The following is a 144,179-nucleotide window of genomic DNA, read 5'->3' as shown; positions in this document are numbered from 1 at the left end:
CAAGTCATCCCTCAAAAGGGCATCCTAAGGCAGCTGACCCAGAACATTGCAGGCTGTGGTTTCTCACATATATCTTTCCCTGCCCTGCTGCCCAATGTAAAGCAGGCAGGTACCAGAGCATCAGAGGCAGGTCCAGATCCCTCTCTGAGCTCTGTTAGAGGCTTAGGTGTCCCCAGTAAATCAATATTGTTACCTTATGAAGTCTGAGAAATCGAGCAAAGGTTCTGGAGCAGAATCGGTAAAACACTTTATTTAATCCAACCGGTTGTTCCCTCTGTCTTCTGTACTGTAAAATTCAATAGGAAGATACATGAAAGGATAATGGTATAGAGTTTCCCATCTCAAACAAATAAAATCCAACCCAGAGTCCAAAAGAATTTCCATCTAACAACTGACATAAACAAGTCTGGGGCACCAGGTTAGCTCCTTCTCTGACAAAGGCAGCATCAGGCAGGGTGGCCCTGCTGCGGTTCTGGCCAGACTAAAGGGGAAGGGAGCTGAGATAACACTCATATCACACCCCACAGGACTCACCTGGGAGAGCACCACCCAGGCGGCCTGGTAGGCTGGGCCTGGGCAACTCCAGTGTGCAATGGCCCTGGTAAAAACATGAAATATAGTAACAAACAGGTTTTACTATAACTGAATTCCCAGAACTTGGCTGTGCTGGTAGGAGTCCAGTTCACTGGCACATTGCAGGGGGTCGGGAGCTGCACTGCTCTTTGGGGCATGATGTTACATTCTCCACAGGCCCGTTCAATCAGTTCAAAACTCTATATAAATACCAATGAACGTGTTCATCCAAACTGCTGTGGATGCTGGGTTACATGAGCTCCTAAAGCATGTGCTAATCTCCAGCAATGGGAACCATTTGTTTTCTAAAGGTTACAGAGTGATCAGGTCTCCTATTTGTAAGAGAACCCTTCAAGAAGAACCTAATTTATCTGTTTTCTCCTAGATACACAGGCTAGTAGCCATGATCTATCATTCAATTACTAGTAAAATAAAAATATGCACCACTGTACACACACTGGTGACAGCAATACCTATAATTACCGGGTAAAGCCCAGTTTGTCCTAGAACACTAGCTGGTGGTAACTACTTACATTTACCCAATTTCAGCTCATCATGCCCCTGACTATGCAGGGATCAGCAGCACTTTTATGAAAACCCCTCTGAAGATGGTGGTGCACATGGAGCATTGAGTTGCCTTTGGGGAATGTGAGCACCAAGAACTGATCCATTCCATCAGTAACTCTGGTGATACCAGATGGCTCTCAGGATCAGCCCCTCTCTTGCCACCCTGAGGCAAGGGAAGCCCAGCCAAGCACATCTGCAGAATCACATTCATGCGCCAGCACTCTCTGAGTCAGGATCAGCCCCAGGGAATCGCGCGCAGTAAGTGCAGATCCCATGGATAATGAGGGGCATCAACCAAGTGGACATGTCAAGATATTTTTCAAAGCAGAAGGCAAATAATTAAAAGCTTGTAAATGCTCTAATACTAATTTCTGATAAGAGCTGCTGATTTGAACCATGGGTACTCATTTATTCAGCAGGATGTTTGTTACAGCATGAACTTGACCTTAGCAATGTAACCTACGTCTGTGTTTCTACTCTGAATCAGGCTTCCAAGCAGCCCATACCTGGCATGTTTTTTTTCACCGAGGCTTCATGAAATATTAAGACTTAGAAAGAAAATTAGAAGACAAATATTTCCTTTACTGAACACAGATGATTCCATTCTTCTTGCCACTGGTTTACAAGCATTTAAGGCAGAGATGGGTAGACAGAGCAGGAGCTGAAGGTCTTTCCAGGCCTGCAGCTGCTCAGTGGGAACACACAGAGCACCAATACAGAGCTGTACAAAATGTCAAGACAGTGCCATTTTTGATAGCAGATTTTATGTAAAGTGCTTTAGCTCCTGAAACAGCTACTGGAAAAACACATGGAATCAAACTCAATCATCTGGGCAGAAATCCTATTGGAAATATGGAAATAAAGAGATAAAGAGGAAAAAAGCAAAATACTGAAATGGTCTGTGTGATTTCAAGGGTGGCAGGTGGTTCCCAAAGGCTGTTTTACCTTTTTACCTACTGTTCCTCAGGGCAGCTCAGGGGTACCCACTCCTCTGCCATGGCTCACCACCAAGAAATTCCGTGACACCTCTTTGCCTCTTCCTTTGGGAGCCTATAACTATTGTTCCAGCTCACAGCAAGTATTACTACTAGTCATACTGTTATCCAGCTGTTTGCTTTGAGAGTTTTATTAAAAGAAAAAAAGAGAACAATCATATTTAGCTTTATGGACACTTTTCTGTAACAAGACTTTTCCAGATGTTCTGCCCCTTGATGATGCAAGCCACAAAAGCATGTTTTATCATGACATAAATACAAAGCAAGATGAAAGTCATGGAAATGCCTGTGTGTTCTTTTCTTAACACAGCTGTATTTGAGTTGGTTTTTTGTATCTGTCAGGCATAAATCAAATGGGGGAAAACAATCCTGAGAAGTCATCCATTCCTTGACAGAGTCAGTGTTTTCTGTCACAATATTAGTCTTTGTCAAGAATTGTTCTCCACTATAAATTTCCACTTCCAGCATTCATGGAGAGGTTAAGTTAAGTGTTATTGAAGCATTTCCAAGCCTGGACTGGAAAGTTCTGAAAGTTGCTACATTTATAGATCTGCATTATGAAAGATTAAGTAATGAGTACAGTGTAAGAGGAATGCACGTCAGCTATAATTCCTAATTTCTCTTCCCAGCAGTGCCAAAACATTCATGAGTGGCTATGGCCAAATTGCTGATTTGGACAAGAGGGGTTTTTTTCATATTTTCTGGAGACATGATAATTAATCATTAGTTTAGGCGTTCAGATGAAACTTCCTAATCAGTGAATACAAATAATTCTTTAGTTTAAGCTTTTCACATTAAATTGTTGGAGCCCTGGCAAGCAGGATATCATATAAATGAAAAACAGGCTGAAGTGATAAAAAGTGTTACTGTGTAAGCACAAAATACAGCCGTACCAGGAGAAAGAGCAGCCAGTTTTTTCTGACGTTTCCCAAGCAAAGCACTACTTGCGGCGAGCCCTCGGCTGCACATTACCTATATCCTGTATGAATGAATCCCTTTTTTGTGTGGTTGTTCAAAGCCAATGTGTCCGTTTCTACAGAAGCACCCACAGGATCACCAAAAACCACATATTCAGTTCTTGTTAATGTCAGCAATGACGTACCAGAGCACGTACTTGTTTGTCCTGTAGAAATACAGGACTTCCACCGCTTGAGCATGAGCCTGCTGCCGAACGCCTGTTCAGATAGAAAAAAAAAGAAGAAAAAAGTTGTTGACATGAGAGGAAAAACCAGGTTTCCTGTTTGAACTCTGACAGGTACTGGAAGATATGAGTAACATCAAATCTTGGTCTGCTCTAAAGGCAGTCTGTGGTCAGGGGGTTCTCACATTTGTTTGTGTGGAACAGCTTTGAATTGTTTGCAGATACCGCGCAGAAGAAACTCAGAGATCCTTATCAGGGTGCAGGGCCTGTTATGAAATATGTGCGTTTGTGAGTAGGTTACAGGAGATCAAAACGGCTCCAGATGAGATGCCTCACATGCTGTAAATGTGGTAGATGCTCCCGAGATACCTCTGAAAATATCACATCGCAGTGTTGTCGAGTACAGGCAGTAGCCACCCTTCTTTCCATTTGTCACTGTGTGGCAGGCGAATGGAGTTTGGGGGATTTTTTCCAGATCATTCTTTGGGGTTTTTTTATGTGTGTGTGTCTGTCTGACTGTTCAAATTAAAAACTTTCCTTGGTTATGATTTTCACTAACAGAACTACTCAAATGGTTTCTGAAGGGGAAACCTGCAGCAAGGACAGACAGGGGAGATTCTGTGTGAGTGGTACAGACTATTCTCCAGCAGCAAGGAAAGTGAATAGACCTGGATGGGGATGCAGCAGGCAGAGCCCTTGGTGAGCCAACAGGACAGGACTGGACCACAGCACCCAGCCCAGCTCTGAGAGGGGCTGGTGAGAATTGTACCATTTGTAAGAGACTTCCCAAAGTGCCCTGTCAAAGTGATCAGTCAAAACTGAAGCCAAAGCCCCGTCTCCCTCACAGCACAGCCAAAAGGATACTGCTTCCTCCCATATCAAAGATCAACTCCTACAAATTCCTCTTTCCTCACACCTTTGTGTGAGGCAAAGTCTAACCAGCTGACCAGACACTTTCCAGGAGCTCAGCCATCCCTGAACCAGGAGCTTGCCCTCCAGCCCAGGACTCCAGGTGTGAAGATCTCAAAGGGCCCTGCTTGGTCCCATCCTTGTGACAAGCAGCTCTCCAAGTCAGCATTCATATCTGCACTCAGACACTTGCAATGCCTTCTCTTTTTGACCACCCCAACATCACAGTACAGTGCATTTGTATACAAAAAACTAAGCCTCCACTTTCCCCACACTCTAATGTAAAACACCTCTTCCAAAAACTCTATTAAAAGGCCTCCCAGAGCCCTGCTAAGCCCAGGTGTATCAGGGAACACAGCTCATTCACAGCTCCATGTCAGCTTAATGAGCATTTTAGAGCTGCTTCGGCTCATTCACTGAGGCAAAGCTCTCCTCAAAACTGTGAATCACAAATTGATGGCATCAGAGCTCTTGTAGCCCAAACTGAGCCCATGCAAGGAGCTTCCAACAAAACCAGAGGCAATTCTGCATACACCGCCGAGGAAGGGAACATGGTGCTCCAGGAGGAACACTCTCCTTGGAGAACATTAGCACCTTGATACATTACCAGGAGAACACCACATCCATTCCAAACCAAACCATTCAGGGATTCCATGATTTATTTTTATTTCAATTTTTCCAGCTCACATGTGAGCTGCTTCTACTACAGTCAGTGCCCACAGAAAGCAGGTTTTCACTTTGCAGGCAGGCTGTAATACACATGGAAGTAAATTGAAAACTAAAACCATTGAATCAAGGAACAGAACAATTCCCTAGAACAACACCAGCCAGTTGTGGCTCAATAACAGTTGGAATTTATCTGGGCTAGTCATAAATCCATTTAGCATGCAAAAGCCTTTCTTGAGCTACTTGTAGTAACTTCTAATAAGCCTGAAGCAGAAAAAAAACTACACGTTCCTTACAAACCCGATGCACGTTACAGTCACAGCACATTAGTGTCAGAGTACACAGCTGAAGGATCAGAAACTCAGTAAATAATTATCCACTTAAAATACTAAGTACTGTGTTTCTCTTCATTTCCAAGCTAGAACCCTGTCAGATAAACTGATAATTTTCTACATTAGTTTTTGTAAACTTAGTGGAGTAGGAGTTTTTCCCCAGGATCCTGGATGGATTTTGCCAGCTGGGTTTTAAGTGCTGGTTCTGGTGCAGAGGACACAAATGCAATATTAACAGTATGTTCCCAATGGTCTGATACAGAAATTGCCCTGGTTAACTTAATATCTGTGTTAAGAGCTTTCATGAACCACAGCTGTAAATCCTCCTGGCACCAAAATCATTGACCACTTACTATTTATTTGAGGATATCGGGATTAAGCCATAAATTTTTTTGTAGTAATTCATACCAGTGTCATTCTGAATGGACTTGTATTATCAAAAGTACAGTATTTAAAAAAAAAAAGTATTAAAATATGAAAATTAACTATATGAAAAATAAGAAAACCCTGTAGAATCATAACTAGAAGTAATATTGAATTAATTCAGTATGACACAGTGGCAGTGAAAAATACTAAAAAATGGGAACCCTGGATGTTTATCTACAGCACTTCAGCATTATAAACTTACAAGACTGAAGAGTTTGTCTTAAGTACTAATCAATTGCAATTTTTTTAAATAACTTTTGAAGTAAAACTCTTTGAAATAACACATTACAGATCTTTGTTCCTTTGAGTCTCCAAGAACCGATGTGAATTATTACATTCAAAGTGCTGATCCTATTGACTCAGTCTTGTTTTAGCAAATAATAAGGCCAGGTGTGCTCATAATCTTTCTATATTTTGAATGTTAATGGTCAATCAGGAAGATAATCAAATTTATCCAAGATATAATCTTAATTCAATTATTAAATATAATTTCTGTTCATTATATTCTTTTAGTACCATTTCAATAAGGAATTTTCCCTTTTTAACTCTTTATGTTTAAATGCTGCTACCAAATGTTCTCTTATTTGAATAAAATAACAAGAGTCCTTTTTGCCTTACTTAAATTTCTTCTTTTCAACTTCTGCTTTTAATTTGGATTTTGAGACAGCCAATAAGGTGCAAAAAGAACTCTGTGTACTCAAAGCTTTATTTCTTATATCCAGACTTTCCTGGTAACAAACACACAATACAGTCCTGCTCTGAAAATTCCACTGTATCACTCAAATTCCACCTATCAACTGCCACACACTATATGTGCCTCCAGCTCTGAATTAATATACATTCATCAACAATACTATCTGATTTTATGTTATCAAATACAACATGCAGAAGCCGAGAAACAAAGTAGTTTGCTGGCTTATTAAAAATAAAAGAAATATTTAAAAACATACTTTTAACAAAGCAACTAATTTTCAAAGTGTCAAAACCTTTTTGTCTTTTTCTTTTTCTTTTTTTTTTTAATTCTATACTTTCAGAATATCTAACCACAAGCATTTGAGCAAACTAGAGAAAAGAAACTGTTGGTAATGTTCTGCACGTTTCAAAAGGCAGCAGGATATACACACAGTTTATGTTTCTATCTATAGAGAGCTGCAGGCAAACGTACAGTGGAACAAAGATAGACATCAAGATATATTTGTACCTGCTGCTTGTGTGCATGCATGGAGGTAGATTCTTAATGAGATAAGTAAACAATGGAAACTTTTAAAATTCATAGTTTTAGTGTGCTCAGCTCTGTATTTCTCTCTTACCTCTTCAGTAGTAAATTTTTATGTGCTTTCCGTGAGTTACAGCCAATCCCAAAGCATCCAGCACTGCTGGGAGAGCAGATGTGGGCTCTGGGTCTGGCTTTGACCTGCACCAAAGCACAACCAAACATATAAAAGTGAAATAATTTTCTTTAATTCAAATATTTCTTTGGCATTTTGGGAGAAAAACAATTTCTGAACTCCTGAGCGAAGCAATTGCAACATGGAAGATCCTAAGCAGAATTCACCTGCACACTTCTCATCTCACTGCTTGTCCCCGTGGCTTTGTCTGCCCAGAGGACAGGTGGGTTCTGTACCAAAGCCCAGAGCCCCGGCTGAACCCGCAGTGAAGCTCCTCTGACCCAGATAATGCTTTATTTATAGCTTATAAAAAACTGAGCACATGTTTGGGGGGGAAAAGAGAGTCCATCATCAGCTAGTGGGAATCAGTAAAGCCCTGGGGGTTCAGCAGAACTATGATAACTCACACAAGATTCAGTTCAGATGACAGGAGCCAATCCAGAAGTTGATGAGATCCATGTGCTAATTTCCCAGCACTGCTGGAAGAGTCATCCAAGTGTCCACAGAAATCACCTGCTTCTAGTAAACAGAAAAGCAAATTGCTTTTTTTAAAATAAGCTTTCTTTTCCCTTTTTCTGGCAAGGATTTAAGGAAGCAAAAGGTATTAAAAAAATATTAAAGAGACCATGCATTATACTGTAATAGCTATGACGTTGTGTTTCAAAACCCCAATCCTGTGTTAAATATTCATCCCAATACTTAAGAAATTCCAAAGAGGATATACATTTCTTTGCAATGAAACTTTAAAAATTAATTAAGTGAAATTATCAAATCCAGTAAAATCCAGATGATGACTGACTCATTTTGCTTTCTTACAGAAATCCAGTGGCTTCAAGAGTCTTCTTCTCTCCTCGTGGTTAATAGAGTTCAGTTGTAAATTGATGGTTTCTTTCTTGGTCTTGGTAAAAAAAATTTAAATGTAAACCTTTGATAGTCCAATTTGTCTGTAAAACCAGAATGGGAAACAGAAGTTGAGTAATAGGCTGAAGGCTTTCCTGAATTTATCATTCCATTCTCCAGTAAAGATCCCCCCAGTGCCCAAAACCAGGAAGAATTGTGTTGCAGTAGGTTTGGGAAAGAAAAAAAAAAGGCTATTCTTGAAGTACACCAAATAAGGGTATGTGAACCAAAATACTGTAAAATCATTTAATGTAGCATAGGTTAAAACAAATTTTACCCTTCCTGGGGGTTTGAAGCAGTACACTGGAACCTCAGTATTTCTTGGACATCAAAAATAGCATCTGAGTGTAAGAGAAAATCTAACACATGGGCAGGTACACAAGTAAAATATCAGATCCTTTAATATAACACATGGTTGTGTTTCAGCTTGTGCAAAATCCAAATTTTGAGTGTTCACTAGAAATGAAAGTTGGCACTTGGATGAGGCCAGCTTGGTATCTTCCATTTTATGTCTTTCTTCAAATTTCACAGGAGCTGTAAAAGCTGCACAGATTTTGTGGCAATCACCCACTTTAGTTTATTCCAAGGTAGAGGGACAATATAAAGCAAGAAACAGAAAAATAAAGACATTATTAATTTTGAAAACATTGCTCTTAAAAGAAAAAGGTTACTCTCGGGTTACAAATGCCATTTTTCAGTTGATTGATTTCTCATTTGTAGTAAATGTTTCTGTGATTTTTTTTTTTTTTTTTTTTCACTTTCAAGGTCTGGGTTGTGTAAATGTTTAATTTTTGGCCACAACAGAGGCTGCTTATAATGCCTTGGTGAGTTCCTGGGGCTCCTTTTGATGCCATTTCAAGATTCTCTATAGTAACATATTTCTTGCTTATTTTACCAGCATCAATTTTATCCAGCCTATGTGTGGCTGGTAAACTTGAAAATACTGCACGAAATCCAACGCTGGGAAACCACCATGGGATTTACTACCAGATTTCCACACTAACTCTTCAGTAGCTGGAAATCCGAGCTAAGAGCAGTAATTCTGTCCCTGCAATACAATACAAGCCTATAAGTGCCAGGACAAAGCTTCCACTTCCCCAAACAAAACAAAAAGAAAAGGCATAAATTAACAAGAGTCATCTGCAAAGTGGGATACTACAATCCTCCCCTAAGTACTTTGTGAGTGTCAGGATGATTCCAGCTTTTTGGTTAAAATCCACACCACCTTCATGCTCTAGGGTGGTACAACTTCACTTTCTTAGCTTTCTGGTCATGGTCCCACTCCTGGACACATTTCTTTCTTGGGATATCTGGAGTTACATTGACTCTCTGCACTCAATCCCAGTTCTCACCTGGCCACAACCACTGAACCAAGCGCCCAAACCCAGATCGTGCCTTACTCATAAGTTGCTAGGTACAGCACAAGATTTCCCAGACAGTAATGTGCACATCTATATGTGCATTAGTAAAAAAACTACTCTGAATGCAAACTTTCCTAAACCCTTTGATGACAGCAATAGAAAGTGGGACTGCAAGTGCTGATGCGACGCTGCTTACTTACATTTCTCATTATTGTAACGAGCAGTCTACAGGCTCTGGAAACCAAGCAGCAGACAGGGACTTACTCTCCTGCAATTGCTACCTGCTGCTGATAAAACGTTATTGCACAGACAAATTCTGCCCTCAGACTTTATGTAAACACACGAACACTTGCAGGCTCACAAAAGGTGCCAACAGCACCACTTTTAATAGCAATTAGAAGGACAAGGCAAAAGGCAGAGTAATTATCTGTCTGGGGAAAATGCTGCGTTCAACCAGCCGCATCACACAGCACCTTTAATTGAATGGCAGCAAAATGTACAAGTAAAGAGGACAACGGGAAAGAATCTGCATAGTATTTGGTCCCAAAGACACCCAGAGCCTATGGCTGCATCATCCTCACTGCCCAAGAAGCTGTTGCTCCTGCGCTGAAAACAATGGGAAGTTTTCTCTGTGGAAACCATGGTGTGCTCTCTACGACAGGAGAAAGTAAATTTTCAAAACAGAAACCCTAAAAGGATGCAGGATAGCGCACACCACCTGGAGTTTCAGAAAGCCAAAAGTTTTGTTTAATTTTTCTAAATTTGTTGTATTTCTGGTTTGGTTTTATTCTGTTCCACCTCCTTTTTCTCTCTTTTGAGTCCTGTTTTACCATTATTATGTAACTCAAAAGGTCTTTCTCTAAATATTTCCAAGGTACCCGTGGAAGGCTGTCTTTCAAGAGCCCTAAAAGTTACTACAGAAATGTATTTTCCTCTCCTATCTTCACAGTCTTTTTGCTTCAACAGTCTAGCTTTTCTTTCTGTGCTCCTCTTAAACAGCCCCCCACATGGCCACGAGCTACCAGTTTCCATTGACTTCACCGAGCTTTGGTTCACACTTTCTGTTTGAAAGTTTTCTTCCCCTTCTTATCTTCAGATCCCTTTACTGCAGTGCTTCCTACCCAAACAGAAACTACTTGGTACAAGCTGGAAATCTCATGAGGCTGTGGCTCTCAGGTTGCTTCCATTTCCCAAAGAAGGTAATGTTTTAGCCCTCAGGGGGATTCAGTAACTCCTGATCTGAACTTTCTACAAAAAGAGTTTTTCAGCCATAAAAAAAGCCTCAGATTCTGTCATATTTAGACAAAACAGTTGGGGGTACTTGGCCACTTTTAGCGCTATAAAGTCTGAGTGATTCTTCAGCATGAGTGTCAAAGTGGCTACCCCCATTCCCCAGGACCTGGGTGTCCAGCCATAGCTAAAGAGTCAATCAACACCTCATTATCACATTGGTTCATCAAAGATCTTAAGGAAACTCAATTTCCAGATAATGTGAACATGGAAGCCTTTGCAAACACATCAGAGAAGAAGAGGAAGAGCAACATGATCTCTACAACAGAAATAAAAATGGATGAAGTCCCATATGGACAGGTATAAATGAAATGAATAAGCACAAATACACCCCTGCAGATATACCTTGTGAAAGGGTAACACCAAAGAGGAGTGGTTTGTTTATAAAAAAAAAAAATAGGAACATGCAGTATTTCCTGTAGAATACACAACAAAATGCAACAGCTGTGTTCTGAGTCGATGTGGTCAGTGCTACCATCAAGCCATTTTGGGGATTCAACTTCAAGAAAGATTTGGAACAGTTGGAGAGAGTGCAAGAATACAAAAGCCAAAGAGAAGAATTATCAGACAACCTGAATATATGGCCCATTAGAGAGGACTAAGAATTATGAGGTTGCTGAGCTCAGTGAATGGGCCACCAGCAAGGGAATGATATGACCATGGTTTCTAAAAGACATCCAAGCAAGAAAATATTTTATTGGGCATGTCTGCAGAAAATTCAGTGAGGAGGATGGACTTAGACTCTGGCAAGAAACATTCAGGTTAGACATCAAGAAAACCCTCTAGTGAGAGGAAAGCACTGGAATCAGCTGACTGGAGAAGGTGTGCGGCTCCCGCATGGGAAGTCATGTAGAGCAGATGAAAGAGTTTTTCACCCGAATGATGAAGGCAGTTTTTCCTGTAGTGGTTCAGGGGATCAGCCAAAAGTACACGAGAAGTCCTTTCCCTGCTTATTAAACAGCTAACTATGGTTAGATTCTCCAGGCAGATCAAAGTGAACGCTAAACCAAGCACAACGCAACTTCAGATTCATGGATGTTGTAATGATACAATTTTCTACATTTTTTAAACCCTCAACAACAGTTAGTGACCAACCTTACCCAGAAAGTTCACAGAGATGATGCAATTTCACTCTGCTGAGAGAGATCTATGGTGGGAACAGGGAAGAATTCACCTTGATTGCTTTTCACTTGCAGTTCAAGATTTCTCCAGGAACAGGCTTGGCTTGTGTGAGGAGGATGGAGCACTTTTCCACAGGATGATCTCCATGGCAGACTTGGGCTCATATTTTCTTTCACAGTCTTTGTCTAACAACAATAACAACAAAAGCACTGGCGCAGCTCTCAGATCTCAGATCTTTTTCCTTGAGCAAAACAACTGCTGTCCCAGGAGCTCCTGCCTTATACCCATATCCTTCCCTTATTCTTCTCAGCATTGGCCAAGGCAAAAAACATCCAACAGAACATCCTGCACTTCAAGCAGAAGCAGGACGTTGTAATCGCAAACCCTGGGCCAAATCCACACATTACACTGATGATTTATCCCAAAGGAAGGTGTGGCCACTCATTTCAGCCATGGTCTGAATTATTGTTCACACACACTGCACAAGGCTCACAGAGGTTTTCCTCCCTTAACTGGCTTGATATTTACTTACACAATTATTTCATGCAGACTTATTGTTCAAGCTTTTTCCTTTGTTCTTGTAAAGATTAACTTCTTAAAAAGATGTTCAGCTGACAAAACACTCCAATATAGTTCTCTGGGGGTCTATTTCAAGACATTAAATACTTGGTGGTCATTATATTTCACTACTAGTACTTAGTGTTTTAGAAGTTGGGGTTTGTTCTACATATACACATAATTTATCATAAAAAGACTCCTAAACATATTCTCCAAACTTACTTGTCCGTTACAGAATGAAATCTGTATGCTGTATCAAAGAGGTTAGGTTAACTCAAGTCTCAAAATGTTGTTACCCAAAACTAACTCCACTTGCAGACTTCAACTACTTATTTTCGAGATAAATATAAAAGTCCTTAGAACAGCAACACAGGCACATATACCACACCCAGTCAGAAATCACAGAATTGCAGAATGGTTTGGGTTGGAAGGGACCTTAAAGCACATCTCATGCCAACCCCTGCCATGGGCAGAGGCACCTTCCACTATCCCAGGTTCCTCCAAGCCCCATCCAACCTGGCCTTGAACACTTCCAGGGATGGGGCAGCCACAGCTTCTCTGGATAACCTGTGCCAGGGCCTCACCACCCTCACAAGGAAGAATTTCTTCCTAAGATCCAGTCAACCTACTGTATTTCAGTTTGAAGCCATTCCCCCTTGTCCTGTCACTACATGTCACTGTAAAAAGTCCCTCTCCAGCATTGCATTCCATCATTGTCACAAGAAATACCATGGTAGCAGGAATTCCAGCACACAGGAGACCGACACTGCAAGCACAAATTCTGGTCTTCTGCACTCAGCAGATAATATTAATGGAGACTAAATCGTGATTTAAAAAGCAAGTTACATGACATAACTGTGTCTCAATGACTGTTCCCGGCTGTAAAAAAAAGCCAGGCAAGATCTCAGACACTAGAGATGTCCTCAGAAAACAATTTTTGAGTCGTCAGAAAAAACAGTCATGCTTGCCATGGATGCTTTATTCTGGGTAGATATTTAATGCAAGAAGCATTTGACGTGCCACACTCCTGCTTGCAGAGCATATGGCTACATGGTGGGACAAGGTATTCTCCGGTTGTGAAAGTTCCCTTAGCTAAGAGAGTGGGATCAGCCAGGTCTGTACCCAAAACACAACCTCCATGCATTGTGTGGATTTGGGAAGGGGAGAGAACGATGGCAGAAGGAGCCATTCAGAACCCATCATAAAATAATATTGATAAATGGGAAGCTGTTCAGAGCAGGGCTAAGAAAATAATGAAGAGCCTGAGGGAATAGGTGGTAGAGGGAAGATTAGAAGAATTACGTCTGGATATCTTTGACCAAAGGAAACAGTCCAGGAAGGTCTGACAGGTACCTGCTTCACACAGGGGGGTGGGGCAGAGCAGGTGGGGTGGGGTAGGATGGATATCTGGGAGCAATTACAGGAAGCTGAATAAAGAGAAATTTAGACTCAACATGAGGAAAGAAAATCAAAGAAGAAAATTAGAATATGCAATACTTTGGGGGTAAAAGGGTAATTTGTAGAAACTTCTTCACTGGAGAATTCAAAAGCCAGCACAATAAAACACTAACAAATATTCAGCAAGGAGAATCATCCCTTGTCAAGGAGGGAAACGGTCTTGGTGATCCACTAATGCTTTGCCAGATGTAAGATCCAGTGCTCTATTTATACCTGACCACATCATGGGATGCAATGAGGTAAAGTTCAACATCCTCACTTCTAGGAGAGTCTTTTCTTGATATATCTGCTTCCACATGAGCTGTGTTTGATGCAGGTCCATAGACGTGAGCTTCTGTTGTGCTCCAAGACATGACCACCAGTGCCAGCAGGAGCCAAGTATAAATGGTGTCAGTCTGAATGGCAATCAGAGAGCAGGAAGAGCTGCCAGATGCTGCCCTCACTCTGGAAGGGTAAAACTCCGGCACAAGGAGAGCAACCTCACAGCGCGCACTGCTCCAGAGTTTACATCTACGACACAAACAGTGGTCTCACTCCAACATTTGTTTCAATAAACACTGGGAGAGCTTCCAAAAGCCTGCTGTAGGCAGTTATGAAAACTAACCATTGAGCCATTATATAAATGATCTTCCAGGCATTCATTATTATGGTTAGTGCTGGAAAATAACACGACTTTGAGGGGCTTCCACAATAGTAGAATCTTGTTTGTGATCCCAGAGGCTCTATTCAAGCACATCAGAACTAGTCTAAGTTCTAACTGAATTGAAAGACACTGTGGGGTTAAAATCATTATTGCATCAAGATTAAATACATCTGTTATGAAAAACTCCTCTGCTTTGCATGCATGATTCAATAAAGACTCTTAGAAGGATAATTGTTTTGCCCAGGTTATTAACTAGAATTTTCTTACCTTTTTTTTTTTATTACTCCTCTGAATAATTCTTAAGGTAAGCAACTCATAATTGTGCAAGAATTGCATTAAGTGGAATGCTCTATCCTGAGTGTCCATTCCTGGATATTGTATTCTATTACCAAAAGCCATCCCTGCATTAGGAAGTTAATTTTATATTTCAATAAACTAAAGCTGACAGTTCATCTATGAAAAGCATTAAAAAAAAAAAAAAAAGCACTGGAAATTATGTTCTGACTATCAGAGATTATGTCAAGGTGTGAATTAGGTTTGTACAAGATCAGAACTCGTTGAAAGCAGCGTCAGAACCAGGGATTTGAGCTTTGCCCCTTGAGCAGGGATGGCTCCCTAGTTCAGAGGTTAAACCACTTTGCAACTATTGACTCTTCAGAGAGATGTTCTTTCTACAAAGCTCCGAGACGAATAAACAGGAATAAGAGTCTTATGCTAGACTAGTGGCCACTCTGAGCACCCGCTGGAGCCCCGAGCCCTGCCCAGCAAGCCGACGCTCCTCTAAGTACAACCTGCGCGGGACAGGCCGTGACGAGCGGCAGCCCCGCTCCGCAGGGAAGGCGCGGCCCCGGAGCTCCCCGTGCCCGCAGCGCCCGCCCGCGGCCGCCAGAGGGCGGTGCCGGGAGGGGCCGGGCCGCCCGCGGAGCGACCGCGCGAGTCCGGCCCCGGGAGGCCAGGGCAGCCGGATCGCCGGGATCACAGGGATCACCGCCTTGTGCAGAGAAACTGCGGCTGCCCCGTGCCAGGAGGGGCTCAAGGACAGCCTGGACGGGGCTTAGACCAGCCTGGTCTAGTGGAAGGTGTCCCTGCCCATGGCAGGGGGCTGGGATGAGATTGGCTTTAAGGTCCCAGCTTTAAGGTCTCATCCAACCCAAACCGTTCCATGATTCTAACCTAGCTGGAACCAGAGCCCTTGAAAGCCACATGACACTGATTATTATTTTTCCTTAAAGGTTTGATCCAGGAGATTCACTGGAATATACTTACCAGAACAGGTATTGGCAGTATTCTCCTCTTTTTCCAAAGAAGAGTTCAGAGTTAGGACACGGTTCGGGATTTCAGGAGCATAGGGCCATACCTCTCTCCCCCGGCTCAGAACTGCAGGAGCATAGAGCCTTACCTCTCCCCAGGTTCAGGATTTCAGGAGCATAGGGCCATACCTACCCCATCCATAAGCAGCATCCTGGCTCCCAAGCAGCAGGTTGTGGGCAACAAAAGGCTGTGCATAAACCCTGCTCCTGATGCTTTTCCCTTGTCTGGAATGTTTCCAGACAGATTGGACTGAAGAAAAGGAAAAAGTCTATGACAAGACTCTTTCTTATTCCTGTTTATTCATCTTGGAGCTTTAGAGAAAAAAAACATCTCTCTCATGGGACAATAGTTGCAAAGTGATTTAATCTGAACTACTCTGACAGGCTCCAGCACCCTTCCCTGTGTTCAGGGAAAACTGCCATTTTGCAAAAAGCCTGATCCATCACAAGTGTTGCTGGAGAAGTCCTACAAGTTTCAGCCCTTCCACAGAGGCAGAACTTTGCCTACTCGGCAAATCCAGCCAGGGCAGAGGTGTTAAATAACCACCTTAAACCCCAGTGTCGCAATACTCCCATCCTTGCTCAATTGTCACCCAACCTTAGAGACTTCTGGAGCCTGCTGATGCCTTTCTTGTCAAATTTAGCCCATTCCAGAACTTGAACGGCATGAGGAAGTGTCCTGCAGGGCTCTCAAGAGTCCCATTTCTAACTTTTAAGGGTCACTGGTTGAGTAGCAGTAAGGGATGAGACAGATAACTGAAGATGCCACAGTGGAAGCTCAGAGTGTCCACTAGTCAGCATTGCAGCCTCTGACAGAAAACACATTGTTTCTGCTATGTGGACAAACGGGTTGGACTAATTAGCACATATAATCATTATTATTTATGCTCTACAGACATCAGAGTTTTGTCTTTAAATGAATTTATAGAGGGGGGAAAATCATGAAGCTGAATAATCCCTATAATTATATGCTTAAAAATCCTGAATGGAAGAAATTAAGGGACACAAAGGAGCACATAAACTAATTATTCCTTGTTTTGCAGCAGACGTATTTCTATGGTAGCCACTACTGTCTTCAAAGAAATTAAATGATTTTAAATCAGTTCATTGGAAAAGTCACCCAGTAGAACCCCAAAACAAAAATCTCTCAAGTAAGTCTAAAGATGAAGGAAGAAAGCATGTATTTTCCCAACTGTGGATTATTAGAGCTATGAAACTGTAGTTTTATTAAAACCACTAAATAGGTTCTCTCTTACATGCTGTGTGGGAGCTTGGTGGGTATGAGCACAGGCACACATGAATGTGTGGGTGTAGAAGAGAGAACTTTCACCTCTTCTATACACCATGGCCAGGTGAACAGAGCACAAGAATGTATAGGTTTTAATAGTTGCATTTAGTGCTTCTTTTTTTTTTCATATTGAAAGCTTCACCCTAATCCTTACAGAACCTCAGTTTGCTCTACACCATTTTGCTGAGTATTTATTTAAATGTGGAATGTCCGAACTCTGCCTCTTCCATATATGAAAAAGTACATTAGGTAGGCAAAAAAGGCATACAATTTTTGTAGACCACAACACAGGAAAGGCAGTGTAGTATTTTAAAAAGACCAAGTTTACACATTTTTTTTCTCTTGATATATAGCAAATTAACCAAAAACATGCACTTAAAACCAAACCAGCCTGTCACCAGCTTTATATTATTTAAGTTTAGCTCAGGGGGTGCATTGCCAGAGGAATAATTCAATCAGAATGTCCCACGAAGCAGGCAGGCTCTGGCTCTGTGGGAGGTTCATTCTTCAGGCTGTGCAGAGCTTGTAGCCAAAAAAGACAGTTCATGCACACATGCCTCACCCTTCTTTTGACCACACCACCAAAACCAGTGGCTTCCCCTATCGCATCTGTGGCCATGCTGGCAGCTACAGATAAAGGAGTTAACTGAACAGGCTCATATGAAGGGATCCTCAGGGTTCAGTTAGGAGGAAAGTCCCTGCAGTTGTAGCTGAGGAGCAGGGTTCAGGCTTTTTTTCACAGAAGTCAGAGTTCTTTTCCTCTCTTTCAGCTCTTCTTGGTGCTTTTAGTGTCACCTTCTCAGATGTCTGCCTGCCTACAATGCTGTGACCAAAACAGGAACTTTACTGGAGAAAACTAAATTGAGTGCTGTACATGATCTGCCCCTCTCTGCTTGGATGAACTGTCACAAATAGAAGAAATACCAGGAAACTTCAGTGTCTCAGGCACTAAAAGACTGCACAGTTTCCTTTTGTATCACTTGTTACAGAACAGCCATCATCAGCTTTTCCATTTCTCTGGGACAGTTTCTTGCCACAGCTTTGCAAGGATATAAAGACATGGCACGCATCCAGGCACGGTCCAGCAAGATTCATCCCTGCCTTTGGTTAACAAAAGATTATTATTATTCTTAATAATAGCAATAACAGTTCCTATTAAAACATCCTGCTGGCTTGGGAGAACAGGTTTCTATTTTCCTCAGGTTCTAATTTTAGAAGATTCTGGGGACTATGTAAACATGTGAGCTGGAAACAAACAAAAGAACCATATAGATTACTTGCTGAAAGCTTGGGGTGGGTGGTCAGATCCAAATATCCTGCTGTACTGAAGTCACTGCCCTGGACTTCCACAGAAGAGTGCAGCACAAGGGTATCGTGGGTCTGGCTGGGCTACTGCTGAAAAGAGGAGCTTTCCCTTCTGCTTCATTGGGAAATGGCAAATCTGGGACAGATAAAGATGCACTGAAAGCCACCAACACTGGGCAAATGCTATCATACTGAGGAAAGGCAAAGAGGATGTGCACAGCCCTGTCTAGAACCTCATCACAGTAAGAGAAACCCTCTCTCATTTGATGCAAAACTCCTCAGCTCTCTGTGCCAAGCTCCATTCTGCATCTGCTCTGCCAAATCTTTGTGCCCACTGCTATATTTAGAAAAAAATATAGTGGTAAAATGCTCATTTTGCATTCGTAGTAACAGCTTTCTTCAAAAGATACAACAGATTTTCACACATGAAATGGATCTCTAAAGTCAAGCTTGTTCACATCTCATTCTTCTTTTTCATTAATCCAGAGGAAAAAAAACCCTACATGACAATTTGCATCACACTTCTAACAGACAGCAGATCTGAAATATCTTCACGAGTTAGGTTTTTTTGGATCTTGATTCTACAAAGCACTTAAGCAGGAGCTTAGTTTACTGTGGGTAAGTTGTTATGTGGCTCCAGTGGGACTATGCATCTGATTAAAGAATAAATGTAATTGTCTCTCCAGATCAATGACATAATTTACTCCTCACTGAGTATCAGATAGATCTTTATAGTCTCTTCAATAAACTCATGCAGTGCAAAACACTAAGTGATCCAGCTTACGAAACCAAGCACACACTACTGGAAATCTATACCTGGATATATATTAACATTGCTGTTTAAGTATTTAACTTCTATTAAATTTCCTAGTCAAATAAAATCCTTGCTTTTTCCGCAGAACTCTGTATAAAGAGCTCATAAAAGCAAGCCTCAGCTTGTCCGACAATGTCTTGACAAATTTCAGACACAAGAAAACCCAACCAAAAAAAAAAAAAAACCAAACAAAACCAAAACCAACCAACCAAAAAAACACAACCAAAACCCACTCACTTATCAGGTCAGACCCTACAACAGGGACAAATTTTCAAGACCATGGAGAATAACTTAAGGTATTTAAAAGAATACAAGAATTTTGTAAGCCAGCATAGCGCATAAAATCAAATATTGGGGTTGCTTTTGTTGATAGTTGGTGCTTTGGACACGTGTTCCTTCATCTGCACTTCAGGGACCCTTATTCACTTGGCTCTGAAAGTTAATGCATCCATCAGAGGAATGATTTAATGGCCTTCACAGCCAACAGTGAGCCTACAGGAAGAATAAATGAGTATGTGTTGTTAGCTGAAGGCGAAGGCATGTTTTGCACACATGATGTCACTCTTGCAACTCAGGAAGAACTAATTGCTCGGCTTGTTGTAAAGTCTCCTACTCGTTGGGTTCCCTTGCAAATTATAGTCGTCTGGAGAGCTGCAGCATGTCATCAGCACACAACAATGTTGTCTGAAGCGTAATTAATATCTGTCTTTCTTTTCAAGTTCCTTATTTACCCTCTTTCCCCCATGACAAATATGTTAATAACCTCTCCAAAACCCACAAGTTGTCATTTTCAAAGAGCCCCCGTCTTTCTGCCTTGAGCTGAACACTTTAGATTAAATCACGGTGAGCCTGTTCTTGCCCCCATTAAAGCTATTGAGGGTTTTGTCAGTGACTTCAGTGTAAGCAAACTCTCACAGTCTGTAATGGGAGCGGGACCACAGACCTATTTTGCTTTGCACCTTCAGCTAGAGGAAAAAAAAACAACCAACACACCAAACAAACAATAGGCAGGGATTGTTACAATTTTGCAGGATTTGGAGTTGAATCAAGAGTCCAGAGCAACATAAGGATCACCAGACCATCCAGTCTCATGGGCTGAGATGTTTGTGCTGGGTTACAGGGTCGTAAAAGGCCACTTTTTTTGCCTTTGGCTTTGATTTTGGGAATGGGTTTTATATTTTTGAGATTATTTTCAGCCATATTAACTGCTTACCTAATTCTCTGTAAGTACTTATCTGCAAATGATGAAATACTGCCCAGAGTTTAATGCAGTTGCATGTGAAAATAAACATACAGAAGATTTATTCAGTAACAGCAGTAAATGTACTCGTAGCCCAGACTATTACTGGGGAACATTTTGACACCAGTTTATAAAGTACTGCCCACACTCATAAAGGGCTTGGATAATTCTGAATGTGTGTCCATTTTTTGGTGTATGACTTTACAAATTAATCAGGTTTACAAATAATAAATGCATTTACACTAAAACCAGAAACAGGATCATCTATATTCAATTACCCACATCTGTATTCTACTTTTCTTTTTCATTAAAAAAAAAAAATCCCCTAATTAAATCGTCTGCCATACGGCAGAAAACTCCATACAACACAAAAAAAGTGCTATTTCCACTACTACTTAGCTGTGAGTTTCAAATGTGAATAAAGCATTTCCCTTTCCAAGAGTTAAACACATGGCAAATCCTCATGCTGCATTTATCAAGTTTTCACATGTTTCTATCCTTCCCCAGTTAGCAAGGTAGAACTTCTGGAATTCTTAATGTATTACTAATATGAATGTACTTGCAGGGAGGAACTACAATATACGTTATAAATTTCTTCTTTTGCACACAGAGCTGAAAAATAGAGGCTCAGACCCCCTTTTTCTATTCCAAAACAGGTGCTATAACCAGGTTTCAGCTGAAGTACCCCTCTTCTATTGATCTAGAACTTTTCAGACCCTCTGAGGACCATGACTGGAAGTAGATATTCATCTCTAATTCTATCTCTTTCTCAGTAGTGATGCATTTGAGGATGAACTTGGTCCCCAAGGGACACTGCAAGGTCTGTGCACTGCTGTGGTCTCTGCTAAGGAGAGGAAAATTTTACCTTGACTGGAGCACCTTTTTCCCATCACCTTTCCCCAGTCAGGAGCATTATTCCATCCTATGAGGTTGCCAATGAGAGCACTGAGGCCAGTATTCCAACAGGGATCCAAAACCCCAGATTATCTTGTGAGCATAAAGTACACAGAGCCCACACCTCCCCTGATGCTGCAGGCTGTGATACAGAGTCTCAGTCCTGCTGACCAGGGAAGGAAGCCCAAGGTCTGTGAGCACTAAAGTACAATATTCTAAAAGCCACCTGACACTTACATTTGAAAAAAATCTTTTATATTACATAGGTAGAGCAGCATAAAGCAAGCACAGTATATAAACATTGCTGAATGACAGGCAGAATCTGTTTCAGCAGAATTCTTATTTCTAATGACCTATATTGATTCTCACCATCATGGTTTAATGTGTTTCTTCAGCAATATGTAAAAACCCTCCTACATTCATCACTTAATAACGATAACCCCACTGCATTTAAAAGCACTCATAAGTTTATAAAGTCTGCCAGACAAGCCCAGTGGATTTTAATGATCTTTTCTCCTAGCAATAAATGGAGAGCTCATAGAATAGGGGCTGTGATTCAGGATTCTTGGGTTCTGGTCTTCATTTTGCAATACCATCACTGCCAAACTATGCTTGACACCTCTGTGCCTCAGCTTGCCTAGTTCATAAATGGGCCCAGCAACACCTGTCACACGCTGTTAAAAGGTTGAGTTAATTGCTGCTCATAAATCATATTGAGAGCCTTGAAAAGAGAACTATATATATATATATGCAAAGCAGGTGCGATGTTGTAATAGAATTGCATTGCTTTCAGATACACCATTTAAAATTAAATTCTTGGAGATTCATACCTCTGGTATCGCTTTAGTACCCACTAGCATTAAGGACTGCTTCCAGAACATTCAAAACCTGCCTACAATGTTTGTGCAATTCAAGACAACGTTACTATGACACTCACAGGGGAAGACACTGGAATAGGAACAATTTTCCCTATCCATCTCCTATTGGAGTGGAGCGAGTTTTGCATTCATTTCAAGGGCCATGAGACCCAAATCTATTCACCATTTCTAATCAGCCTGGAAAAGCAACACTACCAGTTTATAAGACACAAATCCTACATTTAATAGCTCTGTCTCAAGCAAATGTTTCCCCTCCTTCCTCTTAACAAGCACATTGGGTGGCTGAAGGATTTAAAATTAGGCACCTTCACTTCGGGAAGTGTTTTGAAATCTGCCAAGTACAAAGTAGACTGTCAAGATTACCACATCGATTCCATGCCCCCCTCCCCCCCCCCCCCCCCCCCCATGAATTACTTGCTATCAACACCAGCTGCTTTGTGGACAAGAAGCAGATCAGGAGGTTAGGAATGAACACTGCGCCTTTCCAGGTGTCATACACAGAAATGGAGCTTGCAGTGGCAGAACTAGGATAAAGCTATGAAATTTGGATTTGATGAGAAATTTGCTATTTAGACTTCAATGATTTTCAAAGCATCAATTTTACTTCTTCCCACTAGAAAGAAAAGAGAACATTACAAACTTTCAATCTATGCCCAGAATACTGCAGAATCCAGTAAAGCTGTCTTTTCTTGGGCTTTTGGCTCAATTTCAGCTCTAAGATAGAGCCAAAGTAGATAATTCCTGTGCCTTTTCTATGTTGCAGTGAAGTGGCACAAAAAGCAATAAAGATTCAGGGACGGAGGTGCCTACAGCAATATGACTCCATTGCTACACATCTCTCCCACTGCTCCCATGGGTTGGACACTCCCTGTGCTCCAGGCCGTGTACATGACCACAAGTGGACCTTTGGAGGAGAGATGACTTGAATCCCTGCTGAGCTGTTCCATCCTGGTACGATTTCCAACCACACAACTACAACAAAATCCCAGACAATGAGACTCATCCTTCACTCCTGCCCGGGGTACCAGGGATCACCAGCTCCATTCCCGGAGCAGCTCACTCACTGTCCCACAGCTCATGTTCAGCAGGCAGGTGACAGATTAGTCTTTTCTTTAACCATTTCAAATTGAACTATTTCTGGTTCTTTCACTGGGTATGCTTGATCAGGGAGACCTGGGGTTTGCTGTGGTGTCCCTGCCCATGGCTGGGGGTTGGAACAAAATTATCTTTAATGATGCCTTCCAACCCAAACCACTCAGTGTGATTCAATGGGGTTTTTTCCCTAAAACATTACATGTCAGAAAATTATGTGAAGGACTCTCAACATTTAACATCTTACCATTTTAGTAGCCACTTATCACCAAATGAACAAAACAAGCTACAAGAATTCATTATAACTTATTTCATGCTTGAAATCAAAAGGAGAAGCAGTTACCTGGATTACCCAAATCTGAAGCAACCAGATTTTACAAGAAGGGGCCTGGACACTGAATAGAGCCATCAGTGGGCTGAAGAATGTAAACAGGGAGACAGGTAGTATAAATAATCCATGACTGGAAGATTCGGCCCCCATTTGGGGCAGAACACTGAAACTGTAATTGCTCTTGCAACTGATGAATGAAAACAATTACTCATTTTATTTAAGCAGTTGTTAGTTCCGCCAACACAAGTTTACAAAAGTCATTAGTCAGACTGCTCATAAAATTAAATAATAGAGAGGCTGATTTTTAAAAAATCATGCGATTATAAAAGAGCCCCAAAATGGATAAAGACGCTCAGGCATTCTCTTCCTATCTGGTTCAGACAACAGGGACCTTTTTTCCAAGCTTTTCTTTGGAGTAATGAAAACCAGAATTTTTACTATGATTTTTTTAATGATATAGAGAGCAAGCCAAGCCTTGGGACTGCAGGAGCAAGGACTTTATGGCTTCTCACATGGATGGGGATAAAATTTAGGATGCTGGAGCAGTGCAGGCCTGGGCAGAGGCTGCTGGGAGTGAGGCTCAGCTCCTGCCGGGGCATGGCCACACAGAGATCCAATGGCTGGCTGTGGAAGGAGGCCAACTTGAGCACAACAGGGGCAGGAGGAGGGGGAAAGGCTCGCTCGGCTCAGCCTGCAGCAGGATGGAGAGGCACGGCTGCCCCTGAGCCTTCTTCTCTGCCAGCACTGCAGGGACAGCTGGCTCCTCGGCCAGGGCCAGGTGAGCACCCACAGTCCTGCCAACCCCACAGCATCAAAACCAGTGAGAAACAGTTTGATTCTGTGCATTTAACCTTCTCAAGACCTGGCAGGAGTCTCCTCAGTCACTAAGACAAAGAGCAAAGAGATATTTTATGCCCCAAACAGTGCCTGAGGGGAAGAGGGGCAAGAATGGATCAATAGGGCAAGACGTGCAGGGGAATGGGATAGGACTTGGCATTCCCACTGCCTCCCCACAGTGAGAGTCTTGTGGCATCAAGAGTGATAATTGGGGGAAACTCTGTGCTTTCCAGTACCTTAAAACAAAAAGGATTTGTAAGACTTTTCCCCTTTGCTGGGGAGCTACAAGGGGTGGTTCCAGGTTTGCCTCACAACTATTTGTGGCATCAAAAGCACATTCATGAGATCAGACAGAGTGACAGCAGGAAGAGCAGTTGAAGAAAGCACATGCCTCTTACTATTACGTCTAGAGAAAGCCATAAATGTACCAATATTTTGGAATGCTAAAGTGCCACTGACAGAAAAATGAGAAACAAAGCACATAACCAGATTCTGATGGAAGCTGGAAAGGGCCCCATAACCAAACCTTTTCTGGATTCAGATATGCATTGTTTAACCACAAGAAAAGAGAACTTTTATTGCAGATATTTCTATTGTAATAAACAAGTTGATCTTGATGTAGTCTCTAGATGATCCAGGTAGTCTCTGTATGTGATCTATCATCAGTCTTATCTGGATGCTACAGTCTCTGTTCTTTTCACCTCTGTATTTAATATTTGAAAGTCATCATGTTCATTTTCTTAAAGAATATGGTATATTGCTACAAAATGCACCAAGACAGAACTGTACTGACATCCACAGCAAGACCTGCACAGAACACAGAAATCGTTTTGCTCCTTTTGATCAGGGGTGCAGCACCCCAAGAGGTGAGGCACACAGTGCTTACAGCTGCTGCTGTAGCTTCTTTTTGGCTAAATGGGCCGTACACGCCTCAAGGGAAAACAGCCAAAGCTTTTACAAACCTCTTCTCTGTCTTGGCTTACAACACTTCTTTCTATGGAAACTGCCACAGTGTATGGTCACACTCTAGACAAGAAAGCACCGAACTCCTGCTGGTTTACAGCCCCTGAGGAGAGGCACCACCTCAGACAGTGCAGAGGAACAGTTAAACAGGGGCACAGCAAAACAACACAGCATTCACACCTGTGAGCATACGAGCTCACTATAGCAGATACATGTTCCAGTGGGACAGATGCCAGGCATAAAGTGGACTGATTTGTTTTGAAGATCACAGATTGCACTGATAAACATATACCTGTCAATAATCTGGGGAAAAATGGCCTTTGGAAGAGGAGAATTTAGCTCAAGTTAAATTCTTGCTTCAGTTCACAGGTTAGAATTTTATTGTACTTCAAATGCTACTTCACATGAACAAAAATACCTTGTACAGAACCCAGGAAGGTTCACACTGAGGTCAGGAAATCCTTTGCCATTAGAAATGGATAAACTCAACTTTCCCTTGCTTTACAGTTGTGTGATCCAATATCAGTATTGAAAGAGAGGCTAAGAAACATTTCTTTTCTCTCTGACTTTGTACAGGCAACATCTAAACTTCTTTTTTCCAATATGTGAAATGAAAACACTTACATATCTTCACTGCAAAGTACCTAAAGAACAGTGGGTGTGAAGAGCTTCATGGATGTGCAATCAAGGGAAAAAACCCAAGACTTAGACTGAAGCCTTATGCACCACCTTGGCATGTGGAGAGGACCACGTAGTTCATTGATAAGAGGGGCAAAAACTGGGATCCAGTTGTTCATTCAGCAATTAAAATTGCTGCTGAGGAAGAGGCATTTCTCCAAAGCCATTAAAAATTATAGCATGCATAGAGTTTTCATTCAGCATAATATGAGGTGCTCCTGATCTCCTTGACTCCCATGCACATATTCTTTTTGTGATTCTGTTCAATGTGCCTCAACCCCTCATAATCTAGATATTTTTAATTCTTTTTAAGCAAAAGTTACAGTTAAACAGAGATTAATAGCATGAAAATTTTCATGTGTTTAATGGTCATAAGGAGAAGTCTTTTACAGAGTCTAAACAAGACTAATTAATAAGTAAATGCAACTCAATATTCTTTGCTTCAGCTAGACCATCTCAAGTATCACAACAAATACCTTTAAGAAAGATGCTTCATACTATTCCACCACTTCTAAATGGTGGGTACTGCTCAAGAAAGTCTCTCCATAAGTTATTTCCCTAGCTGGATTTCCATATGTCATATGCTTAGAAGAAGAAAAGAGAATTTTTGCCATCCTTCTGTTTGAGTAAATCCCTGTGAATCTCTTTTGTCTGCTTGGATTGCCAAGAAGAAGCATTGAATCTCCTCAGCAGTGTTTTAGTTGGCTCTGTGAGAACATGCTCTCATCACTCCCCTTCATTCTCTAATGTATCTTTCCAAAATCATAATGCCTATTTCTCTAATTACTTTATTTGGCAGCCTGAAAATAAGGGTAATTACAGTGTTCTCTATTAGCTTGTAAGGAGGACAGAGGACTAGATCATTTGGAGGAAGGAAAACTCAGACCAGTAGGTCCTGGTTATACTCAACTAGGAATTTCCAGAGGAAATGTGTGGCTGTTTATGAAGGACTTTGAGAGCAATTTTCTTTTAAACCAATACTGAACCAATACAAGACAACAGAGGCACAGTGACAATGCCACATTCCCAAATGAGATGTTGAACAAATGTCTTTACCACATGTGGTCATTAAAGATTCGATGTCAAGATGAAAGGTGTTAACCTTGGAAACCTGGCCGGACTCCAACACAGGTAATTACATTCTGCCTTCCTGAGCAGTTCTCTGTAGAGTTCCAGCTGGACATTTCAGCCCTTGAACCGTTACACAGCCTTGCTGTGTGTGGCTCAAGAAAAGGACTGTACAACTCAACAGCATTCTGTGCCAACAACTCATATTATGGAGATGTAAACCTTAGAGTGGTAGCTAATCATGCCACAGAAAAGTTATTTGGGTTACTGTGCATCACTGCAGCCCTTTTATACCCAAGCAGCTCTAGGAATGCCATGAAACCTACAGTGCACATAACTTTTGTGGGACAGACCTTCTGAAAAGGAAAAAATATTGTACCTTCACTCACAGATGAAGGTACACAGGTCTTGCTTTGGAAGAAGCTCATAGAGACAGGCGAGGGTTGCTGTTCTACTGGAATTGTTGAAGTTTGCACTGTGTCACTGTTTCTCATGGAAGCAGTCCTGCTTGGATCTGTGAGTTGTGGGAAAACTTTGCAGTCTCGTAACACCACTACCAACTGTGAACACAGCATTTGCAGCCTGGCTGCTGGATGCTAACAGCACATTAAGTGCTGCGGCACTGAGACCTGCTCTGCAAGCAGAGCATTTACAGTTCCAGACACCCTTGTATGGGAGGATTCCCTAGAGGCAGATCTACATGGCTGGGCAGATGCTCCCTTCTACCTGTGTCCCTGGGTACATACCCTGGCCCCACACTGTCTCCTTTCCAGGAGGAGTGTGCATGCACAGCCACCCCCCACACGCACTAATTTCCTTTGCAAGGGTGTCAGGGCATGCCTGGGGGTGGGAGCTGGGCTGCACCCCGAGCGGTGCCAGTGGGTTTGGTGTGGGACCAGGGCAGTACTGAACTGCAGCTGCTGATACCATTGCCTGCTTTCAGAGGGCAAGCAGAAAGCAGCACTGAGGGTATTTTGCATGAGTTTCCCAAGTGTTGATGAGATTATTATTACCATATGCATCTTTTCCTTACAAAAGGGAATCATATTTTAGCTCAAGCAGACAGGATTCCTGAGAGTCCCATACTGAAAAATATAGGCTACATGCAAAAAACCCCAATGCAGAGACTTACTGAAGTCTGTCACACACTGATTTAAATGCAAGTGACTTCAAGGGCTGCACTCTCAGACGTATCACAGGAAATTGTTGTAAAAGGAAAATTATTGACCATCTTATGGATACAAGAGTAGATAGAAATAAATCCTTATTTATGCAAAAACCCCTAAGCCTACCTGATTTCATATTGATGACCATTCTATCTTAGATTCATTTTTTAAGACCTTTAATAAAATTGTGCAATAACCAGAGCTAAGGATGATAGCCTATGTTAAGTTTCTGACACTGCAAAGAACAACGTGGATCATATTCAGAAATTTTCCCAGTGCTCAACATGCCACTTATCAAATTCCCTTCAAGCATTCATCACACCCAGGGAAATAATTTATTCTTCCCCACAGAAGCTTTGTGTTTGATCACAATGACAACTTACTGCTTCTGCTCTGCATCAAATACATTATGGAGCTTCACACCCCAGAGCAAGAGCTAAATCACATTGAGGAAACCTATTGAGGTGACCATCCATTCCTGCAGTCCTTGCACACAATTACATCTCATGAACTCACAAAGATTTAGTTATGTCAACATGGTCTGCAGAACCAAGACCACGCTTTTGAAAAATGAGTTGTTAATCCCGAAAAGGACTAACAAATTAGGAGATAACCAAATGCCTAGCTCAAGATTGTTACAAGCAAGGCATTTTGATTATAAACTACATTTTTATCATTTAGGAGTCACCTGTCCTGCAAATACACATGCACTAATAATTTGTCTATGAAATCCCTGGGAAACCACAAACGAGTTTTAGAATCTGCTGATCAGGGTAAGTAGTCTGTCAGAATAGCTTTAGCAAATAAAAGAAATGCAAAATACCAAAACATACCTAGAGGACAGAGTCTCCTGGCTGAGTAGGGTTGTAGGCTGAGACCCAAAGAGCTGGTAATTTGGGATGGAATAGCTTTTACAAATCAATCAGTGCAGAAAGCCAACATCACACCAGTTACACATTTACCAAGCAGTGTTTGACAGCAAGAAACAAGCTACAGCACAGAAAATTTCTGTGTATTTTAAGCCTCCATCCCAAACTGACTCCTCATACAATTCATCTGCAGGCTGTAATTTACTAAATCCATCTGTTGTTCCTACAGCTCGCTTTCTGGAAATTCTGCATTTCAAGGGTCTGCTTGTTAGAGAAGGTCAAAGAGTAAAGCAGGCCCTTTCATTTTAAGTGACTTGAAAGAAAGGAAAGGAAATTTATATTTAGAAATAGCAATGATTAACTAGGGGAAATATATTAGAGTATTAAAATAAACGACATAGAATAGCTCTTACTTCCAATTAGGCTGACTTTACTTCAAGAAAAATATTTATATACAAATATAAAAGCTGGGGAATGTTAACCTATACTAAGATGAAAGCATCTCATAACATAATTCATGTTTAGCCATTAAAATGGGGGATCACATTTTTACATACTTTTTCTTCTTGTCCTTCTAAAGTCTCTGCTTCTGTACTTTCTTCTCTAATCACCAACTTTTCACAGCTTCTCTTTGTTAGCAAACCGCCTATGGCAACTGCACACCTTCCACATCTCCATAGCCTTCACAAAGGCACCATCTGATGCTACTGCATCATTCTGGATCAGAACAGATTCACCACAGAATTAAGGAAATAAACTCACATACAGCCTAAAACTGAAGGTCTCAAGAGCTAAAGTCTGGACCAGGGTCCACCAAGATGTCCTCTGTATTCCTGACTGTATTCAGGGCTTCTGTTTTCAGCCCACTTATTGAACGATATAAAGAACACAAAAGCCACTTAAAACAAACAGAGGAGAGCTGTGGGTATCTCCTGAGCACACAAGTGAAGTGCTGGTGATGCAGTGCAGAGCCACACAGGACAGCTCCAGTCACCCCAAGAGCCCCAGGGAGTGTGTCCAGCCCCTGGGGATAACACTCAAGCTCGTTTAAACCACTGAGCTCACTCACCACTGATGCTGTAGCCATCATCAGAGAGAAAGAAGGAAGCTCTGAGAGCCCTCCCTAAATCCTGTGCAGCTGATGCTGTAGGTGCCAGGTGTTCACTTCCACCTGATGAGTTAAAGGTGTGGCACAGCTCCAGAGGTACTTCAGGGCCACGGTAGGGACCATGGTCACAGGCTTAAAGGAGGCAATGACTAACACCATACAAAGCAGATACTGGGGGGAAAACACAATTCACACAGCTGGACTCCAACCAGAAGACTAAAATCACCCTCTCTATGAGTGCAAAAGTCTCCCAGGACCCTTACTGGCATGAGTGGTAGGCTGTCAGTCTAAAACACATCCTAAGCTCGGGTACGCTAACATCATGCGAGAACACAGGTTCAGTCCTGACTCAGAAGAACCAGTGTCACCTACTGAGTCACGAAAACCACCCCTTGCAGCATAGGTTTCCTTGGAGTCCCCTTTGTAAGCCCTGCTTAGGCCTGACCCTGTTTTGCCTGTAAGATTTAACACGATGGGAGTCAAAAGTCATATGATGAAATGAGCTGCAGTTTGTTTGTTTTCTCAGGGGCTCTCCCTCCCTCCAACAGCAGCCCTACCAAAAGGCCTTTGTCTAAGGAGTAGAATAAGGAGCACAACACAGTGTTTGCATTTACTTATGGAAGAGCTACACCAGCAGCTCCTCTCAAGCCTCTGAAGTCAGCTCCAGTACAGTTACTTGGCCTAAGTTCATCTAAACTAAATGGGCTGATTTGGTTCAAATGTGTTCCAACACCAAATGATAAAATTTGGGGTGGGGGGGGAAAGACTAGTGATGACACATGTATTTAACACTGCATGTCTCCTCTTTCCAGATTAGGAGGAGCTGGCAAGCTTCAGTCTGCACACATGCCAGCAGCGGATGTCGGCACATATACAACACTTTTCAGAACAACATACTGTTGAAACATGTAGTTCAACTCCAAGGCACCCCTTCTGTTCAGTTAGCCCAAAACAGCTATTAGAATTGTCTTGCTTAATATGGTAGGATTTGTAGCACAGCTTTTAATGCTGCTTTAATCTGGTTTCTTTATAGCCACTTCAGAAACACTGAGAAGTCAGTAGGAGCAGCCCTGCTGTGCTTTGCACAAGGTCCCCCACACCTATTTGAGCTGGGGGAAGTAACAAACCTGTTGGCAAGAGGGAAATATCAAGGATAGGGGGGGTGTCATAAATGATACAGGAATATAATCCTCTCTTCCGCTTTTACGTGTCTTCACTTTCATTTTTCAGTCTGAAGCACAAAAAAGCACGATGCTGACAAGCTCACCTTGGTTCATTGTCAGAGTGTCTTGAGAAAGTCATCAGTAAAGATCTGAAAGAAGCAATGTCTGCAAAATAAATAAAAATATATTCCAAGTTGGAAATGAAGTGTTCTGCATTCATCAACAGAAAGCTCTGCCCTGATGACTTCCAATTTTAAAATAAGTTCAGTTCTTTCCTCCTTTTTCTTTCAGTAATTTTGGTGTGAACATTTATAAATTCAGCATCCCCCTTAATCCCATATTCTTTTTCCTGCTTCGTTTTCCACTTCATCTCTTCAATTACTTTATTCTTTGTCACAATCAATCTCTAACAATCATTTAAAAAAAACCAAAGTGCAGAAAAAAACCCATCTTTTGGTGTGGGACTGGAGTGATGCTGGATGTATCAGAAGTGGCCAATATACCCCACGTAACATGGGTCAATTTTAGACATTGGAATAATTTTCCTTTAGTTTCTGATCTGGCCACTCTATCCCACCACCATTATCCTGACAATTTCCCTTTAGTCTCACTTTCTAGCAGCTGCTTCCATTTCACTCCCCTTTTCTTTCTGCATGGCTCTGGCACTGGGGAGGAGTTGGTCAGACTGCAAAGACTCAGGGAGGGCTTCCTGCCATGGGACTCAGACGGGCGTTCGTGTAAGGCAGGAGCCGCCAAAGCCTCCAGCTCTGTTCTGCAGAAGTTTGATGTGCTAATGTGAGGATTACAGAGAGAGCTGCGGCCAACCCTTTCTCCTTTTCCTTAGCAGCACCTGTCCCTGCAGGTACCTCTTGGTGAAGCAGCCTCTGGTTTGGGTCTTGTTCCTTTTACTCTCCTCTCAAGCATCCAGAGACAGCAGTTTTCCACTCAGATGTCCCAGGTCACCACAACTAAAACCAGTTTCACTGTCTGCCACTCACTTCAGCAGTTCATTGCTGCCATCCAGCCCCCTTGTCATCAATGATCCTCATTCTCATCTACCTAACCCAGGTTTTTCCCAATTATTCTTAAAATTTCAAAATTAATCATAGAATCACAGAATTATCAAGGTTGGAAAATACTTCCATGATTATTGAGAACAACTTTCAACTGAATGCTGCCATGCACACTAAATCATATTCCACAGTACCACGTTAACTTGGTTTTTTGAACACTGCCAGGAATGGTGACTCCACCACTTCCCTCCACTAACTCTTTTAACACCAGAGCTGTCCTTTAGAAATGAGCTCATTCAGGCAAAAGCAAGCTGGGGAGCGCCTATGTGGGAAATTACACTGCCCTGTCTGATGGAACACTGTTGGTGGGAGATACACAACAAGGGAAGAAGCAGTTGGAAGATGGGGCTGGATCACCACCTCTTAGCCAGGCTCACCTGCAGCCTGGACAGCACGTCTGAGCAGAGCCTGAGCTAAAAGAACAATATTTGGATTTCTCCTGTACTTTGGTCCATCCAATGTTCAAACAGGAATCCCAGGACAAAGTGTACTCTATGTGAATTGCAGCAAATGCACAGCAAGAGGCTATTTCCACTGGGTTGTAAGGATTTGCTTAAAATGTAAAGGATGCTTTCAGAGAAAAAAGGAGCTCTGTACCTTAGTTTGGTAAAAATATCAAGTTTTATAGACCCAAAAATCAACATACTTTTCCCTATAGTTTACAGGAAAATGGTTGTGGAAGAAATGAGTGTGATTCTGCAAATCTGTCTTCATGGATCCTTTTAATTTAGAGGCATGAGTAATTGGAGCAGGGACTCCTTGGATGATTGTGTGACCACAGGATGCAGCCCTGGAAAAGTGTTTTTGTAAACAAATAAACATGTTCCTTCCTGTTTGAAACTCAGATCTTTCAGCATTGGGCAAGCGCCTGAGAACCTGACAGTGAGAGTAATAAGAAATATTACATGCAATGCCAGTTGTTTGGTCCAGTTCCAACAGCAAGAGGTAGACAAAAATAGATTAGTCTTTTAAAGTCCTTCAATAATGTGAAGTGCTATTGGTATCAGGAGCAAAGAAAAGACTTGTTAAGTGACAATTGCCTGAAGAGATGATCTTACAACCTGACAAAATCAGAACAGAGGGTAAAAAACCAAAAATTGGGAGATTTTATGGTGTCTTGTGCCATACACACAGGGAGTGATCCAAAGATCACAGGCTCCAAAATGGATTTCACACTAGGGCTTTTGACATCTGATGAAGTCTTTTGAGAGAGATTATCCTCTTTTCCTGGAGAAAGCAGGATGCTGGCCCCAGTCAGCAGTCCGCACTGCCTTTGCTACTTGACTCCCAAAGGGGAAAAATGGAGTCTTCAGTCTTAACAGCTGGAAACATTTCCAGAAAAGCATGTAGATGTTCGAGAGCAACCTAAATATTGCAGTGTCAGGGAGTCAATTTTCTGTTGGTAGTTTAAAAGCAAACTTCTGGAAGCTCTCAGGGAATCCTTTAAGTACATTTACATCAATGCATGGAGTCAAATAAACACTTAAAATTCCTCAAGATTAAGATGGGCAGAGTGAATCCAGTCAGGAAATGGCTGAGCCACTGCTTGACCCTCTTTTCTGTTGCAGACCAACCAACCTGGATGCTCCAACCCAACCCCAAATCCTGCTGTACCTGGGCATACACCAGTGAAGGAAAGGCGCTATGGAAAAGAGAACACGAGGCTTGTCCCTGGCCTCAGCTGGGTCGGGATGTTTCAGTTGCAAACGATAGATCTCTTTTACGTATTAGAGCTTGTCTAGACTAAGGAAATGTTCCTGCTATGACTATGCTGAGGTAATTACACCAGTGTAAACCCCTTTGGGCAAAACAGAGCTTTCAGTGGCCTGATTTACGCTGGTCACTTGCCAGGATTAGTTCAGCTGGTACCAGCCTGTCCTCCAGGATCTCCTGCTCCCAGCTGGAATCCCGCACAGAAGTTTTCATCCATCTCATCTGAAACGTTGGCACTGCCAATCTATCAATCAAGCCATCCTTATGGGATGGTTGTGCAAATGCTTTTCTCCAAAAGAATGGTAAATATTCAGAAGGCTCCTCTGTTAGTGGAGAATTGATTAATTGGCTAAAAGAAAAAAAAAGGCTTAAATAAATCTGGGTTTAAATTAAATCATATTTGAATTTGTATATGCATATCAGGGAAACGTGTTTGCTGCAAATACAATGAAATAGGAAACCTGATGTAGGATGTTTAACCTGCCAGGAGTAGATGTGTCCCTTACCCACATTAAATGAATAGTCTCCGAGGACAAAATATGTCCAAACAGAGTAAAATGGGAGCTACTCCAAACTGATCAATTAGAATTAAAAAAACAAAAAAAAAAGCCCCTGAATTAAATAAATCCAAGGAAGGCATTTTTAAAGCACAGAAGGTAGAACCCTAGTCTAGGAGAAGTCAGTGGCAACATTTACATTAACTTTAAAGGAGAGGCTTCACTCACTCTAATGTGTAAAACCACACAGTGCTTCTGTGCAAAGCATGGTACAAAATACATGTGCTGAGTTTCACACACAGCATTCAGGGAACATGTTGATAAATGCAGGATGAGGAACGGCGGACTAACAGACAGACTTGGTTATATTTTAATCTGGTTTGCTGTTACCTACAGGTGTTGCAGTTAAAATGTTTTTAAAAGTTACTATACACCTTTAATTCTAAACAGTTACTGGAAGAACAGCTAGAAAATCTAATAGTAAAGCAAACATGTTCCTTTAAAAGTTTCCTTATTTAAAAAAAAAAATTAAAAGAAGGGGGAAAAGTATGTCTGAAGCACAAAGATGACATCAGAAAAGTTCCTCAATTCACAGATGGCTGCACCTTTCAAAAAAAATTTAAAAAGGAACCCTAGATTGATTTAATCACCCATACAAGCGAAAAAACGTAATGAAGCTATTTAGTGCCAAATTGGTTTCTTGGGACCTTTTCCATGTAAATAATACATATCAAACCTTGAAGTTCAGCGCAGATATGATCTGACAAGTAAGCCAGGCTTTTGTTTTCCTTTGATCCAGCTCCAGAAATATTTTATCCAAGGTAAAGTTGGTTTTAAGTGTTTTCCATTTCAGTTTTTAATTTTGGATATTCATCATATAGGAAACTTGCTTATAATGCTTCAAACACCAGCCAGGCTGCACTGACTCGCAGAACCAAACATAAAGATTTCCTTGTATTTGCTCATAAGAGGAGGAATATCAAGAGCTCCCAGTGTGACACAGGAACAATTTCCAGTGCTCAGTTATTTTTAATAGTACAGGGAACATGGACAACCCCAGCTGAATATTTCTAAATATTTCTAATATACAAGCCAAGTCCAGTATTTTTTGCACTGTTCCACATCTCCTAGGCGTGTTGGGGAATAATACTTAAAAAGATAATAAGATAGACAGGCCTTTGCTTTCTAAGTGATTCCCCAAATTCCCCACATGCTGCCACTCCCTCAGGATGCCATCTGGGAGCAACAGTGCCTTCTCTTGGAAGAAAACCTTCACAAGTTAGGTTTACTCTTTTTTTTTTTTTTTTACTTCTCTGATTCTGTTAAAAAGAAAAATTAAAATAATTTTAAAAAATTTTTTTCTATTCCATTTTCAAACCAGGATGAAGATTCTGCAGTTCAGAAAAAAAAAAAAAAAAATCTGACCTTGTTCACAGTTTTCAGTGTTGTGTCCCTAAATACAGATTTAGGCACCTTGCTGTAGGCATCCAGTTTTCAAAAAATTTAGCTCTTGTCAATAATGTAAAATCTTGTGGATTCTCTTCCTTCCACAAATTGGTATGTAGTATATTTAGAATTAACAGGGCCCATTTTCTCTTTTGACTTGAATATGTGGTGCAAGGTTAATGAAAGTAAGATGGATCTTTTATTTTGGGTCTTACACATAATACTATTAAATGTGCCCACCAGAAATGTAGGATAAAATATTTGCTCTGCTTGAAAATTATGTGATATTTGTATTCTAAGCCTCACCACAGTGGGTTTCTTTAAATAGAAGCTATACTTTACTCCTAAATTGCTTAAGGCAAAGGAAGCAGAGATGATGTTTTTATGAATGTTTAAATGCAAATGGAACTGAGAGTGAATGCTATGCTAGCTAACATCAAAGGCTCACCAAAGTCTCTGCATTAATGAGGCTCTTTGTTTCCTGGATCACAGATTACAACAGGTTTCCAACTCATTGCCAAGGCTTTATCTCCATTTGGGAGGGCTGTAAATCTCAGACGATTTTTTTCACATGCAAAACAAGACGATCATCTGAAAGAAGAAGAAGAAAAAAATCTTAAAGTAGCAAATATTTCATTCAAATGATTATTCCTCAAAGTGGCTGCATCTTGTTTTATTTTTGGGATGTTTAAAAGAATGGAAATTTGCCGACAGAGTTTCCTATGGGGCAGCTCATTCATTTGGAGGAGAAAACTGAGCAGGAAAAAAGCAAACAGCATCCTTCCCCTCTTCCATCTTCTTCAGCCCAGCATCAACCATGCCCCAAAATCAGAACAATAATTCTGTGTCATGCAAAATCAGCAATTAGCAGAAAGACAGATTTTGCTCCATTTAAATATATTCAAGTACTTTTCAAAGTGGCTCCAACTAGTTCTTCTCCTCCCCAAAAAGTAATGAGATTATATCCCTAGTAATAATACCCTAATTAACAAGAAAAATAGGGACCAAGATTTTTAGCTTCCTATTCAAGGGCTGAATGTGACAATATGTTGTATATTGGGTCATAAAAAACAATTTACATGGCGTCATTACAGTCTGTAGCAAAGTCTCCAGGACCCAGGGCTATCTTATGCAATCTTAATTAAGGAAAATAAATATCGGTGTGTTGTTTTAAGCTACTGGAGACATGCACAGGACCTGTCGTGTGTGATCAGAAGAGATGGGGAGTTTCCTTTTCCATGGGAACTGCTTAAAAAACCCTCCGACGCCAACACACAAGTGTCTAGTGCCTTCAAAATGGGCTGCGAAGATGGTAATTTCTTGTTTCCTGACCCTCGGGGCCAGGCAGGAAAACTAATAATTTTCTGCCACCCCACATCATGTCTGTGCTCCAAAGGGGCTGAGGTCGCGATGGCAGGAGCATCACCCGTGCCCAGGGTGTGCACGGCGGGCGGCCAGTGGCACCCATGTGTGACACGGGTGTGTCTGCACCCACAGCTGGGAATGGGCACCTGTTGTGGGGCTGTGGGTGTGTGTGTACACGTGTGCTGTGTGTGCCTGTGCTCAGACATATGTGTCCTGATGTGTCTCAGTGTGTGCACACATGCGTGTCCTGATGTCACAGTGTGTGCATGTGTGTGTTCATGTGCGTCTGTGCACACACACGTGTCCTGATGTCGCAGTGTGTGTTTGTACACACGTCCTGATGTGTTTCAGCACCCACATAAACGGTGCTGAGGTGTGTCTGTGTGCATACATACACATCCTGATGTCTTACTGTGTACACGTGTATATGCCTTCATGCATGTCTCTCTGTGCCCACACACATGTCCTGATGTCTCAGCGTATGCACACGTGTTGATGTGTTCTTGTGTGTGCACACACGAATGAGCTGATGTGTCTGTGTGCACACACGTGCTGATGTGTGTCTGCAGCTCCACGGATGGCCTTCTGTCCTCTGTGTTTAGTCATGTGCTGCTGATCTGTGCTTGTAGCTCCATAGGCAAATGTGAGCATGCAGATGTGTTTGTGTGTGCAGATGTGTGTGTACAGATGTCTGTGCATGCCAGATGTGTAGCTGTGCATGCTGATGTGTGCAGTTGTGTGTTCTTTTGTGCTGATGTGTTTGGGGCTCTGCGTGGATCCCACTGCCGTGTGCTTTTGTGTGAGTGCTCGTGTGTGCCAGATGTGCAGCTGTGCATGCTGTGTGTGTATACAGGTGTGTGTGTAGCTGTACACCCAGGCACCTGTAGAGACATGTGTGGGGCCCTGCAGACCCTGACACGTGCTGATGCGTGTGTATGGACTGTGCACACATGGACGTGTGCACATAGACTTATGTGTGGATGTGTGTGACATGTGCACGTGCAGCTGTGCGTAAGTGCTGGCATGTGCAGGTGCACGCACAGCTGTGGGCATGCAGGAGTGGGTGCAGGCGGGCTTGTGCCACGGTGCGTGTGCGGATGTGCATGCACAGAAGCGTGGGCAGGAATGTGGACGATGTGCACGGGTGTGCACGGGGCGTGTGTGTGTGCGCTCAGATGTGTGTGCAGGCATGTCCCTGTGTGCAGGCATGTGTGCACACAGGTAGGCACAGGTGTGTGTGCAGATGTCCGAGCAGAGATGCACGTGCATACCCGTGTGTGTCACAGATGCGCACACACACCCGGGGCTGCACCAAGCCCCCGGTGCTGCCCACCCTCGGGCCACCCCGCACCCCCATAGCCCTCCACCCCGCAGCCGGGCCGGGAGGAGGTCACTCCGCTGTAGCGCGGTCGGGGAGACGGCGTCGGGCCGGCTGTGCCCTTGCTGCAGGGACTTGGCGTCGGAGCGTGTGCGGTGTGCGTGTCTGTGTGTGTCTCTGTGCGTTCACACGAGTGTGCACGCCTCTGTCTGCGTCTGTGTGTCCCTGTGTCTGTGTCCCTGTGTGTGCCCGCCCCCGGCCCCGCCCCGGCGCTGCCAATCACCCGGCGGCCGCTTTGATGTCGCAGCGCTCGCCCGCCGCGCCGCCGCGCTCGCAGTCGGACCGGGCGCTCCGTGCTCCGCCAGCCGCCGGCGCCCGCTGCTCCAGCCAAACTTCCCGGGGCTCGGAGGGCGGGGGGGCGGCGGCGGCACGGGGGGGCCCGTGGAGCCCGGCATCCCGCGACGCCTGCCCGCCCGCAGCCTGCCGAGCCCCCCGCGAGCCGCCGGACCGGGGAGGGAAGAAGGGGGGGGAAGGAAAAGAGTGAAGAGGGAAAAGCAATTCTAATTATTTTTTTCTAAAGGAAGGATTTAAAGGGAAATTGGAAAGGGGGGAAACAAAATTAAAGGGAAAAAAAAGTTTAAAAGTTAAAAGGAAAGGAGGAAAAAACTTTAAAAAGAAAAAATTCAAGAGAGAGCTTTTTTTTTTTTTTTTAAGAGGAGGAAAGAAAATAATTGAGGGAGAGAAAAAAAGTAATAATTGCGAAGGGCTTGATCCGGGAGAACAATACTCCCCGGGAAAGTTGCTGCGCGGCGGGGAGGGAGCGGCGGGAGGAAAATGCCGCAGCTGGGCAGCGGCGGCGGCGACGACCTGGGCGCCACGGACGAGATGCTGGCCTTCAAGGACGAGGGCGAGCAGGAGGAGAAGATCCCCGAGAACGCCTTCACCGAGCGCGACCTGGCCGACCTCAAGTCCTCGCTGGTGAACGAGTCCGAAGGCAGCGGCAGCCCGGCCGCCGCCGCCGATCCCGAGGTGAGCCGGGCCGGACCGGCCCCGCGCGGCGGCCCCGCGCCCCCCGCCCCGCCGCGGCCCCCGCCCCACGCCCCCGCGCTGCCCCTCTCTCTCCTCCCCGTGCAGGCCCTCCGGCGAGTGCAGGATCCGCAGAGGGTGTACCAGGAGAAGCTCCCGGACCACATGGATGATGGTTAGTCACAGCAACCTCCGCGTGTCTGTGTGTCCCCCCTCTCCTCATTCCCGGTTCCTGCCGGTCTCCCCCAGTGCGCCCCGTCTACTGCTCACCCTCCCCGGGGTGGTGATCCCCCGGTTCCCCAGCCCGTCACCCTGTCACCCCTGGGAGTGAGGGATGCCAGCCTGGCCACCACAGCTCCCAGCTGGAAAGCTACTCCTGACAGCACCGAGGCTTCCCAGTGTCCCCACTGTGGGAGTCCGCACTCATGGGAGACCCTGGCACTCCCAAACACCTTCTCTGAGGAGTATGGGAACAAAAAGACTCCCACAACATGCTGTAACCTCTTTGGGGACCCCCAACAGGCAGGGGAATCACCTGTCATAAGATGAATTTTTACAGGGAACATTGATTTCAGCAGGTATGAAACATCAGGACCCGGGGATGTATAAAGGATCTGCATATTCCGGTTACCCTTTCCTGATGCTCTCAGATCCATATCTGCCCAATGGATCTATGTCACCTCTGGTGAGTTCCTCCTCTCCTCATGGAGAAGTTTGTGGCCTCTCTCACTTCTAAAGTATGTTGCAGGTATTGTGCAGGCACCTACACATGCTTTTTTCCTGACAAATTGGAGCCCAGTTTCTGAAATACCTGGACACTGTTCTGTCCAAGCCGAAGGGAAAAGCAGTGGGAAGGGGGAGAGATGCTCGGCAGGAAGCTCCTGCTTCGCTCTAAATTTGCTGGAGGAGCTGCTTTTCCAGTCTCCTCATCCTCTAGGTTTGGCTTTACTCTTCCAGCAGTCAAATCCTAATATCTGATGGAAAAATGTCTCTTCCTTTTTCTGGGTCATGGGCTTTGGAGGGAGCAGCTCCTGGTCTTTGTGAATGTGTTCAGGGATATGTCCTGCAGCTCAGCTTGAGTTCGATGTGTCTGCCTGTAAAACAGCCAGGTTCTGGCATTCTGTGTGTTAGGGCTCTGTTGTGGATGATGGCCCAGAAAGTGGATTTTGTGCTTCTAAAATGGCAATAGAGGTTTTTAGGAAAAGGCTTCATGCTGCTGGAGGACTATTCCCGTCTTCTTCCTGTAAAGTTTTTCCTTCTCGGTTTAAATCAGCTTTAGTAATTCTGTATGTTCTCATGTTTCTAAGTATTGCTATCTGAATGATTAAACTAAAGGCTTCATTACAAAAGCTGTCTTTTCCCATCACCATCTCTATTAGAACTTCAGAAAATAATGTCTTGACATTGCAGCAGACAGTCGGTGCTGGTGTTGCTCCTGGGAGCCGGCACTGCTGCATTTGTTTCAGACATTGTTCTGCTTTAGCCATCGGCAAGTGAGGACAGAATGTAATTTGGTTTACTTCAGGTTCAGGTTTTAACCTTTAAAGGGATAAAGTTTAAAAGAATCTATAAACCCATCCTTAATCCGGTCATTTGTTCACAAGAGGAGGAGGATGTAAAACTGGTGTTACGAAAAATTGATGGATTGTGGAGTATGAAACTCAGTACTGTTTGTAGGAATCAGTGCCATACCCTCACACCGGACCCAGCTGGCCTGGGTAGCGGGATACAGGTCCCTGCAAGAGCCTGCCTGTACCCCACACAGCTTTTCCTAGGGGATTCCGTTTTCTTGGCTGCAGACAGCTGGAACTTTGCTGAAGTTTGCAGATATTGAGGATCTATTCCTAAATTTTTAAGTCTTCCTTCAGTTTACAGCAAGAAAAGAAGTGTTTGCAAGGCAGGCCGAATGTACGTTGTTGTAACCCAAATAAGCATTTCTTCTGGTGCTTCCCACCTTGTCCAGGGACCAGGTATCCCACTCATCCCCTAAAATATTAAGCTGTTCTCTTCCTAATAAACTTTAAATGCTTTTACATTTGTCTTATGTAAATACATTTCATTTGCTCCCTGAGATAGAATCTGGATAGGTCCAGAGTTACATTAGTCCAGCAACTTTTTGCTCTAGTGGAATATTTCTTTTAATCTTAAACTCTTCTTAGATGGGCAGCAGAGTGCAGTAGCCTATGTACTAGCAGCTAGGCTATGAAGTAGATTGTGATTTAGGAGTCACCTTTTCTCTTGATAACAGAATAAAAGCCAAGCAGTTACTGTCAGAGCAGCAGACAGGAGCAAATAGACTGTGCAGATCTTGAAAGGGAGAAAACATAAGTAGCAGAGAAGGAATGATCCCATCCCCTTGAGAGCCACCAAAATCATCCAATGCCTCAGCCAGCTTCCTTTAGGCCTGTTTCGATCCTGCCGTGGTTTATGAAGAGCTGATTTGATGTTTTTAATTAAAAATCTGTTCCCTAACAGACAAGGGAAGATTTCTTCCTCAGATGAAAGCAGGTCTTGCGGTTTTTCAACTTATTACAATTACTATTCCAATATATTATTCTGGGCAGTTTTGTCTTATATTTCTATTGACTCTGCAAAGGTTATCATGGTAAATTATGGATTGCTCTCATAGAGATTTATTGCTGCTGTGTACATTACATAAAGTGTGGGCTATAATCTGGTGGCTGCTTCCAATAATTGAGGAGGTCAGATCTGTGACCAAAGATTGCAGATACTTAACCATCCATAAAAGTGTGTTTAATTAATACTTTAGCACAAGTAGAGTCGGGGAGGAGGGTTGTGTGAGTGAATAGGATTACGTATCACAGTCATGCGTGCACTTGATAGTGGAGATTGTATTTTGGTTAATGAGGCTTCCTGGAAACAGTTGTTTGCAAGTAGGATTAATTTTAGAATCTTCAAAAAAAATCAATTAAAAAATTAACCCAGGAGTACTTTGGCAAACTGTCAGGGCTTTACATTGAAAACAGTAATTTACCTGATTGAAAATAGAGTATAACTCCCTGAAAGACACAGAGCAGCCGGCACGGAGGCTGGGGCTGAACCCCTGCCCTACAGCGCTCTGTAAAACCACATTTTTTTTGATGGGCCCCCCATGAACCCTGTGAGGGAGCTGCAAGTGGCTCTGGACTGGCCCCAGTGCTTGCCTGGCTGGGTGTGTTGCTACCAGCAGTACCGGGGTGCTGCTTTCCTATTTTCTTTCTGATTTTCTCAGCAGCGTCACTTTTGCTTTGTTTCCCTCAAGGTGTTTGTAGCCACTAACTGTTACACTGCTCACCCGAGCATCCTGCTCAACTCCCCACAACTCCCAGCCAAAATTGCCTCTTTTTACCAAAACACACGCAGCTGTGTTATTTATGTGCTCTGCTGCTGCTCCAGAGTGATGCTCTGAAGATGGCTGGGTATCTGCCATCAGCAGCAAAGCCAAGCCCAGCTGATGGTCCCTGGAGGGCCAGCAGCAGATGGGGTGGCAGGAGCTCCCCGTAGCAGGGTGGCCCACCTTGGCTGAAGGTGGAAAATGCCAGTGTAGGATGATTCAGCTGGAGTGCTGCTGGTTTTGGCAGGCACAGATTTCCTGGACTGGCAGTAGAGCTGTCGCTGGGGGCGCGGGCTGGTTGGAGGTGCTGCTAGAGCTGAGGATAAGGCAGAGGGCTGGGCCCAGGCGTCCCTTCTTCTGGGAGCTGTGAACCCCATCAGCTGCCGGGCTGGGGAGGGCACACTCTCAGTCAAGGGTGTTCAAGAGCATCTTGGCATAGCCTGTGTGTGCATCTGAAATCCTGACACTGCAAGGCCCCAGGAGAGCTGTCTCTCGCCTGACTCTCAGGTGTTGTGTGTGTGGTCGTTCATGGCTCCACTTTATCCCGTCTTATGCAAAGTCCAGCTTTTCCCAGAGTGAAATATGTAGAACTTATGGGTTAAAAATCTGCAAGAAACTTCCAAAGAATATGAAAAATTTGAGGAACTGTTTTTCTAAATTAAATATAAAATCATAAAACTATATCCTTTTTTAAATAGTACAAATGACTTTAAATCAAATTAAGGTACATCCTTAGTAAGAACATCAGCCTTTTAGGTGGTTACAAACATTAGAGGTCAGACATGGTCAAACATGTTAACACTTTGATCAGATTAAAATATTTTTCTTGCTACAGTTGTATAATTGAGTTTAGACCTGAGGGGGTTTTCTGAACATTGTTATATCTTGTACTATGTGGTAGTTAAATAGTAAAAGGAGCACTTATAAGTTCCTTTAAGTTCATTTTGTAAATAGGTTTATAAAATAGGGGAATGAGCCATGCTGCCCTGTATATAGGGCACGAGGTCTCCCTGCTCCCATTGATGGGAGAGATCCGAGGGGAGCTCTTCACACCTTCTGTGCACCTCAGATGTGTTTGTTGAGTGTGTGAGGAGTGTAAAGGCAGGATTAAGATGTTCCATATGTAAAGCTGAGGCACTTGACTTTCTGCCTGTATGAGAAACAGAAGTGTAAGAGGCTCTTTTTCTTTGGAAAACAGACACTACCTCATTTTCTTAATTACTAAGTTGTCAAACCAGAGCTTACATGGGAGCAGAAGAGTGGGGGTACCTTCCCAAGCCCTGCACAGCTGAAGTCCCCAAATAAGACAGCAGGACTCACAAATAATGTTGCTTTTCAGAGCCTGATCCCTGTGGTCTGCTGCGCTCCTTGAGCTTGTTCAGAGGGTATGAAATGTCCCCTTGGGTAGGGCAAGATGAAAGTGCAGTTACTGCTGGCCTGGGGCCACAGGGCCCAAATGTCTAACGCCAGGTCAAAAAGCATGGAGCTACAGTCTAGGACTGCTCTTCACTGGACAGAAGCTGAAGCAACACCAGCTGAGCCCCAGGACACAGCTGCTCCTGCTGCATCCCCTTCTGCTCCATCCCTCTGCAGCAGAAGACTGTCCCCCCCCCCCCCTCCCCCGCCAGCAGCTGGAGGAAGGAAATCTGCAGCTCAGCTGCTTCTCTGCCTTTCTGTCCTGACTTGCACTGTCAGGGCAATAGTTTAGTATTGCTTTTTCCTGTGTTGAGTTCGGATCTTTTTGAAATCAGTGGGAAAACTCCCCGGAGTCGCCATGTGATGGGGATTTGTTGCTCTGAGAGCACTGCTGCATCCCTCTCCAGATGTTGTGTGTGGAGGGAGGAAGGAGGGCAGCTGGAAGCCAGCAGTAGCTCTGCGTGTTCCCAGCAGTGCCTGCTGCTGTGGGAGAGCAGCATCCCAGCCAGGTTCCCTAGCAGCAGGGCTTGCACTGCAGGACCTCACCAGGATGGTTCCCTGTCCCCATAAATTGTAACATTCCCAGCACAAAGCGTTAGGAGTGCGGTGGCTGCTGATGGACCTCCTGGCAGACAGACAGATGAGTAATTTGTTCCCTTCTGACCAAAGCAAATCCACTTCTTTCAGCTCCTCTACCTAGCTTGAAATAAGATAGTGGTGAAAATAATGTTTTATATTAAAGAACAATTTTGGATATGTGGATGTACCAAGACACAGGGCTTACGAGGTCATTTATTGCATGTCTGATTCAGTCTTTGTTCCCCCCAAGGAAAATTCTTGTGTTAATTTCTGAGTTCATATCACACCCTCAATTTTGAAGCAGAACTTCCCTTTGAAATAAATTAGAGAGTTCTGCTTAAGAAGCAGCGACATGATACAGCACTGCATGTGTGTGGTCTAATATAACCTTACTTTTAAAATTGTTTGGAATGAAAAAAAGAGAAAGCAAAATGTCACAGGGAAACAAAAGCAAGTTTTATGTAAATCTGTGAATGTGAATAAGTGTGCACGGGATTCAGACAATTCAACAATATCTGCTCTCCCAGTGGGATTCCTTCACAGGCTACCCTGGAACTGGCTTCCCAGGCATGGGATGCTTTGTTGGTGGAGAGTTGCTATGAGATATGTATGGTAAAGGCACTGTTCCTGCAAATTTCCAACCATTGCTGTTTGTGAAATGTTATGGGCTTGACCATAATGGGAATCTGGAGAGAAAAGCAGAAGCTTAACATCGACTGAAGTTCCCAAAGCTCATCCATGTTAATGATTAGTGGGCTTGAAATTTTAACTGTGAAGAACAAAGTGATTTGGGTTTGAGTGGCACATGGCATGTCCAAGATGAGAAGTGCAGAGCTGATCTGCTATCCAAAGCTGTAACTGAGAGAAGGGGGAGCAGGCGGGGCTCTGCAATGTGCTCACTCGTGTGTTGCTTCACAGCTTGTGATCCCTCTCATGCCATGACTCTATTGGCACCATTAAATTCCTGCATTGGGGTGAAAACCCTGGCTAATCCATGCAGTAGGGTGTGCTAGCATTTGCTCTCCCTTGGTACCCAGTCCAGTAACCCCGCGTGTGTTCCTGTGACTACACAGACGTTGCTGGCTCTGGAGGGACAACTCTCTTGCCTGCTGTCATAGATCTTCTGTGTAGGGCCAGATCCTAATCACAGGCTGAACCCTCTTTATCTGTAGCATAATCTGCAAGGGAAGCAGGATTTTGGGATATGGGTTGGTGTGAGCTGCACACCTAAGATGGCAATCTGGTGTGGACTGTGTCTGTGTGTACACAGAATGGTGGTTATGGGCAGAGCAAAGCCTAGTGCTGAGGAACATCAACAGTTCTGAGGAAGCATCTACAGCTTGCCATTAATTTCATACTTGCAGTTCTTTGTCTGCCTTTTGGCCATGGTTCATCAAGACCAAATTTAGCCTTTGTTTCCTATGGGTTGGCCTTTGAGTCCCCTTGCCAATTCACCACAGAGAAGGTGAGGAAGGACCCAAGCACTTGTGAGCATCGTTACTGTCACAGGGAGGCTGTGCTGGACAGGGTGGGTTTGGGTGAATAATAGTCAGGCACGTGCTACTCTTCAGTTACTAAAACCTCCTGCACCATGTGTGAGTCACAATTTCCTTAACAAATCCTCAAGGATTATCTTCCCCTCTCTGTTCCATTGATTTGAAGAGGGATTAGGTGCCAGAACTGTCTTTTTGAAGGCATGGCCACTGTGGGATCTTCTCTTCATCCCACCCCTAAAAGGCTTTGGCTACTCTCCTTCTGTTTGCTGCTCACTTCATAGAAACACCGAATGGTTTGGGTTGGAAGGGACCTTAAAGATCATCACATTCCAATCCCCTGCCATGGGCAGGGATACCAGCCACTAGACCAGGTTGCTCAGGGCCCTTGGTTTCCTATGTCTTTGCCACTCTACCTCACTGCTCGGGGAGCCAGGAGATGGCTTACGTCAGCATCTCTGCCAGCCTGGTGTACACATGCTCTTACCTCATCATTTACCAATGGTGGGTGGAGGGCACAGCAATAGCAAAGTAGGTACAAGTTGCTTCCTGAGCTCCTTGCAGAGCCACTGTGGCAGGGAAAACTTCCCAGCCTGATCAAATCCCAGGCTGGTGCCAAGCTGGGACATGTGAGTCCCCCCTCCAGCCTCTTTCATGTGCTGTTCTTTGAATCTCTCTTTTAAAAAATAGGCTATAACAAGATACTTGCTCATTAGTCTCTGTGTCTGGAGGATGAAACAAAGGTTTGGTAGGCGAACGGGTGACTCAGAGGGTTGGATACAGGATACAGAGCTGTTCACTTCCTAGTTTCCAGTTTTAATCCAGCTGAATCAGTAAAGACCAGGTGCCTGTTCTGTCTGCTGGCTTGTCCAGCGGTCTGTCCAAGAGGGCACGGCTCCCTCCAGGCCCCAGGCAGTGCGAGTGTTTCATGGGGTGAATGTCCAAAGAACATGCAAAGTCTGGACCAAACCCTCTGTGAGCATCAACCAAGGTCTTGTTCTCACCATGAGACTGCCAGTTCAGCACATGCTGGTGGCTCACAAACCCACCGACTTTGTTTCATAAAGGAAGGGTTTGCAACACCATGTGCCTCTCAGGCTTGATAATCAGCAGGATCTTTTTCTTGGTCAATTATCTCGGACAAAGAACTCTTACCTGCACCTCCTTGCAGAGCAACTTAGCACTGCGCTGTCACTGGTTTTTGCCTTCGAGTCTTTATAATTTAGGATCATTGAATCATTTATGCTGGAAAAGCCCTCTAAGATCGAGTCCAGCCTTGAACCCAGCCCTACCACTAAAGGCTACCACTAAACCATGTCCCCAAGTGCCACATCTACACATCTTCTGAATCTCTCCAGGAAGAGTGACTCCACCACTTCCCTGAACAGCTTGTACCAGGGCTTGTCAGCCTCTCCAATGAAGAACTTTTCCCTACTATCCAACCTAAACTTCCCCCTGGTGCAACTTGAGGCCATTTCCCCATCCTATTGCCTGTTACTTGGGAGAAAACACTGAGCCCCCTCCCCCACCTTGCTCCACCCTCCTTTCAGGTAGTTTTAGAGAGTAAGGAGGTCCCTCTGAGCCTCCTTCTCTCCAGGCTGAGCTCCCCCAGCTCTCTCAGCTGCTTCTCATCAGACTTGTGCTCCAGACCCTTCATCAGCTCCATTGCCTTTCTCTGGAAATGCTATTTATGACCATTCCCAATGAAGGACTATTCCACCACCACCCCCTCTTTGAAGTGGATTCATGGAGAAAGTGGGACATTTGGTCAGTAAAAAAGGGTTAGCAAAACCTGATGAAATCAGCTGTCCCCATCCAGAGCATCCTGCTGGCTGGAGGGGCTGGGCAAGAGGTCACCACAGTGGCTTTAAACCACTGCTCCTTTCCCGTTCACCACCTCTGTGCTAAACACAGCTCAGCTGCCACGAAAAGAATCTGGTTCATTGTGTTTCACGGGGTCCCAAAATTAGTATTTTGTGAAAGAAAACAATAAACTCAACCATGCTGTGGTAAGTTTTTGAAACCAAAGTAAAACTGGATACTAGAATCTAGAGCACTTTTCCCCTCCGGTTATAACAACTTTGCATTTGATTAAATGATAGGCAAAAAAAAAGTCTCAACAGTATCTCCTTTGTTCCATTGAAGAATCTGGAACTGTAATATACAAAGTACACGTCTGCCTTGAAGAGCTACATAGTAATCACAGACTGACCAAAAAAAGACTTCTTTTTTTTTTTAAGTGATTCAGCTTGTCTGCTCTATGTTGAATTTGTTTTCTGCTGTGGTTTGTTCTGAGGAGTAGCGTCCATGAGCATAAACTGAGGTTCTGCTCTGATGGGACCTACACAAAAGTAAAATATGAAAGCCCAAGGTCATAAGGTGTGTTTGACTGGGTGCAAGAGGGCTGTGATTATAAAGGCACTTGGGGAAGAAGTGCTGGGAAGAGACTCTTTGCAGCGAAATGCTCAGAAAGGATCAGAAATGTGGCATTTTTATTCTGACACTGAGGATATGGCACTGCAGAGATTGCTTTCATGTTTAGGAAATAAACCGTTGTAAGATCTACCACATGAAAATTTGTTGTTCTTAGCATGGAGAGGCTGATGCGGTGAATTTGCTGCTGCTGCCCTGGAATTACTGGTGCGGGAGTCGGGCTAGTGAGGAGGAGTTGTTGTCTTCGGATTCTAAGTGGGAGACACAGCAGAACCCCTGACACCACCAAACCCCAGGTCAAAAACTGGCCTTTGAGCATTGGCTTCCTGCTATGACTTGCAGACTGTGGCATTGCCAGATCTGGAATCTCACCATCCAAAAGAATATATGGATTTAGAAATCCAAGTGATGTTTTGCAAGATTGCATCATGCTGTGCTGAGTATTCCTTGGAGTGCTTAGATAAATTAAATAAATAGATAAATTAAATATATATATTAACCCAAAATTGAAACCAGATGCAATAACATAAAATAAGAAATAAAATTCTAAAAAAAATTAAATAAACATCCAAAACTTTTTGTTTTACTTTCTCTGATACGAAGCAATTTCTCCAGGGCTGTACACCGTATGAAACACATTATAAATGCTCTTGTAAAATCCACATCATTATACCACATGAAAGGCCAGGTCCTAAAAATAGCCATTCAGAGAGGATGCAGGCTAGTAGCAATTTCGGTGATCGTGAAATAGTTGTGTTGACATCTCAATGCATGCACACCCACAGAAAGCTTTGACTTTTGAATATTCTTAGCAATATTTGTGCTTTATGGAATTTTACATCTCGTCCCATGGATAGTCCTTTACCCAGGGGCATTAATTTCTGTTCTTATTCCCATGTTTCTAACCCTGATTTTATTGAGAAAATGGGTACATTACTTTTCGTGGGGTTTTTTTCAAATTTTATGTGAAACTCTTTCCTGGCTATCAGTTTGACAGTGGCTGGCAATATGAGTTGTATTTCCCTGTCTTCCAGCAGGGATTTTTTTTTTTTCTTCAATAGACACACACATCCCTGGTATTTTGGGGAACTAACTGTTAAAATGTAAACCTAGAGCATTAGATAATAACACAAGAAGTTGCCACATCTATGCAGCCTTTGTATCTGCTGTAGTATTCAAAAGAAAGTAAATGAAATCTGCAGTAATTACACAGTAATGTATCCACAACAAAAAATTTCTTCCTCATCCCAGTGATCAGAACTTGGCTTTTGTTTTGGAATATGAAAGACTGCAGCCTCCTGGCTTCGGTGTGTTTGCAGCAAAGCCCTGGCTGGGATCAACTGCTGTAGCTCTGGGGTAGACAACAGAGTCCTGCCAGCTGATATCGCTCGAGATCTTTTTGAAGAGCTCATCAGATTTGGTTTTATTGCTTTTGTGTTTCGGTTTTCACTTGTTATTTGTTTGAAAGCATTACTATAGGGATAGTTTTCTGAAAAATGTTGGATCTTCAGCTCTGATCTCTTGTTTGCATTTTTCTTTTATAAGTAATATGATGGTGCTGGAGATGCACACCTTCACATGAGGGTGGCTGAAGTCTGTGTTTTAAGCCTATCCTGGATTTTAAGTGTGTGGCCCTTCTAAAACCACTTGGAAATGCTTGAGTCTATATCCTCAAAATAAGTTTGCTTCTGGAACTGGAGCAAAATCTGTGGAGATGGCAAGTGAAATAACAGGGTGTTGAAGAAAATGACATTGCTTCTGAAATAGTTGGCATGAAAATCATGACGTCTGAAGTTTCATTCAAATCAGATGTAGCTCTGGTTGTCGTGGGGCAGGACGCAAACTTACCCAGCAATGCAACTCCAAGGGATTTACAGGGAGACTTACAGTTGTTCCAGGTTGTTTTAACTGCAGGGCAGCTCTTGTCTCTGGCCCAGGGTGGGGGTCCTGTTCCAAGGCAAACAGACTCTCCAGTTTTTACCTTGGTCAGTTGATTTCTTGCAGGCTGTTAGCAGTTCTGAAGAATCAAATGCTGTAAAATGACTTCACAGAAGTGGGTTTATTGTTGCTAATTTAGCTCCCTAGAACAGCTGGACTAGGAGACATGGGAACACCTTGACAAGGCAATAGTTTTATAGTGTAAATGCATTAATTTGTACATGGAGTCATCAATAATTGAAGGATCTCTTTCCAACCGAGGGCTGAGAAATTTTGGCTTCTATTGGCATCCTGCTCTTTATAATGCAATAGACAGTGGTGTTCAGAAAAAACTAAAAAGTTTTAATGCTTCTTTTAATGCTTGAAGCTGGCATCATGCTTAAGCCCTTTTCTCTTTTCCATAATTAATTGAGTGGCTGAAACTGGGGTTATATCTGTCAATGTCAGTTTTTTACTATTCTGGTGAGCTCAGGTTTTTCTTCTAGGAGCAGATTTCAGGTAAAAGCACCAAATGTTCCTGACTGGGACTTCTGGCAGCACTTGAATGCAAGAGCTGTTGTAGAGAAAATTTAATTTCTTGACTCAAGAGTACAGAAAATTACTTAATATGTCAGTGCCAGTTGTTTGGCTACTGACATTTACTGGAACTAGTATATAACTACATGCATATATTCAAAATCTGTAAAATAGAATGTTTTCAAATTATAATAGACTATTTGTACAGATCTAGCGCATGGATCTGCACATAAGTGCATAGTGATGGATGAGGCAGGCTGCAGTGAATCCCTGAAAGATCAGCTCCCGTATCCAAAAGCATAACTCTTCATCCAAATTTCCTTCTGAAACCAGTGGTAAATGCCTGACTGTGGGGTGGGTGCATTGCTGTTTCTGTGGGCGGGAGCTGCCTCTCTCCTGCCTGTGCCCTGGGAGCCGAGCGATCCTCTTACCAGAGAGCACCAGGTGCTGTGGCAGACGGTGTAAATAGCCAAATAAACAGACATGAGTAGCACCAGTTGTTTATGTGTTAACACAGGATGTTCTCAAAATCAGGTAAGAAGTGAGGCATGTTACCAAGTTTTATAGCAGAGGAACCGGATAGTCTTGTAACTGCCGTGCAGGGCTGTGGCAGAGGAAGCGTGGTTTTATCCCAGCTTCAGCTCCCAGTCCCACAGGAGCTTGTTTTTCTGACTCAGTTTCCCCCAGGAGCATTGTGGAGCTTTATCGTTTCATGTGTAAGTGATGTTTGGAGAGTATGGCAATGTCGATACTGAAATAAAATGTAAAATCCCACACAGGCTGCTGCGAAAGGGGATGTTTCAGAAATGATCAGAGGACTAGCCTAAAAGAGTAAGCTGTGCTGCTTATTAGACCACTTACTTCGAGATATTAAACAAATTGCAATTTCATAATCTTTTAGGAAGTTGCAGATGGCCCTAAGACCACAACTCCTTCAAAGGCAACTGGCATCTTCCTTTAAAAACAAATCACCTTCTCAGCCTAAATGATAATTTCATAGAGTGGTGTTAGCTGGATGGCAGTGATGATGGCATGGTTCAAAACATTGTCTGAAATACACATGACACACAAATCCTTGTTATTAAACCAGGAACAAATGTCATTTATTTACCCACTTGTAATATGGTAATGAGAACAACCTCCTGATCACAGGATCACACAGCGTAGCTTTTGGACACATGTACCAAACCTCTGGATGCATAATTCAAATTCCTTGTCATGAAGAATGAGTCTATTTATCTTGGAACCTTTTTTACTTAAACAGTAATCTCTAGGAAATCATTTAACAGTAGTTTGCTGCCAGTTTGTCAGTTAATAGCTTGAGGCAAAGTCTGAAGTGGATGAAAACTTTTCCAGGGAGATGCTGCTGTCGCATGGGGTGCAGAAAGGTTTATAGCAGAAAGCAAGAGAGGAGGCGGTCAGATGAGTTCAGTCCAACTTTTAGAATCACGAGGAAACTCAGCACAACAGGGTAAAGATGGCTTTTGCAAGCACATCATGTGTAGAATGTGAAAGCCATCAACTGTGCCCTTGTCAACTTCCCAAGCCTAAATTTTCCTTACTGGAGGCTCCAGGTGTGTGTGTGGAGGCCAAAAACACATGTGTTTGTGGTGGCTGGGGCTCTGCCTTGCTCCCTGTGCCTCTTTGCTTCCCAGGCATTTCTGCATCTCTGTATCCCAGGTATCTCTGTGTCTCTGCATCCTGGGTATCTCCACACCCCAGGCATCTCTGAATCTGTGTCCTGGGCATCTCTGCATCCTGGGCATCTCTGCATCTCACCATCCTGGGCATTTGCATCTCTGCATCCCAGCATCTCCACATCCTTAGGCATCTCCCCATCCCAGGTGCGGAGGCAGCCAGGCAGGAGAGCCGGGGTGCAGCCCCCCCAGCTCAGCTGGGGTGCCGCAGGGTGTCTGCCAGGGCAGCAGAGTCCTCCAGCTCTCAGATGTTATCACTTCTCTCTAAAAGTTTAACAGCAAGTTTCAGTTAGGTAATGAGTTATCTGATTTTGCTTTAATCTGGGCAGCATCACTCCAGCGCGATAACCTCGAATCGCTGTTTATCTCACGCTCAGTGCTACAGGAAGAAAATGGCAAGAGTGGGTGAAAATTCACTGGAAAAGGAGCTGAGAAAAGTTGCACTGGTCTACACCAAATCCCTCCTTTTTGCAGCAGGAGCGGGTGAGAAATAACTGCCCCAAGTTGAAACTCTCCCAAGAGCCACAAAATCCAGCTGAAGTAAATGCCACTTCCCTGCAGCATTATCTCCCACTCGGTGCTGTCTGCCCACAGAGGATGGTAGGGTGTAGGAACTGGCAGGGGATTAATGGCAGCCTGGTTCACAAAAAACTCTGCTGCCAGAAGGACGTGGGACCCAGACAGAAGTAAAGAGGGGCTGGTTCTCTCTGCAGATGCCCCCAAGTGCTATTTGTCTGAGAGCAGATTTTCCCACAGATCTTTGGCCTTCATATTATTTGAAGAACCCCCTCTGCAGCTGCAATCCTTCCCTCCCCCGAGGGAAAAACAGGGTGGTAACTTTGTGAACTGAATGGTGTGGAGGTTTAGGAGTACTGCCATGGGAGGAGAAGATTTGGCTCATTAGCGTGGAACATTGTGTTGCCAGGAACAGAGTTTTGGGGCAGAACTAATAACATGGAAGCAGATGCAGTCAGCTTTTATTAAACTGGTTTGTAGATTACTTTAAATAGGCAACAGTTGTATCTGGGGCTTTCCTTGCAAGAGGCAGAATGGCAGACCCCAGCAGTAGCAGAGCCTGCCCTAGATGCTGGATAAAAAGTACAGAGGAGCTAACCAAATTTCTGGATGTTAGGAAACATTTCTCCCAAATATATTTTTAAAAGAAGGAAAAAAAAAAACCAACCAACTGAAGACTTTGTGATTGTGTTATAATCTTTAAACTTTTAGACTCTACACATCTCCCTTTGAGGAAGGAGCCACCGTAGAGCCAGAGCATTCATAGTCTGAAGGACCCAACATGATCTCATCTTTGCTTTATCCTGATGTACCATCTCCTCTAGGCCATGGACTCCTGAGTTTCACTCAGTTACCCCCAAATCCGGACATACATTAACTGCTTGACAGTGCATTGGAGGCAGGCATGGATAAATTAATGTCCAAGCCAAGTTTTGAAGCTCTTCTCCCTTGAACCACCCTTTCCGTAGCACCAATTAACTCCATAGCACTTATCAGCATCAGCAATGGTCGGGTGCCATTTCCTGACGCATGGCATTCCACGGCCACCAGTAATGAGAGGTTGAACTCACTCTGTAATTGTCTTACCCAAGTACACAGGTTGAAATGACCATCAGCCAAATACAAAGTGCCCACCTCAACCAGTTCCCAGATCCGAGTGAGACCGTTGATGCCTCTGAGGAGTCACCACAAAGACCATCCATCCCCGGCCAGACCCAGTGATGACTATTGCTGTGTGTCCTTACAGTGTCCTCCATGTCCTTCATCACCTCTGTGCAGCCTAGACCAACTGCCTGGCTTTCATGAGGGTGTTGGGCATGGTCAGTCCCTGTCAACGCAGCCAACCCTGCAAATCTCTGTAGAAGTGCCCGTTGGATTTGTGACATCTCCACAGATGTCTGTCAGCTGTCACCTCCTTCTATGCCAACTTCAGCCACCATTTCATAGAGCAAAGAGAACCATCCAGAAATCCTTTCCCTACTCCATGCATCCAAGAGCAACCTGGTATTGCCATCATGTCTTCCTCACTGTGCTCCACACAGCCTCATCATCCCAGTCTGGCTGAATAAGGCAGGAAGAATCCATTCGGATGCTGTATTCCATCCTGCCTTGGTTGTGCAATACTTTTTTTTCTCAGGCAATTTCTAATCTAGAGATTTTCTGGGATCTGTGCATGGCATTAAGGGAAGTCTCCTCATCACCTCAGGTTCTGTCTTTCGGTACCAAGTGTTTAAGACATAATTCTAGGCGTCCAGGGCTTGCTTTCTCTTTGTGTCTCCTTTGCTGTTGCTTTCATTTGCTAACATGTTGAACTTCAAAGTCTATTCTTTCTCATTCCTAATTTTTATGGAAAAAATGGTCTGAACCCCATTTGCATTTCCTCCCTGAGGATACTGGCAATCCTTAATCCTATATATTAAAGAATCTCAGTTTTCCCAGCAGCCCTTCATTCTGGGACTACTCTTCCACTCTGTTTTCTCCTTGAAATCCTCTCCCATGGTTCAGAATTGCTCTTCACGGTGCCCCTGACCACTGTCACTTGCTGTTATGAGCTGTTTGCATGGATGTTTGATCACTTCTTAAGCCCTTTTCCCTTCCCATCCTGTCCCTTGCAGGTAATTCATGAAGGTTTCATGCCCATGGCAATAGATGCCTGTTTGCTCCCAGAGGTTGCAGCATGGGCTGTGTGCTCTGCAACTGGCAATATCCAGGACCTGCTGGAATAACTATTTATAAAGCCAAGAGACAGCAGGATGAAAGTAAATAGGGCACTATTTTATTCAGGTTGATTTTAATTTCACACTGATTGGTCTCCATATTCCAATTGAGTCCCAGTGACTCCTGGCATTTACCTGCTTGAGAGGCGATTGCCATCCATGCTTCCCCTGCTGTGATGCAGGAGGGTACAGGGACCGTCTGTCTCTCAGTCTCTTGTCCCTCTTCCTGCTTCCACACAGGAACCACAACGATTCCCTCTGTTCCCCAGCACCTGGGAGCTGTGGGAAGTAGGTAGAACATGGACTGGGCTGGCTGTGCAGATCCAGGGATTTAGATCACGCAAACTCAGTGTTCCCTCCTACAAGCCATTCTCAGCGATGTGCTCGGGTAATTAGCATGTTCATAAACACTTCGTAATCTTGTGATCATGGCTTGCAGATTAGCTCTTTTGCCAGCTTTGCGATTTCTTTGCCAGTTTTAGTTTTAATTGCAAATCCATTACTGCCAGCTCCCTTGCATATTGTAGCAATAGGCAAATTAAAACACTTGGACACAGTTGGGCGGGTTTCAGTTAAGAAATTAATTGTTACTGCCAACCAGTGCTTTTTAATGTGAGGGTGGCATTTAAGTTTGTTTTTGAGGGCATAATCTCCAAGACTTTCTTTTTTCCCTTCTCCTCCCCCCTCCCCAGACTGCGTTGCCCTGTCGAGCAGCTCCCCAGATGGCATGAAGCAAATGCTTGCCTCTTTGATCTCCTAGTCAAGAAATTTGGAAGTCGTTCTGAATTTATGAGAATCCTGTCTGAAATAAATCTGTCTGTGCACAGGGCCACACTAAGGCAACCAGGAGCTGCAGGCACAGCTCACCTGAACCTCCTGGGGAAGCACAGGATTACATCCCACAAGAGCACTGTGTGATGCTGTAGCGATAAAGAGAAACTTCATGCATATTGTTGAACATGAAAAAGTCTAGACAATCTACAATTTACCAGTCGGGGTAATTGGCTAAAGGCTTAATCCACCCTGATAATCCAGTAATGGTATTGTTGGCAGGACATTGATGTAAATATCACTCAGCAGTGCTGGCAGCCGCTGTCTCCTGTGATTGCTGCCGTTCCCAATTCCTTTCCACAGTCGTTAGGGCTGACGGGGAATTTTCAGAGTCCTGTGAACTCCTTGTCTTTTTCAAAAACTGTCTGGGCTCTGTGGTTGTTTTTCACTCTGTTTGTTGAATAAGTAACATTTTTCACCAGGTTAGAATTTTCACAGACCCATTCCTCAAGAATATCTTTTTTCCTTGATGTACTCTTCTCCCTCATGTATTTCTCCCATAGCTCTCTCCAGCCTCTCAATGCTGCTGTCGCACAGTTTGTTATCATCCTTCAATACAAACAACATCTGGTCCTGCAGCAGACCTGTGCCAGCACTGCAAGCCACCTGCCACCTGTGTGTCACCACCAAACCTGGTGGCATTCACGGAGACTGGTGGCATCAGTCTGCACAAGCCCATGCATGTCACCAGCATGGATGGGGCTGCAAACATTGGTGGGGCACTGTGAAGTCAATGAGCTGAGCAGGGTTTTAGAAATCCATCACTCTCCCCATTTTGCAGGGGTGCTTTTAATGCATTTCTCTGTGCCACATGGGGTCAGAGAAGGGGATTGTAGCACCACAGATGCAGGGAAGAATGGATAGACTTAGTCACTCCTCCAGACATGAGTCTCACACACCACTGCAGTGCTTATCCCCACGTGCTGCCTTCCATGGCCTGTTGATGTGTGAGAGCATGGCTGGGCTTAAAGCACGCGCTTAAATCTTTGTTTAATTGTGCATGAAGCCAGTGTCTAAAAACACCTCTCCTATTCTTGTTACTTTATTCTCTTTAACTCATTCCTTCCATCTGCCTTAGTAAATGTGGTTGTTTTCAGCTGCCTTTACAGCTGAAGGGCTCTGCTCCTGTAAGTCTGCACAGTACCAAGCACAAATGGACCCTGCCTGACTGGAGTCACAGAATCCCAGAATCATAAAATGATTTGGGTCAGAAGGGACCTTAAAGACCTTCTCATTTCCCCAACCCTGCCATCAGCAGGGATGCCACCCAAGAGATAAGTTGTGCAGGGCCCTGTCCAACTCCTGCACAACTCCTCTGCTTTGGAGAGATTGGGGTTGTGTAATGGATTGGAGCTCAGCAGAGGATTCCCTGATGAACGAAGCAGAGCCACACTGGGAATTCCTTTTCTGCAGCAATGTTGACTCCATGCTGCCAGCTGAAGTATTTAAAACCCTATATGTAATAATATATAAACTTCTTTTGGTCACTGACCCAGATGAGATGGCTGTGAATCCTTGACACCATTCTTAAGGCAGCCTGTAATGGTTTTTTTGAACATTGCTTTATTTTTTTCTGCTCGGAAAACAATAGAAGCAGCACGGTTCCGCTGCAAACAAAATCTGAACATGCTCTAGCTTACATGTGAAATATCAAAGAGCGCTCATTCAGTACACATCACCGCCCTTCCGTTTCACAGCAAACACCTTGTCACAGCCCAGAGACTTTGGGAAAACTATATATAGTGTATTCGGGCGAATGTCACCCTGGTAATTATCCCATAGCTCTGGCTCCACAGTGTTGTGGCTAACAAATCCAACTTTAATTGTTCCTGATCTCTATCGGAGCAGACATCAGGTTTGAGTTCAGTCGGTACAGAGTCAGGAGGAATAAACACAAACCTACAGTAAGATCAAAGCAGCAGAGAGGTGCACATGTGCTAATAATAATAGCTTATGAAAGCTCATATTTTCCTTCAACAACATCCTGTCATTTGTGTATCAGCTTTGAAAAGGGTAAAAAAAAAAATTCAGTGTAATTTACTTCAGCAAAAAAATGAGATAAGGCAGATATTTGATTGCAGCAGCTCGTGTGTGTGGTTTGCTGCGAGGATTGTACATGCATTGCGTCCTCCAGTGCATGTGTGAAGGGAAGGTGCAAAGGCTGAGCTGGCTGTGACCAAAGTACCATCATTATCTGATTTTTACATACAGCTGGTGACAATGTGATGCAGAAGGGAGGATGAGGTAAACAGTCTCAAAGTCGGTAACCGCATCCACACCTGGTGCACCTCGATAAAATGTCTGTAAACAGTCTGGATAGAGTGAGGTTACGGCGAGGCTGAGGACGGCTAACGGCTCCAGGAGATGCAGGGAGAGGCACACGGAGGTTTGGGGATGGTGTTTTGGTTGGGGTGGAATTGCCCAGGGGATTAAAATGGGGATTTTGCCCTTCCATGGCCGTAGGCAGCTTTGCAGGTCAGCTTTCCCAGCAGTGCGTGGGACAAGCAGAGTGTGGTCGGGGTGACAGTACCCAGGAGGTTCTTGCTGAGCGGGGTCGGGCAGCCGTGATTTCCCCTCCACACAATGTGACCTACTTAGGAAGGTCAGCCCTCAAAACTGGGCACAATGCTGACCATTTCCTCTGTCCTCTTACATCAAATTTTTGCTATCAGCTTTTTTAATCTAGCACAGTGGCTTAAGTTTCCGTTGGGGGTTTGTCCTGCCTGGCACTGAGATGCCTAGTGGGCTGTAGGGGACTGGGACACAAGGAACTGCAGGAGCAGAGCCATGGTGGGTGATGTGCCTGTTGGGAAGGAGTCACGGTGTGTTGTAAGTGTCTTTCACGTTGCATGCTGTGGTTGTTGACATTCGATTATGCCTGTAGTTCTCTCTGCAAGCAGGAAAGGGTTTGGGGTTTTGGTGAAGGGAAGAAGGCTGACAATAAAAGGTGACAAAGTGTCCCAGCAAGTACTGAAGATGGGCTGGCTGAGGAAGGAGAAGGTTGTTTAGAAAGAAAACCAAGGAGAAGAGGACAAACAGGAGCAGGTACAAGAACAGTCACACTTTCTGCTCTTTCTGCACAGGTTTCTTGGGCTGAGTGTGACAAATGGCCATGGGGTCACAGTAACAGGGAGCAATCCTTGCGCTGGGAAGGTGTTTTTCAGGGCTGTGAAGCTGAGCTACAGTCTATTCAGAGTCTGCAGCAGCTGAATCGCATCAAACAGGGACTCGTTAAGAAACTGGAGCAAATAATAATGATCCATATGTTTAATGCAGCTGAAAGGCGTACTTCAAAGATAGTGTTATCCTAAAAAAGCCCAACTATAGAGGGGAATATACTTGATCACGGCTTCCAAGTTTTGATGGTAGTGTTGTAAGTAGGTCAGCAAACGGTAATATTTAAATTAACTCCTCTTTCTGGCAGCTAGATGGGAATGTAGGTCTGGAAATGGGTAAATGTAGATTCCCTTCCCAGCTCTGCCACTTTGACGAGTCACTTCATCTCCTCGTGCCTAAGGGAAAAATACACCTTTGGGTGTATTTTTGGGCTCTGCCCAGTAATCATCAGCCAAATGCTTCCCCACCTATCTAAAGGGTTTTAGAATATGTGATTGAAAAGTGCAAAGTGTTATTAACATTGAATTAATGTCTGCCATTACAATATGTAATGGAGTATTTCTGCACACACCCCATTTCCTCCTGCTCGAATGTTTTGTCAGACGAGTCCAAGTGTTTACCAGCTTTATAGCTGGCCTGAAAAGAGCCAGCAAGAGCTGGAGCTGCTGGTCGCTAGTGGAGCTGCTGGGCTTGTTTGATGGCAGGATAGCTGGGGTGCAGGAACTGGCAGCAAAGCTGGCAGCACACAGCCATGGAGCCAGTTTGTGGCAGCAGGGTTGGGGTGGCCGGGGTGCCCCATCAGCCACCACCCAGGAGCTGTGGGCACATCTCCTGTGACGCCTGCACACTGTGGTGCCGTACCAGAAGGCCAGGTTCCGCTTGCCACAGGGTGCATGGTGAGGTGCAAATGCACACTTCCTGACAGGGATGGAGAAGGGCAGGCAGGTCTGAAAACGGGGAATGTGCTACTGGAGCACTTCACTTCTCTTTTCTGGGAGCTGAGCGTCACAGCCCTCCCACCGCCTGCATCTCATCAACTGATGGCAGCATTGGCACTTACCTGGGCAGCACTGGTTGCTTTAATTTCTACCTCCTCTAAATGATTTGATTTTCTCTTTGCAAATAACAGCTGCATGTTTGTTGACCCACAGCAGTATTTAAGGATTCCCACCCCTGGAAATGTTCAAGGTCAGGCTGGATGGGGCTTGAAGCAATCTAGTCTAGTGGAAGGTGTCCCTGCCCATGGCAGGAGGGTTGGAACAACAAGAGCTTTAAGGTCCCTCCCAACCCAAACCATTCTATGATTCTATGATATCAACCCAGATCTTTCAGAGCAGCATTCCTCCTTTTCAGTTGTCTTCTCATCCCATCAGACAGACATTCCCTGCCTGCCTTGGGTTTGCCCACCAGCGTGCACAACCCTGCCTTCTTTCTCATTATCATGCCCTGCGCGGACATTTCCCTTCTTTTCTAAAATATCTCAGCACATGGTGTGGGTTACTGTCTAGACTGCATCACTTGAACCAAATGGTATTCACTAATATGATATATTATTAGAACTCACAAAGAGTAACAAACAAAGTACATTTCTTTGTTCACTCTTTAATTGTTTGTTCATTAGCTTGCTTGCTGATTCATAAAATATGAAAAGCTCCAATAGGGTATCTAGTCACTAGTGCAAATTAGCTAGTTTCTAATGTACATAAATAAATTATAGCCCTGCATTTAAAATTTGCCTTTACTATAAGGGCTGTGCAGAAATGCTTTATCTCTGCACACAAAATGACAAGTAAAGGCAGAAGCTGGGAGTGCTGTATCCTACACTTGCAGAACACGCTAGTGGCAAAAATTATCTCTTTGCTGATGGGTAATTTGTTTTCTTTAGCTCCGAAGGTGGAATATGACAATGTTGGGTAGCTACCTTTGTAGCTAGGGCTGGATGTTGAGCTGGTGTGAGTTGGCAGGGCCATGCTCTGTGTACTGTCAGCCGCTGGGAAAGCCCTGAAGCTTTTGTTATCCTGGGGCTCTGTGTTTTCCTCTGGTTTGTCTGATCACTGTTGTGCTCTCTCTCCAGTAGCAGCTCTTCGTACGTTTTGGCTATTCTTGTTGTTTATGAATTATTCCGAAAAAACAGCTATGTCCTCAGATTCCTAGGAAACTTCCAGGTATTATGTGCCCATGTGCAAGACTCCCAGAGGGTGTAAGATCATCTTAGGGTGGTTTTTTCTATGGATTTCTGTGGTAGGGAGTGTAATTCTCTAATAAAGATGAAAGATAGAATTCTTCACTCCTTTCCATACCACGATCAATATGTTCATGACTAAATGAATCATTCTTTAAAAGTTTTGTAGGTTTCTAGATAAAATTCTGCAGGCAGCTGTTTAATATCTGCGTATTATATTGGTTTAATCCCTTCTCAGTGTAATTCTCTTAAATGAGGAATCCAGGCTACCAGAGTCCAAAAGAGAGAGTACCAAAGTCACAGAATCACAGAATGGGTTGGGCTGGAAGGGACCTTGAAGCTCATCTTGTTCCAACCCCATGCCATGGGCAGGGGAATCTTCCACTAGACCAGGTTGCTCCAAGCCCCGTCCAACTGGCCTTAAACACTTCCAGGGCATCCACAGTTTCGCTGGGCAACCTGTGCCAGTACCAAATAGCACAGAGAATTTATTAATTATTAAAAACTTGTGTCTCATCTGATTTGTATGGATACCAAAGATTTATGGCCATAAATGCCTTATTTTGCTAAATTGATGGTTACTGCCTCTGCCATGGGTAGCATTCCCAAAGTCTTTGGTGGGTGTTAGGCTTGGACCTGCAGATGCTCACGTAGGGAAATGATTTCACTTATATGGATGGTCTTGTCTAAACCAGCCTAACAATTGGTGCATAAAATTATTTGTATATATTTGTATTTGCAAGTGTGGGATTTATACATGCAAGATCAAGGACTTAATTTGTAATTTTTTTTGTTTTGCTACATGAAAGCTTTGCTGACTGTGTACCCAGAGGTCTGTGCTGCATAAATCGTGTTGAATTTCAATAAAAAACACTTGTATGCCTTTCCTGAGCAGACCTAGATATTTATAAAATTCTCAAATTTATTATAAACTGAAGGATATTTCAGCAGGTCAGCTCACTGTAGGATGCCACATTTCCAGTGATGTGTTACCAGCAGTCAAGGCCCAAAAATGTCTGGTTTTGACAGAGTGAAATACACGCTTTTTTTCTCAGCCTCTTTCAATGGCATTGATTAAACAGAGATTAGGATGATGTGGGGTTTGTATCTTCAGTTTTTTTACCTCAGTACTATACCATTGCTTTAACTGACTTTACCACAAAGCCTCTCAAACTTCCTTTTCTTTGCTAAATTACCTTGTGAATTCTCCACTTCCTTACATGCTCAACACCTCCACCTCTGACAGATGTGGAAAAAGCCTTTTATCATTACATGTCCAAAATGTTCCCAGGCAGTGACCCTGGTGCACCCGTTGCTGTGATGGGACATGGTTTTCCAGACATTGCAGACTGGCTCTTGGGAGGGGACCTCATCCACAGACAGAGTGGTGAAAGCTAAATCCCAGTCCCAAAGACATTTTAGGACCTTTGTGGTATCAATGGGAGCATTTTTCTTGCATGCTTTGAAATTGAGAATCCCAAGGCATGATTCATATGGTCTGGGAACTGGCAGGGCTTGTGGTGCATTCTCCACATGCACCAGGAGTCTGAAATCTGCTGTGCTCCGAGTGTGGGCAGTTAGGTTGTCACACCAAGTGAAATCTTACTTTGGAAAATTGGGGGCACCTTTGCCCCCCAGTTTGACTCCATCCGCATTTCACATGAGGCTTTTCTTGCTTGATCGCTCATGGATTTCTGTCATTTTGTCCGTATTGAGCTTCAACAATAAAAGCCAATTAGTTCTGCTTAATTAATCCAGAAATCTGTAGTCTCTAGTTTATGAAGGAAAAATTCAGAAGCGGTAGAATCTCATGTCCTGCTGTTGGAGCCAACCAGTCCATGCTGCTGCAAAGGCCTGCAAGCGAGTCTCAACAGCATCATTCAGAAAGTCTTGCATCTTCATCTCATTCTGCTTGAATTTCTTCATTTACTTGTTGGAATCATTGGCTGCACTTGGCTTCCTACATTTTTGTTTTGCCATGTGTGTAATGCTACCCATGCCTCTTTGCAGATGACCAGATTAGGTGAAAGAAAATGCATTATGCTTATTTCTGTGCTTTAGGTGTTTTTTCATGAGCACTGCCCTATGCAAAACAAGGAATATGATTCTTTAATGTTTTCTTTAATCCTGACTCTAATCAGTCTCCCTAGTTCCAGCTGAGTTCCATGTGAACGTAGCTTTCTTCAACATAGGTTTTTTTCTTCATTGTTGAAGAAGAAGTTTCTTGTGAAAGAGGTAGACAGTTCTAGATCAGCATCTCCATTTTTAGGTTGCTCACTCTATGCTTTTTTAATCCAGGCCAGCCATGGTGATGAGGACCTCAGCCACAGCAACAAGCCGCCATTAGGGGTAGGGTTACAGTTCAGAGAGCTGCAGAGCCTACAACTCCAGGGATGATGGCACTCAAAATGCTTTGCAAGGGCGTCACAGCAGGGTGCCAACATCTCCAACTCCACACTTTTTAATTTGTGCCACCTCTGGTGATGAGCACCTCTGGCCCAGTGCCAAGATGCCGTTAGGGTAAGGGTTAGGGTTACAGTTAGGGTTAGGGTTGAAAGATTAAAAGAGCCTACAGCTCCAGGAGCACTGGGGCTGGAAAAGGCATGCCAGGGTGATCACGGCAGGGCCACAACATTGCTATTCCTGCATCTTTCTGATCTGGACCAGCCGTGGTGATGGGGGCTTCAGCCCCAGTGACAAGCTGCCATTAGGCCTGGAGTTAGGCTGGAGAGAGGGAAATAGGCTAGAGCTCCTTGGACACTTGGGCTGGAAAACTCATACCAAGAGGATCATAGCAAAGCCACAACATTGCTGCCTCCACACCTTTCAGATTAGGGCCATGCATGGGGATGGGCATCTCAGCCACAGTGCTAAGCTTGCTGAAAGGTTTGTGTGAAAAAAACCAAAATTCTGAAATGAAGTGAAAACAATTAAATGGAATAGAGTGAAATGAAGTGCAGTGAAATGAGCCAAAATTTAATGAAATGATCTTCATTAAAATCTTGAGATTTCATTTCCTTTCATGAAATGAAGAAGTTTTATTTCATGAAAAGAAATTAAATGAGAAATTGAGGAATGAAATGAAATGAAATGAAATGAAATGAAATGAAATGAAATGAAATGAAATGTCAGGAAAGGAAATACAATGAAGTGTATTTTCTGTCCATTCAATTTTCTGCCTTCCCCTTGCTGTTAGGGGCAACTGTGGGGCTGAGATTCTCTGAGATCTCTGAGATTCTCTGGCCAATTCTGGCCATCAGAATTTGACTCTGAAGGCCACCACACAATTCCTTGAAGAAGACAACTTCCATTCTCTGCTGGTCCTGTCTAATTTCAGGACAACTACTGTAGGGCAAAGTGTTTTACTGCAGATACCAAGAGTTTTAAAGTCCTGAAACAAGCTTGCATTTAAAAGGAAGAGTTGCTAAATTCAACACATATAATTGACGTATAATTTGAAGTAATAGCTTTGCAGGAGTGTCTGCATAGAATCTGACCTATATATTCCTTAGAATTGGTGACCATGCGGAGGAAGGAGAGAGTTTGACCCAGCTTGACATTCAGATCCCAGAGAAAGGTTGCATGACTAACACTGAAAAAACAGCCATTTAATGTCAGTCTTGGAATTGCATCATGAACTCACAGGCTGACAACCATGGAACCCAATATGGGCATTTTCCAGAGTCACTTCCTCATGCTCATCCACGTGAATTAAGACAAAAGAGTTAATTACTTTCTTTTGGAAAGCAGCTCTCCTCTTAAGCACTTTGCCATGTTAAGAGCACCTCTTCTGCAGTTGAGGAGGATTTCAGATGTACCTTTGACTCACTCTTGCCAGGTGGTGGTGATCCAGCCTTTTCAAAATGCCTCTACATAAATTTATCCCAATCCCACAAACCACTCAATATTGTTTCATTGGTGTTCTGCTGGCAAAGAGGCCTCTAAGGCTTTAGAGACTTGAATGGAGGCAGGTGCCTTTTTTATCCTCCAGCCTTCCCAGAAAATCTAGTGATGCTGTGGGATTTCCCCAGTCCTCAAAGGAATTCCCTCCTTGGGGGAAGATAGAGTGGCAGTGTGGGTATTTATTTGAATCTTCCTGGGGCAGAGGACTGTGTCTCCAGTGCATTCTTCTCCTGCATCCTTGTGCCACCTGGGTGCTGAACCCTCATTCCCTGGGAACATCCTGGGCCACTCTGTCCTCTCTGTTTTCCCATTCCTGGCATGCTGACAGCATTCAGATCACACATGAAGGGAGGAGGTGCAGCAGTGCAGCAGTGAGTGCCTATGAAACAGGGAATTAATCCAGTGACCCCAGTATCCTGGGTACCAAACTCCCAAGGGAGCCCATAAGGTCAGTGCCTCAGGACAGCAGCATCCTTGGTACCACGCTGGGGCTCCATTATTCCCACAGTACCGCCTGTTGCCCTGCCTTGTAGCTCAGCATATTCTTGACCAGCTTTAAGGAAAGGACTGTTCTATATCAGCTGTGTCAGTCTCTCTGTTTCACACGTGTGGAATGTCCTGACTTCCATATGCAGTGCAAGTGGCTGTCAGGTTCATCACTTCAGTGGTAGGATGTAGGGTGCTATTTAGGATGACTCACTGGGGTGCACTGCTCTGCCCCTTGGGGCATTTGGTTCAGACATAACACGTTCTGGGATCAGGAGAGAACAGAAAAGGAGCAAAGTGTTGCTACTCTGACACATTTTTTAAAACTCGGCTTCTTAAAAGATGAGCAGAGCATGCCAAGAGCTGCTGGGTGTTGATCTCTGTTTTCCTGCTCCCTTAGCAGGCTCACAGAGATTTGTATTTTCCCTTGCGACGAGGATGGTGGAATGAGCTAAAAGGAGGGAGTCAGGAGCTCTGCTGCCTGATGGAGAGAGCACGGGTGAAGCGTTGTCTTCCAGTGCTGGGGCTACCAGCAGCAATTGGAGATCCAAGCAGCTGCTGGGCCACCCAAAAACATGCCCAGAGAGAGGGAGGGGAAAAGCTTGAGCTGCTGTAATCACAGGTAGGAGTGGAAATGTCTGGAAATGATCCATCAGTGAGCAGTGGGCCACTCCTTGGAAACGCTGGGAATGACTCCTGTCCCCTCACAGCAAATGTGTGCTGATCTGGTCTTGGACAGTACTTCCTGTTTCAGTCTGGCTAATATTCACAGTAACATGTTTAGATAGAAATTTATATAAAAATCTCTCTTTACGTTTCATTTCCAAGCCACCACACATGGATTTACTTGTGAATAATGGATGAGTAAGGAGGGTATAATGCTCATTACTCACGGTGAGCACGCAGGGAGGTACCTGGAACAGTGGCGAGGGCTGGGTGAATCCCAAATTCATCCTGTCCCTGGATGCTGGGCATTGTTGCCTGGAGCTGCCACACTGCTGATGCTGCAGAAGCTGGGATGAGGAATTCAGCTAGTTTTCACCTCATTTTTCATTCACTTCTGTTGAGAGAAACTAAGCCTGTGACACATCATGGAGTACAAGCCAACAATAAAGTCTAATTTCTGCATCTTCTGCCTTCCCCTGCTGTTTGTGGAAGGGAGGTAACAAGTGACGTTGGGCAGCCACAAACTTTTAAATGAGGATTACATTACCTGCAAAGAATGTAGGCAAGCAAGATTCAGTGGTGCAACTTTCCGAAGAAAAGCCTGTCAGCCAGTGCTAATGAGAGTATCTGGTCATTCACAACTGGATTAATCTTCTTTTCCCTCAGTGAAATGTTTCTGTTTAAAGCACCTGCTGAAAAGGGAGCCATGTAATGAAGTGTCTGGGTCGTAAAAAGTGTTCTTAGAGCCCTGGGTTTGCTTCCCATTCTTCAGGCAATGTATAGAGCAAAGAAAATGCTTCCATATCATGGGAAATCAGGAACAGGAATAAGGAATTAGGATCTGAGAGCCTGAAATACCCAGCCTGCAAAATCTTATGCTGCTGGTTGGGTGGAAAAGAAGAGAGATAATTGAAGCAGAGAGACTGAATTTAGGAACAGAGCAGAACAAATTAATGTGTGGTCCTGGAGGGTGATTATCCCTGCTCCTGTGCCTGAGAACACCTGGGCTCATCCTGTATCACAGGGGGAGGGTGGTGAAGGATTAGCTTCTCCTTCTGCTCAGAATACAGTTTAGACCAACCCTAGCCAGACCAGAAAGACAACACGCCATGGAAATCAAAACACAGGCTCCTATTTCTCTAATGGTGTACACAGGATACAGTGGGGCCAGCATGAGGGTTTTTTTGTTTGTGGTCGAGAATTTAACTTTCTTTTTTCTAGCGTCAGACACTTTGGGGGTGAGGGTTTCAAATGAAACAGGATTTGGCTCATGCAGAAGTTGCATGTTTGCAAATACAGTGATGTGAGTATAAACCCTGTGTGGTTTACCATGGAAAATACAGACATGGTGTTTTTCACCTGAACTTGGCTACACACAGACCAAAGACAGAGGAGACTGTGTAGCTAAAGCAGTGAAGAATTTCAGACAAGAAACTGAAATTAACTTCCTCGGTGTGCACACAGATAAATACAGATAAACACGCACACCCACCCAGGCTGCTGTAGGGTGACGTCCTCATGCCATTTTGGCTTGCAGAGCAATCAGGTTGTAGTGAGCAGCTGTCTGTGTCTGTGTCAGCAGAGGCTGCGTGGAGCTCCAGCCCTCCGAGCCGTGGAGGAAAGGCTTTGTGCTGGGAAGGACACTGTGCTGGGAGGGAGTCAACACTCATGGACGTGACCTCAGCAATATTCCATATATACTTGGACACACATTTAGCCTCTATTTAGCCCTGAGGATGCAGGCACTGGGACAGGTTATCCAGAGAAGCTGTGGATGCCCCATCCCTGGAAGTGTTCAAGGCCAGGTTGGACAGGGCTTGGAGGAACCTGGTCTAGTGGAAGGTGTCCCTGCCTATGGCCGGGGTTGGGACTGGTTGAGCATTAAGGTCTCTTCCAACCCAAACCTTTCTAGGATTCTACAAATCTTTGTAAGCAAGTTCAAGTCTTTCTTTTATTTGTAAGTGCGTGAAAATCTTCCTTGCTTTTGCTCATACAAGACCCATATGTTTCAGCATCCCATATGGATGACACATCTTTCCAGCTTGGAAAGGGCAGGGTATGGCCCTTCCACTGGAGCTGAGGGAGACAGGAAGAATTACTTGTACACAGAACTCATTTAGGCTTCCCCTTCTCTGCTTCCAAGCAGGCTGAGGATTAAGATGCAGGTAGCAACACCCAAAAATACGAGGCTCAGGAGTCCTTTCATACCTTGTTTCTTAGCAGCACAGTTACAGCTGCTGCCTGTTTTCCAGTGACTTGTGCCTGTAAAAGGAAAGCCAGGTTTTACTTGTTGCTTCTTCATGGTTTTATTTATTTGCTGCTCAAAAAGTCAGGGGGAAAAGTATGGCACACCACATTTAAAATGCATCATCTGAAATGGATCGTTTCCACCTTTGGACTGGGAAAAAAAAAGACCTCCCAGTACAGATCTACGCAAAGGACACTTGTATGTGTTTATCATCGTGCATTACTGGGGTGGGTGAGGGAACTGCCTTCCACATCCATAATTGCTTTCACTTTTGATTCCTCCTGCAGTGTTGAAGGTTTACAGTCTGTAACACAACACATGTGGGTTTCACAGGTCAGTCAGCCTGCCCTGGAGGAAACAGATTTTGGGTGTAGTTACTCATTCTCATTTACTCCTTGTATTCTTCATTAGCACTAAGGCCCAGAATGAGCTGGCTACAGAACACCAGCTGGGAACGGAAAGCCAAGATGTGATTATCCTTCACCTGGCAACAATTTTATGAGGATTTGGCTTGAATGTACATTTTAGGAAAAAAATGAAATCCGTTTTTTGAGTTAGAGTAAGATATGTGTTAGGGTGAAGGTTTGGGCTGGTAGAGGAACCAGGACAGAGCAAGGACCTGCATGGGCATTAGGGCTGCTGGGAGACACTGGATAGGAGGAGAAAATTTTAGGACTAAGGTTTGGCTGAGAAAAGCCATGAGACAGTGTAGCTGCTTCTGGATTCATGATCTGGACATGAGACACTGTTCAACTGGCACTTAGCAACTGAGCTTTACCTACTGCCTGGAGCCTTGGCCATCAGTGCCTTGCTGGCTGTGGTTGGAAGCATGGCCCAGGGGCACTCAGCAGTTCTAACGTTGTTTTAGTGATGCCTGTAGTACAATCTCAGTGGTTTCTCCTGGTTCAAGCCCTAATCCTACGTTTAATATCAGCCCAGCCCTAGAAACCTCTCCCAGTTCCCAGACTAAATGAAATGGCTGCAGATGAGGCAGCAGAGCCCACCATATAATCTGCTGGATTCAAACTCTAACCCTGACCTCAATCTCAGCCTATTCACTGCTCCAGTGACTCCTGGTGACCCCAGATTTCAAAGGAGTCACAGATTCACTCACCATGAGCTTTCCATTTTGGTGCTGCCTCCCCCAAATCCCTTTATTATCCTAGCCCATCAGTGTCTTTTGGACCTTCCCAAAGTCATGCAGCCCTTGCCAGTTCCAGAAAAAAATTTTCTCAAAGAGCGTCATGTCCTCTCCCCATACTTTGCTCATCTGCCTCCACTGAACCTTCTCATGACCCAAATTTATCTGTTCTTCCTGACCTGACTTACAGTCCTAACACCTACTCCAGCCTCAGTGCCATTGTTTTCCCCTTGCTCAATACTAATCCTAACCAAAACTTTCACCCGAGTCGTAAAGATGGAAGCTATGTACAACCTGCCTTAAATCCAGGTGGACCTGCTAGAATGCTTTTTTTGGGTAGAAACTACACTGAGATCCAGAGTCCCATGAGTTGGGACTGGGGTCAGGGCCGAGGTTAATATTGTTCTCCAGATGAACTTTAGGATTTGTTTAGGCTCATGTTTCACAGGAGCCATGAGCTAGGAAAAAATGGGAAAGTGATGACACTATGGCATGTCTCCAGTCACTAGTGCTGGTTTCACACACAAGTAGGTCAGGAGTGTCCTGTCCCAGATTTCCCTGCCGGCTCTCACATGGACAAAAGAAACATTGGTACCATAGGTGCTTGGTGTGACAAAAGTCTTCCTTGCAAAACACATTTCAAGGAAGAGTATCTGATGTCATCCCTGAGAGATGACTGGGTTAGAACAGTTTCCTTAATTAACCTGTAAATAAAATGTTTGACGGACTGCAGCTCCACAGTGGTGCAAGGATCTGTTTCTGAGGAAATTCTTCTGAATTCCAGAAGAGATCAAGATACTTTGACTGAGAAGGGACTGTATCCAGTAATAACTCTCAAGTTCGCAAATAAGTCTTTGATCTCTTCTGTTTCATGACTCCACATTGCTTTTGAAAGACAGCTGATACTTCAACCCCCACAGTAAAATTCAGCTTTTTTTTGTTTTATCTTGTTTACAACAAACACAGTCAGGTGGCAGGTCCTGGTAGTGCGATGAGTGTGAGGGAATGAGCTTCCCTTCCTTGCAGCTCAGTGACAAATGAGAGAGAGAGAGGAATAGAATAGAATAGAATAGAATAGAATAGAATAGAATAGAAATTTCAGTTGGAAGGAGTATGACAGCTACTCCTGTTCTACGTATAACAAGATGGCTTGAGATTTATGTGATCAACAGTTCAAAAGCTATCAGAAGAAGAGAAGCTCCAGGCTGTATGCATGCTTGCTCACAAGTGAATGCAAAGCAACTTGAGGTCAAAATCCATCCCAAATGCATCCCCCCCTGTTGCAGACCACCCCCGTCAAAGCTGTGTGAGGATGCACTGCTCCATTCCAGCCCCATGCTGAGTGACAGTCACCCAGTGGCACAGGGACAGCTGGCCATCTGTGCACCTCTCTGGGGAGGAGCACACAGCTGTGAGTGCATCCTTTCTCATTTGATGCATCACATGTGAAGGGACAAGGCTGGTATTCCAAGCTGGCCCCACTGTGCCTGTGGCCACGGGGGAGCAAAGCCATGTACCCTAAAGTTAGTTCAGTGAAGCAGTCACAGGTTTTCCTGTTGATTTCCATTCAGGCTTCTAGAGGTACTTTTTCTCTTCTCTGTGTTTTATAAAGCACTGCATACACCTACTTTCAGCTATAAATAAGAAATAATCGTGTGCATTTAACACTTATTAAAATTCTTTTTAAATTTATATGCAAATGAGGAGCAGCCACAGGCTCCTGGCAGGTTGCCGATAAAGCTCTTTGTTCTGCAAAGATTCTACACCACTGATGAGGCAGATAAATTTGTCTTCAGTGCCATAGTCTTGTCTTTGCTCTGAATCTTTTTTATAACTACTGGAAGGTGTAGGTTGAGAAATGCTGGTTTGATTAGCTGGGCTTGTGGTTGGTCCCTTTTATGCCAAAATCATTTAAGTGTTCCAGACATGGCATACACCCATGGAATCTACAAATATATCTCTCCCCAGTGCGTCATAATTCCTGGGGTAGTAAGTGATGAATCATCAGGATCTAATGTGAAGATAAGATAATTAGCATTAATCAGAGCTCCTGCCCGGGGTGGGAAAATGCTAGGTGAGCAGTCTGTTAGCTGAATTCTGACTTATTTAATTATTTTATTTTCATTTCTTTCAGTTTTACAAATAGGACTCTTCAAAGCTTCCAAGCTCATAGACTGGTACTCTTTGGTGACATGAGAAATTTAACAGCCTTTTCATGTCCCTTGGTCTCCATCCTGCCCTGATCTCACCCATCATCTTACTTCTTGCATTGCCTGGAAGTCCACAGACTAGGGTTGGGTTGTGCCATGGCATGGGATGGTTGCTGGGCTTAGAGGTTTCTCCCTGCCAGGAAGCTGCCTGCAGCCCCCTCCTGCTAAAATCGTTACATGACTATCTCCAGAATTTAAATTAACTCTTATCTTGTTTCAATATGACAGAATAGAGAGATCCCATCATGTGTAGTAAGTGGTGATGAGAAGTATTTCCCTTATGTAGAGTAATTGCGATATCAGGCTATGTTCCCCTTCTTTCTACTCCGGGCAATAATTTTCTGTTTGAAATCTTTAAAATTCTATTGCAGCATTTTTCTTCTAGTAATGTACCTTGTAGCAAAAAATCCCAAGCAGCAGGGATGCCTGTAAATACTTTCCAGTGTGTCCTCACCCTGGTTGGGGCAGGACTGTTGCAATCAGAGTTCAAGTCTGTGGTGCAGGAACACGAGGAATTCAGTCTCAGCAGAAAGATGCCATCAAACACCACCCTCCATGAGTGCTGGCCCATTTGGAAGATTGTTTATGGCAAATGCTTTTACCTATTGGCATCTGCAGCATGCCTCTGGATTTTGAAATGCGTTGGCTTTGGTGGTGTGTCTCCTCACACCTCAGGTTTGGCAGTAGGAATCCCAGTACAAAGGGAACCAGGATTCAGAATTATCCATTAGCATAAAGATAATTAGCTTTCAGTGAGACCCATGAGGAATTATTTTAAAGATGCTTGGGCACTCAATGTGCAGCATGGCACCTCAGGGAAACTGGGACTGTCCTGCGGCCCCACAGCCCTGATGGTCCACAGTCCATCCTGGTCACAGAACACAAAATGGTTTGGGTAGGAAGGGACCTAAAAAATCATCTCATTCCAACCCTCCTGCCATGGGTAGGGACACTTTCCAGTAGTCCCACCTGGCCTTGACATCCACTTGATGTGGCACAGCCTCTCCTCCATGGAACAGCTTATGGGCTCCATGGGAAGCAGCACCGAGTACAGTGGCAGCCCTGCTGGGATGTGGGGAATGTGTGTCAGCCGACCCCCAGGGCAAGAAAAAGGGAAATGTCTGCCAGTTTGTGGGTTCAGAGTTCTACAGTACTCCAGTCGTGTGGTCCTTTGCTGTGGTGGCCAATGCGTTTCTTTGCCACCCAGACAGAACTGAGGTTATCTTTCCTTGAAACTGCTGGAGATCTGCCATGGGAAATGCCTTTCTTTGATCTGGATTTTGCCATGATCCCATAACTTATAATTACATTAACTCTTCCATTCCACTGAAACCCGCCTCTTCCTTTTTTACCCATGGCACATGGGATTTTTAGAGAAACCACCAAGACTTGTCATAGCAGTGTTGTGCTCCATGGACTGCTGGGGTGGGTTTTACCTCTTGAATTTGCTCAGGTGTAGCAGAATTACTCCTTTTCACCTAAATACTGTTCCATAGCTCTGTACTGAGTTGGAGGAAAAAATACCACAACAAATCCAAAAGTGCAGGAGCGCGTAGCTGCTTCTTCTATTATGGGGAATAAAGTCACCTAGGCCAGCTGAGAAAGTTTGTAGCCACCAGCAGGTGTCATTGCAGCGGCACAGCGTGGTACACGTCAGGTGAGAACAGAGGCACTGCAGGTATTCAGATAATACCCAATGGAGAATGAAAATAAAAAAATCAAGTAATCGCTGATTGCCAGTTAGCTCATTCTTAGATCACTGGTAGCTCATTTGTAGTAGATAGAGTAGATATGAGGGATTAAATCCCACACTACAATTTGTTTTCTGCTGAATAATTAAGATTTATTAGTCCCAAGCACAAATTATAGTCATTTAGAATAGTAATACTTTTTTTTAAATGGAACATGCAAGTGGATTTTGTTTAATGGGAGTAGTCAGGTCCTGATAACCTAACGAGCCTGAGGATTAATGAAGGGTGCTGGTGAGGGGCTGATCTGCCCCATGCTCCAGTGCTCCTCCCGTGCTGGACCCTCTGAGGAGAGTGGAGCACAGCAGCCCGTGGGGCTGGGGGCTGTGCCAGGGGCCCAGATGTTGGTTACAGCAGTGACTCACTGCTGTTATGTTGGCTTCCCTCCTTTGTTTTCTCTGCCATGTCTCCAGGACCTGGTAGTTTGTGCACATCTCCATTACAGTGCTCTAGTGGAAGGGGTCCCTGCCCATGGCAGGGAGGTTGAAACTGGGTGAGCTTTGAGGTCCCTTTCCACCCAAACCATCCCAAGATCCTATGATTCTGTGGTTCCTTGGTGCAGGAGGAGAGCCTTGGCGTGCATGTGTGTGCATGTGTTTGCCTGGACGTTCGTGTATGTGCAGGGATTTATGCCCTTGCTCACCTCAGTTTTTAATGCTCACAGATTTCTATGCTAGTGGCTACAGAGTGGCAGACAATACTCCTCTTGAAATCAGTGGCAAAGTTTGCTGTCATAAAGACAAAATAATGAAAAATGCTCATTAGGCTCTGTTCTTGAGTAATTTCCCCACTCCTTTCTCTGGGGTCAGCCAGCAAACAGACAGAGAAACATCCCTGAGCTGCCTGTAAGACCTTGGTCAGTCACTGGTAGTTGTTATTATTATGTCATTGCATCAAATGTATAGAAATATTTTATATAAAATCTCCCATTACAAGCAATATTTACTGTTTGCTTGGTGAAGACCACAAGCAGAGCTGAGTCTGCTGAGTTCTGTCTTCTTCAGATTCAGGAGATAACAAGTCTCCACCCTAAAATACACTTTACAGTTAAGAAATGCAATTTCTGTTAAACTCCTGATCTGAATATAGCCCTGTACACATACAAGACAAGCAAGCCGAGGCAGGTGGATGTGATGATAAGAGAGATGGACTAAAGGCAGCATTTTATGGCCGGTCTCTTTGCAACACAACAAACAAGTATTTATCTTGTGGGAAACTCTGGTTCTTCCTATTTCTACAGTCACTGTTGAGGCTGCACCTCAAATTCTGTTTATGTTGAGTTTTGGGCCCCTCACTCCAAGACAGACATTGAGGTGCTGGAGAGTTTGCAGAGAAGGGCATTGGAGCTGGAGAAGGGTCTGGAGCACAAGTCTCATGAGGAGACGGGCTAGGAGGGCTCATCCTGGACAAAAGGAGGCACCTTCTTGCTCTCTACAACTCCCTGAGAGGAGCCAGGTAGGGATCCATCTCTTCTCCCAATAAACAAGTGATAGGGTAAGAGGAAACAGCCTCAAGTTGCGGCAGGGAACGTTTAGATTTAATATTATGAAAAAATGTCCACCAAAATGATTGTCAAGCCCTGGAAGAGGCTGCCCAAGGCACTTAGGGTGGAGTCACCATCCCTGGAGGGATTTAACAAACATGTAAATGTAGCACTTCGGGACGTGGTTTCGTGGTGGCCTTGGCAGTGCTGAGTTAACATTTGGACTCGATGATCTTAGAAGGCTTTTCCAACCTAAACGATTCTGTGATTCAAGACCTGAATGAACACCTGCCAACACTGGAGTTAATGTCGTGTTCTTGGCCTTAGATGAGATAAGTCAGTAGGAATACTTCATTGACTTTGGCACGAGTTGTATCTTATTTTCAATTCCATGAATCTAAATTTTAATCTTTTGCTAAAAGTGTTTGGAAATGCCCCTTCAGCTGGGGACATACAGAGTCGCCTGTTCTGGGATGGTGTTTCCTTATAAATCCCGTCAGCTAGGGCTTGGCTCAGCTTGGGGATTTATTTCTTCAGAAAGTCCCAAGTTGCTTTATGTCCTGAAATAGAGGAGAGAGCCATCCAAAGAATTAAAGGGAAGATGTTATATTAAACATGTGTTTTAAGAAGAAATTGCTTTATCTGTGTAGCACTTAAAACTGAGAAGTGTAAAAAAGTGTAATTCTCTGTAAACCATACGATTTTTACCTTTCGCTTTCTAAGGAGCTTGGATGATGGCCAGAAGAGAGATGGACTTATTTTTTAATTGCAAACTTTGCTGGGAAGAATGTAAATCCTAACCCAATGGTAATAGTGTTTCAATTGTTTTTTTCAGCAAATGTACAATCCATAGGTAATAAAGAGAACTTTTACTATAAAAAATGCAATATATGTGTAGGATTTAGTTGTGTAGCAATGCCCTGAAGCAAGGGCTCTTTTGCCTGTGTATCATTGTCCTGGTGGCAAGATAAGTTTGGCATTCCAGATTCTCTTGAAAGCAGATGTGGGATACATGGACTTCCAACTCAAGCCCTAAATAATTCCTAAGCTTAAAAATGTCACTATAGGCATGTCGATGTTGTATGCATACAGGTATGGTAGATGGTTTGGTTTTTTTTAGTATAATCAGTGTTCTCTGTAACCTCAGTTCCATTGTTCAGCAAATACAGCTGTCAGTTACTATAATAGATCAGAGACCATGACAAGTAAGTTTAAAAAAAAGTCTGTGTTGCAGAATGACCTGCAGTTAAATACCTGATCTCTGGTGGTGGGTTGAGTTAGTTAATTATCTGATTGGGAAAAAATCTATGCCAGAAGCTTCATGTTGTCCTGTATTCTTCCTTCTTCTTGAATTTTTTTTCTTCTTCTTTTCATCTAAATTGGTGCAAATTCTGGGGCAGTTGTTGTGGATCTGTTTGCATTTCATGGAAGCAGCTGGCATTGTGGTGGCACCATGGTGGCATCACTGGGGGCTCCTGGTGCGGGCAGACCTGGCAGATGTACCTCTGCACCAGTGACGTACTGGGATGTGCTGGGACGCAGTGGCTGCTTGCAGATCAGCCACCCTGGTCCCTGCCTCCTGTGGGACTGACTCCATACACACCCTTCTGTTTGCTCAGTTCTGCTCTGTTTCACTTTTCTGGAAAACCTCTTCCACGGAGTGCCATGTCGCAGCTGACCGCGGGGCAGGGCGAGCTCCCAGGGCAAGCTGTGTTGGAAAACAACAAAACAAAGTCTGACGTCAGCCAGCAAAGTTGGTACTTTAACATTTTTGCCCTTCACCACCTCCGTGAAATGGTGATATCTCACACTGGGGTGATGGGAACAGACGCTTCCCTCGGGCTGCTTTCCCCACTCAAGGTCAGGCCACCAGGACCCTCTCTGTGATCAGCCAGGGGTACAGCCCACCAGAAGATTGCTCTTGCAAGTGTCACCAGAGATGAGAATCAGAGCATGAAAATACAAAGAAAGGTTCGGGATGAACGTGGCTTATATCTGGGTCTTGGTGAGTGCATCAACCAGGACTCTGTCCTGCGCTTTAACTTCTCCCAGCAAAACTGTGGTGAAGTTTGGTGCACCCTACAAAGAGTTGTGGGTTCTTCTGAGAAAAATAAATAATGTGGCTTAAAATTCCTGACCCCGTGCAGTCCTGAACCAGGTGATAAGCTCCCCAGTAAGAACTGCATCATTAGAACCGTACTAAGATTTCAGCCCTCGCAGGTTTGCGCCTGTTGCTTCTTGTATTCCCGTGAACCCCAAACTCAAAGCAAAACCAAGTTGAAAGAGAAAAGTTTCATCAATTATTTTTCTCATCAAAACCATATGAAATTGTGACTTTCTCATTTTTTCAATGTGAAGCCTTTGATCAGTCCTGCCTCGTGATCATATGATTAGCTGGGGTTAAAATGAAATCCAAGACTGGGAACGTTTTGTGTGGTCTCTGGTTTCGAAGTGACAATTTTTCATGTCTGTCCTAACCAGGTTATCCCTGGGCCATTGCTGGCAGTCACTTTCATAAAGGCATAGCCAAAACTGATGGGAGCTCTTGGTAAAAATATGCTGAGAAGCCAGCCTAGCCATAGCAGGGATCATTTATTATTTTTATTTTAGCATAGAACATAAAGTTTGCTATATTTATTAATAGGCCAAGTCATAATCCCCCATTATGGCACCTCCTGGCACTGTATCTGGCTGTATTTGGAAAATGAGACTTTCATCCAGGCCCTGAAGTTTGGAAACCAGCTCTCTCCAAGCTGCTTTCCATACCGAGACATAAAGATGAAAATAATCTCATGACCATCCACTCCTGTAGTAAAATCTTGTGCAATTAAATCTATGAATCTCAATACCTGAAGAACAGGATTTGATGACACATGACAAGAGCCGAGTTAAAATATGTATGACTTACTACTGGCACGGTGCATAATCTTTATCATCACGAGTGTGGAGAAGATGAAATCGAGGCATGGGGTGGGGATGTATAGCACCAGAGCTACCTCATATATTCCCACCCCTTACCTGGAGTCCCATTTTGAAAATGAGCCCTAGAAGTATTTCTGAATAGACAATATTGAAAAAATAAAATGGAAAAAGATCTGTGAAGATGTTTTGGATGGAGTCAGGAGTTCCTATGGTGCTTAGTGCATCCCATCTCTCTTGGTTTGCTAGCTCATTACCTAGTTTGTTGTGAGGAATTAGGAGACTGAGGCAGCAAAGCTGCATGTTGCCCGTAAGTCTGAGTCCAGCTCACAGGATCAAACCTCTCCAGCCTAAACTTCATCCAGGACCCTCTGCCCCATGCTGCTGAGGCCGCCAGGATTAGCTGTCAAGCATTTAAACTGCTCCTTGTTTTACATCTCATAGGAGGTAACATTTAAGGAACTTCTAGAAGTCAAGTGGCAGGACAAGATTAATTAGGATTCCTTTCTAATCCTAATTACAATGATATTTGCTTCCCACGATAGGAGTTGTTCATTATCATATGTATAAGTTTGTTTCTTTAGTCTGTCTGCTTCCCTCCCCCCAACAAAAAAAGGTTAAATAATATTTAATACATTTTTGCAGTCATTAAAAAAAATCAACTCTTTTTAATCTAGTAAAAACATCAGATGGGCAGAGGAGAAACCCATTCAATTCCCTATTAATTTCCCTTGCTCTCTAATTATATGCAAATCCACCAAGCCCAGGTTTTAATTCAGCTGCTCGCATTAAGAGATCAGAGGAAGATTCAAAATGGGAAAGCAGAGTTTGACGTGTCGTCGGGGGCGCGTATGAATTTGACTAGGAGATAAATTCCACATTTTAATTAAAATGTTTATTCCGCTCTGCACAATAATGCTTGCTTGCTTTCAGAGAAAGAAAAGGGTATTAAGCATTAAAGGAACTAATTCCTCCTATCGAGAAAATTAGGATTTCTCTCAGGCAGACACAGGGTATCATCCAGGATTAGCAGCTGTAGCATTCTTTGTAAACATGTCACCCTTGAAAGTGAGCAACAAGGAAAGCTGCTATCACCTTACTGCTGCAGGGTGTCCATAGAGCATCTGTTCGGCTCCAGAGGTGCTTATCTTGCCTCCGTGGCCCCCACAGAGCCATTTATCATGGAAACTGGGAAATAAATGTGAGTCAGATTAGGATAATGTGGGGGTGGCAGCAGGCAGCTCGCCTCTCTCCGTGCCAGGATCGGCAGGGGGATTTGGGGGTCCCTGTGGGGAGGGATGCCCCTTGCCACAGCCCTCACCCATTGGGCTTCACTGGCTGGCAAAACCAGTGTTACGGAGGGAGTGACATCTGTCCTCACACTGGGCTGGAATGATGCTGTGGAGGAGTCTGGGAGAGACCCCGGGGAAGGCTCAGAGCAGCCGTGGTTCATTCTTTCCTGGCCATCCATGCTGGAAATGTGCTTGACATTTGTATAAATTTGAAAGGATTTCACCATAATAGAGAAATGTGCACTCAAAGAGGATGATGATATTACATATTATCATCCCTGGTTGTTTTAGCTTATCTGTTACTGGTTTGTGGCATGGGCTTGGACATAGCCACCTCTGACATGGTAAAACACTTTCCTTTGGTGTCATCTGACATTGTGCAAGTGCGTGGCCTTGGCCATCGGGTGCCATGGGAGAAAGCTCCCTCTGGACAAGTCAGCAGCATTACAATACCATTTTTATTTTTATTTATTATTCCTGTTATTACTATTGTTTTTTCGCAGCATTGTCAGCGAGTTGAGGATTTCAGATGGGGTGAGAAACTTGGGTTGGTTGTCTGTTTCTTTCAACCAGTGCTGTTGTCAGATAGTGAGGTCTCCCCTGAAGCTGACCTTTGAGACTAGCAGATTTAAAAGGGAGAGGAGAGAGGAAGAGGGAGAGGGAGAGGGAGAGGGAGAGAGAGGGAGAGGGAGAGGGAGAGGGAGAGGGAGAGGAGAGAGGAGAGGAGAGGAGAGGAGAGGAGAGGAGAGGAGAGGAGAGGAGAGGAGAGGAGAGGAGAGGAGAGGAGAGGAGAGGAGAGGAGAGGAGAGGAGAGGAGAGGAGAGGAGAGGAGAGGAGAGGAGAGGAGAGGAGAGGAGAGGAGAGGAGAGGAGAGGAGAGGAGAGGAGAGGAGAGGAGAGGAGAGGAGAGGAGAGGAGATGGGGAGGAGAGGGGATGGGGAGGAGAGGAGAGGAGAGGGGATGGGGAGGAGAGGAGAGGGGATGGGGAGGAGAGGGAGAGGGAGAGGGGATGGGGAGGAGAGGGAGAGGGAGAGGGAGAGGGGAAAGAAAAAGGTGAAAATAAAATAGAGACTGTAGTGCTTGCCAGGAGGGGCTGGTGGCTGTCCCTTCCCAAGCCTATAGACAAGGGGCAAACATCCTATGATAGGTCTCCTGTCTAGGTCCTGGTCTGACAGGGCTGACACCAGCAGGATGGTGTCACCCGTGGTGGCCTTGCACCCTGGCACTGCTGTGATGTGGAGGGGCAGGTTTCACCCCTCTGATGTTTGGTGAATAGAAACGTTTTAAATCACATCACAGTGTTTTTGGGGGGTTGTGTTTTGTAAACTCCCCCACACTCTTTCAAGTACGTGGGCTGGTTTTGTTTTTGTTATAAATGGAAAGAAAAAATGCAGCCAGCAGCCAGGACCCCTCTCCTCACGCCCAAGGGTTCTGTAAGCAAATATTTGCCTCCAGAAAACTGCACGATGCTGGCACCTGGAGGGTTCTTGTTGCTGGCAGATGGCCCCAGAAATCTTGCAGGTTTTTCCATCTGCTGCTGCAGCACATCCTTGGAGAGGAGGGATCTTAGAATCACAGAATGGTTTGGGTTGGAAGGGACCTTAAAGACTATCTCGTTCCATCTCCTCTGCCACGGGCAGGGACACCTTCCACTAGACCAGGTTGCTGCAGGCCCCAGCCAACCTGGCCTGGAACATTTCCAGGGTATGGGGCAGCCACAATTTCTCGGGGAAACCAGTGCCAGTGCCTCACCACCCTCAGAGGGAATAATTTCTTCCCAGTATCTACAGATGTGACAATCAGGTGCCAAAGCTATCTCAATTCAGATCCAGCATGCAGCTGGGGCTGGGGTTTGCAAATGGCTTCTCAAAGCAGGTGAAAATCCTTGAAACCAGCAGCACCAGGGATCAGGCACGGCTCTCACAGTGCAGACCCTCAGTGTTTCACCAAACCTTGCACCCTGAAGTTTGGCTGGACCTGGTGCTGCCAGGCACACAGAAGGTGACATCCCTGCTCCTTCAGGAAATGGTGTTTCAAGCCTGGCAACAGGGCAAGCCTTGCTTCTGTGACATATTCTTATTTTGCTTCCCTCCGTTTCTCTCTTGGGCATTTTCCTGATTAATTCTGGGTACTGGATCAACCGCTCGCCTTCGAGAAGTGGAGTGAAATAAAGCAGGTCAGATACTATCAGCCTCCACAGGTCAAGTGGGAGCCTTCGTGTTCACAGCCTCAAGTGTTACCAGTAACTCCAGGGTTTGCAGGTTTTGATTCAAATTCTCAGAACCACAGGGCATGATGAGGACAGAGATTTTTTTTTTTTTTCTGTAGCCCAGAACATAAGAGCCAGTAACCAGGGATGGATGTTGCAGAGCAAGAGGAACAGCTGGGGGTTGATGCAGCCCCAGAATTAAATTGCCCTGGTTTTGGGGAGAAACTAGCAGGGGTTTGGTGCTCCAGTGCAGCCCCTGGGTTATATTGCCCCAGCATTTTGGTTCCATGTGGCAGTGCACATTGGGACTGGAGGGATGGTTCTGTCCTCTCCTGAGCAGATGCTTTGAGCATCACAGCAGGAGCATTTCCCAAGCAAGGCAAGCGTTGCATGAGGGCACTTTCTGTGGGTTTGAGGAGGCTTTCTGGAGTGAGGTGGCTCTTCTGCTGAATGGAACTGTAAACATTGGGTGGTGATGTCTAAATTTCATTTTTTGGGGGTTCCATCTCTCTGGTATAGTGTGTAGCTGCCTCTACACTTGCCCCCAGTCACCCTAAGAGAGCAGCCTCTAGGAGGGACTTTTCATCTTTATTTTTCCATGCCTTTTTTTTTCTTTTTTTTTTTTTTTAATTTTCAGGAAGAACCACCTACATCTTTCTCTTAGAAGATAAATACTTGAGAAGTGAAACAGCTCTTCCTGTGCCCATAAATGGCGAAAAACTCAGCTTATTTCCCCTGTAGAGTTTGACTGAAAAATAATAACCCTTATTGCTTAAAACCAGAAACCAGCAGCAGCATGGAAGGTCACTGAGAAATTTTAGAACGTTTTTAAGTTCTTTCACTGTGTTTCTCCCATCGCTGTACATGTTCAAGGCCAGGTTGGAGGGGGCCCTGAGCAACATGGTCTAGTGGGTGGTATATCTGCCCATAGCAGGGATTGTAACTGTATTATCTTTAAGGTCCCTTCCAACCCAAACTGTTCTGTGATTCTGTGATTTGTCCCCATTGTGTCTGGAGCTTGGTCACCCCTCTGAGTGCTCAGACACAGAAGAGGTGAAATGCCAGGGAACTTGTTCTGTGATGCACATCCCAGTCGCAGGGGAGTCAGCATCAAGGGAGCTGAGTTTGGCCACTAAGGTGAGCGCATCCCCTGGAATGTGCAAAGATCAGGGCTACCCAGGTGCCTCATCAGCATTTTCAAAGCAGAGCTGGATTTTAAAGAAGCTGAAAGAAATCAGGGGGAAAGGGAAGAGTTGAGGGAATTCATGCTCCATCAAGCACAAAATGTAGAGTGCCGGGATAAAAACCAGGGCGAGGACAATGTTTGGATAAAAACCTGAGCAAAGACAGTATTTGCCTGTATGTGGGATATGTCTCTTAAACCAATCAGCTCCCTGTTGCAATTCATATGCAGAATTAATGCAAGAATTAATAGCTGCAGATTATTCCTTTCCTCTCCATCTGACTGCTGCTCATAAGTACATCAGAGCCAGCCAGAGGTGGGGTGCACAGGGCAGCAGGACTCTTCTGGTCTTGGGGATGAGATCTCTGGGCTCTGGAGGAACCCTTGGTGGTGCTCAGGGTAAGAACCATATCCAGATCTCTGAGCCACAGCCATGCTGGTTGACCTGGTCAGTGGCAAGGGAGATGCTGCTGCTGCTGCTGCTGCAGCCGCCAAAATTTGGCTCTGCTGGAGGGGTGCACAGCTGGATGAGGGCAGTGCCTGAGCGTGGGCAGCTTTAACTTTCCCTGTTTCCTTTCCGCTGTGGCAGCAGGCTGGGGCGCTGGGACTGCAGCAAAAGTGAGAAAAGAGAAAAAAGTGTGCTGAGACGAGAAATGAGTCGACGCTGCCTTTGCCCACGGGCTGCCGAGGGCTCCAGCCCTGGTGCGTGCAGTCAGTGCCAAAAACGGTCTGCAGTGGGTACTTAGGGTGATCTTTTATCACAGCATCTCCTGGTATAACAGGGGAAACGATGGGGGAAGGTGTTTGCTGACACGGTCTGGGGCCCTGAGCTGGGAGGTGTTACCAGAACTTAAGAGTGTGGAGAGCTGGCTTTGAGTCATGGGCTCTGGGTCCCTGGTGCCCCAAGTGGCAGCATTCCCCTGGGAGTCCTCCTGTGAGCCCTCCTGGCAGTGGATGCTGCAGGATGTACCTAACAATGTCCTTAATAATACCATGGAATCACAGGATGGTTTGGGTTGGAAGTAACCTTAGAGAGCATCCAGTTCTAACCCACCTGCCATGGGCAGCAACACCTTCCACTAGACCAGGTTGCCCAGGGCCTCATTCAACCCGGTCTAATGTCTCCAATACATCCCTGATCCCTTGCTAAAAGAGCAAAAGGCACAGTACCCCTGGTCACAGGTAGCTTCCCCAGCAGCAGTGCATGCTTGGTGCAGCCTGACCTTATACCTCTCTTTCTGTGGCATGATGACTAATTTTGCAGTGAAGAGGAATTAATTCCTCATTGAATCAGCCACAGCAAAACTTGGTAGGTTTTGTTTTCATAGCCGACACATCGACTCATCTCACTCTCTCTGAGAAGTGACATCAGAGCAAACACATATGGGGCGACTCGGGGCTGGACTGCAGCCTGCAGCTCCTGTGCTGCACCCAGGCACCAACGCAGGGCAGAGGAGCACGGAGACCTGCTCGGAGCTCAGCCCACCATCTGAGCTGGGAACAGCCTTCGGGGATGCTCCCAGCAGCCAAACACACAGCGCAGCCAGTGACACAGGGCTCTGGGACTGCCAAAACCCACCTCTGCCATGGTGGTGATGGCCACCAGCACGGCACAGCTGCCAGCCCCAGCTCCCTTCCCTTGGTCAGGCCCCTCGCCACACACGGGTCACTGCTGGGCTGCCCCACAGCTCTTCATTTCTCTGTTTTTGGGGCTGGCAGTGTGGGAAAATTTGAAAGTAATGTGAGTAATCTCACCTGACTGCGGCTCGGCTCCCCGGCGAGGCTGGAAACCACAGCGCTCACCCCGGCCACCAACTCCTGCACCCAGGCACTCTGTGCTGTGGGGGACAGATCCTGCTCCCTCCAGGGTGCTCCCACTTTCCCTCAGCACGGTCTGGGCCATGGGGGCACCTGGCTCCAGGGGTCACAGAGGGGTTACGGGACTTTCCTCTCCCTGCAGACTACTGTGCATCCATGGACGGACAGTGGCTCCCACAGTGCAGGGGTTTCCAGCAGTTTTGGCTCTCAGAATGTTGGCTGATGTTCTGGGAGCTGTGGTTTGTGCAAGGCAGGCAGCACCCTGTTATCCTCTGTGGGGAGCACAGCACCCCTTGGAGTCACATCCCCAAAGAAAATTTACCTGCATGAAATTTAACATTTTTCACGATTGGAAGGGACAGTAGAATTAAGCTGCTTTATTTTAGTTCTGAATTGTCTTCTACCAGAAAATTAATTAAAGTCATTCCCATCGATAGAAGCAGCAGTGGAGCCCAGCGCTGGTGGGATGTTGAGATCCTCAGCAGCCCCCAAGGCAGCATGGTATGACCACTGCTGCTTTTAATAGCTGTGTTCAGTTGTAAAAAGGAATACTTCCCACAGGTTACAAAACATCCTCTTCTTTTTTTCATTTGTTTCTTTTCCTAAACTGATCCGAGCAGAAAAAAATTCTTTGTTTTCTCTCTAATATTTTCCCAGAGTTAAAAACTCAAAGAGTTTTACCAGCCATGGAAATTTTTTTAGTTTGATCATTTCACTCAAACTTTGACTTTCGACCTTCTGTGCTACATTTTTCTAAGGTTAGCTTTAAAGTTTAAGAGAAAAATCCTCCATCAAACCAGCAAAGTAAAACTACTCTTTTTTAGCATGTCATGACTAAATAGATAAGTCTTTAAAAAAATGAATTAAAATACTTGCTAACACAAGGTGCTTTCCAGAAAATGTTTTATTATAATCTCACACCATTCTCTAGTGAAAACCCCACATTTTTATTAAAACCCCCCTCATTTATAGTTCTGATCAACTAGCAGCATCCCAGCAGCTTGTATAACCCCACTGCTACCTGTGGCCAGAGCACGTGTGATGGGGAATGGAGTAAAGGAGAAGGATGTTGAGCCTGGTCAGGCACCTTGGAGCCAAAATACACTGGAACTGCAGTGGTGAGGGTGATCCTCATATGCAAGATCCACTGGGTTTGTGTGTGCTCAGAGGAGAGTTTTCTGTCTGGCCTTGAGATCCAATCACAATCACACACCGTGTGTGAGTGGAGAGATCTAATTTTGCCATGCCAACAATTAGTCTTTCTTAGCAATTAGTGCAACTGTGTTTTCTCTGTGCTCCTGCAATTACCTCTAATTATTAAAGTCACATCTTGGCTTCAAGGAGGGATCCTCTTCCCTCCATAGCATTGGGTTTTTCAGTCATTTTCAGGGAGATTGGTGGGTTGTTTGGTGCTGGGAGAGGGATGTGCTGCAGCATTAGTGCCTGGCCTAGCACACAGGGGAGGAGGGGGCAGCACTCACCAGGGAGCTGGGCACTCAGCAGAGCTGCAATTTAGCAAATTTGATAGGGGGAGAAAAAGCCCTCCAGGCTTGCAAACCCCGTCCTGCTGCTCTGTCCCCTCTGGAAATACCATTCTGCTGTTGCTGTGAATGTGCCTCTTCCTTTCTGTAGGAGGTTGTGGCTGCACAGCTCATTCCCCAACATGTTCTCAAAGGGCTGTGCTGAAAGAGGTGAGGCAATGCTGTCCTTGGAGCCCTTTCATGTCCCCCATAGCTGCTGAAGGACAGGAGGTGACAAATTGGTGTTGGGACCATGATGTTTGGCACCAGCAGCTTTATTTTTGGTGGGTGGGTAGTGAGCAGCTCTGTCATTGCAGCTCTGGTCTGTGTTGAACCCCAGGAGACAAAATAATATGGTTTACCAAACCACAGCATGTCCTCTGTGATGTCCTGACCAGCAGCACCCTGTGTTCTCCCAGGGGACCTGCTGAGAGAACGCCAAATCACTGCCCTCCTGTCAAATCAATCTTCTTGGTAGAAAACATTTACTTCAGGTTAATTTTATGGCATAAAACATTGTTAGCTGCTAAGTTCTGGCTTTGAAAAGCCTCATCAGGGTTCATGTGCTGCAGCTGATTTGCAGGAACGTAATCTAGACCTTGCAAAAAAGAGGATTGATCCTGTTTCTCTGGCATATGGATTTCTATAAGCCAGGTATGGTTTCATAGTGCAGCTGGGGAAGACCAGGAGCTGCAGTCATGGCCATGGACCACAATCATTGGCAGCTGCAGTCTTTGAACCAAGATGAACACAGAGTTTTCTCTGTTTCTCCGTATTTTTGTGCAGCATTTCCTTCTTCCCTTCATTTTGGGAGATGGGTTCCTGTAACAAACTCCCTAATAGAGAAAGTAGGAGGGGCATAAATAGCCCCTTGCAGAAATTTTTCTTGTCTCCTTGCTGGTCATCCTTCCCCACCTGATCTTTATGGCTTTATAGAGTAAAGAAGTTTTTGAGTGAGGCAAGGGCCAAATGTAGAAGGGTCATGGGGAAGGCAGCTCTTCTTAATGGTGCAGCATCTTGTTTTCCGTCTGAACTGATGGAAAAGCTGAGTAATTGAGCTGCAAGTCTTTGTTGTACCACCAAGTTACCATTGAATCATTTAAACTGAGAATGGTATGGTTTGGAAGGGACCTTAAAAATCATCTCCTTCCAATCCCCTGCTATGGGCAGGGACACCTTCCTCTAGATCAGTTCTAAGCCCAGTCCAACCTGGCCTTGAACACTTCCAGAACTTGTTCTGAAAGTTCTGCTTTGATGGGAAGGAGGATAGTCCATGCTTTGCTCTAACCACGTGTACTCTCTGCTTTTCCCTGGGGAGGTATCTTGCAGATCAACATCAGAACAGTTCATCTGCCTTTTTAGTGGTCTGTGTCTTCTGTCATTGCTCTGAAAGCTGTTCACAGTCATCAGGCAGCAAGACTGGCTGGTGGATGGTGCTGTGCTTTGGATCAAGCACAAGGCAAATGGGAAAGAAAGATCTGCCCTACTTTGAACATAAGAAATGCTTGAGTTGAGGTTTTCCAAACAGCTCAACATCGAACTCATTCTGCTCCAGTATCATGTTAAAACGTACACGTAGAACTGCATATCCCTCATTTAGGCTTTGTGGCTCTCAAATAAACTAAACCATAGCTAATTTTAGAAATATCACTGAAAAGCTCTGCTTCATCTCATTTCATGGCTAGGAATAGAAAAAGCTCAGAGTTCCAAACATGTGTTTAACTAAGCAGGAGCCAGCCAAGTGCTGGTCTCAATGGGAAAACCACATAACCCATGGCCCTGCTGCAGGACTGGAATGCTTGTACCACACCAGTTTGTACTGGGAAGGGGGGTTACATTCCCAGTACCCCATTGTATGCAGTAAATCTACACCTGTTAAGCATCACGAATTAGGGTTTTCATAGATTCTCAAATGCAAACCTGCGTGCCTCTTGGTTTTTATTTGCATGAGCAAACCTTTGTGGGAAAGGCAGATGTAAAGCAGCGTCTCCACCAGTTTGTTTTCCTTTCCGCTTCATGGGCTTCCTCCTCAGAGTGCGGATGCAAAACACAGAACCTGCCCAGGGCTCCCAGTTCGTTTGGAGCAGCCGGGAAAGGTCCAGGACCGGTCGGCCAGAGCCACTGTCTGCATCTGTGCCTCCTCCACCAAAGCCAACCGGAGCTTTGTGCTCATTGTGCCTGAGCAAAATCATTACCAAAGTGAAAGGCACCAGTGAATTGAGTCCAGGAATCAAATGACTTGTCAAAAGTCACACAGCAAATCATCTGTAGACATCCCAGTGAGACTGATGAGAACTGGCTGGCAGTGCCCAGCTCCTAGCCCCTGGAGAGCTGTCTGACCTGCTCTGTTTCCATTTTCACCCTGTTTTGGAGTGCTGTTAATCCTGTTTCTTTTTGTGGATTTATCTGGGACAAATCCTAACATTCCACCACCAAGACGAAGTCAGTTTGGATTTAAAGGCAACCATGGGCGAAACTGGGCATGTTAGGAAGCAGCACGAGACGCTCGAGGCGAGGAGGCTGCGTAGATGGCAGCGTGTGTGAATGTGTGTGTGTGTGTGTGTGTGTGTGTGTGTGTTCCTTACAGCTGTGCAGCTCTTCCAAACAGGTTCCCCTCTCTCTGCTCCAACATGCAGGAGGACTTCCTGTTGTGTTCACCAAAAAGGGCCTTTTCCAAGGTGTTGGGCTCCAACAGCCAAGCTGTGCGTAACCAGGAGTAGCCGCAAGAGGAGACAGATTTTTCTTTGCTTAGTTTTCCTGGATTTTTTGCATCTCCAGCATTTCCTCAGCTCCCTCTGGTCCTTCTCCAGCACTGGAGCTCAGTCCAACAGGGATTTCAGCCCCAGGGCTCACTGGTGACCATGTCCCGTTTTCAAAAGCATTACCCTTGGCATTTAATGGTGGCCTTGGCAGTGCTGGGTTAATGGTTGGACTTGACGATCTCTACAAAGTCTTTTCCAGCCTAAATGATTGCGTGGTCCTGTGTCTATCCGTGCATGACAGCCCTGATAAATAAAGCCCAAACATGACTTTCACAGTGAATATGAAGGATTCACTGTGAAAGTCCAGATTTAGACCCTGTGGTAGCTCAGGACAGAGAACAAGAGCTTTGCATTGGGTAACACACTTGGAGCATTCATCCTGGAATAAAAGAGACTGGAAATGAATGAAAAAAAAGTTCTGAATTTTGAAAACTTCATGCTGATTTGATCTGTTTTCCACTTATCCAAGAAATCATTTCCAGCTGTTTTCCCTGCTTGGTTTATGGATTTTTTTTTTGCAGGATGCTGCAGTGTTTGTTTAGTAATTTGTTTAGGGTTTGTTAAGTGTTTTTAGTTATTCCCAGCCTTGCTGGCATCAGCAGGACTGCAGAGGGCACTGGCCTTCCTTGCTGGTGGATCCTGATGACTTCTGAGTCCTCTCTGTCATTGTGTCTTGCAGTCCAACAAAGTTCCCGTCGTGCAGCCGTCCCATGGAGTGCACCCGCTCACCCCGCTCATCCCGTACAGCAACGACCATTTCAGCCACGGCTCCCACTCGCCCCACTTGCCCGCTGACATCAACCAGAAACAAGGTAATGGCAGCACTGGGACCTGTGTGCTAGGAGAGGCACAGAGCTGGAGACCACTGAGGCTGTAACCTTCCTGGTCTCAAATCAGTGAGAAAAACTGGGAGCATTGGTCAGCTGGGACATTGCTTAGCAGTAAGAGGTTATTTAGCTTATTGGCAATGCTTTGTGATCTGGCCATGAGCAGTTTGATACCAAAAGGGCCAGCCCTGCTGATGGAGTGTGTTCAGTTCTCTGTACAAGCTGTCCTGCACCTTGAGACCAGACCAGAGCCTGCATGATAATGCACAAGAGTCAACCAGAAAATGGAAAGTAATCTTTCCTTTGACTCATACCCAAACTGTTGTCAGGTTGTCATTTTGAGAAAGTAAATGCTTGAAACAGGAAATATTTTGACTAAACAGGATCAGTGTCTGATAGTTGACTGGATAGTGACACATGTGTCCCCGTAGCCACACGTTATCTGGTTGTCACACGGCTTGGCTTTTTGTGTTCCTGTGTGAGCCCAGGCTGTGTCAATTGGCTTATGAGGCTATGGAGGAAAGTACAGTATGTTGAGGTTAAACCCTCTAAAATAAACTGTAAATACAGGTATGTGTTGAGGAATTCACCCCAATCCATCATTCCATCATTCTTCATGGGTTCCTGGCAAACTGAGTGCAAAATCAAACTTTTCTCAACCTTACATTAGTGCAGAACCTCTGTTCAGATTACCCAGACTTTTACACAAACCTGGGCTTAATTTCGTGGGAAAGCAAGCAAATTGACAGTTTTCTGTCAAACTGCATTCAGGAAGGAGGTCAGTGTCCATCAGAGCCCAGAAATCAGTGCCAAAACAGAGGCACAAAACCAACTGTTGTGATTTAGGCAAAGGCCTCCACCCAGGAGTGATCCAAACTGTCCCAGAGGCATCAGCTTCACCAAGTTAACATCATTGATAAAACAATGGGTTATGGAAGATGCTCTTGGCTGAAGGACTCGCTGAATAATCCCTGGTCTGACCCTGAAGGCCACATTCTGGACTCATCAGGGATGCAGATGAGTAGGATTTAGGTCTGGTGTAAGAGATACCCAGGCATATCCTGGTTGTCTTCCAGGCAGCACACTGCTTCTCAGCCATCAGAGCATAATAAACTCAGCAGAAAAATAGGAAGAGTTAACAAAATAAACCTATTAAATTCTCAGCTAATGGCTGAGTTTGATTCTGGAGAGAAAGTGCGCAAGAAAGCAAGCTGACACACCTTCCCCCACACTGCCTTTGCTGTACCTGGCAGGGCTCTGCCCCTCCAAGAGCCTCTTGCTGTGAGATGCCTCCTGGAACTCACTGTCAGCCTGGAAAACCTTAAGTGATACAAGAGCAGCTCTCCCAAGGGCAGAGCTGGTTATATCCCTCTGTAGAGGCTACAATTGGCACTGGAGCAGTCCCTGAGCGTTCATCTCTGCAGTGGGTCAGTCATTCTAGGACATTGTCCTTGGACTGCCCACCTGCACCCTCAGTTGCAGGCACTGTCCAGTCTCCGCTTCCCATTTAGCCTGTACTTTTACAGACATGGGGAGTCTGTTTGTCCCAGAGACCCCCCAGGTGCTATTCAAGGAGAGGTTCAGACCATCATCCTCAGCTGGGTCTTGCCTTTGTGGTGCAGCTGTGATCATACATACATGCCCCATCCCTACACTGCTGGGGTGAGGGTTTTCTTCCCTGTTCATCCTGGCTGTGCCCCATCTCTGTTTTCATCACTGAAATAGCTCCCATTATCACCCACAGTAAGCACTTGAGAGTCACTCTCATTCTCCCAGCACCCCTTTAAAGTTTCTCACAGTAGCCCAAGGACACACAGACAAGGAAATACAAGCAGGAATTCTGAGTCAGTGGCTGGTGTCCCAACCACTGGGCCAGCAAGAATAACTTGTGCTCTGACTTACGCAACTCATATTGTTGGGGGTGCAAATCTGAGGATGTTCCATCAGCTGCCTTGTGCAGGGCTGGTTTTGTTTGACCCTCTGTGGGCCACAGAGTCCCACTTGAAGCAAATCTCATATTAGGTTATATATTCCTTTCAGGTCAGTTATGTGTTTATTTTAGCTGCCTACTAAGATGCTTGGAATCGGTTGATGTCATTCCTAATTAATAAGGTATCATTCATACACCTAGGAAAAAAATCCAGTTGCAACTGCTTGCAACTCATCACCAATTTAGTCCATGTATTTATCACCCAGGACAGCCACTCCTCAATCCCTGTACCCAATTTTTGTCTGAGGCTCAGTAGCAGCCATCACTACACCATGCTGTGCCAGAGCTCAGCCTCAGTACCCCCCAGTTTCCCAGTCCAGGGGTCGGCTGGAGGCTGTTTTTGCCAGCAGCACTGTGTTTGTCTGAGTCCCACTCACAGCCCCAGGCTCCACAGGATGTTTTTCAGTCCAGATAGGAACGGAGCGATGGCTGCAGCTGTGTCCCCTGGCCATGCTGCCCGTGCCAGCGGCTTTGAAGATCACACAGGGATTCCCCATACAAAGGGTGAATTCCCAGCTGGCACCATACCCACCTCCACAGTTCTTGGCACCCACAGAGCTGCAGAACAATTGTTTGAACTCAAATTACTTAAAATGAAGGTGGAAGTGATGACTGCTGGAGCATCCCCACTGCCTGCTCACGGGGGGTCCTGTGGATGACAGTTGGAGAGGGAGCATAGGAATGGCTTTGACCATCCACTGAGCACCTGAGTGGGCTCTCTGGGAAAGGCAGAGGGGAGCCTGGAGTTAGCCAAATCCTTACCAAAGCACAGTGCCGCTTGGCCTCAGGGTGGCACGGAGCAGCTGTGATGCTTGTGCAAGAGCAAGATGCCTCCTCCACCCCCTTATGTGAGTGTTTGTGATTTTGCAGCAACATGGATGACCCACCGCATCCCCACAGAGAGAACCACAGGAAATAAAAGGGAATTACACCATCCTGCCACTTGCAGAGAGCTATTTCATGTAGCTGTCCACAAGTGACCATAGATGAAGCAGCCAGGGGGTTTGGAACAATCCAGGTCAGCCAGGGAGTGCAGTGCCAGGTCCAACTCCTCTCCTTCTCCCTTCTTCCAGGAGTGCACCGTCCTTCCCAGACCTCAGACATCCCTGGTTTCTACCCCCTGCCCCCCGGAGGAGTCAGCCAGATCACGCCGTCGATGGGATGGTGAGTGAGGAGGGCTTGGTCCGCGCAGCCCCAGCCCCACCGGACATGCAGGGCGGGGATGGGTCACTGAGCCAATCACTGCGGCTGCTCCCCGTGACCTCCATGGTGCTTTCTCCCAGCTTCACCCCTCCTGTGTGCTGTGCGAAGAGGGAGGAGAATTTAGCCCTGTCTTGGAGGTGGGGAGCAGACTCGTGGAGAGGCTGAAGGCTTCATCCTGGCTGAGGCATCCCTGGAGAGGGGTTACAACCTGCCCAATTCAAAACTGCCTCCTGCTTTACATCTGTCTTTGTGGATTAGGGAACCCAGCAAGAGCTTCCTACACACCCCTCCTAATCACAGCAAAAGCTCTCTTTTGAGTAGGAGGTAATTTTCTCCCTCGCTGGACTTTTCGGCACAGACAGTGCTTTCCCTGAGCATGCCACCAGCACGGAGTAATCCTGTGGGATGCTCCATCTGCCAGGCCATGGTATTTCTTAGAATCTGACATACAGGGAAAAAGTACATCATGGCAGAGACCTGCCAGGAGGCAACCCCAGTACCCACAGCCTGGCCACAGCTCAGCCAGTTGGTAACCACTGCCCCAGCAGACATGGGAAAGGAGAGACCATGAGCTGGAGCACTCCCAAAATGTACCCCCTGCGTGGGCCAGCCCTGCGGAGCACCCTGCAAAGCAGAGCCTGGTGGTAAACCTGCCCTGGGGACAAAAGTTAAAAATACACCAGTGTGTTCTCTGTAGTCATTGCCACTGGCTTTTGTCCCTGTGACCATGAGAACACCGAGAGAGCGGGTCTGGCAGGTGCTGCCATGTGGGCATCATCACTGCTCAGATTAACTTTTAATCCCCCGTGATGATGTAAGGACATGGCAGAGGCTGACAGGGAGACTGGTGGCTGCAGGTGGCAATTCAGGGTTGCTGGGATGAGGAGAGAGTGCAGGGCAGGTGATCACAGGGGCCATGGCCAGATCCCCCCAATGCCAGTGGATAAAACGCTGGCAGAGCCTGGGGGAGAGCTCCAGGTACAAGAACATATTGCAAAGTGGGAATGGGGAAGCTTCTTAAAGCACAAAGTAAAATGTTAGCTTTTTGCTTTGTTTTGCTTATGAATTCCGTGTTTCAGATATTTAACCACAAAGAAACAGAGGATGAGGCCTTTGATACAGAGTCTGGCTTCAAAGAGATTACATTTTACCTTCTGTGTTGAATCTGCTACTCTTGGGTGATGATTTAACTCCTCATATGATGTGATTCATCCTCAGGAAAAACAAGGACTGGGGTGATGGTGCTGCAACATGAAAGAAATAGTTGGAGTGGGGAGAAAGGAGCCTGTTTGTCAAATGGAAGGTCCGCTCCTGGGTTAGGATGATGCTGTTCAGACAGCCCTGGGCACATGAAGGGAGAGCAATCTGGTTTTTTATGGAGGTTCTGTGGGGCAGTTGGTGGTGGAGAGAGCTTTCATGGCTGAGGGCTGCTCCAGCATCCATGGGGTTTGGCATCCTCCTGCAGCCTCATCAGATGCCTTCATTAATGGCTAATAAGCAACAAACAGCCTGACATGCAGAGAGCAGCACCTTGAGGGACATGTGTCTAACAGAGCTTTTGCTCATTCTTTTCCTTGCCCGGAATGTACGGAAAGAGCCCCAGACTCACTTTGTGGAGTGCCCAGTCCTCAGCTGAGGCTCAGCGCACCGCTGTGGGTGGGTGCAGAAGCACTGAAGCCCAGGGGGTTCATGGCAGCATCCCCCCCATGCCAGCAGCAGGCAGCAGGGGCTGTGTGCCAGGGATGGATGTGCTGGGGATGGTCATGCCAGGCATGCATCCCAGAGAAGCTGTGGATGCCCCGTCCCTGGAAGTGTTCAAGGCCAGGTTGGATGGGGTCTTGAGCAACCTGGTCTAGAGGAAGGTGACCCTGCCCATGGCAGGGAGTTGGAACTGGATGATCTTTAAGATTCCTCCCAACCCAAACCATTACAGGATTCCATGGTTGTGCTGGTGCCACCAAGTCAGCTGCCAAGTCAGGGCAGCCGCACACTGGAAGCAACTTTTCCTCCACAAACTGGCAGGCAGGAGCTGGGCAGAAACTGGTTTTGTTCTCACTGAGCACTTCAGGAGGAGGAGCTGCAATCACTCTCTCTGTAATTAAGCTGGGATGACAGTCAGATAAAAGCCTCCAGGAGTCCAGTCAAGTGAGTTTTGTTTATGGGAGCCTGGCAGTTAACATTGGCCAGGAACCTGCAAATAGTGTCACTCACCTGTGCCTGGGGCCGAGCACGGCGATGCCATGGCAGCCTCTCGTCCACAATCCCACAACCTTTTTTCTGAGCCACCCTCCCATCACCAGGTGATCCTCTAGAAAAAGGCTGGGAGAGCTGGGGTTGTTCAGCCTGGAGAAGTTTCCAGGGAGGCCTCAGAGTCCCTTCCCATACCTAAAAGGAGCTTATAAAAAAAAGGGATAGGGACTTTTTATATGGGCAGATAGTGATAGGACAAGGGGGAACAGTTTTGAACTAAAAGAAGAGAGAGTTAGATTAGGTGTTTGGAAGAAGTTCTTTACATAGAGGGTGGTGAGGCCCTGGCACAGGTTGCCCAGAGACATTGCGGCTGCCCCATCCCTGGAGGTGTTCATGGTCAGGCTGGACAGGGCTTGGAGCATCTGGATCTAGTGAAAGGTGTCCCTGCCCACGGCAGGAGCTTGGAATGAGATGAACTTTAAGGTCTCTTTCAACCCAAACCATTCTGTAATTCCATGATACGGGCTGTAATCGTGCACTCCCAACCATCAGGGACTGATTTTGCAGTTGCTTCATTTTGCGTGTCAGAGGGACTTCGGATGAAGATGCAAGTGCCTGACTCCATTCCTATCCCAATATACCAGCCTCTGGAGTAACACAGCTTGCTTCTGGATTAGCTCCAAGTGTTTTCTCAGCCCTGGGGCAGCCGCCTCCAACTTCAAAGGTTGTTTCGGTTTCCCGGTGCACGGCAACACTTGGCTGTTTGTTGATGTGTTTATACCCACCGACATCTGAGGGGTGGGAGAGGGCTTCTGCCTGCCAGGGTGTAAACAGCTCCGGCTGCCTTTCCTACAGACAGATCCGGCAGATTTCGGTCAAGCCAAGACACAGCAGCAGGAACGGGAGCCTCCTTCCTGCCCAGGGCAGCTCAGGGGCTTGACTGCTGCCCCACTGTCATTATTCTTCTTCAGGGCAGAAACTTATATTTAGCCCCAAAAATTCCCAGGCATCCAGGAGCTTGGTCCTTCACAGTGTACCACATTTAATGGCAGTGGATTTTTGTGGATTTTTTCATCATTAGAGTGAAAATAGCTGGTCCTGGGTTTAGGTACAGCTCTGTGCAGCCTGGCCAGAGGAGCATGAGCACCAGCACAGGTATAAGCATCCCATTGTGCCCCATCCCTGAGGGTGTTCATGGTCAGGTTGGATAGGGCTTGGAGCATCTGGATCTAGTGAAAGGTGTCCCTGCCAAGCAGGAGCTTGCAATGAGCTGAGCTTTAAGGTCCCTTCCAACCTAAACCATTCTGTAAATCTATGATCTCAGTTTCCATGTGCAGTTTTAGGCTAGAAGCATCTTTTGGCAGGTTTGCAGAACAAGCCAAGGTATTTTTGAGCTATTTCCATATGAAAATGTGGGGGTTCCCTTGCTGGGAACAACAAGGAACTTCCTGCATAGTTATTTTACTATCTCAAAAATGATTACCAGCCCCAGGTCTGATACATGCCTGGTCCACAGTATGAAACAACTTTCAAAATGAATGCAGGACTGAGCTTTTGGCTTGTTTGAAACTGCTGGGTGTCCTTAAGAGGATGTGCTGGGGAAATCAGAGCATTCCTGAAGCACAAGGGCAGGGTAGGTACTTTCTCTCCAGACTCTAGGAGTCTCCCACACTTGGGGCATTACAGAGTCACAGAGGAGATAAAGTTGGAAGGGACCACAGTGGGTCATGTGGTCCAACCTCCCTGCTCAAGCAGAGTCGTCCCAGAGCACATGGCACAGGATTGTGTCCAGACCATCCTGGGGTATCTTCAGTGAGGAAGGCTCCACACCCTCTCTGGGCAGCCTGTTCCAGTGCTTGGTCACTGCACAGTAAGGAAGTTTTCCTCATATGTATCCTCCTGGTGCAGCTTCTTATGCACCACACAGAGAATCTGAGCAGGCTTTAGTTTTTTTGGTCACACTGTGCTCTTTTGAGCAACTTCTTCTGTGCAATAGCAACATCTCCTGATTTTTCAGCACACCTCTGCATTTTGCATTATTACTGGGTAAACTCAAAGCTGCAGCATTACTCAGTACCAGGGGCAGAAGGGGGTCAGAATTGGATCCAACCTTTGTAGGAAGGCCGAGGTTCTCTCAAAATAACATCCAAATCCCACACTGCCCCTCAAGCCCAAGGGACACCGAGTGTCCCCCCAACCAGGGTCATTAGTGCTCTGAGTCCCCTTAGCAAAGGATATCTGTAGGAAATACCACGTAGCTGTGGATACTTTATAGACTCTTTCTTCCTGATCCCAGGCAGAGCCAGTCTGTCTATCCGCTCCCGTCATGTGGATTTAGACAGCCGTATTCGTCAGCGCTTTCTGCTGGGGCTTCTTTCTCCAGGTGAGTATGAGCTGTGTGAGACAGGGCAGCTCAGCTGGTCGTGCAGCTTGCAGTTTGTGCAGTAGCAGCTTGCAGCAGACCACAGCCAGCCAGGGACAGCCACGCACCCTCCCTGGGGCAGGCGTGGGAAGAGAAGGTGCTTTTAGGCAGTCCAAAGGGTGCTCAGGGGAATATCCAGGATGAAGGATGCACAACAGTTGGGCTTCAATCAGCAGAACTCTAAAGAGAGTCAGAAACTCCAGCCTTCAGCTCAGCACTGGGAGAATGGGGTGGAATCCATTGCTCAGGATTTTGCTCCGCGTCACTAACCCTAATCCTGAGTGTGTCCCTGCTGCCACCACCGCTTTGCTCTGCAGAGATGGATCTGGTTTACTTGGTCTCAGCTTTAAAAGCAAGACAGGAGTGGGCAGTGATTTCCTGCTCTCCCATTGGCACAAGTCAATTCTGTGAGATATGAGCACAGCTTCTGCCTTCGGGTGAGCAAAATGCATTCCCTGTGGATGGGAATCACAGAGCCCAGCTCTTCAGGCGTGCTGCTGGGCAAAGCCCCTGTGGCTTCATAGGGATGCCAGGGCCACACCAGCTTTTGCTTCTGCTTCGTGTTGTCCTGAAGAGCTGTTAGTGGAGATTTCCCACAGGAAAACCATGCAAACCCTTGCTCATGCGAGCCCTTAGCCATGCAGAAACCTGGATCTGTGCAACCTTCGATCCTGCGGAAGAGGGGAGGGAGTGCTGCCAGGCCTCCTTTCTCGCAAGGCATCACCCTTGCACAGCCTTGAAAGTGAAGGCAAGAGAAGGTAACGGTTCCCTGTGGAGCCTCAGCAGCCTCCACGAGCTCCTGCCTGCAGGATTTTGGGGTGGATTTTGTAGCATTGCTGCAGCCGAGAAAGTACACCTGGTCAGATAAGGATCAGACTGTGCTGGTGGATTAAATTAAACAGCTTTTCTTTTCGTGCCAGCATATCTAATGAACAGTTCATCTCCCATGGGCAATTCTGCCATCTCAAGCTCCAGTCATAAAGTGGCAAGCTTGGCAAAGCTGACTCTGCTGGCTTTATCCTCCAAAACTCCGGAGAGAGCTAATGAAGCCTGAGAGCTAATGAGACCTCTCATGATCTCAGCCCGTGTTGTGGAGAGCATTGCTTAGGCAAGGTGCACCTCCTAGAGTTGCAGTTGGGTTCATGTTCAGACTTAGTCTATTTCTGTTAAAAGGTAGGTGTGGAGTGGTCCTAATCTCTCCCATCCAAGCGCCAGGTTGAACTTGCTGTTTCTTTCTGCAGTGCTAATGAGATATTGCAACAACAGAGATCTGAGTAGCTGAAACTGCTGGGTGAAAGCACCCTTGATCTCAGCCAGGCTGGCTCCTGCTGCAGCCGGGTTCCCTCACTGTGGCACCGGATCCTTTCCATCCACGTGCCCATGGCTTGACCAGCCATGGCACGAGGGTGACCCAGGGGTGGTGGGCACTGCCAGCCCCCACCAGCCCAGCAGCACCTGCGTGCTTTCCATGTCTTCTGCTTTCCGTCTGCTTCCGCCACATCAGAGTGCACTCCGAGAGACGCCGCCCTGGCTGCCCGGCATCTGCAGTGTCCCCAGCACGGTGCAGCCCTCCCAGCACAGCTCACCCACTCTCTGTTGCAGGTTCACTCACCCGCTGATGCTGGGCTCTGGCATGCACACCACCGGCATCCCGCACCCCGCCATCGTGCCCCACTCCGGCAAGCAAGAGATGGAGCACTACGACCGAAACATGTGAGTGGGAAGTGCTGGCTCAGCAGCACCAGCACCTCAACACCCATTTCATTTATCACCCTCAGTGCTCGTATGGGAGGAGGATGGATGAACACTGAGCTCTGCATCTGAGGAGCAGATCTCGGGCCCCCCACCTGCTCGTGCTGTTGGGTTGTTTTGGGGTCGAGTCTTCTGGTGGCTCTGATGCTGACAGCCCCTCCTTTTTTCCCACCAAGGAAACCTCAACCAGAACCAAAGAGAGAGAAGGAAGCCAAGAAGCCCACTATTAAGAAGCCCCTGAACGCTTTCATGTTGTATATGAAAGAAATGCGGGCGAAAGTCATCGCCGAGTGCACCCTGAAAGAGAGTGCTGCCATCAACCAGATCTTGGGAAGGAGGGTAAGAGCTCACGGGGCCCAGTGTCATCACCTAGTGCCACATCCCTGTCCCTTGCAGCTACTCTTAAGCACATAACCAGCATCTGCTTCAAATCCGGGTGCTCTTATCCCACAAACACAGGGGGCCAGATGTGCCCTGGGGCGGGGTGGCTATGGTGGGCAGGGCTGGGAGGGGACGGCGGAGCCGTGCTTCATTGCTGTTTGTCCTTGCAGTGGCACGCGCTGTCCCGGGAGGAACAAGCCAAGTACTACGAACTGGCCCGCAAGGAACGGCAGCTCCACATGCAGCTCTACCCTGGCTGGTCTGCCAGAGACAACTACGTAAGTGCCACCATGCTCAGACCCCCGCCCTGTGGCATGGCCCAAAATGACCTGGGGGGCTGACAGCTGGCATTTACCAAACACCTGGTCCTGGCAGTGCCATTCCTGGCAGCACAAGAGCCATAGAAATTCACATTTCAGGAGTATTTTGAACACCCTCTTGGCTTATTGCCTGTCTAAAAGGATGAATGATACAGCCCCCAGCAACCACAGGCATTTATTTGGTTATTGTCTAAGCAAATACAAGTAGAAATGAAGAGAAGCTTTTAAGTGTTGTGAAAATATAATTTTATCCTTGGAAATACAATTTTATGGAAACAAACTGCTTTGTGCCTCTTGGACAGCAGGTGAGGTATCTGTGAGGGTGAGGAGGCCCTGGCATGGGTTGCCCAGAGAAGTTGTGGATGCCACATCCCTGGAAGTGTTCAAGGCCAGGTTGGATGGGGCTTGGAGCAACCTGGTCTGGTGGAAGGTGTCCCTGCTCATGTCAGGGGCTTGGAACAGGATGTGTTTAAGGTCCCTTTCAACCCAAATCATTATATGATGCTGTGATTAAAAATAGTGGCTCTTTTTATAGGGAGTCTTTTCTTGTGACTTTCATGACTGTTTTGCTGTTACATGCCTAACAAGCTCATTAGAGAACTAAAGCAAAGGACACCTAAGTCTTCAGATATCTCTCATTGGCTCTGTCCTTTTGATCTTAATCTCTATCATTTCCCTCACAGACACTTTCTTAACCCTGGGAGCTGCACAGTGAGTGCCCATCCATCCCACACTGACTCCAGCCCTCCTTCCAGAGTGACTAAACTCCACCAGGGGCAAGAAAACACCTATAAACAGACCCAAACTCCCCCCACACACAGAGGGCAGAGATGATGCAGAAAAAGCAGAGGTGATGGGAAGCCCCCACCCCACATTTTGATGGGCACATATCTGGAGGGCATTAACATCTGGAGGGCAGCAGCACTGCTGAGAACATGACACCATCTTCCTCCAAGACCAAGCACATCCTCCATGGAAATCCAAGTCCTGTATCATCTTCATCTGGTTCCTTGGGGAGCCAAGGGCTGGTTCCTTGTTCCAGAAGATAGATGGTGGGCTCCAAAGGTGCATATTGGTCCTCCCAGCACTGTAAACCAGCTGGTTTGGGTGTTCTGGTTGTTGGAAGAGATGCTTTTCTCTCTGGAGCTGAGCAGGGAGGAGGAGGAGGATGAGGAGGAGGAATGTAGGTCACTTCTGAAGCACGTGATGCGGATATCAGGCAGGAAATACAGTTGCTCCCCCGCTGAAGAAAAAGCTTACCACAGCTCAGAGCTTTCCACCTTCACTCAAACCACAAAAAGTCATGTAAGAAGTCACAGGTCAAAAGGCAGCCCTGGGAGCTGCCTGCTCCACACAGCCAGATTTGCTCCTGCACTGCTGTGCCCTCATTAATCAGCTCATTAGGGGATGAGCATCTTGTGAATCACAGAGGCAGTTTGGGGATAAAATAGGACTTTTTTATTAGTGAAAGAAGAATGAGAGATGGGTTCAGAACTGTAAAAGCATTGAAATATATTAGTATTATTTAAAAATAAATTTCTGGGGATTTCCTAAAGCTTTATTTCCCATTTGAAATCAGGGAATATCAAGGACCAACTTCTGTTTGGGTATAAGGTACCACATTAAAGCATGTTTTGGAAATAGGGAAGGTTCTAAAATGGACTAAGTGCTTCTTAGAAATGTAACGAGGAGGAATAAGAATATAACAGGAGCATCAGCTATTGATCATACTCTCTCCATTGCATGCAGCAATTCTTGTTTAATTCTATTAATCTCAATAAACTTATTAATTAAACTATCAATTCATTAATTAAAGCAATAATGGGTGGGATCCCCAGGTGAGGTGCATCAGAGTGGGCTAAGGAGTTCTGGCAGGAGTTGGCAGAGGTGCTGAGCAGCGCAGGCACAGGCACTGGCTTTTTTACAGCTGATTTACATCCACTAGCATTTTCTCTCACACCTTCTGACACAGCCTGCAGCATAAATCTGGGTCTTAGCTGCATTTGCAGCATGGTCCTGGACTCATAAACCAGAGCATGGAGCAGACATGGGGGTAGGAGTGGGGACATGGCTGCCATCGCCTCTTGAGTTTATTGCAGTTTCTAAATATGCACAGATCTCATGCAAAGTGCTGAGCCAAAATGCCCTGTGGTGCTGGATCCGGGGGTATTGGAAATGAGGGGTAATCCCTGAGAAAAGGCACAAGCCCAGAATAAATGTGTGCTGTGCAGAAGCCATAGCAAGTGCACAAAAACACACATGGGTTTCACTTTGAGAGTTCCTCCTGAGTTTTTTCTTAGGAGCATTGGAGTGGGAAGAGGAGAAAGGAAGGGGACATCCTCATAGATAAACCTGAGTAGTCCCTTTGCAGCCTTATTCAGTTCATCTCCTCCTGGAATGGGCTAAGCCAGCAGCACCGTGACTCTTACCAGATCTGGTCATCTGGGAGGCAGCAGCCATCCCCAGCACCCAGTCCAGTCCCAAAAACCCTGCACAGCACCCTCAGTTTTCTGGAGCACAGGTAACGGCCTTTCCTTTGATTTCCTAGGGGAAAAAGAAGAGACGAACACGGGAAAAGCAGCAAGATTCCAACTCAGGTAAGTGCGTGCGGCCTGGCAGCTGTCTCAGCTTTCCTGCTTAGATGGGAGAATCCGAAGCAGTTGTTGTGTTTCACCGTGTTTTCTGTTATTCTCCTGAGCTTAACTAGAGAAATACACATTCATTATTTTTTTAAGACATGGTAAATTAACCTTTCTGTGACTTTTTAATAGACATGTTTGATTTAGAACATGGGTAGTGTGTGGAAACTGAAAAGATCAGATTTTGGCAGGTGTATAATAACTTCATATGAACTATCACTAGCCTTAATCTATTGAAAATATCCAGGGTGAATGTCCCCATCAGACCTACAGATGTTATTAACTAAAGAAACTCCTCTCAAATGCATCCATGCTGTGTGTGGGATGAAATGCAGTGGCAGGACTGAAGATCATTCATGGGACTACCCAAGTTTGGTTGTCATGTCAAAGTAATGTGGAGTTGAAGCAAAGTCATACTAAACCCCAGTACCAGCTGCCTCCCTGTACCACCCTGCTGATTAGAAAAGGCCCTTTCAACAGATTTCAGCTGGTCACAGACACATTCCCATCATCCAAGGCTCTTCATGTGCTGATTTCTGAAGTATTTCTGCCATATCAGGAATAAATATTAACTCTACCAATAAATATTCATTATAAAGGGAATCATTATCAAGAGATGTGTCCCAGTAATACCTACAGTTTAATTAGCACTGTTGATCTCATTCATTGCTGAGTCTGATAAGAGGAATACAAGCTTTTAGGCCTTTATGTAGAGTGCATTATGTATTTTTATATATGCATATATATGTTTTGTCTGTATAATACGAAAATGATAATTTTGCCTGTTACAGATTTAAAACCAACCACTGGTTGTACACAACGAGACATTGATGGTGGTTGAAAGAGGGAGGCTGAATCCAGCACAGAAATGTGCTGTTCGAATCTGATTTACAACGCTAGAAAAAAACATCATGTGCCTGAAAGCAAACAGGGCTTCACCCTAATGAGTCTCGTAATTATACAGTAAAACAGCAACGTTTTAGGAAAGGCTGTGGAGAACAGCTTTTCCATTAAAACTGGAAGGGTTATGATGGGGGGCAGGGTGGAATACCCTGGGCCTGGGTCTCCTTGGTGCTAACTCTGCTTTCAGCCTGCTTCTGCAACGTTTCCTCCTCTTTTCTCCGTGCACAGTCCGAGCTCGCTGGCAGCGCACGTAGTCGCTGCTGGAAAGGGAGGGAGCAGGTAAGGATGCAGACACAGGAGTCAGGCATCGCCTCTGGGATTTGGCAGCTTTTCCAGACTTAAGAAATTTGAAGAGCTGTGAATTTCCCCGTAATTGCCCACATTTCTCAAAGCTGTTTCCCAAACCACCTCCAGCTGTCAGCAGTGATCACTGATATTTGCCTAACGATCACTTTTTTCCAGGTGGTGCCAGTGCCATTCTGTAGCAGAAAATAATGGGATTTTAGTCTGTTAGTTGTGTGTTAAAGTGGCTAAAATGATGTTGCCTCTTTTCTTCCTCGTGCTCCTCCTTCTCTTTGTGCCTCTGCCTTTCCCATTCTCCGCCGCGCATGCTTCTGTGTTCAGATCCTGCCTCTCCTAAGAAATGCAGAGCTCGCTTTGGTCTCAACCAACAAACGGACTGGTGCGGCCCGTGCAGGTGTGTATCGGCATCTCCTCGCTGCTGGGTGTTCCTGGGTGAGTGGGTTCAGCTCCAAGTGTCCTCCCACAGCCATCCCAATGCTAGTGGGGGCTGCTCTGTCCAGGCAGGGATGGGGTGTGCTCTGGGCATCCTCAGGAGTTTTCTGAGCTGCAAGGGACAGGCTGTAGTCTGGGCTTTTTATCCCTTCTGGGGCAGTGTTGGTTTAGTGCTGGACGTATTCCTCAGCTGATAGACTTCCCTGGTCTTAAAAGCTTATTTCTAGGATGGAGGCCTCTGTGACCCTGACATGAGGCTTTTTTTCCTCCATTAGTGTTTTCCAATCCCATTAGTGGCACCCTAGGGCCAGCAGTGAGGATTTAATGGGTTTCTTTGTCCTATTTATACTGGGCTGACCATGTATTTCAAGATCCACCTTAAATTTTGCAGTATCCACCATGGGTGGGGTGGGACAGCCTCAAGCAGCAAAACAGAGCAGTGCTGTGCCCTTCAGGCTTCCAGAGATGGATTTGGCCAGGCAGTAGTAAAGTTTGGTGCATCAACCAAGTGTTGTCTGGCTCAGAGGGCCTGCAAAGGCAGCCAGGCAGAAAAAGCTCCTGGGAGCTTCTGGATCTCAGTGCCAGAGCACAGAGAGACTCCAGCTTGGACAGAGGTCTGCAATTTGCAGTTTTGCACCAACGCATTGAGGAAAAAGGTGGAAGTACTGCTTGATGTGCTCACTTCAGCTTGAAGTGTCTAAAATCATTTAGTCGACCCAAATCTGGCCCAGACCTTGCTGCACCCCAAGCTCCAGTCACTGGGCCTGAGTCCGACATGAGCTCACCTCCTGCACGTCAACGTGCCACAGCAGCAGAGCTCCCTGCTCTCCTTTTATTCCCTGGGTAGTGTCATCAAGCACCATTTTTTAATTGATTAAGAATCTGGACACAGCTCCCTTAGTGTCTCATAAATACTTGCATGTCCAGAGGGGGTTGCTGGAGCCCCCCATGCCCCCTGCAGCTGTGCCGCCAGGCTGAGTGCCCTATTCTTCCATGGGCACTTCTTCCACCTTCCCTCTGCCTCCATTCCAGCTCTGAACTCAGCTTCTCCTCTGCACCGCTTCACAATTAACACAGGCTGCTGGAGTGCCCGGACACCTTGGCATGCTCTTCTCATGTACCCTGTGTAACCAAGCCCTGGTCAGCCAGAGCTGCTCTGCAATTCCCGTACTAACGCGCTGCTGCCACTCAGGGGCTCCTGTCCTATGTGCTCTGTTTACCTGTGGAGAACAACTTCCACAGGAGAATTTCCACTCCACAGGAGAGGTTAACTGGTTAAGACTAGGTGTTCCTGCTCTAGAGCTTTCACACTCCTCCCTCATACCCTGGACAAACACTCCAGGGTGCTGCAGTTCCCAAAGAGAGAGGGAACAGTTCCTTTAGCTGTGTAACACCCACCTCAGCATAGCCCATGGACTGGGTCATTATCAGCAGTCTGTAGTATCACATCTGCTTTTTTCCCTGTTTCTTTAAATCGAATGAATCAATGGACACATTCTTGTAATCTTAAACAGGTCATTGAAACTCTATGCTGCAGCTACTCCCAAGATGTCTGTGGGAAACACAAGCCCCTCCTCAGGCTTGTCTCTGGGGAATTACTGCCCATGGAAAATACCCTCAAGTTGAATACTCAGTTCAGCTGAGCTGTTGTGTTTCCTATCACATTAATTGGGTCACCACGGCTAGCGATGGCATTGACAGCAGGAATAGCACTGCTCTTGTTCACTTCCAGTGCAAGTCATGTTTAATACTGGACTAGTTAATACACATTCTCACAGGGTCTGGTTTTTCATTAGGAAGATCAAAGAAAGGTGTGTGCCCGCATTAGCAAGTTCTCCATTTGATCAGTTTTCCTCAAATGAGACAAGCCAGGTGGGAGATGTTCTTTTACCTGTTTTAGCTGTAAAGTCTCCAGCAGAGGAATTGTCCCCTCGATACTATTAAGGTGACATCTTGAAAGCTCTTTTGTGTGAGGATCTATACTGAGGTGCTCAAGGACCCAAAGCAGGTGACATAAGGGATCTGTCACATGGAGAGAAGGAAAACCAGCTCAACAAAGAGCGAAGACAAGATAGTGTAGGGACTGACTCTGGACAGCCAGGGGGTAGTTAAAATAATCTGGAAGTACAAGGTGACACCTGGAACTTGGGATAAATACTGAACAGAATTGTCACAGGATGTGAAGGAATCATGGCCAAACCCAGCTACAGCAAGAATGATGTGTGACTTGTATTTTTGAGACCCCCAAATCATAACATGCAAACAAGTAGGGAACCTGAACATTTCTTCCAGGAGGAATGAAGGGAGGCTGGTCCCTGATCTCAGGTGCTGCTGCCTTCAGGACCTTCCTGCTCCCAGCAGATTTCTTCTTAGAAGAGCAGAGCTGGGAGAGGAGAACTGCCCCCGATGGGTACTGTCCTGTAAAAACCCCTTTGGGTTAGTAAAGCCATCCCCAGCTGATGACCTCTATCACACTCCACAGAATGGAAGCATGGAACTGAGTCTGTCACCATTGCAGGACCATTCATATCCTTCTGCCAAATCTTTCTCCCCAGTGCCTGCCCACATTGCATTTTGTACCTGTACTCCACTTCCAGGGGAGAGGTCACATCCCAAGGGGAGGTCACAGCAAACATTTCCTGCCCAGGAACCCCACGGGCTGAAGTGTGATTGGTAGCTCTGTCAGGGCTGATTTTCCCTTAGCTCAGTGAGCAGGTTAAGGGTGATCTGCCCTCCAAGGAGCAACAAGTCCTCTGAAGGCCTTGGGACTGTTCCAGCTTTCGAAGCAGGACCACAGACACGCTCAGACCATCTCCCTCCAGCCAGTCACAGGCTATTTCGTTCCCTTTTCCTGAATGGCTGCTGAGCACTTTCTGCTCAGCTGCATCACTGAGGTGGGAATGAATGGAAAGTACACTCAGATGCAGAGATAACTCAGAGCAGAAGAGAAAAGCTGAGTGCTAAGGCCAAGTTGGATGGTACTTGGAGCAACCTGGTCTAGTGGGAAGTGTCCCTGCCCATAACAGGGAGGTTGAAATGGGATGAGCTTTAAGGTCCCTTCCAACCCAAACCAGTCTGTGGTTCTAAGTAGATGATACTGTGCACAAGGCTAGGAAAGTGCTGGGAAATGGAGTCTTGGAACCTTCAGATTTTGGGATGAGAAAAGCCGAGACTGGCGTGAAGGGCAGTGTCCCAGCAAGGCACAACCTGGCGCTGCTAAGCACAGTGGTGCCGACCTGCCCTGTGACACCAGCGCACATGAGTGTCCCGTGGGCCCTGCGTGGGCTCTGCGGCAGGTGGGGAGGGGACCCACGGCAGTGCTTTAGTCCTGAACTCATGAGAGCCAGGCATCCACACAGCCTCCCAGAATTCGAGCAGTTGGGGTGGTGGCTGGTGAGGAATGACCTCACAGGTTGGATTTTTATTATTATTTTGATTTTTTGTTTTTGTGGTTTTTTTTTTTTTTTTGTTTGGGGTGTTAATTACTATTTATATTATTATTCTAAATTTTTATTATTATTGTCATTTCATGGCTTTGATAATTATTTTGGGTTTGGGTTTTTTTCCTGTTTTCATTTTTATTACTGCATTTTGATTTTTACTGCTGTTTCATGCCCTCCTCCTCCTCCTCCTCTCCCCTTGCGGCCGAGCCCTCTCCCGCGGGCCCCGCTCCCGGCCCACAGGCGCCGCCCGGCGGTGTCCCCGCAGCGCTGCAGCGCCGCCGCCATCCCAGCCCCGCGGGGAGAAGGGGACGGCGGATCCCCGAGGGTGCCGGGACCCTCCCGTTACTCACAGAGGCCTCTCTCCGCTGTTCCAGGAGGAAAAAGAAGTGCATTCGGTACCTACAAGGAGAAGGACGCTGTGCCAGCCCAGTTTCTTCCGATGGAAGTGCTATAGACTCCCCTCCCTCCCCACCGGACGCACTCCGATGCATCCCCTCCGCCTTCCCGTCAGAGCAGCTCGCAGCCCCCGCCGACCCCGCGCACCGCGACCAGCCCGACCCCTGCCCCGTGTCCGCACACCTCCCGCCCGCCTCCGGCCCCTCCAGACCCGGCGACCGGCGCTCCTCGGCGCCCGCCGCACCCCCCGCCTACAGCCGCGCCTCCTCGGGGACATAGTCCCTCGCCAGCCGCTGCCCACACCGGGCACTCCGCTCGCCCACCTGGTTCCGCTGCACCTGGACGAGGACCAGAGGCCCAGCCGAATCCCCGTCTCACTGTAAAACACGCAAAGTTTGGCGACACGACAACTTAAAGAATGATGGAAAACTCACTTGGTTGGGGTTTTTTTGGAGGGGAGGGGTGATAAAAATAGAAAAGCAATTTAAAAAAACGTAAAAAATAAGTACTTGCCAAAACTTAGTGCTGATGAGTAAACGAGCCTTTTGTCCCTGCCCTGTGATGCTTTTTTGTTTGTTTGTTTGTTTGGGGTTTTGTTTTGGTTTCTTTTTTACTGCGTTATCTGTAAGTGTGGCGGAGAGCAAAGTCACATCCCCAGCTTGCTGCTGTAGGTGGTAGGTGCTGTCAGTCTAACCCTGGCTTCCGCTCCCTGCCCTCCGAGCTGCTTGAAAGTGTAGTCACCCACAGATCTCTCATAGCCGTTACACCACGGAGCTGGAAAAGCTGGAATAGGAGCATTTTTTAAAGCCCTTATATCTGAAAAGTAAACGTAGCGTTGCCGGTGTTCTGATCCGACCGGGTAAAAGAGACATTAAATATTTAAACCAATGAGGTAAATTTTTTTAACTTCTTGTTTGAGAACAGGAAGATGTTGTTTTCAGGTAACAGGTCTCTGTGCAGACATGTCCCATTCCACGGTCGTACAGCACGGCAGAAGAAAAGGGAGCACCAGCTGGGCAAAGGAGCACGGACCGGCCACTGGAAGAAGGGCTGATAGTTTCTCAGGGCATCAGTCAGATGCAGGGTCTGCCCTGCTGTTAGGAATTGTCCTCTGCAGATGTGGATGGTCAGAAATCCCACCAGACAGGCTGGGCATAGCCTCAGAAATCAGTCTGTTGGTTTTGTAGGCTCTGATCGAGCTCTGCACCTCCACAGCGGTGAGCAGGGCAGGGCATGTGGGGAGCCAGCAGCCCCGGCAGGCTGGCCAGTGTCCCAGGATCACACTAGCCCAGGGCTGAGGACCACGCTGGCCCAGCGGGTCCTTTCTCTGAGCAGACAGGGGGGAGGTGTGAGCTCTCCCGTCCCGGGGCAGTGTGGCAGCAGAGCAGCACTCACTACCCTGCCCTGGGCTGTAGGCATCTGTCTGTACGTACCCTCGGCAAGAAGGGAACCCTGTTCTTCATGATTCAGTGTAGAACTTTTTAAAAAATCTTATTCTAGCTTTTTCTAAAAGACTTTCCCTCCACCCCAATGACGATGCCAAATGTTAATGTATTCTTTTCAGCTTGAAAATGTTTACCGGTTTCTGGTATTGTATTTATATTTTGAGTTTGATAAACAAAAAACACTGTGGATGGATTATGATCTCCATGAACTGGTGTAAATCCCAAATAATTCCAAATGCTGGATTTACTTCAGGTTTACAGTCTTTTCAGAGACCACAGTCTAGTCCAGTGCAGACTCTTTTCCTGCTTGAAAGAAATATATTACAGACTGCTGAAGAGAAAAATTACACCACACAGAGGTAGAGGGGGCACTATTTTTTTCCTACTTGATAAATAGGTTCTGGAGTACTGAATACAAATTATGTAGTAATATTATTGTAGAAGTACAAGAAATTTAAGATGACCTTTATAATGTACAAAATATTTTTATATTTTTTTCTTAATGCAAAAACATAAACCATAATTTTTTACATTGGATTAAACATAACTTTTTAACCAAGTTTATGCCTCAAAGATTTAAAATTAAAAAAAAAAAAAAATCCAAACCTAACTAGTCTGTAGAGCAGCTTTGGCTTTAGTCCCTTTATTTAGGTAGTTTTGCTTATAGTAGTGTAGATTTCTGGTTTTAGTTTAGGAGATCTAAACCTATTTCTTGATTCCTCTCCTGTATAAATGTAACTTCAGAAGCACTGATAGAAAGCTACGTGCACAAACCTGACAAGTTTGCAAAGAGTAATTTTGAAGTTTGAACCATTTTAACCCTTGGAGAAATAGCATTACCTGATCCAATGCCAACTGTACATTCATGTACTGACTGCATTCAGAGGGTTAATTACATAGCACTAGATCAATATGCAATCTGCTCATTTTAAATTATTTTAGCAAGTTTAGCCAACAGCATGTTCCAGTGCTGAACAGAGGAACTCAGTAGACTCTTGCCAGATCTGACATGGTCTCTTTAATCATCTGATTTTCAAACAAACAAAAGAAACAGCTTTAGAAAATGGCTGTTTCAGCTCATTTGTCACTCTGAGACCCTCTGCTGTAAGGTGCTGTACAAGTGTCACCTACTGGAGACACCACAGATGACAGACCAGCCACCATAGCCTGGTGTACCCCACACTGGGTGTAAGGCTGGTGTAACTTAACACCCGACTGGTACTGCATGGTTGGATGACAGATGTAACTTAGCAGCAAAGCAAAGGCAGGTATAAAAGGAAAAGCAGATGTGTCTAAATAACACCAGAGGAAATTTCAGGGTAAGTCCTGATCAGTATTAAACTGGCCAAGGCACCCAGACCAGCCCTCATTCATTTCACTCTCTGGGACTTTCACCCACTTATTTCAAGGCTCCTCTGGCCCCTCCACGGTGTTGTGAGTCCCTGCCTCGACCAGCAAAATGCTCATCTGCATTACAGCCTCCTCTCACTATTGTTATTCCAACTGATTCCTGCAAAAGCTCTTTAGTGACACCTAACACCCCCTCTCCAGGAGCCGTTCCCTGGGCCCTCGTAGCACAGAAGCATTTTCAGAGCCCCAGAGCTGGAGCAGTCACACCCACAGCATTGTTTTGCCTGTGCTCTGCTCTATGCATACAGGTTTATGGCCAGACCTTACCCTGTGCTTCCAGCTACTGCAGGATAAACTCAGAATGTCCACTTGTCATATACTGCAGTCAGTTTATACTGGGGTAACTGAGAAAATTTCATTTTTATTCCAACACACACAAAGAGATACCTTTAGGCTGCCCCTTTCCAAGACAAAACAGCATGACCGACTTCTGTTCCATGGTCCCACGGCTGATAACCAATGCCAAAACAAAGTTACTCTTATTAATACCAAGAAAAAGTGTCTTTAGAACTGCTATATGAAGTGTTGCTATTTTGTGTTAATACTCTTTTTTAGTAGTAGGAGATTCTCAACAAGAATTTTTTTCTAGTTACTTTACAGCAGTTTTAACTCTTCCTGAAATAGATATTTGAATTCCTGAAACCAGTCTGAATGTAGAAGTCATGGAAGTACCAATTCATTAAAACAAGTAAAACCACTGTATGTATGTAGCAGGGGAAAATGTTTTGCAGCTGTACCTTCATTTGTCCAATGACGATCCATCATTTGTTTTAATTTTTTTACTTCACTGAGTTTGTATTTTTTGGCTTTTATGTTCAAAGTATGTTTATAGCTTTATAAATAAAGTAATTGCCAGACTGGCTGTTCAGAAGAGGCCACTGGAAGTTAAAATGCTATCAAACTCTCAAATAACTACTCAAGGCAATTCCTGCTTGCTTTTCTTTTTTCCCTTCAGCATTTGTATATTTGAATAGTTTTTAGAGTAACTGCCAATAACCTTAAATGGGTAAGACTGAAATAGTAAGCCAAGGGGAAGAAGAAAATATTTTTTCTACAATTACTACTGCCACCCAGCCTTCCCTCTCCCTACCCCCACACTTAATCCCTTTATCCAAGAGAGGCCTGATCCCTGATCACGCACAGACTTAAAAAAAAAAAAAAAGTTAGGGAAGCACCATACAAGTTAAACAGCAACAGAAAGTTTAACAGAGGGAAATCAGTCTCTCCTGCTTTCTGGCATTTCAGAGTAGGCAGCCAGTGCCTGCTACAGTAGCTAGGAGCAGGTTCAACTGAAGCAGGGAACACAGGCAGCAGCCACATGACAACCCAAACGCTCAGCACCTCCTCAACTGTCCTTCTCTACAGCTGACCACTAGTATTACTGGAGTGGGTAAGGTAAGTGAGGGAGTTGAAAACAAAGTCTTTTCCTGCTGCCATCCCTGCCAGGCACCTACAGAATTTGAATCTGGCTGAAGTCTGAGTCAGTGCTACAGGGGAATTTCAATTAGACAAAGTCAGCTGTATGCAATCCTACCAAGCAAGACTACTGAGACTATTACAAATCTGCCAAAACTACACAATGCCTTGAGCACACAGACCAGCCCTACCCTACACCTCCACAGGTGCTTCAGTGCCAACAACCAAGTGTCACAACCTGGAGCTGCAGCAGAGGCTGCACCACTGCATGTTTGGCCAGCACAGGTCACGCTTTGGGCCAGCTCCTCACACAATTACCAAGTTTTATCCCAGGTGTGGTTATGCAGGCACAGCACAGTTGGAGCAGGGCAATGAGGAAGATAAAGTATGTCTCTCCCTCACCCTGCAGCACCGTGAGGCATCGTGCAAGGTGGTGGCCGCTAACAAGCACTGACGCTGGGCTCATGACAAGCACCCAAAGGAATTTACACAGGCTGCTGCCACCAAACACAATTACACCAGGCTTCTGTATTAGCCACACCACTCTGAGGGGGAACAAGAGTACTCTGGAACATTGCACACACAGATTTATTTCTTGTAAGAATCCAGCATAAGCTGAATATTAACTACAAACATAGTCACAGAAATGACACCAGATTTTCCTCTAGTAGCACTTTTAAACTGAGGTGCATTGTTTGCAATACAGGCTACTGGAAAGGCTTCAGCATGTCCAAGTGTAGCAGTGGAGTATTTTATGCCCACTGACAACATCCAAGACACCCATATAATGCACAGCAGCACAAAGGCAGGCCCCACAACCTCCTGAGTAAGCAGATGTGAGGAGGAGCTGTACCCAAAGCATGGGTCTGAATGCTGCTTTAGAGCAAATTCTGAATGCTTTGCATAATGGTCACATTCAAAATTTAGGTAATCTTGGTAAGCCATCAAAAAATATCGCTCTGGATATTTAACCATCACCCAACTTCATGTGAAAGTTGCCCACTGTGTCTTAACTAGTACCCTGCATTAGTCATTTAAAAAAAAACCCTTTACATCTGTTTTACTTCAATTAACCACGGCCTCAGTGCTATTATTTCTACACTCAATAAGTGACAGTAATATTGTCTTAGTTCCAAATAACTAGAACCATTTGCAAACAAAAGTTTAAAAGCCCTTTATTAATTCAGAAGTGAAACACCAATATTTCAAGTGAGATAAGTATGTTTATTAAGGTTTATTCTACTCTAAGGTTTATACAGAGAATGGAATGCAATACAAGCTAAGAGCACACCTCAAAGATCTACCACACAACCATCCCCCTACTCCCTATAAGGGAACTGTAAAAAAAAAAAAAAAAAAAAAAAAAAAAAAAAATCAGAAAACCAGTTACTGTTTAACTAGTTGCAAGTGGCTTTGTCCAAAGAAGTTAAGCTTGATATTGCATTAGCTTTGTATGCAATAATTAAGTCTCTACAAGCTGAAGTATCACATACAGAGGCATAAGATTTCCGGCAGACACATGAAACCATGTTTTCAAGAGCTACATCACAAGGGCCTTTAAAACTGCCTAAAAACCAGCCACTAATGGCATGCACAGGTCAATAATATTAACTTTGGTAATGTCAGTCATTTTTGGTCAAATCTGGATTCCACTTTAAACAGTAACATGTATAAAAACACACCCATTGTGTGCATAAAGCAACACACTTTATTTGCTATCACCTAGAGGCAGGTCTTCAAGACATGGCTGAAGTATTCAAATTTAGGAGCTTGTTTAGTTCTAAATCACATTTTCACTAGTTTGTAAGGCAAGACTAAAAGGACAGAAAGTGGTCAAATATTTAATTTTTTTTTTAATGCAGGACAAGAACCATCTTGAAAATTATATAGCTTTAAGTAACACTAATTTTTTTCCCACAATGTTTTTGTTAGTACCCCAAGACACATTCTGGTTTGTTTCTCTTTGTGAAGTTATCAATACCCTGTAAAAACAAGTGTTTTGTTCTTGGGGAAGTCATAGATGTTTTTATTTACAACAGAGTCAATCCTTAGCACTATAACTGGACTTCAACAGTTTAAAAGTGTAATGAAAATGACAACCTGAAGTGCTACTACCCATACAGAATCCACACTTAGTTCAGTTTTATTCATTGCAAAATAAAAAGACATCCAATTACACTAGTAAAAACTCAGAGATTTAGATCTGTACTCAAAAAAACACTACACATGCAAAGGGAACAATATCCTGCTAACACAACTTCATTTGCTGCTGCATTTGTCTAATATTAACAATTATGAACAGGGCAGTGCAACTAGTATTTGGAACAATCCTTACAGTGTTCGAGTGTCAGGCACAATACTTCATTTCTCTTCACACCACTGGTTCTCTTTACGTACCTGAAAGAGTAGTTTATCTGTTAGTATGCTGCAGTGAAATTCTAAGCCTTGGCTGTAAATACCCATAAGCATTCAGGATTATTTACTGCAGGGAGACAAACTTGAAGCAGCTTTAATTTTTCACACAGGTGAAATTCTAGAAGTCAGTCTTCCAAACTGGCCTGTTCATCAATATAAGCCAGGTTTTTCATGCCTAGGTTTGATCAAATCTGAAATTTTCCAACCAAGTAACCAAATGGATTACCTTAAATCCAAGTTGTTTGTTTCATGACATAGCATTGAAAAGATATCCAAGTCTACAACTCATTGCCTTGTATAGAAACCAGGCATCTAGCTCTGCTTTTCCCAACTCTACCATTTTGCAGTTGGTTTATTGCTCAAGTTTTAAGATCAGTGAGTTTGTTACTTAGAGAACCCAAACTTACCTTTCCAGCCACATGCAGCAATACATCTTCAGCATTCCTACTACAGGCCCAAACCAGCAAACTAAGGCTGCCACAAACAATCCTACCTGCTTTCTTGCTAGACATGCTGGAGCTAGAAAATCAATACACTTTGTTTTGACCTTTTCAGATCAAAGTGTGCAGGTCAGGCTGCAAGTGTGGCAGACATCATAAAGTCTTCTTCTAGTACCACCCCAATTATGAGGGGCTGATGCATTAGTTTACACTTACTGGTAGCAAGTCTGTTACATCACAAGTTAGGAAGCACCACACCGTAATCCAGCACAAACAGGCAGCTAAATTATAATTAAATCCAGATCAAGTACCTGTGCTTCTTCCTCTTCAGTGAAGTCATTCTTAATATTGAATGTCTTGCGAATTTCTTCTGGAGTTTTCCCCTTGATCATGTTTGCCACTGTCTTGCATGTGACATCCAGCAAACCTTTGATGTCCAAGTAATTTGCAGCCTGTAAAAGAGTTTTCAGATTTAAAGCCTCCGTATCAGTATTCTGCCTCTGTAGATGTACTACCAAATTTAAGCTTACACTGAAATTGTAGAATATTGTATGCAAACAGATCACCTCTGCTTTGAGAAGCTTCTAGCTAGAACCTTCAAGGGACAGTACCTAGAACTTGCTTGCCAAACAGGAGTCCTTTGTACCATGAAAAACATTCTCCCTGCTCCTCCATTTACAAAGAGCTTTCAGAAGTCCTCAAACACCCAAGATCTTCAGTGTTGCAGTACTGTTAACTAGCCAAGGCAGTTGTCTAGTTCTTATGCAGATCTCCAGAACTCCATAATTAGTAATAAGCCCTCAACTTGGACTCGAGAGCCACAAGAATAAAAGACAGTGATATTTAGAAAAGTATTTTTATATTTAGAAATTTTGATATTTAGAAAGATTGATGAGTGAGTATAGATTAATGCCAGCATTAGGCTAACAAGCATTCCAACATCCTCAGCAATTTCAGTCAATATTTACCAGAACCACCTGCCCTCCCCACATCCCCACTTCCAATGAAGTAGTAACTCAAGAAGCATAAAGGCTTTATTTCTCAAGTGCATAGCAGAGCTTCACTTCACAGGCACAACCTTTGCACTTCTTGGGGACACTCACCAGGATAAGTTCAAAAAGTGTTCCTTGGTCTACTTTCAGAAACTCTTGATCCCACACAGGGATGTCATCTGTTCTCTTTTCTTTGTTCTCATCATCCTCAGGAGGAGGTGGATCATCCTTGTGATGGGTGCACCACTGAATCACCTAATTATGGTTTTGAAATTAAAGTTTTATCCAAGTGATTCTCCCATTAAACTCCAACTAAAACTTAACTTCATTTTGGAAGAAATGTACCTTTTTCTCTAGATTACTATTAAAATCCTGTGCAAACATGTTCAAATCCCCAATATCTTCATTTTAGAACAATTGATCCCCAATCCCAGAATACAACAGTTTTCAAGAATCCCAACAGAGTTAGTTTCATGTTAATTACTTAATCTTAAAAGCCAGCTGCTGGTGCTATAAAGTTATTAGTCCCTGTGCTAACACACAGGCTGTACAAAGAAAACCTAAACCTCATTTTGCTGTATTTAATCTGTTTACAGAAACATTTTGTATTAAGCAGACTACTACATGGGGGAAGAGCACAGAGTGGCAATAGCTACCAGCAGGTCACATTCACCCCAGTACAAAGTTCAGTTCAGCCAGCAAGTTTGCCAGTAGTGTTGGCTCAGGTTTGGTGTTTTGTTTTGTTTTTTTTGTTTGTTTGTTTTTTAGTTTGGGAACATGCAATCTCACGACCCAGACAAAAGGAGCAGGGATCTACTGCAAGCACAATCCTGTTCCATTTCATCAACCCAAGAGCCTTCACAAGTGTAAGTTATTTATGTGTCTCTTCGCTAGGAAACAATTCCTAACCCTGTGTTTACCCCAAAACAGTCACAATAGTTTGGTGCTTATTTTGGCACAACTCTTTCTATTTGAAAGCAAAAAGAATCTTGGATACCACAGTACTACACTCTTCCCCCTTGACCCAATGACCATGGCCTGTTAATGAATTTAATACCACCAAGTGTACACAGTGTATCTTAAGCACTGTCACTGCCACCCAGACACAGTGACTGCCACTGCCAGTCACTCTCACCACTGCCTGTCTCTTAATCCTTTCTCCAAACATTTGCATCTCATGAACAGCCACCTCAGTTTACAGAATCCAATTAAAATTAGTGCTTTAACACCATGAAATGTCTGTGTGCACAGATGCCCAGCACCACTTCAGCACCTTAGGAAGCCTGTCTGGCCTCCAGCTTGCTGTTCTAGGTCACCCCTGTATGTCCTCTGCCATTATCCACCTGCCAGCCTCGGCCCACATGCCCATGTTCATGCACCTTGACTTGATTAAGCTTGTAGCACATAAAAAGTATTTTTTAACTAGTAGTTCATAATACCCAGCTCCAAGATGAATTTCACATTTCTTTACTGCCATGCAGCACAACCACTTTCATCATCTTACCTTTTTTAAGATGGCTGCATTAACATTTGGAAGAGGGACTGGGTCATCATCACCTTCATCATCCATTCCCAAATCTAAAAATGGAAAGATGACTGAGCAATTGGCAGACAAAACCATTCACTGAACTAAGATGCTTCCTCTATTCTTCACTATTTTGACAACACGAGGCTGAATTATCAGTAACAAAGGACCTCTAAACTGTGAAGTCAGGAGCTTTTGGAAGGCTTTGTGGAGCTACAGCTACATTATACATGCTAGGTTGTACCAAGTTGAGGCTAAGTGGCTGATAAGGCTGCCTCATCAAATGAGAGCTGAACAATCTGACAAACATTTGTATATTTTTACCCCTTACACAGTTTCAACCCACAAGTTCTAACTGAGGGTTCCCATTCCATTTATGATTAAATAAGAATTCAAATCTAGTGTGGTAAATAGACGCAATGTCTTGTCCTCTGCATGAGCAGGAAATACTGTAGCCACAGACATGCTGCTCTCTGCCTCTGAATCACTTGTACCAATCCTGTACCAGCTGAAGAAGTTCACATGGTAAGACAGCAGTACAAATCCTTCCATCAATAAAGCATTCATAAAGCATGCTTCCAACACTCCTTGTTTTAAAAGCTTGTCAGCATGATCCAGACAGATTTGGATTTGTCCCCTTGGTATGATCAAGGAATCAAAGTAAAAATTAGGAGAAAAATATAATTCAAGTGTCAGCTTGATACACAGAACAAATACCACATTAGCCATCTTAGAGAATGTGCTTTTTTTTATTACCCAAATGCTAACAGTTGGATGACACCCTAGCTGTCAAAGACATCTTGTAATTAGTTATGTAATTGAGTAACTATGCAGACCTTCACTCATTACATGCACAGATGAGCCAATTCTATATCACCAAGGAACTTAATTTTTAAGAACATACAAACATCATCACTCATCAAATTTGTACAGGATAAAAATCATGTACTTCTGTATTTAGACAAGTCCGCTACTGTTGTTATCAGTAGACTATTAATTAACACTACTTGTTTGTTTGAAATCACTCCAAAGATTCAGAACTGAAACACTGCCATTAAAAGATAGAGAAATAATTCAAGCAATATCTGAAGTTTAGTCAATTCTGCTTGACTTGTCACCATCACCTCTGAACCAGCAATTTCATCCATTAGCAGAAAATTGATATTTCATTAGTGGTCCCATGGTGCTCAGTACAATCCAACTTTTCAGCTCCTCCCCTCTCAGCTGCAGCACCCAACACACAAAACATTAACTGATGTTCAGCCACCCATACCAAAAAGGCATTTCACCTATACTAGGAGACTAGTTCTCTCCCAGGTTAGAAAGAGGCAAGTTTATGGTACCCAGCATACACACTTCCCATTAATAACTTCCTTCCATTTCCAGCTGAGTGTCATTTAACACCAGCAGTGACACAGCTCCTGCTGGAGAAAACTAAGAATTGTGCACCCTAATGCATTCCATTTCCTGTTTGAGTTGCCAGTCATGTTCTACAGCATCCTATTACCAGAAGTGTTCAATGCCTGATATAATTCAACCTTATTTTTACTGTTCTTATAAGGTGTCACAACCAAAGATTTACATCCAAGGGCATAAATATTAACTACATCTACAGAAATAATTATTTCTAAGTTAATCCATGAATACATCCAAAAACTAGAAAAAAACACCAGTAAACAATGAGGATTTGCACTAGAGGGATTAGACAGTTTGCTCTGTATCCCAGCCATCTGGCAGATTTCCCCTCCCCCACCACGAGTTCTTTTGTTTCAAATTTATGTCAGCAGGAGATCAGACCTAAGTATTTATCCCAAATAATTTAACAGCATTCACAAGCTCACAATACAAGCTCTTTATTGCATTATTTATTATCTTCCACTCCATACAAGTGATATTTACATTCTAAGACTCGTTTGTGTGATTAAATAAACTGAAGTTTTAAATATTATTAATGTTCTGCTTGCTTAACTCTCACAAAGCTGAAGTAGACTGTAGGCAAGGCACTGGGCTGCTTGTATTTTACTGGCCTCCCTGCAAGTGCTCTTAACCAGGGCTTTTTACAAGAGCATATCCACCCTAAACAGTTTCAGCTACAACAGCAGGAGTTCCAGCTGCTGTGACAGGAGACAGCAAGCTGCTCCATAGACCTGGGAATGCTTTTTCAGCGGAGTACCAACTTGTCTCCTCTGGTCACAATTCCTGTCTAAGAGGCCTCCTCCTCAGGGTCTCACACTCTTACCTTCAAGCATAGTCTTTATAGTCACAGACTGTTTCGCAATTTCCACATCAACTTCAAAGATTTCTCCATCTGAACTCTGCAGTTTAATTGAAGGCATCTACAAGAGAAGGCCAGTTATTTCCACACAACATTCAGCAGACATTACAAGTTCAGCTGACTCAGATGCGCATCACCTTTACTGCTAAAATTGCTTCTTCCCAACAGCAGATAGCCCAATGCCACTTAAGGCACACTCAGATTATTCACTGCTTGAATCAACAGCCCTAAATTCATTAATCCTCATGCTTAAGAAACAAGGATTGACTGAAGTCTAACACTAATTTATGAGCTTTTTTCCTTAATTTGAAAGCATAAAATACACAGATTATAACAGTGCTTTTATTTTTTTTCAGTATAACACTAGGGCTATCTTTCTCTTGAAATAATTTTCAACACTTCCAAAACACTACTTGCCTTCAAATCCAAACAACTGCTACTCACTTCAACAGCTCAAATGATGTCAGATCTCAAAAGCAGTTTTCAAATGATAGCCTCTGGAACAGAATCATAACATTAAGGTTGGAAGGAATTCCCCTAGACAGAGTCTAGTCCAGCCTCCCTTGCTCCAAACAGAATTAAAACAGACGAGGTTACTCGGGATCAAAGGCTTTCCTCGAGGAAAGTGTTTGGTTTTCTGATGAGATTAAAAAGCAATAAACTCCTACAAGGAAGGCCTTCAGCACTCACTACTGCTCTTGAAAAGCAGGAGGGCAGGAGGTAAGACCAGTACTTTGTTAGCATCTGAGATGACCATGCATTTTAACAAAGTTTCTCAAACAAACTGTAGTAAGACCTACAATAAAGAGGCAGCAGTCTTGAAAGATGTCGTTAGCAGAAACACAATCAAATTTTACAAGAAAGTGTATTTCCAGATATGTAACAACTCAAACCCAGAAGTAAAGCACATGACACAGCAGCCAGGAGATTACAACTTCTGTCTGGAACTACACATAGAGACCGTGGGGGTTATCACTGCACTTGAACCAGCCAAAGGGCACTATTAACACAACTGTCTGGCCACCTAAGTTTTATAAATTTCTTCTCAACCAGTTAGTAGGATGTGTTGTAAGTTCCTTTACCATTCAAATATTCGTTAGTAGCAAACCATTGCAACAGTTTCCTTTTTTTGTCCTCAAGTTACCTTCAATTTCAATTAATTTTCAAATGTTCTTCCCCCATCAAACTTACAAGCTTCACACACTAGTTCCTCAGAGTAGTACTTGAGCTATGAATTAGTTGGACCACTTGCAGCAAACTTCCATCACCTCTTTCTAAGAGCTCATCAGTGTACTGTGGCTGAGCCTGACAGCCCTATGCAAACCCAGGCCAAAGGAGGATCAGCCAACACGTGTTATTAAGCAGCTCACACCAGCCCCAAGTCCTCATTGCTTTAATTTCCATTTGGCAGTGAGCAGCCAGTTAATATTTACACAGCAATGTAACCCTATATGACAGTGCTACTTCTAATTAAGATGGGTGTTCTGGAGGAACATAGTCATGATTGTTCCAAAGGTACAAGTATATATATTACACACACGCACAAAACCAAAATCTGGATTAAAGCACCATTCTGGGTTAGCCGTTTGAACGATGCTCTGGGAAAAAGTGCTGTAGGCACACATTTTAAATGTAATGCATCTGTTCTTCAGTGACTGTCTGGGAGCACTCCAGAACAAACCCAGCTCCATCGCCAGCCTCCTTGTGCCTGGGCTTACATAATGCTGCACAGCAGAGCCGGCCAGGCAGGGATGCTGCCTTAGCCAGGGCAGCCCCTGCAAGGATATTTCCCTCCTATCACCCAAACCCTCTTCTAACAAGACTTTTAATTATTGCTGAGGGTGTGAAACAGGTAGAATGAAGTTCAATTACTGCCTTATCAATGACAACAAACCAGAATTTCATCAAATTTTCATTGTTTTTTTATACCACAGAACTCAGCTTCCTAGAAAACGGGGGGGGGGGGGGGGGGGGGAATCATTTTTAGCAAGCTGCAGTACAGCCCTGGCAGGTGACAGTCCCTGGGCAGCAGCACTACTGGGTGACTAAGCAAACCAGTCCTAAAAGCTTTATTCGACAACAGCACAACAGGCTTGGAGCCGGGCTGAAGCCAAACCTGAATTACAGCGATAATTTACATGTCTAAGCCTGAAACGCCGAGCTCAGCCACCTACAGCTGCGCCTCCCAGCGCCATTCCGGATGGATGTCCGCTGCTTCCCCCTCACCTCCCGCGCCAGCGCCGGTAACCAGGAGCCGGGTAACGAACACGCACCTGAGGCGCGGCCACTCCGGGACACTCAGCACCCCCGCGGGCAAGGCTCCCCACACCGGGGAGCTTCATTCCCGCATGGCCCGGGAGGGCTCGGCCCCAACGAACCCCCAGAGCTCCAGCCCCATACGGCCCAGGAGCACTCACGTCTCCGCCCGCCCCGCCGCGGGCTCCGCGATCACCCCACGGCCTCCCGACCCTCTGTCCGCGGCAAGCCAGGCCCGCCGTCCCCACACAGCTCCTACTACTGCCCCGCCCCCTCCCCGGGCCGGGCCTCACCGTGAGGCGGCGACGGCTCCGCGAACTGACCGTGAAGAGGCGGTGGCGGCGCTCGGGCCCGACTGCGGTGGCGCTTTTATACCGAGCGGGGGAGGGGAAGGACCCGCCTCTCGCCGCCTCGCAACGCCCGGGCTGCCCGCCGCGAACGCCTGAGTAAAACTCCCTACCGGGGCTCCCAAAGGGTAAAAAGTGATACTCGCGCCCTTTTCCGTGAGGTGCGGAGGGGCGAGCGGAGCCGAAACGGGTTTGAGGGGACGGAGCGGCCGGCGGCGAGTTTTTCAGGCAGCGGCGGGGCCGCGCCAGGAGCCGCACAATAGGCGGAGGCCGAGGAGCTCCCCCCTCCCCACGGGCCGAAGTGGTGCCGCGGGCCCGGCCCGGCCCCGGTGAGGGGGGAACGGCCCTGCGGGGTCCGGGGTCGGGGCCGCCCCCTGAGGGCAGCGCGGGGCTCCTGTGGCAGCGGAGGGCGCCGGAGCGGCCTGTGGTGTCCGGGGGCTGGCTCGGTGCCCTCCAGCGACCAGTGCACTAAAAACCACTGCCTTTATTTTCCCTAAATTATTATTTTAAAATTATATTAAAACTCCTTGGTTTAGAGAATCAGACAATAACAGAAGGTCACCAGTGTGGACTAGAAAGCGACAGGTACTGGGTCTTCAAGAAAAGAAGATGTGAAGGGTTGTGCTTTGTGAGGAAGGGCAGGGTATGACCCCTCACATCGCTGTGAGGTGTCCAGAACAGTGTTGTGCTGTCACAGCACGCGCTCCGTGCTCTGCTGCTGAGCTCAGTTTTGTGTCCGCTCTCCATGGCAAAATGGCTTTCAAGTAGGCAAGGTATTTCCACAGTGACAACACAGGATTCTGGCAATTTTCTTTACTTCCAATCTTAAATAAAAATGTTTTAAGAACCAAAAAGCATGTTTTCACATCACTCCAATGCAGACACAGCCAGGGTGCCTGTAAGCACACTGATGCCTGCAACAGCACCAGACTGCAGAGTCCAGCATCATTTATATCCTCAGGCAGCACCAGGGGAGGTTCAGGTTGGACATCAGCAAGGATTTCTTCCCTGAAAGGGTTGTCAAGCAGTGGCATGGTGGTGAAGTCACCATCCCTGGAGGTGTTCAAGAAACAACAGGACGTAGCACTGAGTGCTCTGCTCCAGTTGATGAGGTGGTGATCAGTCAAGGGTTGGACTTAGTGATCTTGGAGATGTTTTCCAGTCTTAATGATTCTGTCATAAGTCACAGGTTTCCCTTCCCTTGGGGTCCCTGAGAGCTCCAGGCTGTGCACCCCACACCTTATTGAGCAAATGACAGCCAGACCCACTGGAAAATATCTTCTAACACAAAGAATTTTCCCAAGATTCAGAATTTCTTAGTTCAGAATCATGTTTTCCTCAGTTCAGTAGCCAAGCCAATGAAGTGTCAAGTATTGCTTACTCCCCTCCCTTGCTCCCTTCCCTTCCATCTGAGAGTAGACATAGAATGATAAGAGTTGGAAGGGACCTTAATCTCATCTGGTCCCACCTACCCTGCCATGGGCAGGGACACCTTCCACTATCCCAGGTTACTCCAAGCCCCATCCAACCTGGCCTTGGACACTTCCAGGGGTGGGGCAGCTGAAGCTTCTCTGGGCAACCTCTGCCAGTATTTTTCTCACATAACAAGTGAGACTACAATTGGAGAAGCATTTAATATTAAATACCTTGTTGGTTGGGGCTGATTCTCTGGAGAGATGGAAGACTCAAAGAGATTCTCAGCCAGGAAGGACCTCCTAGAGCTCAGCTGATAGCCAGGCTGTTCTACATCAGAGCATAACACTTAGAACAGGCTTCTCTATAAATTCCAAAAAGCTGTTGGAGATGACTGCCTGACTTGGGAAGCTTGTTCCATGGGCTTTAGGATGCTGAGCAGCTTGTTAGAGCAGACTTGAATACAACTCTGAGCAACCTGATCTGACTTTGCAGGTGGATCCAGGTCACCTCTGTGGTCCCTTCCAGCCTGGATTACTGTGTGCTTCTGTAACATGTGCTCCCCTGGAACTCTTCCTAAGAGCTGAGTGAGCAGCTGGGGGGGGCAGGTGATGCTTGGCAGCAGACTTGGACACTAACAGGAGTTCCTCAAAGGTCCTGGTATTGATAACCACATAAGTTCACCATTTAATGGGACCTAATTTTCATTTTTAATTTATGTGTGTCTCATACATAGAGTGTGAACCCTCCAAACTACATCTAATGTGACTTTTTGATTGTATCAGCATTGCATTTACCTCTTTCTTCCTCAATCACTCCATCTCTTACTCCAATGCTGAGGATCGCATTCAGTGCACTAAAAACCACTGCCTTTATTTTCCCTAAATTATTATTTTTAAATTATATTAAAACTCCTTGGTTTAGAGAATCAGACAATAACAGAAGGTGGCCTGTGGAAAACATATCTACAAATTCTAAATCCCCTTTCCCAATGTTGCCAAAGACCAAGGTTTCTGATTTGGCTTGTGACCAGCAAGCACAACTCACAGACTGCAAATCAGGCTCAGCAAAGGGGGGATGTGATTTGCTCTCAACACAAGACAAATCTAATGGCATCTAGGAACAGGCAGAAAGCTAAATTCTATGCTTAATTATAATTGTGGATAAGTTTAATTCAAAATTATACTACTGATGAGCTTTATACTTGGTACAGCTTTCCAAAGGAGAAAATTCAGTCCTCAGTGGACTTTGAATTCTACTGTTGAATCAGAGTCTGGGAAAGTTAAAACAGCAAAAACACCCCACACCCCAAAAAGAGGCAGATGGCTGTCATAGATATGCCATAATCACATGACAGCACCTCCCACTGTGCCCTACATATCATACAATGAACTTCCCCAGCCACTCCAGATGCTTCCCGTTATCTGTTGTGATAAAGCAGCTGCTGCGGCAGCGGTAGCCCAAGTGCTGTGAGTCAGTCAGTATTAATGGCACAAAACCCCTATACTTGGCTAAAGCTGTGAGGAAAAGAACAAGATTGCTTAAAAAAGGGGTGGCCCAATTTCAATTGTTCTGCACATTGGTCATGATTGCACTGCAAATAATCCTGAAGATGAGCATTGCTTCCCTGAGTGCAGAGAATCACACCATGTATCAGCCACAGGTAAATTACAATTAAGGGCCTTTTACTACTGAGAACATGGAGGAGGAAGGGAGCAGCTTAACGCCAAAGCAAATACCTGAAAAGATTGGTGCAACTGAGCTTGATTTAACGCTTAATCAGATCCAGAAGAGCTCTGACCTACATACAGCATCCCTGGGCTGCAGGCACAGCCAGTTGAGCAGCCACGCAGCTGCAGGGGAAGAGCGTTTAACACGCTGAACATGAGGGAGCAGCCACCTGGAGACAGCCCTGCATCTGCTCCACAGCCTCAAATTCCCTTCCTGGGTGTTTCTCTCAGGCAAAAATTACTGTGCCCCCCACTCTTCAGAGCAGCTCACATTCCACTTTGACAGAGAAACAGGATTTTTTTAGCTGCTGGTGGTGATTTAGAGACTATGGAGATAACACACTGATTATTTTTCAATACAAATATGATGTGGGATTGTCAAAGTCTAATGACAATCAGGCTTGAAAGAGCTTAGCTTTGCTCCGTCCATAAATTGGAAAAATCCACAGAACGCATCCTGGATTCACTGAACCAGGGAGAGCAAGTCAGGGAGAGAGCCAGGTACTACCATGGAATCTGAAAAAGAACCTTATCTACGTGTAGGGGAGAATGAGACTTGCTGCAAAAATCGTCCTTTTTTTCAGGAATACAAAAGATGAACATTTTTTAAAACAAGCAACCAGATCAACAAGTTTGAAAATAATTGAACTGATTGGGTCAGTGTAAAACCAGAAAACATCAGAATTATTCATGTGAGAGAGATGGTAGAAAGACACTGCTGAACTCAAAGGCCTGGGCCACTGTTGTTTAAAGCAGTCTTGGAACAACGCAGCATCAGAAGAGGAAAATTCTTGTTCTCAATACAAGTCTGAAAAAGCTAATTATTGCATTTCTACTTCATCAAAACTTGTATTAAAGCAGCATCCTTGAGAAGGTGTTACTTTTCATACAAGTTGTGCCCCAGCAATGCAAAATGGTGGGTGGCAGAGCCCAGCACTTAGGTGATAGTCCAGGTTACACAATCAGAGAATCCTAGAATGGTTTGGGTTGGCAGGGACCTTAAAGCTCATCCAGTTCCAACCTTCTGCTGTGGACTAGACCAGGTTGGTCAGGGCCCTGTCCAACCTGGCCGTGAACACTTCAGGGATGGGGCAGCTGCAATGTCTCTGAGCAACCTGTGCCAGGGCCTCACCACCCTCACAGGTAAGAATTTCTTCCCAACATCCAATCTAATCCTGCCCTCTGTCAGTTTAAAGCCATTCCCCCTTGTCCTGTCATTCCAGGCCCTTTTCCCAAGGCCCTCTCCAGTTCTTTTGTAGCCCCTTTAGGCACTGGAAGGGGCTCTCAGGTCTCCCTGGAGCCTTCTCTTCTCCAGGTGAACTCCATAGGCTCTCCCAGCCTGGCTCCAGAACAGAGGGGCTCCAGCCCTTGGAGCACCTCTGTGGCCTCCCCTGGTCTCACTCCAGCAGGTCCATGTCCTTCTGATGTTGGGGGTCCCAGAGCTGGACCCAGCACAGCAGGTGGGGACTCTGAGATCAGAGTAGACACCAATGGACTGACAAAACCCAATAACCAAATCCTGTCAAGCTGACACCAAGTGAGATTTTTTTATCAGCTTCTATTTCTTCCTGTAACAGCACTCCCATTCCCCTTACATAACAGCGGGGATTCAAGACAGTTTAAAAAAGTGAAGATGAAGAGGAGGAAGACTGAAAATAGAAATACGTACCTCAAACCTATTTGCAGCATCTACTTCCTAACCTCACCCTCACTCCACCTCCCCATATTTAAACAATGATTCTTGTTCCAGTTCTGCCCTGGCATCCTCTGAAATCATCTGGAGCACTCTGGAGGAGCCAAGCCGGATCCTCCGTCTGCTGAGGGTGAGGGTCACCCACCTTCAGCTACGTTAGGGCCAGTGCACGTCTCAGCCTTGCCGACAGCAGAGCAGCTCCCGGCCCTGCGGGTCACGACACGCCGGTCCGACAGGCAGGGCAGTGCCACGCGGTGGCGCCGGGGCTCGCTCCGAGGGACGGGAGCCGTCAACGAGCTCAACCCCGGAGAGATGCGCTCCCGGGCATTCCAAGAAAATGTAAAGAGCAGACTTTCTATACGTGGCCTTGAGAACGACCTTCAGTGGTACCGTATAAAATTGTAGATATCCTTGATATAAGCACGAGGGGAAGGGAACTGGGTTAGCTTTACAGGGCTGCCTGGCACTGGTCTCCAACGCTGGAGCCGTTCAAAGTCCAAAAAGCAGATTCTGGTCTGGTTCTGACACCACAGATGATAATGAGCAGTTGCTTTGAGGTTTCAAAGCCCATGGGAATAAATATAGTGTGTTTCAGAAGTCAAGCATTTTAAAATGCATTCAAAGCTTTTTAAAGGGGATTCCAGGAGGGAAAGGGACAGTCCAGTAACATTTTGAAATGGCTGAGCCAAAGCTGGATAAACTCATTACCAGACAAACAGAACCCAGCACCAGCCTTTCTCTCTCCCAGGAAGCTGTGGCACTCCCTGGGCATTGTCCCTGCTCCAGCAGCAGCCGGGTGTGTTCCTCTTCCCCGAGGACAAACACAGCAGCGGAAAAGGAGCAGAGCTGGCTGTAAAGTGGGTCAAGCGTGGAATGAAACACCCACCATAGGATGCTCCCAGACGGGGCTTCTCCAGGCCCACCCCACCCCCCGCGTTTTCCTTATAGATTAAGGAAGCACAAGAGAGCAGCCATCACTGCCCACTCCTGCACTAATGGCCACAACAAAGAAGGTTTTTCACAGCAAGGTTTACGGTTAATCTGGATGTGGGGGCGTGTTTTCTCAAACTCCTGAAAAATAAAGGCAGTTGCGAGCCAGGCTAAAGCCTTTCAGCCCAATCAATCATGCAATTATCAATGTAAGCAGGATACTCATCTTTTACAGTTCAGCACTTTCAGTTTTAAACGCATAATATGGAAAACAGCTTATAGATTTATTGAAATTAAAAAACAAACAAACTAAAGCAACAAAAACAAACCAAAAGAACCTAACCTCTAAAAACCCAGATGTGTTTGGGGGAAATCTACAGAGGAAGATGAATACAGAAGTCAAGACAACCAAAAGCAAAGATTTAGTTTAATTTATACGACCTTGCGCAATGATAGAGTAGCTGCAAAATGGAGTTTTCTCCTCAAAATCACTTTCCTGCAAGTTCTCATGCAGGATGCTCACCCTGATCACACTCTTCCATCACCAGTCACAGGTACTATTAGCGACTAATGTTTTATACATTATTTATACCGGCAGCAATCATTTTAGTCTCCATCCCAAAGCAGTTCTGTTCACCAGAGAGTAATTAAGAGATCAGTAGTTCAACCCATTTTAAAGAATAAAGCTTTTAAGCACAGCACAGGTTTTAAAAGGCTAAAACATGCAGCACTGCTTAATTTAAAACCAAAAGCGTCGTTTCAGCCTTTTTTTGCTGTCCATATGCCAAAGCACTCTGGTCCCTTGCTCAAGAAAGCAGCCTGCCTTTATTCCCATCCAAAAGGAGTACAGCCAAATGAATTAGAGCACCAAAGTAACCTTTTGTAAAACCACAGAAGGCTGACTCATGAACTGCTGACTCTGCAGGGCTTTGTTGGTGTGTTCATGGGTACCAAAAGATTTCTACAGAGTCCAGTGTGATTTTTACTTAACACTTAGGACCTGTTTCCAACCTTCTCCCAGAAGAATGTGCAGAGCACACCACTCTGTGCTATGATTGCTGTAGCACACAGAAGGCACTCAACGCCTTCTACAAGGCTTCAAAAACCACTGCTTGCAGACATTTTGCTCCAAAAATCCAAGCTCATACAAACCATGAATATGGTTGCAAAAAGCATGGAAGACGTAGAAAGTCACTTCTCAGGCAAAATTTGCTGTAACCTATACAACCCCTAAAACACATTGAGAGCTTCCAGGAGTGTTCTGCATCCAGACAAAACAAGCAGCAATTAGAGCAATAAATGAGTGTGAACAGGTGCGTAAGGAGGTGATGAGTGGAGGCACATCTTCAACTCACTGAATTTGGACCAGCATTTAATTTGAAATTCAAAATTGTGATCACACTTCCATCTTTTTACAGACCATTTTTCCTGAATGAAAAAGAGTACTTACTCTTCAGCCCCCTTCCAAGGTCACAGCTCCTCCAAGAGCAGGAACTGCACTCCAGTATTACTAAGGAAATGAAGAGGTCAGAGGGGGAAAAGAATGTGTTTATTCAACTATGAAAAAAGGCCCAAAATAAACCCAGCACTTGCATAACAGGTTTGGTTTTGTCTTGTACAGGAGGAAATCCTTTAAGATTCAGGACGAATTTTAAATTGTCAGAGCAGACTTGGACCCAAGGCCCTTGAAACACAACTGCTTTCTAAAAAAGACTTTCAGTGCTTCAGTTTACTATTATAAAATCAAAATAAACCCCATGGAACATGGAGTGGTAGGTATTGGTACCTCTCAGCAGTTTTTTCTGACAGGAACCAGACCAAGATACAGGCACGTGAAATGCCACAGCTTTCATGGGCAGGATGTCCCCATACCACCTCTTTCAAAGGGCAGAATATGTTCTGTTACTATCCAGACATATGGGGAAGGAGTAACACTGTCTGCGCTCTCCCATGCATCCAGTATCTTGCCAGGATATTATCAAAAGACCTAAACGATGTAACATGGCCCAAGCACGTGGAGCAGGGATACTGAGTGTGTATAGAAGTGTCAGCAGCTAGAAACAATCTGAAATGAGCACCAGGTGACAGTCACACACATTGGTTACCTTGGACAAACATCCATTTACGTCTGATATGGCCAATGACTTACACAAAATGAAATACGGAAAGCTCCAAACCCTCCCCCCTTTGTACACCAGCATTCTCCTGGCGCTATTCAAGTTCTGAGAAAGAATAAAAAAAGAGGAGTGGTTCATGGAAAAGTGTCATTTCATTCCCAACTGCCATCTAATAATCTGAACCCCAATGTAAGCCCTCCCCGCTAAGAGCTGGGTGTGACATTCCCACTTAAACACTGGAATAAACCACCACAATATGGGATTTCCAGCTATACCTATTTTGCATTTCATGGAATGCAGCAGTCGTTGTAGAGATGAAGGAAACATCACCACTGATCTCCAACACATCTCATTTCTCTGCAGCCACCACGCTCAGAGGCTGAAGTAAAGGAAGTTTTGTGCAGGTAAACTGATCAATCAGCTACCAATAAATCAAACCCCAATTATTTATAGCTGAAGCTTTGTTTCTTCTCTTGCATCTTCCAAACATGGTTTTAGCTGGTTAGTGCTCCATAGGCACAACCAATTTTTTCTTCACAATGTGGCTTTCTCACTGGCATCTTCACACAGGCGGTCAACATAAGTATAGAGGAAAGCACGAAAACTGGAGTGACTCCAACATTGTCCATGGACTTTACTAACAACCACTTGGATTTGTGTACAGAAACTGAAGCAAGGCAAGGACTGCTCCTCGCCAGAGGAGATGAGTCACGCCAATTAAGGCAACAAGGAAAGCAGAAAATAGGGCAAAGTCATTCCTCTTGAAGGAATGGTGTCAATGAAAGCACAAAGTCCCATCTACACAAACACAGAGAAAGACAAGTGACAGGACTGGAAAGTGAACTACTCTCAGCAAAGGATTATTTTAATAGTGATCAAAGCAAAAGCTCCCACTATACTAAAAAAAGCCACTTCAGATGCACTTACTTTTAGCATGCACTTCTTCCTGTAAGAGATCGAACTACAGCAGACTGCACTCTCCAGAAGCCATTTGGAACCCAACCTACAGGGCAAAGCTCAAATTTTGCTGAAGGAAAAGCAACCACTTGAGGCTTTCTGAAAGGGGATGAAATAATGCTTGATGAAATGCAGCATCTTCTTTCCAAGTTAAAGAATTAAGTGGTCCTCCAGCTTTTCAGAAAAGCAAGAAAGCCCCAAAAAGCATGTCTAGGACTAAACCTCCAGGTGAGTCGGACATTTGTGAAAGTTCTGTGCATTCCCTTAGAAACAAGCAGCGTAAAAAACAAACCTCCATGTTATTACAGAAACTACTTGTGCCCAAGAAACTTAAAAGTCTCAAACAATATGAACGTTAGGAGTCTTTCTATTAAATGAACAGCCAGGTACATAATTTAGATGTACCCAAGAAGTTTAACGTACAAGCTTTAAGAAGGCATAACATTTGAATTTCTGTTTTGAACCAAACCATCAAATCAGGGTTCCAATTTTGAAGAAGTTAGTAGAAAGGAAATATTTAAACAGAAGTTAACATAAACCATGTACCACTATTTTTCAGAATGGAAGCTTGGGCAAATACACATAGTACTAAACTTCAAGTTGTTTCCTTTAATATTTAGAAAACTGGTTTTATTCTTAGTTTTTCAGAAAAATGATTTTAAGTATTAGCACCTACATTGTAAATGACTCAAACTTAGATTTACAGTTGAAATAAAGCCACACACAATCAATTAAGTGATCCTATATTCTTCCATTTCTGAGTATTTCAGAGGAGCACCAAGAGGGAAAGAGCAACATGTGAGTAACCAGCAAGCTGTTCTCAGCTGTGAGACACAGGCCCAGGCACCTTCCTGGGACAGGATTCAAAAGTCAGAGTTTTCCAGCACACTCCGTATCACCTCAGTTTTAGTTATTTTTAAGGTGGAAATTTCTATACAAGTTTATAAAACCCATCCAGCTACACGTTAGTTTATTAAACCACAGTTGACCTGAGATGCAATTAGAATTTTGACATTTTTCCATACTTAGTTCACAAGTTTATTATGAAAAACACTGCAGCTCTGTCCTGCAGTAACATTGTTTTACAGAAAAAAACAGTTCTGTTCAAAGTAATTCACTATCCTTGGACAATTACAAGGGACAATATGGTAGGGCAGAGTGGAAAAGGGAACTGAGTGCAGACAAAAAAAATAATCAATACAATTAAATTAAACAGTATTCCCTGAAAATAAAACAAACAAACAGTTTCAGAACAAATATGAGGCCTTGGTACTTATTTTAAAAATGTTCTTTAAGCTTCAATGATTGTTTGCTGCTACCCTTATCTACAGTCATGCTGAATAAAGCTATAGCTAAATGGAAAGTTAAATGTATTCACGAGGTGTTAATGTCTACATCTTATTATTTGCAGTCTCTCAGAGAAAGCAAAAGTAACTACAAATAGCGCTATGCCAGAAACTGGTTTCTTGACCAACAATGTTGCTTCAGCATGCAATGAACTGATTCATTCTAAAGTGGTCACAGTTGTTGACGACAAGAGGCTTTGTATTGAATATGGCACGTCTTTTGGTCCATGTGAAAACAAAGTTTGAATGTTAAATATTTTCTGACACTTTGGAGTTACTGTTGCTCTTCCCATTTTCTTTAGGTCAACATATGGTTCATGGCAATACTGTACAGGTCTAAAATCTCTTTACAGGAAGTAGTCTGGGGTGCGACGAGTAACATGCGGTTCACCTCTGCGTGGTGCCGGGTCAAACTGCAAACTGAAGAGCACAGACATCAATGAAAACACAAGACCTCAGCTTACATTCACATATGTTCTAGCTATGAATTTACAGTGGTTTAATACAGGTGAATCTTTGCAAGTTTCATCAACCAAGTTAAGTATTCTAGAATAAGTGTTACAGCTCTTCCACTCCTATTAGTATGTATTTATAACCATCGCATTTTAAATTCCTCTTACCATGAAGGTCTGGAGAGAAATTAATTTTAGCTTTAAGACTCAAACTGGTCAAACTTTAGTCTCTATTTAGAAAGGTAAAGTCTCCAGTTATTATCAAAGAGGGCAGTTTGCACAGTGCTTTTGCATCATTTACTAGTTAAGTTGCTGCTGCAGTAGTTAATTAGAAATCTCATTCAAAAAGCTGACACCCCAACATCTGAAGAATTCAAAGATTCCCAAAGTCTCCTGCCCGAGACCAACAGGAAGGCATTACCTTAGATGTGACAGATTACTCCTGCTCTCAAATCACATCCCTTCACAGTAATTCATTAAAATCCAGGTAATTATACAAAACAAAAATGAGGAGTCTCACTTTAATCTGACAGAGAAGATCTCAACAGCAACTGTTCCAGAGGCTTGACTCCAAGACTAACCCAACAATTCCATATTCACTCCACCTCCCAGAAGCATAGAGGGGAAAAAAACCCCATACTTTAACACAATTAAGTGGTATTTTAAAATCACAGGCAATGTAATTCTCATTTTTAAACATACTTACAAGGAGTATTTTAGAGTATCATCAAGTTCCATAATTGCAGCCTGGTTGCCACAACGGTAACAATAGTTTGGAGCACTGAAAATTGTTACTACATTCCGATCATGGCACCAGTTGTACCCCTGGAGGAAGAAAAAAATAATTATGACAACCAAGTGCACGTACCCCATGTAACCACCTGACTAGAAACCAATCTTTTAATGCACACAGCTCTAAGTGGCATTTATAGGGTTATTTTAAATAAATTTAAGGCCGTGTCTTTTTTTCCTTCTGGAGAGAGAAAGGGTAAAGGAATTTTGGCCATCATAGGGTGCCTCCTACTAGTAAATATGAGCTAGATATTAAAAAAAAAAAAACAAGAAACAAACCACCTAGCAAGATTTCTCCATTGCATTAACATTAAATAGTTAAAACAGCAATTCTGAAGTACACAGTACTCTGAACCTTCAACTGTGATCACCAAAACCAGAATCCAGACACACATTTAAAAATCTGAACTGCTAGGAATAACTAGAGGCCAAGAACAAAAGCATACATCCAAGCTAAAAAGAAAAAATACACCTTTTTTTTTCAAGGAACACATATTTTAAAACCTTTTTATCTACACAGAAATGCAATACCACATCTAGTACCAAAGCCTGATTTGGGATATTACTGTAAATTTTCAGGAAAACAAGGCCAAAATAAAGGTTATTCCACTGTCAAACTCCTTTAGTAGCACATGAATACTGTCAAGCTCAAGTCTCTGGAAGCCTCTCAGCTGGATCATCAGTTGTCACAGCAGCAAATGCACATCCCTGACACACAGAGCATGGAATAATCAGACCAAGGACACAATCCAAAGTTTGAACACACAGGCTGTCCCTGCTCACCTCCATTACCAACTGATGAGCTCTTGAAACCAACGTAAGGCCATTAGCATGGTTAAAGGTTTCTGAAATATCCTGTCCAAATGTGTAACCTGCACCTCGAGGAGAAATTCCCCAGCCACCACGATCATCTGGATCTGACCATAGCAAATCACACATTGGACCCTGTAAGAGACGTAGATAGATGATGTTTCAGAGGTGAAGTGCAAAGAACCCGAACCCAACAAAACCACAAAAAACTTGCACACAAACCACCCCTGCACAGCGCTTTGAAAAGTATGTTTCTTTCTTTAAGCAAGGAGATGCCCCTCATTTTTCCTTTAAAAAATCCAGAACAGGAAGACAGGCACTTTAATATTGCTAAGTTGATCTGAATTTCATTTTCAGCCTGTGAACTCAACCCCCCAGTACATACTGAATCATCAATCTCATTGGCTTAGAAAAAAAGTACCTCATGGGGAACTTCCTGCAAGCGATCGAGTGCTCTGATGTGATCCAGTGTATCTATAGATGGAGAGAGGCCACCATGTAGACAGAAAATCTGCAAGAGTTAACATACATGAAGTTTATTTGCATTAATCAGTGCAGTTAGAACAGTTTAGAATAAATGATTAGGAGAAAATCTGCATGAGATTCCCTTAAAGATGAGAACTGACAGAATGCAGTGTTAAGAGCTCCCTTTACAACAAAAAACATTCAACTTTGTCAAATGTCAACATACCTGGCCATCCACCAAGGCAGTTAGAGGCAAGTAATCAAAAAGGTCTGTAAAGTATTTCCAAACATTTGCATTTCCGTATTTCCTTAAACATTCATCATAGAAACCATAAACTTGCGTGATTTGCCTGCTTTCATGGTTCCCTCGAAGAATTGTGATACGTTCACGGTAACGGACCTAAACAGAACAGTTTATTTTAGAGCACCAATGAGTAACTCTTCCCCAGAACAGAATTTGCACTTTTCATTCTCTGCCACACGTCAATAAAGCAATCAAAACCAAACCCTTCTGAAGATTCAATTATAACCTTTGAGGTAAAAAAAAGGAATAATTTATTGAAATCTTCAACTGCCAAATACTTTTGAGATTAATTACAAGTTGTATTTATTATTACTAGTGGACTTCACTACACCTGTGCATTAAGCTGATCTCTCCAAGCAGATTCTTAAATTGCTACTTAGTCAAGTAATAAATAAACTCAACACTCATTTTAGATAAAGCTCAGGCTTGCACCTGAACATGAATTTTTTTTAAGAAGTGACTTAGAAAACTAAGACAGCCAAGAAGTCAGTTTTGGTACCTCTAATACCAATGCATTGTTATGCATTATGAAAATCATAATAGATATTAAGTGTAGTCAGGATAGTAATGATATATTTTACACTAAACTGTACAGCTGAGAAGAAAAGTTACCTTAAGAGCTACAAGCAATGTGACTGTTTCAACTGAGTAATATCCTCTGTCAACATAGTCCCCCATAAACAAATAGTTTGTGTCTGGTGATTTGCCTCCAATTCTGAAAAGTTCCATGAGGTCGTGAAATTGTCCATGGACATCTCCACAGACTGTGACTGGACATCGCACTTCTTGTACATTGGATTCTTTTGTCAAAATTTCTTTAGCCTATAAAACAAAACAGCACATAAATTGTGAGTTTGTCTATTAACAGTCGTTTTATTCAAAACACACTCTACGACTTCCAACTCTGCTACCTGCTCTCTTTAGGACCTCTTGTCCCTTCCTTCTCTGAAGCACTTAAGGTAAACGTTTTTTTATTTAAAACAGCATTTTGCTTTATGAAACCTTGTACAAGTAATTAGTAGTTGAGTAGCTTTTTTCCCTCCTTAAGGATGGTATCTTAAGTAAAACTTCAGACTTTCTACAAAAATGGTTCTGTGAGGCATAAAACAATGATCATTGCTACTGCAACTTAAGAAGTTTTTAAGTATTTTGAAAAATTAAATCTAAACATCCTGCCAACATCTTACCTCTCAGCGCACAAACTCAGACATGGTCAAAACACTACCAACACTCTGGCACCCATTTGTACAAACATCTTCAACCTACCTGCAAGGGGCAGGGAGTCCTGCATGAAGCAGAATGAAAAAAACATCCACAGGTACCAGCAATTACAGAGCAAGTCATTACCTGCGCAAGCTTTCTCAACAAGTTTTGTGATTAAACACAAACATCAAGTTGTGTCTTTATTAACCAAAGCTGGGTAAGATCTTTGTCATCACCCTTTTTTTCCAAAAAAATTGTGTTATATATATAAGTTGCAGACAAAGGTAATTTGTATGAAGAAGCACAGGCTAAATATAGCACCAGAAAGATAATTTTGAAATAATGCAAGACAGTTGTTACAGTTTGTTCTCAGAACAGTCACCAGACACATGCCACAATGATTTGCTAAATCAAGACAGTATTAGAAATATAAATAGTAATGAGTTTACTAGTTACCATCTACAAAGATTTCCCTGTTTTTCAATAGTCAATGCTCCTATTCAAAAAGGATCCTTTTTTACCTCATTACCTCCGTTACAAGAGAATATATAAAAACTATATTCCATTCTATAATCCAAGTTGTCTACAAGACAGTGGCTGACACTCCCACCCAAAAGTGGTCTCACTGTCCCCACATATCATCCTGGCTGACCACCACAGTCACCACTTCAAACAGAAGCAACATGTAAGTTTAACGATGGAAAATTCATTAAATTCAATGTTTCATTCAACACTGCAAAGAAATGCAAAAATGCAGCGTGGTTAAGCACCCTGCACAACACAAAGCTTTAGATGTCACTCTGCAGACATATTTACATCAAAAGTCAGTCTCATATGACAGTTTCCACATACAGTGTGCTCAGTACTAAAGATAGGTCATTCCTGGCTTGTGGTTGATGCTAAAAGTGCAGATTTATTTTAAGACAGCCTGACTTGAGTTAATTTTAACGCAGTGACACTCACCGGATGTTTTGAAGGTGTTTTAACAGCCTTAGCCTCTTCTAATACTCTCTTACATTAGAAGCATTAGCCAGCTTAATTCTCCTTTTGACAGAGAACATCACAGATGCTTACAGCACTTCGATATTAAAAAAAAACCTGCTCTTTAATTAGAATGTTTCTACCACTGGATTTTCTTAACACACTTGAAGCACTGCACAAAGAATGCAGCATTCATTTTTCATCAAAGGTATGCAGCGTTTGTGCTGAGAATGGCAGAGTTCTCAGCAACTGAGTTGTTGCTTCCTCAGTTTCTGAGATATTAAATCACTCAGATACGCACATGACCAAAAACACAGAGAAGTCAGATAGCTACTCTGATGGAAAACGACTGTTCCAGGTCAACTTGCAAAACAGCAACCTCTGCTTAAATCCTGCAGTGGAGGAATGCTGGTGCAGGGATTCCAACATTTCCATGTTCTAAAACCAGCTCCATGCAACACTGTGTTAGGAACTGCTTAGTTCATTTACAGTCTTATGTCCCACAGCATTAGAAGTGGCACAACCTCAAGTGCTTAAACACTCTACTTGGCTCTACAAATGAGCTTCAGCAGAGCTGAAGATAGAAAAAACAACATCCTGAAAACAAGCCACCAACAAGCAGTCTACTATATCCCAACTTCCACATTAAATGAATTCCTATATAAAGGTAAAGGGAAAAAAAAAAAAAAAAAAAAAAAACAACCAAGGATTTTTAATATACTGTAACACAATACAAACACAAGTTGGTAAGACAACATTACATTTAATGCTATAATTTCACAATGGTAAGAAATCACTAATACTACCCCTACAGTATCTGTGCCCCTGACCTTGTACTGGATCAAACACAGCCCTGTGAACTCCACCTGGTTCCACTCCCTCTTTTTATTGATTCTTTTATCGAGATCCATGATCTCTGCTGCTTACTCACCACATCACACAACTCCCTCCCCCCACCCATCCTCCCCTCCAACAAATGCACTTCCCACCAGCAGCTCTCCTACACTTCCTCACAGAGAGGAAGCAGTAGAGCACTCTTCAGCATCCTTCAGTAGAAGGTGGAAAACTCCTTGATCCAACCACCTGACAAAGGAGAACTAGGTAAGACACACACACACACCACCCCTTGAACTTCAAAAACCCAGTGACCTATTGCCACAAAGAATAATAGTGCAACACTGCAGTATTTTGACATCAACATTTTGAAACATCCAGGCTTCACTGCCTATCATCAGGATAAACAATTACAAAATTCATAAACAGATTCTCTTGAGTACTTACTAACTCTTTGGTATCTCTGCCTTTTTTCAGTTCTTAACAATTCTTACCATTAAGACAGCCCTGAACTTCTCTACACCTCCAACACTTAATTAATCTTTTTTACATAGTAGAATACCACCACAAGTCAAACTTCTGTGGTGTGGGGTACTTAACTTAAGCAAAAACTTGTTATCAACAACCTACTATATTACAGTTGTAAGACCTCGCCTCTGAATCAGTTTATTTTTTCAGCACTACACTCACATTTCAAAATAAAATGCAGATACAGAATAAGACTGCAAAGAAAACATTACTTCAAGTTGATAAATGCTAATTTTACAGCCAATTACCAATAAAGTCTAATGCAGAAAAAACACACAGCTGTGAGACAGTTAAACAAGAAGAGTATAAGAACCACCAAGTGCAATGCTGCCATAAACAAACACTGTCATAAACACAGAGGTGGAAAGTTACATATTTTACTCAGAACAATCTCAAAGTTCAAACAATATGCACGTATCAAATACATTTCAGTTTAGTCATAGTGACTGGAATTCATTCCGACTTGATACTGGCTTACTCAGTCATTTCACTGTGAAGAGAAGACTTGTATAATCCAAAACTCAACAAGAATAAAACCAATATTGGTTTAAACACACAAGAAAACAACCAATTTTCACTTTTTTATAAAGAGTAGCACAATAAAAAGCACAACCTAGTACTTAAGAATTAAACCATACCTGGCCTGTTGCACATCATCTAAAGGCCCAGCTTAACAGTACCAAGCTGCTTTGGTGCCTCTGCTTACAAAGCACATCTCAGCAAAAAGCTGTTCTTAAAATGGAAAGATCAGCTTCATCATTTTAAGACAGTACAAGATCCAAGTGTATGAACTACCATGGATGAGAGTTTTGAAAAGATGACTATTAACATTACTACCATATGATTTTTCAGATCCTCAGTTTATTTAATGAGATGCAGTGGTTGTATGCATGCAAACATCTCTCTTACTTCCCCTGCTCCCTCCATATATTTTTATCCTATATGCCACAAATTAAGGCTCAGAGTCAAGTGCCATAAAAGCCATAACCCATCCATATTACTTCCTCAACTCACTCTGTGCTGAGGATAAGCAAGCTTCCCTCATGAGCAGCATACATCATCAGCGTTGGCTCACAGAAATAATTTCCAGTGGTCCATTTCTGCAAAGTCCTCTGAATTAATCTGTACCCAAATTCCTCTGTTTCCAGAATATACCAGATATTTCTTAATTACTCCAACCTCTTCTTAGGCCCCCAAATTCTAGCACGAGCTCTGACATTCTAGCATGAGCTCAGCCCAATTATCTACCCTGAAAAATTCTGGGCCACATAAAAGAAAATGACAAGACCCAAACCAAACAGTAAACATCACTGTGTCTGTGTAGAATTCAATGCTTGAAGCAGCACTATGAAGCACTCATCAAAAGATTACCACTAACTCAGTAAAGGAAATACAACCACTATTTTAATTAGACAACACAGCTCCAAAGTCATGGTTGCAGATGGTAACATGTCATTCTTGGCAGACCAGAATTCACACCTGCAGCCCACCATGCTGTCTAGTAAAGTATGTAATGAGAAACATCCACTGTAACCAAGAAATAGTTATTTGTAGTTACCATAAAGATATTTTGATGAGGTTGAAGACTTCGACCACACCCATAATTTCCTGTCACTAAGGTGCACAGGATGTGACTAAAGACACAATGATCAGCTAATTAGGATGAATACTGGCTTTAGCTGTCCAAATATCATGACCTGGAAGAGATTCCAGTTCTAAGCAAAGTCATCCATTACAGTCAGCAATTCTTCTGCAGAGTCAATGCTTTTCAGTTTAAAGGTTTCCCCCGCTCCTTACATGGGGAGGAAAGAGAGCAGGTTCAGACAAGAGATGGGCTCATTTTTTAAAGCAGAAGTGTTTTCATTCACTGTCTTACATTTTAAACAAAATTAGATAAATGAAGCCTCCAATAAAACCCTTCTGTGAAGGGGGCATGGCAGTCAGATTACACATGACACAAATGGGAAACTGATTTATGCTGAACTCCACAATCCACTAAGGAGTTCAATGTGAATGTATAAGTAGGAGCAAAATTAAAATACAAACCTCCCCAGTGACTTTTAATTATTTAGTATTCCAAAGTAAGTAAAACCAGGATTTCCATCCACAAAAAAGTCTGAGCTGCAAAATAGTCTTTTGCTGGGACAGAAGATGATACATCTGCTTTCTCTCTGGATTTGTGACAAGCACCTACACCTTCATTTCTAATCTCTTCTGTTCGGTGAGAAGAGAGACCAGTTTAAATAGAAGATCTTAGCCAACCAAAAGAGCAATCCCAATGCCAGGACTGCTGTAAGATTAAATAAGACAACCACTTTCCTTTGTCTCCTGTAAATTCTAGATGATCTACAAGAAAGCATGCAAGCAGCAAACTTCTGCCAAATAACCCTCTCTACCTTACAAAAGGACTGACACCATTCAAACTTTGATAGTCCCCTCAACATTTCCATTTGAAAAGATCAGTCTTACACACTCAGTAACTGATGAGTGTTCTTTCCCTCAGAAGCAAATCTGCAAGAAGGGGGAAAGGGTATTTATCCAGCAGTAGTTGACAAGAGCAGTGGGGATAGGAACAGGATCTTCTGAAAGAACTCGATGTCATTATTTTGCTTCACACAAAAGATCTTAGTATCTTTAATTTTAAATTGAAGAAAAATAATCTAGAAAAATCTTTTTTAAAAAACATAAGAAGGCAAATAACTCAAGAACCTTTATGCCTCCCTTGCCTCGTGGGAGTTCCAAGATGACAGCAATGCAGGAAGCTGACCACTTACAGGGATGTTTTTCAGTCCTGTCTGTAGAACAAGCTGTATTCATTTTGAATCATTCAAGTTGTTAAAAGAAATAGGCTAAACCTACTCCCAAACTAGTTATGCCTGATATCCACAAGTCCAGCTTCATGCAATGAACTAGAAGTTCTCAACCCTTTTGTTCCAGTAACTCCAACATAGCTTGGCAGTCATGCTACAGGTCAGGATACCAGTTGGAGGATGGCATGTCAAAACTCAAGAAAAAGTTTAGAGCCGACCAGCAAGCATGAAACACCTGTATTGGAAGGCATGTTCAAGACATTCAGCAGAAATCCTGGAGACCTGGCTACCGAGTAATTGAGCTCCAACATTCATTCTTTAGTCAGGAATAGACTTTTTCCAGCTTAATATATACTACCTGAAGAAAAACAACTAACAACAGCATTATTGAATACAGGTCTAGTGTTTAAGGGTCCCTAAGCAAGGGTGAAAATTCAATCCCTGCTCCTCTGATTCCCCTCACACAGATCTGTTGTACGAGGCCTTGTGAACTCCTGCCAGACAGGACTGGGTTTTGTGCTGGGCAAGGCAACCCAGATGAGTAACTGAAAATGTCTCAGAAGCAATCAGAGCAGCACTGTCATCACATCTGAGGAGGCAACAGCCTTAGCACAGGTAGATTTGGAAGAGGACATCAGTCTTGCAGCCACATCCATATCTTCAGCCTTAAACTGGTAGAACTCAAGTAGGAACTCGCTCTGACTTAGGAGTGCTTACTGCTGTTAGTTTAAGCTATGCCCAAAACAATAGAAGTATCTTTCACTCCTACTTGATCACAACTAATGCTGCAATTAAAAAGCAAAAAACCAAACCCAAACATCTTACTGCCAGCACAACTCAATTTTTACAGGATTTACTAGAATTGAAAAAAAAAACAAACAAGAAAAAACCCAGAAAGCTGCTGATGCTACAATCAGCGGCACATTCAAGACTGAATTTTCATATGCACATCAAGATGTTCTATGTAAATCTGGACTAGGTGAGAAGGCTGGTGAGGTTGACACTTCAAATGCCTTCTGTGGAAAGAGATAATTTCCATTTTACATTATCAACCACAATAAAAGAAAAAAAGCACTCAAAACCCAAACCAAAACAAAATCCACCAGAAAAAAAAAAAAAAACAAAACAAATCCATCACAACAAATCAGAACACTGGGCATGAAAATACTTTTTTTTTTTTTTAAAGTGTTCCAGAATAATCTAAAACACAGTTATTTAAATGTTACAATAGGCTTTGTACACTATACTCGTAACTCTTCAGAGACAGAAGGTGCAACTACATGGCCCCATCAGTGACCCAATCCCTGGGAAAGTTCAACAAAGAAGCCCTAAGCCACTCTCTGGTCTCCCAGAGCCCCTTGAACAGCTACGGAGGGGCCCTCCTGCCGTTGGCAGCAGAGCTCCCTTGCTACAGAATCCAGAAGCCAGTGCAGTGCTAAGGCAGAACTGCAATGCTGCACATTCCT

General features: G+C 44.5%; 3 protein-coding genes across 5 annotated transcripts in view; 1 reads left to right on the top strand and 2 right to left on the bottom strand.

Annotated features, from left to right (window-relative positions):
• Positions 1–39,579: 39,579 nt before the first annotated feature.
• Positions 39,580–108,991, top strand: TCF7 (transcription factor 7; the record flags this gene model as incomplete). Its single annotated transcript, XM_082291517.1, has 10 exons — positions 39,580–39,774; positions 39,880–39,946; positions 40,347–40,456; positions 90,306–90,438; positions 93,517–93,607; positions 99,861–99,971; positions 100,187–100,349; positions 100,562–100,669; positions 103,260–103,308; positions 108,806–108,991. 10 exons carry the CDS (start codon positions 39,580–39,582, stop codon positions 108,883–108,885), a joined length of 1,107 nt encoding a protein of 368 aa, XP_082147643.1. The 3' UTR covers positions 108,886–108,991.
• A 6,225-nt stretch (positions 108,992–115,216) lies between these two features.
• On the bottom strand, positions 115,217–123,341 carry SKP1 (S-phase kinase associated protein 1). Of its 3 annotated transcripts, none has more exons than XM_082291740.1 (7): positions 123,295–123,341; positions 121,163–121,242; positions 120,710–120,806; positions 118,450–118,523; positions 117,057–117,200; positions 116,265–116,405; positions 115,217–115,495 (listed from the first exon to the last, which is right to left on the bottom strand). In XM_082291740.1, exons 3-7 carry the CDS (start codon positions 120,804–120,806, stop codon positions 115,460–115,462), a joined length of 492 nt encoding a protein of 163 aa, XP_082147866.1. In that variant the 5' UTR covers positions 121,163–121,242; positions 123,295–123,341; the 3' UTR covers positions 115,217–115,459. The 3 variants fall into 3 exon arrangements, with proteins under 3 accessions (XP_082147866.1, XP_082147868.1, XP_082147867.1); XM_082291742.1 differs by having other exon boundaries at positions 121,190–121,242; XM_082291741.1 differs by lacking the exon at positions 121,163–121,242.
• Positions 123,342–132,915: 9,574 nt separating this feature from the next.
• PPP2CA (protein phosphatase 2 catalytic subunit alpha) overlaps positions 132,916–144,179 on the bottom strand; it is a 15,585-nt gene continuing 4,321 nt past the window's right edge. The window contains exons 2-7 of the mRNA XM_082291241.1: positions 136,970–137,179; positions 136,280–136,453; positions 136,010–136,099; positions 135,562–135,723; positions 134,693–134,811; positions 132,916–133,954 (exon numbers count right to left, since the gene is read on the bottom strand). Coding sequence (XP_082147367.1) covers positions 133,882–133,954; positions 134,693–134,811; positions 135,562–135,723; positions 136,010–136,099; positions 136,280–136,453; positions 136,970–137,179 — 828 coding nt within the window. The 3' untranslated portion in view covers positions 132,916–133,881. The remainder of the gene's footprint in view (positions 133,955–134,692; positions 134,812–135,561; positions 135,724–136,009; positions 136,100–136,279; positions 136,454–136,969; positions 137,180–144,179) is intronic.

The sequence above is a fragment of the Coloeus monedula genome (genome assembly GCF_965178545.1).
Source record: "Coloeus monedula genome assembly, chromosome: 15".
Classification (NCBI taxonomy): domain Eukaryota; kingdom Metazoa; phylum Chordata; class Aves; order Passeriformes; family Corvidae; genus Coloeus; species Coloeus monedula.
This window is presented reverse-complemented; position numbering and strand designations above follow the sequence as displayed.

Bases quoted from the DNA above. Each gene is read 5' to 3' on its own strand.
- SKP1 (XM_082291740.1), bottom strand. From the start codon at position 120,806: ATGCCTTCAATTAAACTGCAGAGTTCAGATGGAGAAATCTTTGAAGTT. The intron at 116,406-117,056 runs GTGAGTGTCCCC...ACTCTTTTACAG, and splicing joins CACTTTTTGAACTTATCCTG to GCTGCAAATTACTTGGACAT. The intron at 115,496-116,264 runs GTACTTGATCTG...CTACTCTTTCAG, and splicing joins CTGAAGAGGAAGAAGCACAG to GTACGTAAAGAGAACCAGTG.